The following is a 141,669-nucleotide window of genomic DNA, read 5'->3' as shown; positions in this document are numbered from 1 at the left end:
CTTCAGCTCAAGTTCTGGATCCCGAACATGGAGGCATGTGGCAGGAGCTCATTAAGTGTAAAGCCCTGGCCCCAAGACCCGAGTTAAAGTTTCCAGAGCCCACGGAAAAGTTGTATGTGGTGACAAGCACCTGTACTCCTGGCGATCCTCCTGTGAGATGGGATCGGAGGGAGGAGAGGAGACAGTTGAGTCCCCAGAAACTCTGGGCCAGCTAGCCTGGCAGAGATCCTGCTTGAACGAGGTGGAAGGTGAAGATCGACACCCGACGTCACCCTCTGTCCCTTACACACCTGCTCTGACACACCCATACCTGTGAACAGACACACGCAGATTTCTTTTTAAGTTGGTATGTGGCTCTTTGTGCTTTTTGGGTGATCCATGATCCCTTGAGAATTTGCTAGGGTCTATGTGTAACCTCTCTCCAGAAAAGCAGACCCAGCACGATGCATGAGACCCGGGGCCTCGCACATGCTAGGCCAGGGCTACACTGCTGTACACAGCGGTCGTTGCCCTCAATTCCAGGTCCTGCCTTGTGAATTCACTGACTCTCCTCTCCTGGCTTCTGATAGCATCTGACGTTCCCATGGCTAAATCCAAGCATGACATTTTATAAACAGAATATCCGGGAAGGAAGATCAGAATGAAACTGGGCAAGACGGCACGTGTCTGTCATCCCAGGGCCCGGAAACAGAGGCTGGAGGGTGGCTTTGAGTTTGAGGCTAGCCTGGGCTATGACTGGGAGATCTTGTTTCTAAAATGAAAAAAGAAAAAAAAAAAAAAGAATAGCCATCTGGAGAGAGAGCTTAGCGGGTAGGAACACTTGCTGCTCTTACAGAAGACCTAGTGGCAGAGGATCCACACCCTCTTCTGTCCTCCGTGGGCACCTGCTCTCATGTGGTACACACACACACACACACACACACACACACACACACACACACACTTAAAATAAAATAAGTATTTTTTAAATGCAAAACCAAAACAAAACTTACCAAACAATCAGAAAACTTTGGACAGAATGGAAATGGTTTGTCTAAACTCATCAGGTTAAAGAGAAAAGCCTTTTAGTTCCCTGGGTGTGGCTGCTCTTAGCCACAAGCCACGTACCTTCCAAGCTGAGACACTTGCCTGGGTCTTCCCACACTGGGAAGTTCCTTCCCACACTCACCAAAGTGCCAGAGCCTCTTCCCTTCAAAACTCTGCGCTCAGCGCCATGGGCCGCCACACTGGCTCCAGCCTATCCCGCAGATGTGCGAAGTTTAATGGAACGCACTCGAGTGTGGGGGATCAATCTAGGAGAGAAGGTCCCCGTTCTCAGGAAAGGTCTAGGGAGACCCAGAGAGAGGTGACCGATGGCTGAGCCATTGGACACTGCAGTGGACGAAAAGCAGAACGGAAGCTATGCTTAGGAAATACTTGTGGCCACAGGAAGCTGCTGTCCACCTCGACTCAGTCTTGAATACTTGAAAGATGCATGATCTGTCTGAGGCTCACGGGGGCCATTAAAACTGCCACCAGGGCCTGGGGAGAAGATTCTGGGGGTTAGGTGCTTCCTGTTGGGCAAGTGTGAGGGTCCTGAGTTCAGGTCCCCAGCACCCACCTACAAGCTGGGTGTCCTGTGCCCTGGCAATCCCAGCACTGAGGAGACTGAGACTCACTGGCCAGGCAGCCTAGCCTACTCAGTGAGTGCCTGGTTTCAGTGAGAGACCCTGTGTTAAAAACCAAAATGGATGTCATCCGGTACACACACACACACACACACACACACACACACACACACACACACACACACCGGCCACTGCTCCAGGGCTGACCTTGCTCATGGTGCTCTTGGGGCTTTTCCTTGCGTCTGTGACGGTGACTGCCACCCTTGGATGTGCCAGGCAGCTGTCGGACTTGGCCGAGATTGTCTAAAAGTCAGGCGTTGGGGTGGAAAGCCACTCACAGTGGGAGATTCGGGTGCCCGGGCACAAAGTCACGTGTCTCCCCTAAAGAGCTGAGGCCCCTTTGACAACAGCACCCAGGACAGACGCTGCAGTCTGCTCCACTCAGCTGGGCAGGCCCTTGCACTGGCTCCAGGCACCAGCTTTCCCAGCAGGGATTCCCACACCTTGATCTTCTGCATCTGATGCCTCCCAGGCTGCAAGTCGCCAGAGGCGTTGGAAAGCCTGGCTGAGGGTCTTGGAATGGCAGCCTCCCAGGAGAGTAGGGTGGACTCTGAGTGGATCCCTCCCACTCCCTGGTGCTGGGACCACGAGACAGTGCCCCCACATGCCTGGCTTCTCGTGTGGGATCAAACTCAGGACCCCGTGCGGGTATGGGATGCGCCTTTTCTTGAGCTGTCTGCCAGGCCACTGTCACGTTTGCAGACCACACTTAGCAAAGTAGGACGGAGGCTGGGAAGGTAGGCTTGGCAGTGAATGGTGCTTGCTGCTCTCCCAGAGGACCTGAATTCGGTTTCCAGGGCCCACATCAGACAGCTCACAACTGCCTGTAACTCCAGCTCCAGGAGTTCTGGCCTCCGAGTTCACTTCACTTATGTGCACAAATGCACACACACACACACACACACACACACACACACACACACACACACCACATCACTGAAAATAGAAATAAAATCTTTGAATGAACAATCGTGAATGAGAGGGTGACAGGTGCATGATTCGAACACGGCACTGCGGACCTGAGTGTAGGTCAGACCCCTGTCCCAGCTGAGTGACCTTGGGCAAGTTTCTTGACGTCTCTGGGCCTGAGTCCCCATCTGTAAAGCACAAATTAAAAATAATAGCAGCTGGGCGGTGGTGGTGCATGCCTTTAATCCCAGCACTCGGGAGGCAGAGCCAGGTGGATCTCTGTGAGTTCGAGGCCAGCCTGGGCTACCAAGTGAGTCCCAGGAAAGGCACAAAGCTACACAGAGAAACCCTGTCTCGAAAAACAAAACAAAAAACAAAAAAAAAAATAGCATCTATATTATGGGAGAGTGAACGTGACATGGCACCGTAGGTAACACAGAGCCTGGCGGGTTTATTTTACATTCACACATATTTATTTACTGAGCAATACTGTATGCAGATGGTATTCTAAGTGCTGCAGGTGTGACCAGGGGTAAAACTGACACAAAGCCGTGTCTTCTTAGCCTGGACATCAACTGGATTTATCCAGGACCTGGGAGCTCAAGGCAAAGGCTTCTGAGTGGCTGCTTCCCCAGGGTACAGGGACAGGAAGCCCCAGTGCAGAGCAGGAACACTGAGGTGGGAGGGGGGGAAGGGCAGTCCATGCGGGGAGCCATGGTGCCCCTCTTAGGGACTGTCTTTGGCGAGGGCACGTGAGCCATAGAACAAACATCCCTAACCCAGAAACCTAAAATCCCAAATGTTCTGAACTTGGAAGCTTTCTGAGCACACACATGATGTCACACACCACGCATTGCCGCACGCGACCTCAGCTCCTGGGACCAGTCCGTCCATTTCGGCAGCCGGCTCACCGACTGGGTCACTTGATTTCTCGGTATTTAGTCTTCTGAGTTGTTTGTATGTTCTAGATCTCAATCTTCCTTTAGATCGCAGCTGGCCAAGACTTTCTCCCATCCCGTGTGCTGCCTCCTCACTCAGCTGTTTCCTTTGCTGCTTGGAAGCTTTTGAATTTCATGAAGCCCACTCATCGGCTCTTGTCTCTCTTTCCTATCCCAATCTTCTGCAGAAAGACCCTGCATGTGTCTGTATCTTGAAGTGGTGTCTGTGGTTTCCCCTTGACAGTTTGAGAATTTTAGGTCTGCGTTCGAGGCCTTTGATCTGTTTGAAATTGTCAGTAGACATGTGAAAATGTTCAACACTACTGGCCATCAGGGAAATGCAAATTGAGACCACATTGAGATTCCCTCTAGCTCCAGCCAGAACGGCTGTCATCAAGAAAACAAAGAGCAGCGAATGTTGGCGAGGACGTGGAGAGAACGGAGCCCTTAGATACGGCTGGCGGGAATGTGAGTCACTGCAGCCACCGTGGAAATCAGGATAGAGGTTCCTCAAAAGGCTGGGAACAGAACTTCCCCGAGACCCCAGCCACACCACTCCAATGTATTTGTTCAAAGGACTCCAAATTAACACCCCAGAGGCACCTACGAATGTGTGATAGTCAGCTTTAGCTGTCAACTGGATACAGAGGAGGAGGCTCAATGAGGGGTTGTCTGCGTCCTGTGAGCCTGTGGGAATGTCTGTGGGGATCGTCTTCATGCAGTTAACTGATACAGGAAGAGGCTGTCCACGGAGGGCAGCACCACTCCCTAGGCAGGGGGGGGGGACCTGAACTGTGCGAGAGGAGCGATGGAGCTGAGCACAAGCCAGGGAGCGTGCACTCACCTCTCCCTGCTCTTGGCTGTGGATGCGATGTGTCCACCTGTTGGGAGCACCTATCATTGTGATACACCCCCCCCCCCCCCCGCCCCCGCCGCTATAACAGACTACAACCTGGAACTACAACCTGAAACAAGCCCCTTTGCCCCTAAGTGGTATTTTTTCAAGGTGATTTTTCACAACAGCAGGAACGAAGCCAGGCCACCACCCATGTTTACTATAGAGCTGCTCATAAGAGGCGGGTTGTGGAACCAGCCCAGGCATTGCCCGCCGACCACGGGAAGCACAGGTAAAGAAAATAGGGTCCACAGACACAAAGAAAAATGGAGTTATGTCATTTGCAGGAAACTGGTGCAAATGGGGAATGGTCACATTTAGCAAATTAAGTCAAACTCAGAAAGACAAATATTGAATGTCTCTCTCGTTTGTGGGTCCTATATTTAATATAGAAACATAAATTCATGTGTGTTTGTGTAACATGAAAGGAGACTGAGAGGGAGGGAAGAAGGGAGGGGGAAGGAGGGGAGGGCCAAGGTGTGTGTGTGTGTGTGTGTGTGTGTGTGTGTGTGTGTGTGTGTGTGGTCAAATGCAGTACATACTCGCATGGAAACGTCTATGAAATGCTATTGGTGAAATTATTAAGGCCACTCCACGTAGTTAAAAGGGAGGTTGATTTTGTGGGGTAACTTACAAGTGAAGGGATAGACTACAGGGTCTGGGAAAGGTGTAGCGCAGTCCCGAGATGTTCTCTGGAGAACTCTGCTTGTTCTACTTTTAGCGTCCAGGGTCCAGGAACCAAGAGAGCCAGTGCATCTGGATCTCGGGTCTTCAGGGTCCTCTCTTGGCCCTGCCTTGTAGGCATGACATTTACCGAAGCCTCAATGGGGGTTGGATCTTCCAGACCAAAGCTGGAATGACTACCCACTATAAAATGCTGTGCTGTGCACACAGGATACTCACAAGCTCCAACTGCCCCGATATAGTGAGCCATGAGCAGGCCGTGTGAACACAGTGGATTTGGGGTTTGGATTTGCTCCCGACCCCATGGTATCTATCAAGTATTCCAAAATGAAAGGGAAATGAAGCCCCCCACATTTCTGGTCTCTAGCGTATCCTTGTCTTCTCTTCTGAGGTCTCAGTCCAGCTTTGGAATCAGAGCAATGCTGGCCTCAAAGGATGGTGAGGACCTGGTCCCTCCTCTGCCTCTAGAAGAGCTGGGGATCATTACTCACCCCCTTCACGTGGTTAGCAGAACTCACAGTGCCGTCTCTGGGTCCCTGGCTTTTCTTCCTGGGGTCTTGGGTGACTGATTCCATCCTTAGCCATATTCTGGTGCCACATAGACGGTCTAGGTCAGTGCTCCTCAACTTGTGGGTCAGGACTCCTTTGGGGGTTGAGCGACCCTTTCCCAGGGATCACATATCAGATTTGCTACCTATCAGATATTTACACTACGATCCAGAACCATAGCGAAATTACAGTTATGAAGCAGCAATGAAAATAATTTTATGCTTGGGGGGGGTTCACCACAACATGAGGAGCTGTACTAAAGGGTTGTAGCATCACCAAGGTTGAGAACCGCTAGGTCCTCTTGGGTTTGTTTTCGTGGCTTCTGTGCTCCTCATTTTCTGTTTCCTATAGGCCGTCACAGTTGGAGACTATCTCTGTTACAGAGCATCAGGTGAAACCGGACAACAGCGTGTCAGGAGCCTTGGGGGGGGGGAACATCTGATGAAGCAGCCTGGGAGGGAGGTTCGAAGCTTCAAGAGATCTCAGTGTATCTCAGCTGGAGTCCCGGTAGAGTTTTGGGGTGGGGGCAGGAGACTGCGAGTGGGTCGGGAAGCAGAGAGCAAGGCAGAGCCAGAGAGACTCCATCCAAAGGTTTCACACCCTTCCCCCAAACAGCGCCACCAGCGAGTGACTGAACACTCAACTCTTGAACCTTTGGGCACATTTCAGGTTCAAGCAATAGACGGGTTAGTTTAGGGTTAGAGGCAGAGAGACGAGAGGGGGTGGGTAGGAGGAGCTGGTCATGTGGAGGGGAGTTGAAAATTCCAGTTAGGGAAACTGAGTAAAGGCAAGGTAAATAAACAAAACAAAACAGAACAAAACAAAACAATGAGAGATGCTGTGGTCGGGAAGAGTAAACAGGTTTGCTGGACCACAAGAGGTGAGATTGGAGCCGGATTATGGAAACACTTTGCCAAGAGCTTTGGATTTCGTTCCTTGATTGACAGGTGGCCCCTTGCATGTTCTAAGCCCGACCTGAAGGCCATTGGCTCAGTGACTATCTAGGAAGACAGTTTGAGTGGTTGTTTGCATGGAGAGACTAGCCGCATATAAGCCAGGCTGCTGCTTGTGTCCACTGGGAAGGATGCTGAGATGGGTGGAGGCAGGCAGGAGGGAGCTGGAGGCTGACCCTCTGAGATCCCAAGCAGTAGAATCATTGAGCCAGAGGGTGAGTTATCAGTGAGGGAGGGAGGAATGACTGAGGCAGGTCATTTGCTGGGGCCTTGCTGTCAGGGGCCATGGCTGCATCGCCCTCGGAAGCTGAGCGCCAGATCTGTGTACCCCTGGAAGCAGGCTGCAGACACGGTCTGACTGATGCTGTCACATTAATTTCAAAAGCTTCAAGGAAAGAAATACGGACGGGAATGAAGAGCTTCCAGAAAGCGTGCTTGCCTCCTGGAACCAGTGTGCTGGCAGGAAAACCTTGACATTGAACTGATTTCACTAATCACCAGGACAGCATGCATGCTTTCAGGCTTCGCAGCAGGCTTTGGAACTGTGGAGGGCCAGTGTGCAGGCTCAGGCAGGTGAAATAAAATGCCTAGTTTCAGAGTAGAATTTTTTTCTTTTCATAGGAAAAAAAAAGACGTAGAGAGAAACAAACGCCACTCTTTGTTGGCCGCCTGAGTACACTGGCCTTGCTTCTCTTGGAAGACAGAAGCTTTTGCAGGTGAGGCCATCTGTGGAGGGATGGCGTGTGTAAACACTGATGTGGGCAGCAGCTTGCTTTCTGGCTGAGCCTCGAGGTTTTTCCTTAGAATCGTGAAAAGGCAAAACGCAGGAGAAGCAATTTTACAGAAGCAAAACGAAGTGAGTGGACGCTTGGTGACCTAGCTCCCCGAGTGACTCCAACTGCACGTCCTCAGCCAGAGCCGTTCCAAGGACAGAGCCAAGCGAAACTCAAAGCTTCAACAGCTCTGTGCTGGGGGGGATGGCTCCATGTGCCAAGGGCTTACCATGCACGTGTAAGGACCTGGGTTTGTGTCCTCAGCAGGCCTGTGAAAGCCAGGTATGGTGGCGCATGTCTGCACTCCAGAGCTGGGGAGCTGGAGACGAGGGTCGTGGGGGTTTCCCGCTGGCCAGTCTAGCTGAATTAGTGAGAGACCCTGTCTCAAGAAATAAGGGGGTGAGTGAGTGAGGGAGGATGAGGTCCACCTGGTGTGGACCTCTGTTGTACACACACACACACACACACACACACACACACACACACACACACACGGGCACACTTATAAACTTGTACACATACATGGGCATACATTCGTGCGAGTGCATCTGTGAGCATGCTCACACACACATGCATGCACACATGATGCACACTGGAAAATGCATGCTCACACAGACATGCACGCGAGCACACACACACACACACAATGCATCATATTGCAATGTGTATTTCTAGGTTCAGCCTTGCGAGTTTTTGCAAACAACTGTCAACTCAACAACAGCTCAGCTTCTGTCCTGTAAGAATTTCTTGGTAAAAGGAACCAGTGATCCTTGGAGACGAGGTTGATTTTAGGAGCTTGCCAGAAATTCGAGAGATGACCCGGGTACCCTGCTGTATCAAGATCCAGGAAGCCAACTGAGCCTGTCTTGGCTGTCTGGAAAGTTCTCAGGTCCAGCCTGCTGGCTTCCTCTGTGTGAAGTCAAGACTCTGGGGAGCAGCAGAAAGAATGACTGTAGGGCTGGGGAGAGCCTCGGCGGCTTGTAGCACAAGGCTTGAGGGCTTGAGTTCGAATCCCCACAAGGCACGTGAAGCCAGGCACAGTAGCGTGTCTATAACCTTGGTGCCTCTATGAGAATCCTCTGGGCCTCCTGCCTGGCTTACACCGTGGCAGAGGCCAGGGCGGAAGATAAGGAAGAGAAGTTTGTCTTGAATGACCTTTATCTTACCGTGACAAAATGCCTGCAGAAATGGTTCCTGGGAGGAAGAGTTGACTCTGACTTGTGGTTTCAGAGCCTCTCGGTCCACCACCGTGGGGGAGGCGTGTAAGTGCCGAGGTGTGAGCGTGTATTGCTGAGGGACACACACGGAGGACCAGGAAGCAGAGGCCAGTGATCACTCCCTCCATCCTAAAGGGTCCTCAGCCTCTCAGACAGCATCACCAGCTGGGGACACTTGTCAGGGGACACTCGTCAAAACAGGAGATTAAAGGGGGAATTTCAGATCCCAATCACCAATCATGGCATCGGCATCATTCCTGTGAAAACACTTGGGTGGGACCCTGAAGCAGAGAAAGCACATTAAACACCAGCCGAGATCTGAGTGAGGTGTGTGTGGGGTGGGCTGGGAGCAATGTGTCCAGCACGGATGTCACTCAGGTGACAAGTGATGGGCAGGGTGGGTGGGCAGTCCTGGCTGCTGTTGTCTGGCCGTGTGTGGCCAGTAGACCTGACATACTGTCTAAAGAACGAGGCAGCCCCGACTCCTGTGAGGTACCTCCTTGTGTCCCTCCTTGTCCTTTGGGAGCACACCGAGGTGGTCTTGGTGATCTTGTGTCATAGACAAAAACCTTGTACTGGTGGGCTGTGATGTGGTTCTAGTATTATCTCACTGTGTAGCCCTGGCTGGTCTAGAACTCTCTGTGAAGACCCTTTGAGGCTCTGGCCTCAGCCTCACAGAGATCCTCCTGCCTCTGCTTCCAGAGTCCTGGGATTAAATGTGTCCCCCTTTATGCCGGTGTTGACTTTAGTCTTTTTAATCAACTTTTATGCTGGGGAGGGAATGTGATTCCAGACAAGCTGCTGGGCTCGTTGCACTCAGAGCCTCCCAGAGTCCATGTGGCTAGGGCCTCGTCCTCGGTGTGGCACCTTTGGTAGTGGGAGCCTTGAAGGGGAAGGACCTTGTAGAAAGTCTTCAGGTTATTAGGGGTGAGATCTCCAAGGGACTGTGTGACCTCAGCCCTTCCCCCCTTTCCATTGCCAGCACGAGGCAAGTAGTTCACACTACCTTGCCCTCCTGCCTTGATGCACCGCCTTGACCAAGGCAACAGGACCAGTCGGCCACAGACCGAGATCTCCAAAAGTGAGAGCCAACACCCTTCCTCTGAGTAGGTCAACGATCTCAGACACTTGCAGTAGCTGGAAGCGGCCAGCGAGGGCCTGTCTCCCTCTTGTTGACTGTATCTTGCTAGTCTTCGGCCCTCTGGAAGTAATGAAATGACGCCAACACATTGCTCCCAGCCCACCCCACACACACCTCACTCAGATCTCGGCTGGTGTTTAATGTGCTTTCTCTGCTTCAGGGTCCCACCCAAGACACCGTGTCCAGCTAGTTCTTACGCCTCCTTAGACACCTACGGTTGGGACAGTTTCTCAGCCTTTCTTTGTTTTGGATGACCTTAGCATTTTTGTCATTTTTTTTTTGGACAGGGTCTCACTATAGTCCATACTGGCTTGGGCTCGTCATCCTCCTGCCTCAGCAAGTTGCTGGAGTTACAGGTGCCCGGCTCTCTTGACAGCAGCTTTGAGAATTACACTGTTGTAACAAGATTTGGGTTGTCCCCACTGCTGATATGTCATGTCTAAGAATCTCTCTCTCTGGTAGGCACTGGTGAACAGATTCCTGTGAGATATGTGTCTGAGTGTTCCTGTACACACACACACACACACACACACACACACACACACACACACACACACACACACACACACGGGTGTTTTTGTCTGTTTGTATCTGTGCAGCACCACACATGTGCCTGGTGCCTGTAGAGCCCAGAAAGGGCATCAGACCCCTTAGAGCTGGAGTTACAGATGGTGTGAGCCGCCATGTGGGTGCTGGGAACCAAACCCAGGTCCTCGGCGAGAGCAGCCGGCGCTCTTAGCCACTGAGCCATCTCTGCAGCCCCTGAAGGTTGACTTTGGACCCGTGGTCTGAGGGTCTGCCTCAGATACCCACCCTCCCTGCCTGGGCTTGGCAATTTCTGGGTCTCCTCAAGCTGAGCCCCAGCCGACCCTCCCCCAGCCAACCCTCCCCCAGCCCCTCATGCTGCTTTTCACAGCCAGCTTTGTCAAAAAGACTAGAGAAGCAGCCACCGTGTGAGCGAATAGAAAGGAGAACACTGGGTATTAAGTGACAATAAAACCGGTGATTTCCAGGGACTATTCTTAGTTCCAAGATCTATGAGGCTCAGTGAGACCCCCCCCCCCAACATTTAAGGCTTTCACAGGAGTCTAGGCATAGAGATGCCGCTGGGGGGGGGTGGCTACCCATCCAACAAATCCAGACATCGCTCCCACCAGGGAGCGCCACTCCAGGGCGCGCTGCTCTTCATGGGTGACCCGGCCTGTCCTCTCTGACCTGAGCAGATGGACAGTCACTAACGCCCAGTCCACCAGAGACTGAGTCCCCAGAGTTTGTCCCAGTCCCAGGGCCTTTTTGCCTAGCCCAGGGGTTCTCAGCCTTCCTAATGCGGTGGCGACCCTTTAATACAGTTCCTCGTGTTGTGGTGACCCCCCAAACGTAACATTAATTTTTTTTTTGCTGCTTCATAACTGTAATGTTGCTACAGTTATGAATCATATGCAGGATGGCCTTAGGTGACCCCTGTGAAAGGGTCATTAGATCCCTTCCCCGCCAACGGGGTTGTGACCCACAGGTTGAGAACCGCTGTCCTTGTCCCGACTTCTGTTATCCACCCAGACATCAGTCTCTGCTCAGAGACCCCCGACCACCTGAAATCCCTGCTGTGTTTCCTGGAAGCGTCCTTTATGAGCGTACAGTATTCTGTTTGTTTGTTACCCCATCCTCTGAGCGGATAACATGCTGTTCTGTGACCCCAGAGTCCCCAGCATCTGGCCTAGTACTTGACATAGAACTGGACGGGAATGCAAAGGGCAAGGCCTGACCCTTTGGGATCCAAGTACACCCACTGTGGGTGGGGACAGACGGACACACCCAGACTGCTAACTCCCCGAGTGTTGTCTGAAAGCCCTTCTCTTGTTTTTTTTTTCTTTTTTAAGAAATTCATGTGTATGTACACATTTGCACATGCATGTGTGGAGGTCAGAGGTCAGCCTTGGACATCATTCCTCAGGCGCTGTCCGCTACCTTTTTTTGAAAGCCAAGATCTCTCACCGGGAGATCCTGAGATCGTCCAATAGGCAAGACTGGCCAGCCTGCGACTCTCCAGGATCCACTTGTCTCTGCCCGCCCCCCCCCCCCTTGCGCTGGGATTACAGAGGCGCGAGCCACACCTGGCTTTCCACATTGGTTCTGGGTCTCGAACTTTGACCCTTGGGTTTGCCTGGCAGCCACGCCACCGACTGAGCCGACCCCCAGCCTCAGAGAAAGCCTGATGTTCTCACGCAGCGGTCGTTCCTGAACACAAAGCTCACAGGAGACGCCAAATGTCGCCCTCTGCCCTCCCTTCGGCCTCCAGCCCAGCCTGCAGCAGGCCCCTCCTTCCTCATGCTCCTCCTCCTCTTCCTGGTCATGAGGGAGACCTGAACTGCTTCTCTGAAGACTCCCTTTGCAGAAGGGTGAGCGCACACTGTGTGGCTGTCCCTGGAAACTGAGGCACCAGAGGGCTGGTGCTGTTGAGGAGCCAAACAAGGCCAGGATGTGGTGTGTGTGTGTGTGTGTGTGTGTGTGTGTGTGTGTGTGTGTGCACGCGCACACGTGTGTGTGCATGTGCGTGTGCGCGTGTGTGCGTGCGCGCACGTGTGTGCATGTGTGTGTGTGCGTGTGTGTGAGCGTGTGCACGTGTGCATGTGTGCGTGTGCGTGTGTGTGTGTGTGTGCGTGTGGCGGGGGGGGGGGGGGGGGCAGGATGTCAGTGGCCAGATGGCAAGGGGGTGGAGGAGGGGATGGGGGATGAGCACACAGGGTCTTGCCCCCTTCTTGACTCCATGGCACATGGGTGGTCACTGGCTCCTCCCCTTCCTTTTTGTGACTTTCCCTTCTTGCTGGTGTCTTTGGTCGTTTTGATTCATGGTGACACTCTGTAGCTAGAGTTTTCCTGCTTTGCCCACAGTCAGGACAAATCTTTGTCACCCGCCAGTCCCACAGCTGCTCAGACCCAACCAAGTAAACACAGAGACTTATATTGCATACAAACTGTATGGCCATGGCAGGCTTCTTGCTAACTGTTCTTATAGCTTAAATTAATCTATTTCCATAAATCTATACCTTGCCACGTGGCTGGTGGCTTACCGGCGTCTTCACATGCTGCTGGTCATGGCGGCGGCTGCAGTGTCTCTCCGCCTCAGCCTTCCACTTCCCACAATTCTCCTCTCTCCTTGTCCCACCTACTTCCTGCCTGGCCACTGGCCAATCAGTGTTTTATTTATTGACCAATCAGAGCAATTTGACATACAGACCATCCCACAGCAACACTCTTTTCTTTTTCTGTTTTTAAAAAAGAATTTATTTCAGTTGTCGTGGACTGTATTTGTGTGTGTGTCTGTGTATACACATGAGTGTGGGGCCCACAGAGGTCAGAAGGGGATGTGAGATCCTCTGGGGCAGGAGTTACAGGTGCTTGTGAGCCATCCATCATGGGTGCCGGGAACCGAATTCAGGTCCTCTAAAAGAATAGTACATGTTCATAACTTCAAAGACATCTCTTTTCTCTTTGTGACCTGTACGTGTGTATCTATAATCATGGGTGTGTGTATGTGTGTGTGTGTGTGTGTGTGTGTGTGTGTGTGTGTGCATGTGCGTGTGCCATAGGTCGGCCTTGGGGATTCCTTAGGATGCTGTCTGCCTTGATGTCTGAAACTGGCCTGGAATGGATTGATTTGGCCAAGTAGCCTGGCTGGCCAGCAAACGCCAGGAATCCTCCTGTCTCTACCTCCTCAGTCCTGGGATTGCAGGAGCCAGTCTCCACACCTGGCTTTTCTGTATAAGTACTGGGGGTGGGGTGGGGGATGAGGAGGTGGGGAGTTGGGGGGTGGGAGGGTGGGGTGGGGGTGAACTCAGGTCCTCATGCTTAAATGGGGAGCACTTTTCTGGCTGAGGCAGCTCCCCAGCCCCTCCGTTTTGGATTTCTTAAGTTCCAGTTTTGGTGCTTTGAGAAAGAGGAGACACCACAATCCCCAGAGGCCCTGTGGTTCAGGAATCTGAAATGTTCGCTCAGTGCAAATCTTGCCACCGTTTCCACCTCTGAAGTTTGACTTGTAATGGAGGGAGCTGGAAGTGCGACCCTCGGAATACGTGAGCACTGTCTCTGGGCCCACCTGGAATCCCTCTGGACACCCGTGAGCCTGTCCTGTCCAAAGCCGCTTGCTTTGTTTGTTTGTTTGTTTGTTTTTGATGTAAAAGCATAGTCCTGCCCAGTGCCTGCTCAGGGCACCCAGTGGCTCCCTATCACCCCCAGGGTTTAATCCACACTCCCTACTTGAGCTTTATGGTATCATAGCTGCTGTCTTTGAGCTTTATGGGGTGAGACTAGAGTCCGCCTTGGAAGCTGAGCCACAAGGCAGCGTACTATGGAACAAGCCCATGTTGTAGAGATGAGAACAGCGTACCTGCCGTGGGAGAAGCGGGGGTGGGGGGTGGGGGGGGTGGGGGGTGCGGGGGCACTAAGGTCTAGATGGGACACTGAGGATCAAGAGACTGGATGGCTTGAGTGAATGAGTCTGGGCTGGTTGGCATGTGGCAGCACACTGTTCCCTGCAGGACAGGGTTTTCCCTGAGAGACGTGTGTGTGCAGATGTGTGTGTGTGTGTGTGTGTGTGTGTGTGTGTGTGTGTGTGTGTGTGTGTATTAACACTCCCTGACCGCTGCTCCTGTGGACTCAAGTGCAAGGTCTGGATATAACATGGCTTGATGTTGATGGAGTCTGGGTAGAGCCAGGCACATTCAGGAGGATGCGGGGTACCGTGGGAATGGTGATCACCCTGCACAGCCGCCTGCCTCTCTGCTCTGACCAGTGCGTCTTTCAGTTGGGGGCAGCTGGTTCTGTTTGGGTGAGAATGCCTGTACACACACACACACACACACACACACACACACACACACACAACCTCAGAGGGAGAGCAGAGGGGTCTAAAGAACCATAGGGAAGATTTACTGTGTGCTCTGTGATAGGTGGTCTGACAAGCCCTTCTAGAAAAGTCTGGAGGCTTGGCCATGCCGTTAGTTTGCGTCCTCCTTTTCCTTCTCCTGCTCTCCCCCCTCCTTGTCCCCCCTCCTTGTCTCCCTCCCTCTCTTTCTCCCTCCCTCTCTTTCTCCCTCCCTCTCTTCCTCTTCCCCCTCTCTTTCTCCCTTCCCCACCCCACTCCATTCTGCATTAGTGTTCATCTCATTCCTGTAACACACCATCCCACAAGAAGCAACTTAAGGCAGGGCGGGTCTGTCTGGCTCCCAACTGGAGGGTACAGTCCATCCTGGTGGGAAGTGGGAGGCTGCTCGTCACATGTCAGGAAGAAGAGATAGAGATGGAGGCTGGTTCTCGGCTCACTTTCTCCATCCAGGACCCCAGCTCATGGGATTGTGATGCTGCACTCAGGGTGGGTACCCCCACCTTGACAAACGTAGAAACGCCCTCACAGACATACTCTGAAGTTTATTCCCTAGGTGGGCTCTAGACTCTTCCAAGTTGACAATCACAATTAAAATTAACGTGAGTCATCTCCCTTCCAGAAGTGTCCAGTCTGGCTGGAAGTGAGCATGGTCCAAGCGTACAGCTCCTACTTTTTCTTCAGGAGCCCTAAGACCCCCCTGCTGAGACCCCTAACTGGCTGGTAGGGACTAGTCTGAGCTTTGGGAACGCCATCCTGTGGACCGTGGTGTGAAGGTGACATAGACCTGTACTGGAGTAACTGCGGCTTCCTTATCAAGTGCAGGGGCCCTGGGCACCTTTGAGCACAGCAGAAGGCAGGACATACAGTCTACAAGTACACCTGCAGTTCCAGACACACAGGGAGCTGAGGCAGGGGGATGGCAAGGGTCACGGTCTGCCAAGGGTAACAGAGTGAGTATGTGAGTAGTGAGATAAGATAAATGTGAAATAAGATAAAAAAACAAAAAAACAAAGCAAAACAAAACAAAAAACCCAAAAAACTCAACAGTGGAGTGCTTGCCTTGCATGCTGGAGACCCTGGGTTCAATACCCAGCATCATTAAACAAAGAAAAGGTATGTATGTATAGTAGCCTAGCACATACATGTTCACATACACACATGCATGTTCACACACACATATACACACCCACATGCATGTGCACACACAGATGTGGAAAGCACACACACAAATACACACCACACTACACACACACACACACATACAAACCACACACACCACACACTTCACACCGCATACACCACAAAGCACACACACACACACACACACACACACACACAGCTTACACATCTCCTGAAATCGTAAACACCCCTGTGTTTGTGGTTCCCTCTAGAAACTGACTCCATTCTCTGTCACTTCGTTATTTCACAATGCAGCCTACAGTTTCTTTTCCAGGCTCTACCAAATGACCCCGGGGTCTCAGGGTGAAATGTACCGACTCCCGAAAGCCAGGAGTCCCTGGGGTGACTGAATTGAGCTAAGCAATCCGAGTGTTGCTTGTGATGCCCTAGTCCACAGGGAGGCAGCTGGTGGGGCCACTTCAAGGTTGAATTCCACATTCTTAGACAGACCTGCGTGGGTCCTGTTGGCTTCCCTGGGAAGGGCTGGCCTTCCCGGAGCCCGAGTGAGCGAGCGAGCGAGCCTGCTAAGCTGGGTAATTGCGGCAGTTTACCACACTCTGGCAGTGTGCTCAGCTGTGGAGAGGCTGAGAAAATGTCAAAGAGGTCTAATCATGTGGTGAAAATGAGAAGATGGAGGAGGGAGGGAGGGAGAGAGGGAGGGGGGTGGCTCTCCCCAGAGTGCCTCAAGGGAAACCAGGTCACCTTAACTCAGGCCGTTGTCAACGAAGCAGGTGGGGTGCCTCCAAAGTCCTTGGAAGAAAACCCAGTCTTCAGGGGTTTGGACTGATTATTTGGGATCTAAACATAGGGACGGAAGGGGATCTAACCTCTCCTGAGCCGACGTCGGAAGGCAGAGGAAGAACCAGATGTGCAGGTGGCCTGGAGTCCTATGAGGGATCCTGGCTGTGGGCAGAAGGAGTACAGGAAAAAGTGCTTTGGGGTAGCATTGAGAACTCCAAGAGCCACCTGAAATGTGGCACCAACCTGCCTCAGCCACGTTTGAGTGGATTTGATGGCATGGCTGCATTTGGTCCTTGCTGCTTCCATCCTGAGGTCCCTTGAGGACAAAGGGACCAGGTTGGGGAGGTCCTGGTGGGCAAGGAACAGAGTTGAGCCTCTAGGAACAGAGGATTCAGTCCCCAGAGGGATGTCAGTGAAAATGCAAAGCCCAGAACCCAATATTCCAAAGCCAACGCAAGGACCTGGAAGAGGATTCCTGCCCAGGTAAGCCTCCCTTGACATCACAGCACCGAATGACTCTAGATGCCACCCTTGTGAGATGACGCTGGGAAGTGGACCCTGCAGAGCCACACCTAAACTCCTAACGCAGAGACAGGGGGACAGCCTGTGTCAGCTCTGTGGAGCTGTCAAGAGGGTTGCCATTCTTCCACACAGCAGCAATTAACCCCCGGGGGGTGGGGGTGGCAAACGGTCGGATCAGGAGCCAAGTGGCCAAGCGAGGTCTCCTCCAGAACCTTCCCTCCACGAGGTCAGGACAGAAGCTCTGGGAACTGGCGAGCCGCAGATGAGCCTCTGAGCGTAGCCCCCGCTCACAAATCTGAGAGGCAGTTCCACGTCTCAGGAAACCGATTTCTCACTTGCCTGTTGGGTGCCGAGCGTGATCACAGGAGTCCTGGCTCCTACTCCCAAGTGGGTGGTTATAGCTGTAGCAATGCTTCTAGAACAAGGGTTCGGCTTGGGAAAGTCCTGGTCGTGTGCCACGTGCCAGTAACAGGGCTGGTGGAGCAGGCAAGCCAAGGCCAGAGGCCAGTGCTGTCTCTGCCCTCCCTGCTCCAGCAGCAGCAGCAGCAGCAGCAGCAGCAGCAGCAGCAGCAGCAGCAGCAGCAGCAGCAGCAGCAGCGACCCGGAGAACTTTGGTCCTGGGCCAATCGGCTCAAGGTCTGGTTTGCGTGTGGCTGTATTTGCATAGTACACATGGGTCCCACCACCGCCACTTCCCACTTCCGCTGAGAGGAGGCTGAGCCAACTCCTCTCTCTTTCCAAGGACTACTTCCTGGGTGGAATTGCTTTCCCAGGATGGGCTCAGCCTGCTGCTTGTTTAGAGAAATGAAGGCTGACGGACAGAGCTATCTTGTTTGCTTCCTGGGTTTCCCTTTAAAGCAGTTTATTGGAGAGGGCCCTGCAGAAAGGTCTGGCTCCCCCAACCCCCTCTCTGGCCTCATCTGGGGCCATGTTAAAGGTGTGGAAGGAAACCAGTTCTTTTCACAGGGTGATGGAATGGCATCGTGTCCCTCCCTATGCTCTCTGGGCCTTGAAGGCCTTCAGGCCCGTGTCCCATCCCTTCCCTGTACCTGTTCATGCCCCTGTTCCCTGCTCCACTGTCCCCTTGAAAGCATCTTGTTCTCTGAGAGATGATCTTGTATAGCCCAGGCCGGCTTCAAATTTACTATACAGCCAGAAAGACCTTTAACTTTGGGCCCTCCGGCCTCCACCACCCAAATGCTGGGATTTCAGACATGCGCCATCATGACTGTTTTAGATGATTCTGGGGATCGAACCCAGGGCTTTGTATATGGAGGTGGATCAGGGCAAACACTACCCATTGAGCTACATTCTACCCCTCTCTTCATCCTTTAATTCTCGGCTTAAGTGGCATCTACTCAGAGATGACACCCCCCCCACTCCTACCCACCCACACACTGTGAATAGTCTTATTATAGGATGTCTGTGCCCTTTGGCCATGTAACAACACCCTTTAGTCAAACAATCAATTGACTTTAAGGTCCTGGCTAGAAGGTTATTTCGTGACAATGAGGGTGGGGGTGAGGCTGTGCTCCCTATAAATTAGGACATTTCCCTAAATGAGTGGTGGCCAGCGCACAGGGATTTGTGGATGGGTGGGTGGGTGGGTGGATGGATGGGTGGGTGGGTGGATGGGTGGGTGGGTGGATGGATGGATGGATGGATGGATGGATGGATGGATGGATAGATGGATGGGTGAGTGTGTGGATGGGTGGATGGATGGGTGGATGGGTAGGTGGGCAGATGGGTGGATGGATGGATGGATGGGTGGGTGGGTGGATGGATGGATGGATGGATGGGTGAGTGTGTGGATGGGTGGGTGGATGGGTGGATGGGTGGATGGGTGGATGGGTGGATGGATGGATGGGTGGGTGGATGGATGGATGGGTGGATGGGTGGATGGGTGGATGGATAGGTGAATGTGTGGATGAGTGAGTGTGTGGATGGGTGGGTGGGTGGGTGGATGGGTGGATGGGTGAGTGTGTGGATGGGTGGATGGATGGGTGGATGGGTGGATGGATGGGTGGATGGGTGGGTGGGTGGGTGGGTGGGTGGATGGATGGATGGATGGATGGATGGATGATGGATGGATGGGTGAGTGTGTGGATGGGTGGGTGGATGGATGGATGGGTAGGTGGGCAGATGGGTGGATGGATGGATGGGTGGGTGGGTGGATGGATGGATGGATGGATGGATGGGTGAGTGTGTGGATGGGTGGGTGGATGGATGGCCGGCCGTTGGTGTTACTGTCATACCCAAGTCCTTACTTGCCCTCTGAGGGACTCAAGGGGAGATTTCTTGACTTAATCACCGCGTCAGCACCTGGCTTTCTGGTGAATGGAGTGTGACTCCCTGGCATGTGGTAGGTCTCCCAAAAGTTATGAGAATAGTGAGTTGAAAGTTGGCAGTGGCTGTCAGCAGGGGCAGGAGGGAAGGCTTTGGGGCTGGGGCTTCGGGGCTGGAGCAGGTAGGCCCAAATGCATCTGGTCAGCCCAGTGAGCACGAGGTCCTTGGGAACTGACAGGGCTATGCTTCAGAACCACCAGGTTCCAGGAGTCTGGACGGCTACTGCGAAATTCTGTGCTTTTGGTTCATTCCAGAAACGATTATGTGCAAGGGACCCTCGGGTAAGCCTGTGTGCCCAGGCCATGAGGCCTGACCTCACTGGTTCGCATCTCGGGCAGCTCTTCCCACCTCTCAGCCCAGCCCCTTACCCCATCCTCCCAGGAGGCCTTGTGTGTTTGTGTTTTGAGGCAGGGTCTAAGCTTTGTAGCTCAGGCTGGCCCAAGACTCAAAGCCCTCCCTCCCGCATTGGTCTCTGGAGAGCAGGCATCCCACACCCCAGCAAAACCAGTTTGGACTCAGGAGGATGCAGAGAAGGAGAGCGTGTTGAGGTTAGAAGGGCCAGGGGAGGTGGATGGCCCAGAGAGAGGAAGAGAGCAGAATGAGGGGGAAGGGGAAAGAGCTAGTACTCCCAGCAGGCCTGCAAGCTTGCTTCCCAGCGGCTTCTGTGAGAGGAACAGCAGCCAGCATGCACACAGGCAGATGCGCACACATGCACCCACGTGCGCCCCCCACAGCAGAGAGCTGTGCAGTGAGAAGCCAAGCAAAGACAGGCGTCCAGGATGGAAGATGGACACTCCCACGCCTGGCGTTGGCTGCTGAGACCCAGGCTCTGAGAAGGGGCTGGGGGAGCGGGCCGCAGGCTGACACCTTAATTACCGTCCTCATCACTGGCAATAACTGGCAATAATGGGAGGAGTGACTTATTTTCGCTTTTCCTTCTGCACCTAGAGGAGCTTCAGCCACCCACCAGGTGGTCCACCTTTCTCCTCACGGGTCGCTCAGGACCTCCGGCCTCTGGGGTCAGCTGATTTGACCTGTCTTCCATTCCCTTTCCATCCAGAGCTCTGCTCCGGGTTCCCAGAGGATCCCGGGCTGTCCACACTTCCTGGGAAGGGACCTCAAGTCTCTACTTAGAAGGCAGAGTGAGTCATTGTTAATTGCTGACCAGGGATAGAGCAGGTGGCCTCTCAGTGATGGGGCAGTCAGTCCAGCGGCCCCCAAATGCCTGATGCTTATTAGAGGGTGGCGTGGATGTGTCTCAAGACGGTGCTTAGCAGGCTGGGATCTGGGCGGGTGTTGTAGGGTTGATTTTGGTCTCATTTCTCAGGGGAATGTCACGTGGGCCTTCAGGGGGAATTGGGCACAGAAGGGCCGGCCAGAGGCCAGCCTGTCACTCAGGTCCCATGGAAAGGCTCAGACCACCCCTTACCCAGCACCGAGTATCTGATTCCCCTATGGGCTTTCCCCTATGTGCCCAGGTCCTGCTCTCTGGCACGTACCCTGATCCTTCATGCCCTCCTGACCTGGGTGGATCTCGGTGTGGACCCTGACTCTCCACCTTCCCTGGGGTCAGCACACTCCCAATTCCAATCTTGTCATGAGGGCACGGGAAAGGCCCAGGATTGCTGTATATACCAGCCAACAAAACCACACAGAAAGTAGGACAGACTTTCTTCTGGAATGTTCTCTAGGCTATCCCATCTCCGGGGGCTCTTGGCCTCGGACACTGAGTGCGTTCTGACTCTCTCTAGCGTCTCTTCTGAGTGCTTCTTGTGTAGGAAGGATTACTCGCACTCTGTTCACAGCGTGGAAGCTCCCAGATCCAGCTAAGCTGAGGATGAGCAGGGCAGGACTCTGCTGTGGCAGGGACCCAGTGCTCAGGGCTTAGCCCCATCCTTTTAGTGGTTCTTTAAGTTTGCTTTTGTTTGCTTATTTGCTTTTCCCCCCCCTCTGAGACAGGGTTCCTCTGTGTAGTCCAAGCTGGCCTTGAACTCACGGAGATCCGCCTGCCTCTGCCTCCCGAGAGCTGGGATTAAAGGCGTGCGCCACCACCGTCCTGCTCTGTCCATTTACGTTTTAAGTGAAATTTTTTCTTCTTTTATGTACGTTCTTTGGCAATGCTGGGCCTTAAACCCAGGGCCCCGGGGTTCACCTCTGAGCTGCATCCCCAGGCCTCTGTCACCTCCTAGGTAATCTTCATACAGAGAGCGCATCTCCGAGGCAAGAATCAGTCTTTATGTCGTCACTTAGCCATCGGCGTCTGTGTAGGTGGTGGTGTGGCGCAGGTACTGGAGTACAGGATTAGGTGTGTTTAGCTGAAAACCTGCTGATGGAGAGAGCACATTTCCCTCCTGGACTAGTGACAGTGAGAATCGTGAATGTCCCGGGTACCGAGGAGCCTGAGTTCCTGATGCCCAGAGCCGGTGTTACAGGGGCTGTGAGCCGCTCAGTGTGTGCACTGGGAACTGGGTCCGGAGCAGCAGGAGATGTTCTCAACCGCCGAGCCTCTCTCTCTCTCTCTCTCTCTCTCTCTCTCTCTCTCTCTCTCTCTCTCTCTGTAGGCCAGTGGTTGACATTAGTGTCCTCTTCAGTTACTCTCCACCTTGAATTCTGAGAAGAATAACTGAACCTCACATTCACCGAAGGGCTTAAACAGACCCGTCAGCCAACCCCGTATCCGCCTCCCAGGGCTGTGGTTAAGACAGTTGCCGCCATCCATGCGTGGCGTTTCTCCATGAATTTCAGGAATTCTGGTCTTTGAACTTGTCCTTCACCTACCATCTCCTTAGCCCTGTGTTCTGTGTTCTGAAATAGAGTATTACTATGTAGCCCAGGCTGGCCTCACACTCCCTGTGTAGCCCAGGCTGGCCTCAAACCTGCCCCATCATCCTCCTGCTCTGCCTCCCTAATGCTAGAATTACAGGTGGGGACCTGCTGTTGGAGAGATTTCTCCAGCCGGTGGCATCAGTGGAAGCAGTGTGATGTGTGTGTGTGTGTGTGACATCTACTGTGTCCAAACTCTTCCAACTGAAGTTGACTCCCATCCATTTGCGACTAATTTTTCATTCTGCATCATCCCCTTCATTTCATCGTTCAGGGATCACGTGTACAGTCTCAGCAAGCTCCGATTACGAGATGAGTGAGACCAGCTCGTCCCTCCTCAGCTCTTCCCTCTCAGAGGCTGCTAGAATCTGGTGGGTCCCAAAGTATGTTTTCACACTTACTAATCTCTCTTGTGTGTACGTGTGCGAGTCAAGGAACACGTGCCGCGGTTTCTCCACTCCCACCATGTCGGTCTCAGGAATGGAACTTAGGTTTGACAGAGTGTCTTTACCCACGGAGACTTCTCGCCACCGTCGGGGGGAGCCGCGACTCGAGTGTGCCATTCTCAGCCACGCCCCCCCCCCAATGATGCAGTGTGGTGGAAAAGAGAGAGAGAGCACACCGCGAACTGTGTGGGAACCCTGGAGTTCTGTCAATTCTCAGAAGCAGCTTGCCATCTGAGCGCTTCAGTCCTTTGGGGGTGGAGGGGGCTGGGCCATGATTGTTTGCCAGGGACTCCTGCCCACCGAGCACACACGTGGGTGGCGGTTTGTTTTCTGCATCCTTCTAGTGACTGCAGGCTGGCGGTGCTGGTGCTTAATGACAGGACTCAGAGACTCGGTTATGACAACCATGTCGCTGTCATCAGGGCCCTTTGTTTTCGGGGAACAGGAAAAGCTGCTTCACATCGAAAGGCTCCAGCTACGAGAAGGAGGAAGGTGGAGTCCGCAGAGGGAAGCCAGAGTGGGCCACCTAATACTGTCTCCGGAAGTGGTACCTGGGCATGAAGTCAGCTGACTTACATGATGAGGGGCCTCAGAAACAGGGCCACGTTTTTTTGGACATGCTGTTCCTTCTGTTGGAAAAGCAATTGCTTGTGTTTATAAATGGACATCACTTTTGCCATTTTTGGTTCCTTTGAGATGCCCCAGGGAGATGTTATTTTTGGTAAGGGGGGTCTTCCTGCTTCAGCCTGTAACTGTGAGTCGCTGGTTTGGAATCTTCTCTAGCAAGGGAGAGTGAGCAGAGCAGGAGGTGATCTTGATGGAGGGCCAGCTAGGTGTCAGGCAAGGCGCTTGCCCATGTGTGTGCTCACGTGTGTGTGTGTGTGTGTGTGTGTGTGTGTGTGTGTGTGTGTGTGTGCTCAAAAGGGCAGCCAGATGATAAACTTGGGTGTTGTTCCCAATTGGCACTTTTTAAAAAAATTACACTTACTTACTGTGTATGTACACACCCATGCAGAGGGCAGAGGTCACCTTTCAGGCATTAGGTCTCTTCTTCCACCAGGGGATCTGGGGACTGAACTCGGGTCATCACACTTAGCAGCAAGCACCCTCACTTGCTGAGCCACCTTGTTGGCCCCCCACTCATCTTGTTTCCTGAGGCTTGGCCCCTTGATGGTCTGGAATTCACGGATTCAGCTAGGCTGGCTGGCCAGTGAGCCCCCCCCCCCAGCTCTGCCTGCCCCGCCTCCCCAGTGCTGGGATTCCAAGCATGGACCCACGCATCCTATGTGGGGTCTGGGGATCGAACACAGGTCCTCATGTTTGTGTGGCAGGCTCTTTCCAGGCTGAGCCCTCTCCCCAGCCCAAAGGAACATTTCCAGGTGCTGTCTGTCCCCCTTCTGTGGACACAAAAGATCTGGTCGTAACTGGTCTCGTCGCCAGGTCATCAGTGAAAACATAGCCAGGAGAGAGCCGAGATGCTACCTCTGATGTCTCCCAGTCATTGAGTGGAGACCAAGGCTTCCTAGCTCACTACACACCACAACTGGGAAAAAGAACCCAGCAAAAACAAGCATCTCGGGTCACAAGAGGTCAAGAAAATGAGTGAGGCCGGGTGGTTTATTTGTAAAACCCCCCAGATGACTTTAAAAACACAACCTTTGGGGAAGAAACTATAGTGATTCAGACAAAAAAAAAAAAAAAAAAAAAGGCAACATGCTTTTTGGGAACTTACCCCTCCCTCCACCTCCGGTGGACAAGACATTCTGTGTTCCCATTTTTGGGTGAAAAAGAGGTGGACGTGGAAAGCCCAAGGTGAAGTTGGGTTCGGCCTGTCTCTGCCTGGTTTACGTACACAGTGGGCGCCATGGGGTGATGCTGGTGCTGTGCGGCAGGCAGACCCAGCTCCTCCTCAGGGCCTTCCCATCCCTCTCCACCTTTTCTGCTCCCCCTATGTGCTGTGCCTCGGAGCTGGAGAAACTTCTGGTCAAACTGGTCAGTTGGCAAACAGAGAGGTCAGAAAACAAAAGCTGGTCATGTGACGGCAGACCCAAGCCGCTTCTGCAAGGACAGCCCCAGAACTAGCCAAAACTTGACCCGTAATCACCCCTTCAACTAAGGACAGAACGTTGACTCCAGCTCTCTCCAAACCGGGGGTTCACTGTACCCTGTGAGTGACCGCTTGGGTAAAGACACTTCCAGCTGAGGATGTCATCAGATCCTCTGGGCCCTTAATGGGTGCCGCGTGGATTCTGAGTGTGGACCTGTGTGCCCGGCGGCAGAAAAATAAGTAGTGACCCAGGCAGGGTTGGGGCGGGGGGTAGTGAAAAGGTCACCACCATGGAAGGCGCAAGCCCCTGGAAATTCCCTACTGCCCAGGGTCTACTTCAGTTCTTCGGCCTCAGTTCTACTTCCCTGAAAACCCAGGAGGCTGAGCGGAGCTCTCAAGGAGGCGCTTCCTCTTGTGCCCCTTGAGTTGGTTGTCAGCCCGCAGGAGCCAGAATGCCCTAAGCCTCCCGCCCCCCATTGGACACGTACCCTGGGGCCTTTCACCTGAGTGCAAGCCGGCTGTGACCTTGAACCCAGAGTGCTTCATCAGCTGGGTCCCCAGGGCCAGCTCTGCTCCAGGGCGGGACTCTTCACCCCGCTTCACCCTTGCGCAGCAGTAGCCAAGCAACTTTCTCCACGATTTCGGTTTCTCTTGGCTTGGTTCACAGAGGGAGGTCGAGGGTGGGGCTAGTGGCTGGGGACACCCCCCGGGGAGTAGCTCTGACCTCCATCAGGTTTTGGCAATCACCTGAAAACACAGGTGAGGCCGCTCCAGGGTAACTCCTGGAAGTGCCTGGTTGACAGGGTGCTATTGGAGCCCTCCTGGCAAGGTCCCCCCGAGTCCTGGGCAATCTGGGCTGCGCCCCGGGGAGCTAAGGGTGAGGAGAAGGGGAGGGAGGAAAGGGAGGAGGGCGAGGGAGGGGAGGAGGGAGAGGAAGTCCCTGGTGCCTGAGAGGCTGGGTCAGGAGCGCGTGGCCGCGGACGGTTGGGGGCGCGCCGCCGGGCTTGGGGCGCGGAGCCGCGGAAGGGGCGGTGCGTTCGGGGTCCGCGTCGGGGTCGCGCGTCGGGCGCGCCGTGGCCCCGTCGGGGCGGCGGGAGCTGCGGAGCCGCCATGGCGGACCTGGAGGCCGTGCTGGCCGACGTCAGCTACCTGATGGCCATGGAGAAGAGCAAGGCGGCGCCCGCTGCGCGCGCCAGCAAGAAGGTCGTCCTGCCGGAGCCCAGGTACGGGTCTGGCCCTCCGCGCCCTCTCCCGTCCCCTCCCGTCCCCTCCCGTCCCCTCCGGTCCTCTCCCGCCTTCTCCGATCCCTCCAGTGCCCTCCCTTCCCCTCTGCCCCGCTGTCCCGGGCTGGTTGCAGGACCCCCTTTCCCCCCTGTCCCCCCCACCCCACCCCGCCGCTCCGCAGCAGTAAGTAAGACCTTCCGTTCCCAGCTCTGTCACCAGCTCCCTCACCTGGGCCACTTAACTCAACTTGGACCCCTGGCGGCCTGCCCTTTCTGGAAAGGATGACAGAACTGCTTGAGTCCAGCCGGGTCTTGCAAGACTGTAGGTTCCCGCTGAATTGGCCCTGGCTGGCGACTCCCTCCCTGCCAAGTTGCCCTTTTATCCCCGCGGATTGATTATCGATTTTTTACCCAGGTGTGATGGCTTCTTAGGGCTGGACTTGTCCCAGGGCGTTCCCACCGGTCCACCGGGGTTCCAGAGCAGGGCTGAGGGCTCTCTTCTTAACCGACCCCACGGCCAGTTAGTTGCCGGGAGGGGGACAGAGATGGTGTGGTCCCCCCCCCCCCACACACACACTGTGCACAACAGTCCCCGGAGATGGCAGTAAAATCGGCTCTGACTTTATGGCCATCCCCTGAACCATGCAATTCTGTAAGGATCTAAACCAAAGTTGCTCCCCGGTTGAAACGGCCAAGTGTGACACACCCATGTGGCACCAATGTTACCTTGATGTAAAGGGAAACAGACATGTTTCAGTATTTTGAGGTGCTGGGGATGGGACCCAGGGTTTCACATGTGCGAGGTAGGCAGTCCACATGCACAGCCCCCCAAAGAACCGTTCACTGCTGAGCGATGGTCAGATTGGTTTTTTTTTTTTTCCAAGTGTGTGTTTGTGAGCCCCGTGATCCAGGGAGCGTCAAATCCCTGTGCTGTGTTTGCTGGGAAGATTCATACTGTACACACAGCTGCGCTGGCTGGGTATTTTTGGCTTGCCTTCCCTTCCAAGCCTTGGCCCCTTGCTGTTTTTTTGGGGGTATGTTGCTCCCTGACAGAGTAAACCAGCCATGAGGGGGGGACCTCAGTGGACTGTGGTCAGTCCACGCCCTCCTGGAGTTTAACCTATCTGAAGCTCCCTGGAAATGGGACTTGGTTGGAATCTCTAGTAATTGGGAAGGGGGAAGACCCGGGACTCCCCAAGTCAGATTCAAGCTTCAGCTGAAAACCCTCCCTCTGGGGGACAAGAAAAAGCTCCTCTTCATTCTCTCCTCCCTTTCCTCTGCCCCCACCCCGTTGAGGGGCAGGGAATCTTAAATATGTATGGTTTCTATATATAAAACCAATAAATCACAACTCATGGGGAGTTCTGTGGGGGAGGGGGATAGACGATGACTAAATTTAGGAAGGTCCGTCTGCTCATCTCTCTTTTTTTTTTTCTTGGTATTTTGAACCCTAGCTGGGCTTTTCCTCCGCACTCTCACCCTGGGGCGCACACCAACCACAGTGCCCGGGGCCTTCGCTTCCCTGTACCGACACCTCTGTTTTCCCACGGTCTTCGTCGTCGTCGTTGGTCATGCTTTCTTTCGAAGGAGAAGTGGTGGTGTATACAGTTGAGCTCACAAAGCCCCGACATTCTAAGGCTGAGGGACGTCAGCAGGAGAGTCAAGTTAGGGAGAGACGCTCTCGAGGACCGCTCTTCTGCGGTCAGTTTTCAGGCCGTCTGTCCCCCTCTTCTCTGTCTGTCTTAGTGACTTCAGCCCTTAAGAGTAACAACCCCCCGGTGATGGTCCCTCCCGGTGCCTTGTGAGGGTTTGGCTGCTGGAAGGCATTGTTCAGAGTTGTGTTTGCCTAACGAGGAACATGTATTTGAACTTGCCTGTTGGTCTGTCACTATCGTTTTTTTTTTTTTTTTTATTTCCAACTAATTATCTGGTCACCGTCCATATTCTTCCTGCTTCCTGATCTCAAGCCACTCTGCCTCTTCCCAGTTTTCAACAGAACCAGACAGTACCGTGTTAATGATAACGAAACTGGTCTGCAGGGCCCAGCCTCCTTTGCCTGTTACGAGGAATCTGGGAAAACGGAACGCTGAGCCCAGGGGAGCGTTGGCCTCCCCCGAGAAGGCAAGAGGCAAACATTTTGTTATGTTGACATATTATTCAATTAACGGGCCGATGGGTGTAAATCCTCTGCAGGCTGACTATCTGTTCAAATCACATCTCTGCTGTAGTTCACCCAAACATTTGTTGGGCTAATGGAGCTGATAATGGGGCCTGTTGGAGGTGGTGGCTGTGACCCTCAACCAGCTCATTTATCTGCTGTGTCCATTGTATGCCTCAGTGACAAGAAATGTTCCGATTGAATTGGATCTAACTCACAGGCGCGGGCCCGAGAGTCAGGCTCTTAGTCATTCCCGTTAACTAAGACAGCTCTTCGCACTGGGTCCACTTCTCTGTTAACCTTTTCCAAACAGAATGTTATTGAGTTGACCTGGAGTCACACGTGGCTGAAGGAAGTTGAGTAATGAGGCTTGGTCTTCCCCTGAGAAGCCCTTTCGGTTTCTTGGACGTTGACGATGTTGGGCCCTCCATTAGGAAGCCCCTCTTGTCAATCACTCGTGCAGAATAACCGGGAGAGCAGAAAGAACCTGGCTGAGATCGTGGGCCAGAGAGCAAGCTCAACTATCAGTCCACACGCTCCGCCTTGCCGGCCAGGTCTTGCTCGCTGCTGCATGGGCCGGGGACAGCTGACCCACACACTTCCAGCTTCTGTCTCCCATCTTGCTGTAACAGCAACACTGAAATTACAGATGTGTGCCACCTTGTCCCTCTTTATGCGGGTTCCGGGGATCCTAACTCAGGTCCTCACGCTCTTGATTTTCTGAACTATCTCCCCGGCCCTGTTGGTTGTTTCTTATCCTGAGTCGGTAGCAGTGGTGGACCCGTTTCTCAGAAGCCGGGCGCGGGGATATTCTGACACGACACACGGCCCTTCCCACTGGGCCTCTAATAGTCAAGACACAGTGGGTCGACCTGGGCAAGAGCTTCGCTTTCAAGTGTGGGTGCCCCACTGCTCTATTCTACCCCGGACCGGACTGGCATCGTCAGGATTCTGTGGTTCTGCATTTGCGGAACGCATTGTGCTCTCGAAGTGCTTTCTCATGACCCGTGAAGAGCTGTCCACGCTTGGCAACACATAAGTGACATGGCTGTTCTGGTCTCCTGTCTGTCAAACAGCCCCCCCATCCCCCCCCCCCCCCCCCCCCCGGGACCAATGTGGAAAGGGTGTGGCTCTCTGTCATTACACATTGTGATCTCTTGAGATGGCCCTCCCTGCTCAGCTTTTAGGATGCTCCTGGTTTTGTTCTGTGCCCGAAGTCTAACCTGGAAAATGTGATGAGTACTGATAGGGGTGGGGAGTGTCCAGGTGGCGGCTCTCTGCAACGCTCCCACCCCCAGCACCACAGACAGACAGACAAACAAGCAAACAAACAAACAAACAAACAAACAAACAAACAAACAAGCAAACCCCTAGAGCCTTCGGGAATAAAGTATTTCGTCTTCAATAGGAGTCATTCCAAGAGAGAAAGCACTTCTTCCCAACAGGCACAAATTCAAAAGGCAATTTGTCCTGACCTTTCCACTATTATTTCATTCTTGGTCAAAGTTAATTTGTGCCAGGGACTTGGAGAGGCACGGGATGCTCACAGCTGCCGGTCCTTGGTAACAGATGTTCTGGAGCAATCAATTTGGGTCCTGCCCAGTGGAACACTGTAAAATGCTTGAAATCCAGGGCCCCCGTGTGTCTCTTTGAGGTACAGGCAGTCCTTGTTTTGATGATCTGTTCTTAGAGACAATCTTGGGAGACACTTGCCCAGAACTTGGCTCTCCCCAAAACCCCCAGGAAGACAAGGATGAGACTCAGGGAAGGGTGTCAGGGTTGGAGGAGACGCCGTGAGGGAGAAGTGAGTTTGGGAGCAATAGGGGCCTTTTCTCCTTGGGGCCCCCAACACCCTAACCAAGGAACCGTGTCTGCTGGGTAATGAATGGCACAGGAAATAACGTCACTGGCAACATCGCCTCTGCCAGCCTTGGTGCCTCAAGTGTTGCTGTGGTAGCCACAGCAGCTGCACACCATTCTCCTGCTTCACACATGCTCAAGGATACCAGGGGAGGGAAGGCAGGGGACCCAGGGTACGGGGTGCAGGATGTAGGATGTGAATCTGGGCTCCCCATTCTACCCACTGCACGGCTGAACCTCCCCCAGCTGAACAGAATAGCCAACACACTCTCACCTCCTTCTGTACAAGGCATGGATGAAACCTTTTGTTTAGTTTGGAGAAAGGTCGGGTTAGGAGATCTTAGTCACTGGTGTAGCTCTGAGATACCAGGACTGTCCTCAGAGGCTGTGAGAGCGCAGGGACTCCTCTGGCGCCTCTGAGGAGGGTGATTATGATCAAGTAAATCTGCAGGTGAAGCCTTGTTCCCCACGAGGAGGGCGGGGTTCGGTAACACAGGGGAAGAGCGTGGCGTTCGTCCTTGCTGGAGTGTGGTAAGGAGCTGTGGTCAGCATCGCCTCATCCCAGCTTCCAGACAGGGTTTCCACCTGGGCGTTTGCTCAGAAAAAAGGCGGCGCTGACCCCCACCCCCCAACTTCCATTTCTAGGAAAAGATAACGTATTTAGCTTTATTCTTAATAAAAATCACTATTTCAAAAAAACCTCTCATTAGAGACCGATGAGGTGCGAAGGCTCCCGTTGGGAAAGGAGACGAGCATGACCGTCTCCTTGTCGCTGTGTCCCTCTGCGGACACCGGCAGCGGGAACAGAAGTGACGGACTCTGTGACCTGGATAGTCTTATGTCACCTTGGCACAGCTGGAGTCACCGGAGAGGAGGGAGCCTCAACTGAGAAAAACGCCCCTGTAAGATCAGGTTGTGGGCAAGCCTGTGGGGCAGCTTCTTAATCAGGGATTGATGGGGGAGGGCTCCGCCCATAGTAGGTGGTCCCATCCCTGGGCTGGTGTTTCTAAGAAAGTAGGCTGAGCCAGCCATGGGGAACAAGCCAGTAAGCAGCTCTCCTCCGTGGCCTCTGCATCAGCCCCTGCCTCCAGGCTCCTGCCCTGACTTACTTTGGTGATGTGGAAGCATACGTCAAATAAACCCTTTCCTCCCCAAGTTGCTTTTGGTCATGGTGTTTTGTCACAGTAACAGTAGCCCCGACTAAGACACTGGGTATGTATGTGTGGCCTGGAACTCACTATGTAGACCAGGTTTGGCTTCAGACTTAGAGATCCACCTGCCTCTACCTCCCAAGTGCTGGGATTAAAGGCGTGTGCCTCCAGGCCTGGCTTTTCCACCTTAATTTTTTGAGGTAGGGTTTCTTGCTGAAGCTGAGACTCATTGGTTCAGATGGACTGGCTTGGCCAGCAATCTGCAGGGTTCCACCTGTCTCTAGTTCCATTTCAGATCTGGGGTTGGACATGCGCTATCACAGTTGCTTTTATGTGGTGTTGGGGGTCCAAACTCAGGGCCTTCTGTGTGCCAGGCTGAGGCGCCTCTTCCTGTGCCACTGGTGTCTGGTGGAGCTGGGTGTCCCCATCCGCCTCTCCGGTCTCTCACGTCTTCCTTCTTCAATTTCTAGGCTCATCATTCATACAGAATTGGAATTCCTAGGCCTTCTGATTGCTCCGTGGGTCAGTCCTCATATCCTGTAAATGTCTCTTCTAATTGTAGAAATCATCTTTCGGGTCCTCCGTGCTTTGGCCAAATCATACACATATTTAAATACTTTCTATGTGTGGCATTACAGAGAAGAATTCTGCCATCCGGGTGCCTGGTAGTCGGTGAAAGCCATCCGGGTACCTGGTAGTCGGTGAAGGCCATTCAGATACCTGGTAGTTGGTGAAGGCCATCTGGATACCTGGTAGTCGGTGAAGGCCATTCAGATACCTGGTAGCTGGTGAAGGCCATCTGGATACCTGGTAGTAGGTGAAGGCCATCTGGATACCTGGTAGTTGGTGAAGGCCATTCAGATACCTGGTAGTCGGTGAAGGCCATCTGGATACCTGGTAGTCGGTGAAGGTCAGCTTGGACTCCGCCTTGGGTCTATGCACTTGTCTGACACTGCTCCGTCCTACCATGGTGTTGGGAGCAGGAAGTGGGGATCATATGAGAGGAGGTGGCCAGGACCTCCAGGCAGAGTGACTGGAGAGCCCTCTGCCATCAAGGTCCATCAGCCTCCTGTATCCTCTCTCCTCTCGGCGATGAATATGGCAGAATGGAAGGTTCTAGGAGAGCCTTGGGAAGTCTCCGATCCCTGTCTTCACTTTCCCCACCTCCCACACACAATACCTACTCATTCCTGACCTTAAAATGCTCCCACAGAAACCCCTGTCCTAGGTATTTTTATTCATTCATTAGTAGAGCGTGGAACAAGCGGGAAGTCTCCTGGCGATCGTCAGACACAGGAAAAGGTGGTCTTCCATCATACTGTCTGGTTGTTGGGGTTGTGTGCAGTACAGGGCGTCGCTACACTTCAAAAAGTGTATGACAGTGGCCGGGAGTGCGGATCAGATGGCAGAAACAGCATGTGATGGCAGAAGCATGTGATGGCAGAAGCATGTGCCCAGCATGCATGGAAACCTCAGTGTGATTCCCCAGCACCTTGTACGCAAGGTGTGGTGGTCCACAGCTGTAATCCCAGTACTTGGGAGGTGGAGGCAGGGAGGGTCAGGAGTTCAAGGCCATCTTTTGCTACATAGTGAGTTAGAGGCTAGCCTGGGCTACATGAGAACCTGTCTCAAAACTCAAAAAAGGGAGGAGCAATGGAAGTGTGTGTGTGTGTGTGTGTGTGTGTGTGTGTGTGTGTGTGTGTGTGTGTGTAGCTCAAACTAGACTGCCTTAGATGTGAAGCAATGTATTGGGAGCTTGGTGCCAGGCTGCCTGGAGGAGATGGAGGCAGAACCCTGGAAAGTTGGGGGGATGGACTAGTTGGGCCAGGGAAGAACAGCTGCTGAGCCCTAGAACCAGAAGTGGGTGTGCATCCCAGATGCCTCCTTGGCTTTTTTCTTTGAGCTGCCTAGAGTGGCCTTGTGTGTCTAGAACCTTCTACATAGCATTTCCCCCCTTTCTCTCTCCCCCTGCACCCCTCCATCCTTTCCGGGTGAGATCTGGGGTCTCGACAGGCCTTCTGCTCTTGACTTGGTGCCTTCCTTCCCTGAAATGAGCCAGGAGTGATGGTATGACGCTCTAGGTGGCTCTGGGGAGTGAGCAGAGCAGAGGGCAGTTCTCCCGCTGCCCCCCCCCTCCTCCGCCCCCGCTCTTTCTTAGACCTGAGCAGACTGCAAAACCCACAGGGGCTGACTCTCTCGTGTCTGAAGGGCTCTTGGAGAGCAACCAGTCCAGTCCAGGCACACATCTCTGACACCTTTGGAATGTCTGTAGTGCCACAAGGCTGTCCTGTAGGACAGTCCAAATGCTGGGTTCTTCCTGCCCCTCTGGGGTTCTCCAGAACACAGCCTCCCAAGTATGGCAGCTCCCCAGCCTGCCTTGGCTTTCACGGGAAGTTCTCTGGTTCCTTGTCATCTTGTGTACAATGAGGTGTGCACATCACCTCGTAATCCATAAAGTACAGGAGTGGCTCCGTTTAAATGAGAATCCTAAAGTTCACAAAGATGTCAAGAAGACAGACGTAAAATCCCCGTGACTGCTTTAGGCACGGTATCTTGGGTGTTGAATGTGTGGCCGGCTTACTTCTAAGTTCTGTTTTTAGGAAGAGGTTTTAGGCCCTGTGACTGCTTTAAAAATCCGTGGTTGACAGTTTTCGGACCAGGGTGCGAATGAGAATGTGGACTGATGTGTGGGTTCCACACACACTTCTCATTAAGTGGGTGCCCCGTGAGCTAGAAGGCTTTCCATGTTGAAGGAGGAGGGTGGGCCCTGATCGTATTGATGGGCTACCTTGCCTCGTGAGGACGGTAAGAGGCGCATTTCAGGGATGCAGAAACACACATCCCATTAGCCGGGGAGGCTTCTACTCTCCGGAATCCTTGCAGCCAAGCTCTGCTGTCTCCAGAGCTGGGTGTGACCTGGACCTCAGGAGCTAGACAAGTGCCAACGCTCTCCCTTCCTTCCAGTGCGGCATCCTGAATCACATTCCCGAGCAACACACCCTGGTGTACGTACGCTGCGTGTGATCTGCCAGCTTGGGGGGGGGGGGTTCTAGTATTTCACGTGGAAGACATCCTCGAAAGAAGACTTCCTACGGTTTGCAGTTGTTTCATCCAGGCTTTCTACCTGTATCTCCATGGCTCTTGATAGGGATTTAAGTTAAATTAGACGAAGAGTTCCATGAATCAACCTTCATGTGTCTGCTAAATACCGAAGTCTGTGTTTTAGCTTCAAAGACATCGAAGGCTGTGATATTCTGCCTGAATCCTCTTTGTGAAGTATGGGTGTCTGGAGGGTCTGGGGGCGGTAGAGTGCTTGCCTAGCTCTGTGTGTGTGTGTGTGTGTGAGAGAGAGAGAGAGAGAGAGAGAGAGAGAGAGAGAGGGAGGGAGGGAGGGAGGGAGGGAGGGAGGGAGGGAGGGAGAGGGAGAGGGAGAGGGAGAGGGAGAGGGAGAGGGAGAGGGAGAGGGAGAGGGAGAGGGAGAGGGAGAGGGAGAGGGAGAGGGAGAGGGAGAGGGAGAAACCCTCCCATGCCTGCCTGAGGGACTCGGGTGGTGAGTCACAGGTCCACTCAACCCTGGACTCCAGTGACAGCAAGCTGAGCGAGGGACTGCACACCTGCAATGTGGCCTCACTATTTCTGACTAAATTTGTGGTCATGAGTTGCATGCCCGTGTGTGTGTGTGTGTGTGTGTGTGTGTGTGTGTGTGTGTGTGTGTGTGTGTGTGTGTAGGTGCACATGGAACTGCATGTGTGTGTGTATGTGGAGGCCGGAGGTCCACCGAAGATTTTGTCCCTCGGAAGCCGCCCACCTGGGTTTGTTGAGACAAAGTCACTCACTGACCCAGAGCTCACCCATGAGCTGGGCTGGCCAGGGTTCGCCTCTCCAGCGCTGGGACCGGAACTCAAGTCCTCTCGCTGGCGAGGCAGGTGAGCGCGTTCCCGAGTGATCTCCAGCCCTCTGAAATGGCTGTTTCTTCTGTTACAAAGACACCCGGACTGGAAAAAGAACAGGGCAGCGGGTCTTGTCAACAGGACCTGAAGTGTAGATCAGGGCACGCCCTGGCTGGTGTCCTGGGCACTGCAGTCTGAACCCTCGGGGTGGGAAGGGTTTGGTGTTGATGTAAAGAGTGGGTTCCTGCCTCCTCCCCCGCCCCCTGCAACAGACACATCCAGGGTCTGATCAGCGGCTGGCAGGCTTGGATCCATGTGAAAACAGATGCAGGCCTGTGTTTGTGTGCTGTAGACTGACCTGGGGCACAGACCTGGGCGGCTCCCTTTGGTGGCTTCTCCTCAGCCTGGCTTGTGGCTCTCTCCCATCTGTCTGGGGCAGTCAGTGCCCGTGACGTGACGGCAGAGCCCACTTAGGAGGAGGTGACGAGTCCTGTGGTTTCGTAGTCCCTCCACTTTCCCGCAGCAGTTTGGACCTGAGGTGTAGACTGGTCTGCAGGAAAGCAGCCACCACGACACCAACTTCTCGCTTCCCTTTGTACATGAGTGCACGTGAGACCCTCAGAGACTCCGCTTGTGGCTGTTGGTCACTCATTCCATGCTGTGTCGTAGACTTTTTCTGTGATGTGTTCTTTAACTGCCCTGGGTCCGGGCAGAGCCACAGCATTGGGTGACAATCAGGGACAGGTGGGTTTGACCAGATCCTGATTCAAGCCCCACCACCATGGGAAGACTGGCCCTGAAGAGGGACAGGGTTGTGCACCTTCAGGAATCACAGTTACTTCTGGGATGGAGGGGTCGGGGCGCGGCAGGGCAGAGTGCACCGGGTCCGTGTGAGGAAATGCCCACAGTTTTGAGAAACACGGATGGAGCGGTACAGGATCGGGGACCTGCTGCTGGAGATTTGATTTAAAATACCTTAAGAGGTGGAGGGAGTGTGGGAAGCAGAGGGGTCCCCAATCCTGGTAGCTGCTAAGGATGGGTTCTGGGTATCTTTATACTCCACTCTTGCTGGCTGAGAATAATAATAAAATAATATTAATAAATAACTATTATTATTACTATTATTATTATTATTATTATAGACAGGATGTCATGTAGCAGAGGCTGGCTTCAAACTCACTGTGTAGCCAAGGATGACCTTGAATAGCTGATGTTCTGACTTCTGCCTCTGGAGTCCTGAGGTTACGGAAGGCACCACTGTGCCCTGTTTGTGTGGTGCTGGGGTGGAACCCAGGGCTTGGTGCGTGCTGGGCAAGCAGCCTGGTTTGGGGACTTCTGTGGTGATGGCGAGGGGTGAAGGTGCTGTGTTCTTTCAAGGTGGAGGGCCTCGGTTGTCACACACAAGTGGACGGTGACAGTGTCATACAGATGCACAGTGCTCTGCATTGACGACTTCCTGGTGCAAAGACCTTTGCTGAAGTTCCTTGAGGTCTAGGGTTGCAGTGTCGATGAGGAAACCTGGTGGGGAGATAGGAAGAGCCTGGCTGTCACCCCCATCTTCTTATTAAGATGCCCCCAACTGCTTTCTGTTTTAAAATCATTCGAAGGCCTATGAGCTGGCTCAGCAGGTAAAGGGGCTTGTGGCTGAGCCTGGTGAACCGAGTTCAATCCCCAGGACCCCCATGATGGGAGGAGAGAACCAACTTCCGCAAGCTGCCTGTCTTCTGACTTCCACATGCTCACCGCGACATGCGCACAACCTCCTCCCCCCCCCCCCCCTCACTCCACAACGATGAACGCGTTTCCAGATGGGTTGCTAAGACCAGTAGGGGGAGAAGCAAAGTTTTACTAAAGAGACTCGGGATAATAGAGAGCGACAGTTTCCAGAGCAGGTGCAGCAGTGTACAGATGTCAGTACGCCTCCAGAGAGCTTGTTCATTCCAGAAAACACAGGGGCTGGGGACCTCATCGGTGGTAGCGCGTTCGCCCAACGGGGGGCCAGGCCCTCAGTTCCGTCCCCACCACTGAACAAAGTCAGTGAAGACCATGAAGTCAGTGGATCCTCACTGACTCAGGAGAGAAAGGGGACAGAGTAACCAGTCGGTGATTGCCAAAGTAAGAAAAAACCCAGAGGGCCGCATCCACAGTCCACGGATTAGATTTATGAACAAGTAACTGAGCTGTGGGGGAAGGAGGGGGTGGGGCGGAGCTCCGACAGTCGCTATCACACAAGATTCTCATCCCTCTCCGTGGTGTGCAAAAACAAGTTCCAGAGCATTTAATGTCTTACGTCTGGGAACTTACGTCTGTGAGCCTGGGGGACACACGGGGCTCCCCTAAGCAAACCCTGAGGCTGCAGACTGTGTCGGGGAGACCGAGGGATGTGAAGACCCCAACCGGAAGTTCTCATGTGGCCCAAGTTGGCGAACGCTAGCCTAAAAGACTGAGTGCCCTTAGGAGAGGTGCATGGACCAGAGGTGTCCCCGGATTGGGGATTTATCTTTTTAGATTTCGGGATATTTGCAGGTACATAATGAGATAGGACACGAGTCTAATCACGGAGCTCCCTGGGTCACGCACACCACCCGCCCGTGGCCCTAAGGGGCATCTTGTTAGTGAGGCCTCGTATCAAAACACACAGACGATGCTTTCAGATTCGGGAGTATCTTGAATTCTGGGTCTTCAGATTAGGGGTGCATTGGGTGACTGTCCTCGGATGTGGCGACTTAGCTTGTCACTTCTCTGCTGGGCAATACTCACTTAATGACGTGTCTGCCAGGCTCACAATACTTCAGGGAGGAGGCGGCCGGCGGGGCCAGTGCTGAGTGAGGGTGCAGGCCTTTTCTGTCAGTGAGTCAGTGTTTGCTGGCCAGTTCCTCCTCACAGACTCGGGAGGGAGGTGCTTCTTTGCAGCAGACGCATGGGCCCTGATGCCGTGGTGGTGGGCATTCAGGAGTCTTCACAGTGCCGTGGAGGCGAGCCAGTCCCACCGTGGATGCCGCCCGCTGGCTTCTGTCTCCCTGCATTTAAAGGGAAAATTACCGGCCCTTGGCGCATTTATTTGCTGTGTTCTCCTGGCCTGGAAAAGCCAGCGCCTCCCGCCCCTGCTTCTCTCCTCGTCCTCACCCGTGGAACCGGTCAGGAGCTGCAGCCCTGAACAGCATGGGAGTGTGCAGGCCCCACTGTCCTGGCCGGGTTCTCCAGGCCTCCTCTAGATGAGGCCCTGTAGGGCAGGGGACATCGAGCCCAGGGCTGACTTTGAGCACACGGATGGCTATCATCTGAATATTCCTCATCCTCCCAGGGAGAGCATAGGTTTTTTAAAAAAAAAGCAAGGCCTGGGGGTGCAGGCCTGGAATCCCAGCTACCTGGGAGGCTGAGGCTGGAGGCTCACAGGTCGAAGGCCCGTGACTTACCCTGACAAAGTTCAGAGTGGGCAGCCTAGTGGAGAGTGCTGGGGATATGAAAGCTCGGCGGGAGAGCCCTTGCCTGACACACACTAGGTTCTGTTCAATCCTCACTCAACCCCCCCAAAGAGAGGGAGTTTGCTACCCTGTATACGGTATGGTCGAGGTCCAAAGCGTTGAACTTTAAGACAAGGTTCTTTATGCTTGTGGCATCAGGAACTCCTGGATTCATTTGTTGGTGCAAAAACACAGTTCTAGGAGAGCGGTTCTCAACCTGTGGGTTGCGACCCCTTGGGGGTCAAATGGTCCTTTTACAGGGGTCGCCTAAGACCATTGGAAAACACAGATATTTACATTGTGACTCATAACAGTAGCAAGGTTACAGTTATGAAGTAACAAGGAAAATAATTTCGTGGATGGGGGTCACCACCACATGAGGAACTGTATTAAAAGGTTGTAGCATTAGGAAGGTTGAGAACCATTGTTCTAGGAGATGACATTATTTTAAACTGCAGGTTTGGATACATGGACTCGGTAGCTTTCCTTAAGCTGTGAGACTCTTGTTTTTTTTTTTTTTTTGGCTTTGGTGTTCGGGTTTTTGAGACAGGGTTTCTCTGTGTAGCCCTGGCTGTCCTGGATCTCGCTCTGTGGACCAGGCTGGCTGAGAACTCAGAGATCCGCCTGCCTCTGCCTCCTGAGTGCTGGGATTAAAGGTGTGCGCCACTATATCTGACGCAAGAATCATTTTCTCTAGACAATTCTGGGGAGCCTTACGTGAGAAAAATACTAGCTGAGGAACCTAACCCTTTCTTGGTGACTGGTAAGACAGGAGGAGGCTAGAACCCACTGGGCTCAGGGCAAGGCAGGAGGGGTCGGACTCCTGGAACCTTGGGAGGATGTTTCCCGGGGGGCTCATTTTGTTTTGAAAAGTAACTTGAAGGCTCCGCGTCAGTGTGGGTACCGGATGCCACCCTTGGCAGTTGGCCTCCCTGGTGTCGGTTGTCTGAGAAACTGAGATAAAGGGAAGCTGAGGGCCCTAAGGGTTTACTGAAGGTCAGTGCTGTTGGGCAGGGTGTGGTTTAAGATCTCGTTACATCAGGATCACTGTGGAAGGGCTCGGGGTGTGGTGTGTGTGTGTGTGTGTGTGTATGTGTGTATGTCTCTGTGTGTGTCTGTATGCTTGCGTGTGTGGTGGAGTATGCACATGTGTGTATGTGTGTGCATATGCATTCGTATGTAGGGGAGCATGCACATGTGTGTGTGTGTGTATGTGTATGTGTGTGCATATGCATTCATATGTAGGGGAGCATGCACATGTGTGTGTGTGTATACATCTGTGGAGGTCAGAGGTCACCATCGCTTGTCTCCTTCCGCTGCTCTCCACATTCGCTTTTTCACTTCTTGGCCCGAGTCTCTCCCCGAGCTCCCTGATTAGGCTGGGCTGGGCGGCTCCGGAGCACTGGAATGCCTGTCTCCTTCCCAGTACTGGGATCGCAGGTGTGCGCCCCGGTGCCTGGCTTCTCATGACCCCCGGTTTGGCAAGGACAAGAAGCCAGTGAGCGGCTAGCTCTGCTTCCATGGCTGCTCCCTGTCCCTGCCGTCCTCACCGCCCTTCCGGTGGGCTTCTACTCCAGGTCGGACCCCAGCCTGGGATGCATCCTCAGCAGGAGCAGGGGAGGAGCCAGGGCAGACCAACCTCATTTTAAGGAAGTGACGTGGAAGAGCTTGTCCCTTCTGGTAAAGCTTCCACTGTTGAGAACTTGGTCATGGGACCCCGCTAATTCTTGAGGTGCATTGTCTATTGGCTGTCTGGGTTCTTCTCTGTTCAGATGGAGATGGAGGATGGTGAGGAACAGCCCCCTCAGCGTGAAGGGTCCGGGATGCCAGAGGCTCATTTATTGGCTGCACTTGGCCAGTTGGGATTGGCGGGTTTCAGATCTCAGTCTCCAGCTACTCTTCTGGCACTGTCCTGTCAGAGTTGTTTATCTGGGCCCCCTAGGGTAAGCTGTGCAGAGATGCAGGGGGACAGGGTTGGATGAGGTGCAGTCTGGTGCTGCCCCTTGGGACCCTGGGCAACGAAATTCAAGTATGTTTGATGTAGTGCGAAGGAGAGGGGACTGGGAAGGTGGGTTTGTGGTGCAACTAGAAGGACCAGAGTTTGTGTTGTCAGAACTCACGCACCCAGTGGCTCCTGTCTGTAGCCCTGGTGCAGGGGGTGGAGACAGGAGGATACCTGTGGATGGATGGCCGGCTGACCTCGTGGAAACTGTGAGCTCCAGGCTCAGGGAGAGACTCAGTCTCAAAAAAGGTGTTGCATGCAGGGTGTGGGCATGTTATTGCACGTCTTCCATTGCTTGGGAAGCAGAGCCTGGCGGATCTCTGTGAGTTCTGGGCCAGCCAAGGTCACATAGTGAGACCCTGTTGCAATCAATCAATCAATCAATCAATCAGTCAGTAAGTAGATAAATGGGATAACGAATGAATGAAAAGAAAAATAGAAAAGCAATGGCACACGATAGAGGAAGAAACTCATTGACCTCTTACCTCCATCTGCTGGAACACACATGTGGGCATACATTTGCATCACACTACACACACGCACACACACACACACACACACACACACACACACACACACACACACACCATGACATGGCATTGACTGTCCAGCTCTTGCTGGAGTAGCACAAGGAGCCCGGAGGCCACACAGCTTCACTGGCCTGTGAGCTTTCCGGGACAAAGACTGTGGGTGCTGGATGGTTCACAGCTGTGGGGTTTATATGGGAGACTGAGTGCTGGGGAGATGGAGGAGGTGAGGGAGAAGCTGGGGGATGGAGGAGGCTGAGGAGGAGCTGGCCCCCCTCTGCATGGTGAGACATTCACACAGCCTACTGTAGCAGCCTGTGTGGTCTGGTGGCTTAAACAGCGAGGCAAAGTTTCCATGGTGACTTTGGATATTTGGTTCTGGGTTGTGTGCCTAATGAGTTGTTTGTGGAAAATCTCTAGCAACTGTACATTAGAAAACAAAACACCCAGATCTTGCGGTTTCGTTTCTGAGGGACTTACAGTTTGAAGTGACTGCTGAGCCCTTTTTCTTAAAGAAAAGTTGGCCTGTGGTTTGTGGCCCTGATGAATGGTGACAACTGCCGTCTGGGTGTGCGTGGTTTGCCGAGCACTCGCATACACCAGCTGGCCTGGTCTCCCCACCTGTTTCCTGTGCAACTAGACTTTTACGGGAACGTGATGCCTACCGGGCAAAATATTTATACGCTAGAATAAAACAGCCAGGCCTTAGGCGGAGCTTGTCAGGTTAGCCGCTGAGTCTATCAGGGACGCGCTGGGGCTCCACCTCTCTTCCCCTGGCTTGAGATCGGGTGCCTGGTCCTTCCATTAATTAACTGTGTGTGGGGGTGTGCATTGAAGTTGGAGGACAGCTTGTGGGGGTCCCTTCTCTCCTTTCACCGTGTGAGTCCTGGGTGTTGAACCCAGGTTGTCAGACTTGGCCACAGGCACCTTTCCCTGCTGAGCCAGAGTGACAGCCCTGTCAAGTGACAGTAGCAAAGACGCTTGAGCTGTGGAGCTGTCTGGTCCATGTACGCAGCAGGGTCTCCACGGCACTGCTGTCTCTCTGCCCAGCTGCCGTTCAATTTTAAATAACAAAATACCAGTCCTCCTCAAAGTCAGCAAAGTATCTGAAGAGCTGTTCTCCCATAGAAGACACACCGGTGACAGATAAGGGACTTAGCACGTTTCTCACTTGCTCTGGCTAATTTACCATCCAGGCCCAGGCAGAGGCCAGAAGGCAGACACTGTCCACAGAGGTTTTGTGGTATTAGCTCCATGTGGAGAATAGTGCATGTGTTCCTGGAATCAGGAATCGGTGGGTCACGTGGTCTGTGCAGGCCACAGGATTCCCCTCAGCAATGCCGAAGAAAGGGACCCACAGGCCGCCTCTGCAACAGCAGCCAGACACAAAGACCATACTCTACATGGAATTTCTAGGGGTCACAAGGTACAAAGACACATGGCCCGTGGATGGGTAGCCTCTGGTGGGAGCAGACTTAGATCACCAGTGGACACGGGGATCCTCTGGGCACACTGGAAGTGTTTTGGGATGGATCGAGGTAACAGACCATGTGATTATGAAACATCGTACTAGTCAGGCGGGTGAGATGGCTCTGCAGGTACAGGTGTTTGCTGCCAAGCTCGGTGACCTCAGCCCTAGGACCCACATGGTGGAAGGAGAGAACTGACTCCCACGAGTTGAGCTCTGACCTCCATATACACGCTGTGGCATGTGCATGTGTGTACACACACAAAATAAATAAAATATTAAAACAAAAAAAGCCAAACCTTTCAACCTGCATTTCCATGGCTAAGAAACTAGCTCAAAACAAAACAAAACAAAAATGTGAAGAAAAGGAGCTGATGAGAAACACAACACAAGAGCAGGATAATCTGCTTAAATTGACCCCCACACATAGTTACATTCCATGCAAATTGTCCACATGCTTCAAAAGACAGAGATGGTCTAAGAGAACAGGGAAGCAAGGCCCAACTGTGGGCTGCCAGCCAGAAACTCACCCAGGTGGGAAACACGAGATGCTTAGGCAGCGGACCCCACCCAGACACCAGCCAAGAGAAACTTGCAGCAACCTGGTCAGGCTTTAAGGAAAAAGGCAGGAGAACCAAGGCTGTGACATGCATCAAGAAGAGATGTTTCTTGATGATGGGATGATGGTCCCCTCATCACTGAGGCAAGGACCCCCCCCCCTGTTCGTGTGTCTAATTGAGCTACAAGACAGTCAGGGCAGGTATCATCAAAACCACACACGGACAGAGTTGGGATTAAAATTTCAGAGTTCTGTGAGTTCTGCGTCCCCACCCCAGCAACTTACAGAAAAAAAAAATAAGAGAGGAACTTGGTAATCCTGAATCTGGAATATCTAAGTGGCACCGTCCGTTACTCATCCCGACCCAATGAGCATTTGCCAGTCAGTTCTTCCAGTAGCAACACCCATGCCTTCTGCTCCCACGTGCACAAAAGACTCAAAAATAGATTATAGGCCGGGCAGTCAAGCACAGATCAACAAATCCAGAGAGAATGTAGCCATTTGGTGTGCGCTTTCTATCCACCGAAGAATTAAGCCAGGATCAATACCTGGCGGGTGCCTGACATCTCCAAGAACTCAGAAATAAGCAACGTGGACGTAAGTAAATTGCAGTGCACAGAACAGGTGCCAGGAGAAATTAAAAAGCCATCTGAATGGGGAGAAAATGAAGGCAGGTATGTCAGGAGCTGAGAGATGCAGTTAGTCAGTGCCCAGAGGGAGCTCAGGAACTGCCAAGCTGCCTCAGAAAGAATTAAGGTCACCCGTGAAACCCCCCAGGCCAGCAAAGGAACAAGGAAGAGCAGATCCCATGGTGCTTCTGTGAGGGGTTGGGTGGGGCAGACACAGGCCTGTGGGTGTGTGGTATTGGCTCCACAGAGGGTCCAGGATGACTCAGTGAGGATCGGATGGTCTTGTCACACAACAGTGAACCGTTAGGGACAATATGGGGAACAAGACCTTTGCCTTTTACCCTATCAGTGCAGAGATCAGCCCGAAATGAACACTGGGCCTGACGGGAGCTACAGCTAAGGCTTATTTTGTTATTTTGATATTTTGTTATTTTGTGTGTGTCTGTGCATGGGTCTAAAAGAGGACCTTGGATCCCCTGGAACTGGAGTCACAGGCGTTTGTGAGTCATCGGTGTGAGTGCTGGGAATCGAACCCTGGTCCTTTGTGAGAGCAGCCAGTGCTCTTAGCCACTGAGCCATCTCTCCAGCTTTAAAAACCCTGAAACTTCTAAAGGAAAAATATAGATGGCCTTGGAGGTATGAATACTGCAAAGCACAGACTGTCCGTCAAGGAAATGATCCGTAACATGGAAGTCATCAGCTAAACCAGTGTCAGAAAGGCCCCATGATAAACCAAGAGAAGACATGAGAGGATCCAATTCAAGGAGACAACTGGAGTCATGTAGACATCTGTTCTTTCCAGGCTACGTAAAAAAGCCGTACACTCGATAATCAGGCAAACAGCCCAGTGAAAAGCTGGACTGTTTGATGAGGCTCCTCACAAAAGCAGATGTATCGATCCCAGTCAGCAGGTATGGACGTGTTCAACATCACTGCTCACGAGGGAAGTGCAAGTTAAAATACAAGATCTTCCCCACACGGCAAAGGTGTCTAAAAGTTAGAGAGAATAGCTTGAGTGTGGACGGGGTGGAGGAGCAGCTTGAAGCATCACACACGGTCAGTGGGAATGTGAGATGACCGGAGCGCTTGGAACGGTGGCGTGCACGGTTTCCCTGGCTGGGTGATAGAGTTCTCCAGGCGACCAGCACTCTGAACTCCTCAGTACTTCCCTGTAAGAGATGACAACGCCTGTCCTTAAAGTGTCTTGGGCGTGGATATTTAAGGTCTCCATCATTCATAACAATCCCAAACTGGTGGCAACACAGATGTCCACAAACAAATGATCAGCAAACCCCGGGCTATTTCTGCAGCCACAGAAGCCTGGCTGGGGAAAAGCAGAGGACCACAATGTGGAGTGTGGGAGCAGCCGCTGGGCTAAAGAAAAAAGCAAGCTCCTGAGATAAGACAGCCTGGCATGGAGGTCATTGCAGGCCACCGTCTTGTCCCTGTGTCACGTGGCCTGTATGGAAGACGCCCCCTAGCTGCCTGGACTCCAGAAATCTGTGGAAGCATTTCTACCTTCTAAGGCTGATGGAAACTTTTGATATCTGTCATTAGGACAAGGAGTTACAGGCTGTGTGTACTTGTGTGAGGCTCACCTACCAGTGCTACCAAGATATGCGTTTAATTATGACTCGTGGTGGTTTAAATAGGTATGGCTCCCATAGACTCATATGTTTGTGTCTTAGTTAGGGTTTCTATCGCTGTGAAGAGACACCATGACCATGGCAACTCTTATAAAGGAAATACATTTCATTGGGGCTGGCTTACAGTTTCAGAGGTTTAGTTCATTATCATCATGGCGGGACACGGAAGCGTGTCTCTTCACAGCGATAGAAACCCTAACTAAGACATGACATACATCAAAAATTAAAAATGAATTATACCTTGGTTTGTCTTTAAATGGTTATACAAAAGGAATTCTGGGCCAGGGAGGAGCCCAATGGGTAAAGGTCCTTGCTGACCATCCTGACAATGGGAGTCCCGTGTCCCAAACCCACAGGTAGAAGAGAATTAAGCCCCACACGTCCTGTGACCTCTACACGGGCACTCTGCAGATTGACACACACACGCAGTAAATGTAAACCATGGAGGTAGCTTGTTCACTCGCTGCCGTCAGTGGCTGGTGGACTGGATTTCATTCCGTTTGAACCAGCGCCCTGGGGCTCACCTACTGTAAAGTTCCCCCTTCTCCATTTCCTGTCTTGGTCACACGTCACAGCTCAGTGTGTGTGTGGGGCTCGCTTTCTGAGCCCCCCGCTCCTTCTGCGGGGAGCGCGTCATTGTGTCCTGATTATGCTTCTTTCATAATGAGCCCCGGTCTCTTACTGCTCCTCCTTCAGAAATGGACTGGCTGCCCTAGATTCTGTGTTGTTTTGTATAATTTGTTTCTTGTTTCTACATCCTGTGAAAGTCCCCTCGGGGTCCTAATGGGCTCAGACCGACTTTATAATGAAATTTGGCAGATCTTTGAATGTTCTTAATGTTCATTCTTTCTCTTCATAACCACGGGACATATCCCTACTCTGTCGTTTCTCTCTCTCTCTGTGATTTATAATTTTTCCCATAAATGTCTTGTGCGTGTTTTGGAAGATTTTAATTTCAAAGTATTTCAGGTTTTTTATTTTAGTGTAACTAGACTCTTCCCTTTTAATCACTTTTAAAATTGGTGGTATGTGGAAATGATTTCAAAACACTAATCCTGTACCTGGGGGTGGGTGGGGGAATCTTTTGCTTTTGTTTTTAAGAAAGAGATTGATAGCAGGATTTCTGTGTGTGCATGTCTGGGGCTGTGTGGGAGTGTGCATATGGTGTGTGTGCATGTGGATAGGGCTGTGTGCTCAGGGTACACGAGGCATTTATGTGCATCTCTGGGGCTGTGTGCATGCCTCGGGCTGTGTAGGGGTATGTATGCATGCAGGAGCCTGTGGGGGGGTATATGTGCATACATGGGGGCTGTGTGAGGAATATGTGTATGCATGCATGGGACTGTGTGGGGTATGTATGCAATGAATGGGGCTCTGTGTGGGGTGTGTGTGCATGCATGGGACTATGTGAAGAGCATGTGTGTGCATGAATAGGGTGTGTAGGCGGTGTGTATGCGCATACTCATATACTCATGCATACTTTAGAGAGAGGTGAATACTGAGGGTAAGTTTCGGCATCTTCTGAAATGGATTCTCCACATACAGAGTTGGCCCCGGGTCCTGGGAGAGGGTGGTGGCTGGAGTCTTGGCTGCTATCAGTCCCTGGATGGTTCCTGCAGTCCTGGATAGCAGTGGGAGGAATCTCTCATACAGCTGATATCCTTGAGGGGCAGTGACCCCCTCTTCCTCTCTCTGTGGATCAGGGTCATTCACGCTGCACTTTTAATGTTGTCTTTAAAATACACCACTGTGTCGACGCCTCTTCCCGCTGCTGTAACCAAATAAATGTCTGTCAGAATCCGCTGAAGAGAGGCAGGGTTTGCTCCACCCCACTGTTTGAGGGTGCAGTCCACTATGGTGGGGGTGGCATGGTGGCAGGAAGCTTCTGGATGTAGCTGCAGGACCATGAAACTGCTTGCCTACCTCTGGATGGATCAGGAAGTAAGGATGGGGCAGGAAGTGGGTTCTGACTATGAACCTCAAGACCCATACCCCAATGGCCACTTCCTCCAGCTGCGCCCCACCTCCTAAAGGACCCACACGGCCCCCAAAGAGCACCACCAGCAGCAACCAAGAGCTCAAAGACATGATCCTGTGGGGGACATTTCACACCAAAGCATAACTTTCTCCCTGGGCCCCCGTAGGCTTCGCGGCTATCTCATGGTGCCGCTGTGTCCGGTCTCACTTCAAAAGTCTTCTTGTTCCCACCCTGTTTTCAGAAGGACAAAGTCTCAGCCTGACCTGGGTGGCGCACACCTTTAACCAAAGTACTTGGGAGGCAGAGGCAGGGGGATCTCTGTGAGTTCAGGGCCAGCCTGATGTACACAGAGAATTCTAGGACCCTGTCACAAAACAAAACAAAACCCAAAACTCCAAAGTCTCTTCCTGGACTAAAGACAAACCCCTAACTGTAAGTCCATGTAACAGTAAAAATATGTTTCTTACTTCCAACATACATGTGTGGAGTAAATACTCCCATTCCCAAAGTGGGTGGGGGTGATCAACTCCTGGAGAGGAAAGATCAAACATCCAACCAGCAGAGCAGAATCCCACAGCCCCAGGTCCAGGATCCGGGGGCTCTTGGTGGCATCATGTGGGCTCCAACCGATTTGGGCATCCACACCCTCAGCTCTGTTGCCTGTGGTCCCTGTGACTGACTGCGCTCTTGGGCCCCATCTACTAGGTGCCTGTAGCTTGGTCTGACACCCTCTGTCTCCGGGATCTCCCAGTGCATCTTAGGCTTTCACCTTCTCAGAAGTTCCCTGTAGGGACCGTGACCCTGCTCCGTCTGCATGGCCAGGGTTCAGCAGCTTTCTGGAACCGAAGTGCGAGCCTCCATGGGTCCTCACTCTCGGAAAACCAGCACCGTGAGGATGGTCGCACATTCTGTTCCATCTGAGAGGTGGCCCGCTACCCCCCACCCCTCCCCCACCCACTCCACCTCATCCCCATCCCACCTCCCACCCCCTACCCCGACCCTGTGGACCACAGCTTCCCTCTGTGGCTGAAAATGAGAAAGCACCCTCCTTGGGTGCCTGGGTGTAGGGGTCGGGGTGGGAGTCTTTGCTCAGCCACGCCCCTCATATTGCAACACCCTGGTAAACGAGGTCCTTCCTACTGTCCCAGCTCTGGGTCTGTTTTTTTGTTTTTTGTTTTTTGTTTTTAATTAATCACAATTACAAGGCCCTGACTTTTCAACATCCCCTGAGCAACTTTTTTTTTTTTATTTAAAACTTTTGTTTATTCATTTTTACATACCAACCACAGGTCCCCTTCTCATCCCTCCTCCTGCTCCCTCCCACCCTCCCCCCACCCCCATCCCCTCTTCCAAAAGGTAAAGCCTCCCATGGGGAGTCAGCAAAGCCTGGTACACTTAGTTGAGGCAGGACCAAGCCCCTCCCCTCACATCAGGGGTGAGCAAGGCGACCTACCATTAACCGCAGCTTCGCTCACATTCCTGCTGGTTCCTTGATGGACTGCTCATCTCTCACATGCTCATCTTTCTGCTCTCTGTCACTAAGCTGAAGAAGCTCGAGCAATAGCCATACCCTGGCCTGGATGCCACGCTACCCTGAGGTGGCCTCTATTCCTCACCCCATTTCATTCCAGCCTCCCTCAGGTTTTAGGGACACAGGAAGAAGGCAGCCACACTGTTTGCCAGAATGTAATGCCGATGGTTACTGGCCTGGCCCCCAGGGCAGCTCTTGTCCCCATGGACCTGCTGGGTGTGGCCACTGTCTTCGTGTTTGGGGGCATTCCGGCCTTGTGAACATCTCCTGGAATGGCCCATTAAGTTCTGCTAATAGCAATTTAGGGCTTCCCTCGTCCCTAGGTCCAAACTCTTCCAAATTCCTCTGCAAACAGCAGGCCTAAGAGCCGTCCTCCGCCTTAGTTATTGGGTCTCTGTGACCAAATGCACCCCAAGAGAGAGGAAGGGTTTATGCTGGTTTATAGTTTGAGGGTTGTGCTGGCCGGTTTTATGTCAGCTTGAAACAAGCTAGGAGGAAACTCCGTCTGGAAGATGCCTCCCTAAGATCCAGCTGCAGGGCATTTTCTTAATTAGTGATGGATGGGGGCAGGCCCAGCCCATTGTGGGTGGGACCATCCATGGGCTGGAGGTCCTGGGTTCTATAAGAAACCAGGCTGAGCAAGCCATGGGGAGCAAGCCAGTAAGCAGCACCCTCCATGGCCTCTGCATCAGCTCCTGCCTCCAGGTTCCTGCCCTGGCTGGCTTACAGGTTCAGAGGTTTAGCCCATCATTGTCATGGAGGGAAACATGGCGTACAGGCAGACATGGTGCCGGAGAAGGAGCCGAGAGTTCTACATCTGGATCCTCAGGCATGAGAGAGAGAGAGAGAGAGAGAGAGAGAGAGAGAGAGAGAGAGAGAGAGAGAGAGGAGGAAGGAGGGAGAGAGATGCAGAGAGACAGAGACAGAGACAGAGAGACAGAGACCAGGCCTGGCCTGAGCTCCTGAAACCTCAAAGCCCACTCCCAGTGACACGCTTCCTCCAGAAAGGCCACATCTCATAGTGCCACCCCCAATCACTCAACTACGAGTCTGCGGGGGTCCATTCTTACTCAAATCACCACAACTATGATGTGGACGCATTAGCCAGATCAATCCTTTACTTCCCAACTTGCTTTTGATGATCATGGTGTTCCATCATAGCCGTAGTAACCCTGACTCAGACAAGGGTTCAGTCTGCCGTGGCCAGGAAGGCATAGCATCAAGAGAGCCTTGTAGCTGCGGATGCTGGAGTCCGAGGCTGCTTGCTCACATCTGGGTAAAAACAAACAAACAAACAAACAAACAAACAAACAAACAAAAAACACCCCAAAACAAAACAAAAAAGACAAAGAAGCAAACAAAACAAAAATCAAACAAAAAACCCAAGATCAGGCAGTACGTGATGCTCCTAGCAACCCACTTCCTCCAGCCAGGTCCCATCTCCAGAATGTCCCTAAGCTTCCTCAAACAGTGCCACTCGTGCGGGAACATTGGAGCATCTTCAGGGCACTGTGCACCCACGCCCTAACAGCCACTCTTTTCTTGCAGTATCCGGAGCGTGATGCAGAAGTATCTTGCAGAAAGAAACGAAATAACCTTTGACAAGATTTTCAATCAGAAAATCGGTGAGTTCTGCTTCTCTTCGTCTGGTACTGTCATGGCAGCGGCGAGGTCTGGTGATGTCACGGGGGCCTCTGCATAGAGCCCTTGGTGCTGTGTACCCTGTAGAGCTGAAGAGGGGACGGAGGGAGCCCGGTGGTTAGCAGTTCGCTTCACCTCTGCATATCCCCTCCCCACCCCTGAAACGCGTCGTGGGAATGAGTTATTTGGAAACAGGCAGTTTAAGCTTTAAGGTCGTTGGTGGGCGTTTGTCCCGAGTCAGAGTGTAATACCACAACCAGGGGGGGAGCGTGAGGATGGCTCGCTCCTCCCCGGCAGGTAAAGAAGGGCGGTTCCCAGAGCCGCCGCTCTCCGAGGGAGCGAGGGAGACGGTGACGTCACTCAGGAGGTTTCTCCTGTTCACACTGGATGGACACTTCTGTGCCGCAGGGGGACCCCTCCACCCTCACTCGTAGCCACCCCCGTTCTCGGGAACGCATCCCGAAGCATAAGGCTTGCTTTCTGTGCCTGAGCTTTTGGACTGTCTCCTAGAGGGAGGCTCGCCCTGCATGGAGCCTGTGGTCTCTCTGGTCTGGCCACTTTCACTGACAGTGAGGCTCGCATTTATTGCATTTATTTCGTCTGCTGTTGCATATGTTAGCATTTCATTCTCTTTCGGTGGTATGCATGGACTTTACCACACTTTGTGTATCCGTTTATTTGGGAGTTGGTAGACCGCTGGATTGTCTCTACTTTTTGTCCTTTCTGAACAAAGTTGCTGTGACCTGTGAATATTTACAAATCTCTCTCTCTCTGTCTTTGTCTCTGTCTGTCTGTCTGTCTGTCTATATCTCTCTGTGTGTCCTTAGATGTACACCCAAGAGTAGGGTTGTTAGGTTGTGTGGTACATTCACCTTAAACTTTTAAAGAAAGGACCGGACTCCCTTCTAAAGCGGCTGCACTGATGCCCAGACCTGATGGGGGCTCCGGGTCCCCGAGTCTTCAGCGCCTGCCCCGGCTGCTCTCCGTCTGCCGCAGCCATCCCGTTGTGGGTTCTATTCCTCATTTCCCTCACAGTTAACAGTACTGAGGGCGTTTGTATAAGTCAGCCATTTCTAGATGGTCTTTGGAGAGATGTCTATTTAAATATCTTCCCCTTTAGAATGGGGTGACCTTTGTCATTGTCCAAGACATGTTTGGGAATGTGCTCTCGTAGTCAATGCCTTGTTTCCCATTTCACTGGTGGCGTTTGAAACCAAGGGGTTTTAATATTAACAAGGTCCAGTTTGTACATGTTCTCTTTGATCATAGCTCAGAGTCAGAGCTAAGATGTGTTTGCCCAATGGGTTCATAATAACTTTCTTCTAAAAGTTTCAGTTTTTTTTTCTCCTCCTACGTTTAGCGTTTGGCTTTGTAGGGTAAGTTTTTTAATCTGTGGTATGCAGAACTAAATTAGTGAGGTTAGTTTACTTGTATAAGTTATTTTACATTTATTTATTTGTGTGTGGCGTGCACCTGACTCACGTGAGAGGTCAAAGGACAACTTTTGTTCAGGAGTCAGTTCTCTCCTTCTGCTGTGTGGGTTCTGGGGATTGAACTTGGGCTGTCAGGCTTGGCTGCAGTCCGGTTTTATCAGCTGAGCCCTCTCACCTGCCCCTCCCCCTCTTTCATGCATGACATTTTATTTTCCCCACTGGATTGTCTCTGATAATTGCTGCTGAAAATTAACTGTGGAACTGGCTTAGTGTGGCTTCTGACTTTGTTTACCCCTGCGTCGGCTTAGGCCAGCGTTCATGCCCCTCCCTGGCTTTAGAGCGAGGTTTGGAACCGGGAAATAAAAGTCTCCACCATTTTCTGTCTGTTTGTTTTAGGGTTGCTTGGGGGCTATTCTAGACCCTTTGCATTTCTGTGGGAGGTTTTTTAATAATCGCTTTCCAGTTGCCTCTGGGTCTGGGATAGAGAGCCTTGAATCTGCGCTGCAGGGAGCCACCGTTCTGACCCTGTGAGTGAACAGCCTCTGCTGCGGCTGCTGCGGCTGCTGCTCGGGGCAGCGCCGTCTTTTCCAGTCTGGTGCTTTTCAGTGAGTTGATTCCTCAGCCAGGAAACCTCTTCCACCGTGGGGAGCTGGAGCTGGTTTCCTTCTGATGGCTCACTGTGGGATTCGGAAAAACAATGTGTTCTACAGCTAACTCCTGGGGTCCAAACTAGGTTAGTAGTTCCTGTAAGGTGGGCTCGTGTCTGTGTGCGTGCAACTGTGTGTGTGTGTGTGTGTGTGTGTGTGTGCCTGTGTGTATGTCTCTCTGTGTATGCGTGTACCTGTGTGTGCCTCTGTGATTCATGTGTGTGTGTGTTTGTCTGTCTGTATGTGTGCACTGGTGTGTGTATATGTGTGTCTCTGTGTGTGTTCATGCTCCCGTGTGTGTGTGTGTGTGTGTGTGTGTGTGTGCGCGTGCGCCAGTGGTTTATGTATGGTTTGAATGTGTGTGTGTGTGTGTGTACACTTGTGGTATATGTATACATGTAAGTGTGTTTGCATGTAAGGGTGTGTGTGTGTGAATTCCTTAGGTTAGTCTATAACCTGTCTGAATAATGGGTTTTACTTCTTTCTTTATTGTTTTTATTTTTTCATTTTACTTATTAATTATTTTTTAGTGTTTCTCTCAATTGTTTTTAGCATGGTTTAAAGTAACATTTGTGTAGAAAGAATTCACAAATTGTATTTGATTCTTGGTGCCCAGGTATAAGAATCAGGCTTCCCATAAGCTTTGATAACAAGAGGGTCTATTTCCTGATTGGGGGTGGGGGAGAACATGTGGGCAAAATGGAGACCACCATCTCATCCCAGGCTTTGGAAGAGAGAACATTTCACAGAGCTTGTCCTAGAGATGGAGAGGAACTTGGTTCACCCTGGGTCTTACTCTACAAAGTGTGATGACCACACAGAAACACTGGAGCACTAAAAGCTGTAGATAACACCAGGACTGGCCATGTGGTTCGGTGGTAGGATGCTTGCCTCTAATGCACAAAGCCCTGGGTTCAATCCTCAGCACTGCACAAACTGGGTGAGGTGGTGTACTCCTGTAATCCCAGCACTTGGTGCAGAAGTTCAAGGATATCCTTGACTACATAATGAGTTTGAGGCTAGCTTGGGCTACACAAGACCCTGTCTACCAACAGACAAAACAGTGTAGGATTCGCTGTCGTCAGTCTCCATTGCCAAAGCTACCAGTCTGTTTTACGGCCCACCAAAAGGTTGTTTTTGAAGTTTTATGCCTTAAAGCCAAATAGATATGTAGAATCTCCAGACATTGACAGCTGGGTGGCCTCTGCCTGGTGGCAACCCGGCATTCTGCATGCGGCCCTAGAGTGGGATCTCTACCTGTGACCACCCTGCACCCCCATTCTCCCTGGACTGACCCTGTCCTGACGGACATCCCAGGTCCCCTCCCCATTCCATCGGCACAGCATACTCTAGCTCAGAGTCGCCTTCCACCGCAGGAGAGGGAAGACTTAGGGTCCCACTTTGATTCGGCATCAGTGGTACTGGCCTTGTGCGGCTTCCACTGAGGGGAGCATTAAGGGTCCCTTTGATCTTCCTGATAGTGGAGATGAGCACCCAGCTAAGCTCTGCTAATTGAATTTTCAGTAGAAAGGGCTGGAGGGCAGCAGGCGGGCAAGCCCTGGGGAGCCTGGGTCAGTTTCTGCCTCCAGTAAGGAAGCTGTGCAGAGGGAGACACTGAGGAGAGAGGAAAGCCATTCTTTAGATACGTCAAGGTGGTCTTGGCAGCTACTCTGTCAGCTTGGGTCACATAGGGGATCTGCTCCATCCCACAGCCTCTGCACCCTGGGAACCAGAGGTCTGAGGTGAAAGCCGACGGACGGACGGAAGGCCGTATTTGTCTCCCAAGGACACTTGCTCGTCTTCCTGCTAAGCTATTACTCAAATTCTAGAAGCAGCCATCGTCATCACCGCTCAGAGGGAGATTCGGGGAAGGTCCATTTTAGTGTGTCACACATCTGCTACCCTGTGCCTCCTTATCACTGGACCCAATGCAACACTTGGACACCCCTGGGCTCTTGACTCATGATTCACAGGCTGGAAAAGCTACCTGCATTTTTTTTTTTTTTTTTTTTAAGAGATAGGGTTTCTCTGTGTAGCTTTTGGAGCCTGTCCTGGATCTTGCTCTGTAGCCCAGGCTGGCCTCGAACTCACAGAGATCCGCCTGCCTCTGCTTCCTGAGTGCTGGGATTAAAGGCGTGCGCCACCATCACCTGGCATTTTTTTTTTAAAGGTAGACTTCTCCCTCCCATGAGCAACACTGCCCAAGCTGGGGATGTAGCCTCGTCCTCCGGCTCTACTTGTGGTTCACTCCCTAGGGAGCCATGCTGTTTATGTTGCCTCTGCTGCCACTGAGCTAACCTCAGCTATCACCTCCTCTCTCCATATACAGCCAAACTAGGAAACAGCACATCCATCTGTAGGGGCCGAGGCGGAGGCTCGTTTGGAAGAGCGCTGGCCTCCAAGGCACGAAGTCCTGCATGAACCTCCACATGCACACCCAGCCACCAGAACACACAGCGCACCCACACACGCACTCAGTACTGCTAAAACATGCACACGTACAGGAAAGTGTGCACACATGTATGCAGCACAACAACACGCTTCCACACAGAGACTGCACAGCACTCACCAGTGACTGTACATATAATATACATGTACGCAGTGTAGTGCACACACACACACACACACACAGGTGTATGTGCACACATGCACTCACACCTCTGGTTCCTTGCTCTGCTTCCTATGGGTATTGACGGGTCTACTGTTCTCCACTCAGGACCCCACGTTCTGGCAGGTGATTGACACATCTGTCCTCGCCACCTGCCTGTCACTGTCCTTCTCCTTGCTGTTGCTGTAGCCTACACCATTATCCCCTCCCCAAGACATCTCAGCACCTTCCTCACTGGTGGGCCTGTTTTAACTTTCATTCCTAACTGTCCAGACACGCCACGCCACACCAGGCTCACTCCCTGGCTCACCGGGCCACTCACCAGTGACGACTCAGGCCAGCCAAACAGCCTCCGTGGGTTTGCTCTCGCTGTTCACCTCTGCTCCCTCCTCGTTCCCCCCCCTCCTTTCTCCCACCTCCCAGAGAAACGTCCCCACCTCCATCCTCAGGAGCGCTCACCTCCCACCCTCACTTCTGTGTTTAAAAAAACAGCCCTTGTCCCCAACAGCGGTGTCTCCCCCTGTGGACTGGGGAAGCTACGGATTGAGGACATGCCTAAGTGAGTCACACCTGTGCCGCACGCTGCAGCACTTTCCCTGGTCCACAGTCTCCGGACGCGACTGTGGAACTGCTGTTTTTTCACAGTGTTTCATGTCCGGAATGATGAGGGGTGGGAAGATGGGGTAGCAATGGGGACGGGAGGGTGGGGGGATGGGATGGTGGGGTGATGGGATGGTGGGGGTTAGGAGGATGGGAGGATAAGAGAAGTGTGGACAGAAAGAGCCTCACTGTATAAAAATAAATCCAAGAAGATAGTGGCCGCAAAGCAGTCTTCGCCAGGCCATCCTGCAGAAAGTGCCGTCAGCACAGAGAAGGCACAAAGGGCTGGCATGCTGATTTGGCCCAAGAGGGTGGTTTTTAAAGAATTCCCCACCCCCAACTGGCCTCAAGAAAATCTTGTTCTCTCTCCCCGGGACTTGACTGCCACCCAAATTCCCATCCTATTGGCCTAGGATGCAAAGCCTGATCTAATGAATAATTCTGGGCTTGAGATTGCCCTTTTTTCCCCTCTGGGCTCAGTCACGCAGCCAACTGCCTGTGATGCTCCAGCTTTCGGGGTTCTGAGATAAGGGTCAGGAGGGACTCGGCACTCTTGCTTACCAGTCACCCTAAAGAACTCCAAGCGCATCTCACGCTGCAAAGGGACACCACAACCCATTTCTTCTTTTTCTCTTTGAGACAGGGTTTCTCTGTGTGTCACAGCCCTGGCTGTCCTGGAACTCGCTCTGTAGACCAGGCTGGCCTCAGACCTCCAGAGATCTGTCTGCCTCTGCCACCTGAGTGCAGGGGGAGGGGGGGATTAAAGGCGTGCGCCACCACAGACCTCGGGGCTCACAATCTATTTCTTATAGCGGGAAGATGGGAACCGTATGGGTACATGGGTCCAGGTTCCATACAGGAGGGACATCTTATGTGAGGGCCTTGGACACCTCAGGATTTGGGTCCCTGGGGTTTTTTCAAATCTAAGGGACAGTGCCAGTCACTTTGTTGAATTGCCTACAACCCTTGTTTTCTGAAGCATTCACTGGTACTTATGTGGAGAATGTGGATTTTTGTTGGTGTGTGTGTGTGTGTGTGTGTGTGTGTGTGTGTGTGTGTGTGTGTGTGTGTTGTTCCTTGAGACAACTGGTGAAGGGTTTGAATTCCCAATGTGGAATCTCTGCTCCGCTCAGGGCTGAGTGTTCAGGAGGTGACTTGGCTCAAATATCCTCATCTCTGGACTTGCAAGCTGAAATTTTCATGCCTTCTAAAACAATTGCCCACTTTATTAAAATGATTCCCCACAGGCCTTTTGGCAGTTGGAAGCTTCCAGCAAACACGATGCTGTCCAGCTGATAAATATCGAATGTGGGTTTCTTGCAAATGGGTCCCCGGGCCGCTGGATGAAGCAGCCTCAACAGCACATTCGGGACCCTGCGGCGTAGTGGATCATCCCTGCCTGCCCCCCTCCACGCCTCCACAGGGACTTGCCCTTCCTGAGCTGAAGTCACAGGGTCATCTCAGTGGAAAGTCCCTGCGTCAGGGCCTTCCAGATTCTTTCTGTGGCCTGTGTCCACCTCCATACTTCCCTCCCTCTAGAACTCACCACGGCTTCCCAGTCGGCCCTAGCCAGGGGGCCCAGAGCAAAGAAGGGTGAACCCCTGTCCTCACGTGAGTCTGACCTGGTGGGTGAGAGGGAGACAGAAGCAGAAAAGCTGCTCACCCAAGGGGGTGGGGCGACTCCCTGAACGTGGTCCTAGCTGTCAGTTCCAAAGGCTGTGCCGTGTGGACAAGGAGACATGAGGAGGTCTGCCCACCACTCCAGGAAGTGGAGAAGGAGCCGAGAGAGACCACATGCATTGCTCATACTGGGCCGGGGCTCACACAACTGTCACCTCAGTCATGGTGCCCCGTGGGACAGTCTGCCAGGCTGCCGTGAGGGGCACTCATGTAGGTCTTCAATGGCTGGCATGAAGACTTCCAACCCTGAGTGGTGATGTATGCCCACAGTCCCTGCACTCAGGAGGTGGACTCAGACATGAGTTTGAAGGCAGCCTGAGCCTTTGTTCCTTTCCTGGTGACCGTGATAAAATACTCTAACAAAAGCGCTCAGGGGAGTGTGGTAGTTTGAATGTGACTGGCCTCCATAAGCTCATTGGGAGTGGCACTATTAGGAGGTGTGGCTTTGTTGGAGTAGGTGTGGCTTTGTTGGAGGAAGTATGTCATGGGGGTGGGGGAGGGACTTTGAGGTTTCCTGTGCTCAAGCTACACCTAGTTCAGTTCACATCCTGCTGCCTGCAGATCAGTATGTAGAACTCTCAACTCCTTCTCCAGCACCATGTCTAACCTGCACACCACCATGCTTCCCGCCATGATGATGACGAACTAAACCTCTGAAACTGTAATCCAGCCCCAATGAAGTGTTCTCCTTTATAAGAGTTGCCGTGGTCATGGTGTCTCTCCACAGCAATAAAAACCCTAAGACAGGGAGAGAGGGTTTTACTCTGGTTCACAGTTCAAGGCGTAGTCCATCATGGTGGGGAAGTCAATGCAGGGGGCGCCTGAAGCTGATCACATGACAGCCGATCACATGACATCCTCCAGCAGGAAGCAGAGAGTGATAAATGCAGGCTGTCTCTCACTCCTACAGCCCAGGACCCTAGTGTAGGGAATGGTGTCACCCACAGTGGGCAGGTCTTTAACTCAAGATAACCTCTCACAGGTGTGCCTGGAGACTTGCCTCCTTGGTGATTCCAGGTCCTGAAATGAGGCCTTGGGAAAGTTAAGAACCTATTGTAGGGAGATAAGAGGACATGGAGGGTTCCCTGGGCCTCTGAGGGGGTCACTGATGGGAGTTACTGCTCCATTTAAGACTTGCTTTAAGTCCTGAAGGCACAGCAAGGTCCAGCCAGCTGAAGCTGGAGGGCAAGTGGCCGAGGAATGTCCTGTGGAGAATCGGCAAGTGGGAGAAGAGTGTGCTGAGGTCTTAGTGTGTGGAGGCCAGATGTGTGGTGAATGCGGTGTGTAAATACAGTGTGCAGATATGGTGTGTGGAGCTTACCTGCTGGCCCCTGGGCTGGCCTGGGTAGGTAGGATGTGCCCTTTGTGGGGCAAAACAGGTGTGGGGAAATGTGTGCTTTCTAATGTCTGCAGCAGCATCTGTGGACGTTGGGAAGCACTGGGATGGTGCTGGGGAAGGGCTGGTGGGAAAAGACACTGGATGTTGGAGGAGCTGCAGCCTCCTAGGGTGCGGGATGCTTCTGTGGTGTAAGGAAGCTGTGGTGGGCCCTTAGCGCCTGTCCCTCCACGGGCCAATCTGCTCCTGTCTTCAAGGCGGCTGTTGGCTTTCTGGGTTTCTCTAGTCAGTGCATGACAGCTCCGAGGCCTCCTCCTGTCTTATGTATAATGTGTAACACACATGTGAAGTGCAAGAGTTTCTTTCGTTTTCAGGAAACTTGTAGCTAGAGTTTTCCTGCCTGGCCCACAGTCAGGACAAATCTTGTCACCCGCCAGTCCCACAGCCGCTCAGACCCAACCAAGTAAGCACACAGAGACTTATATTGCTTACAAACTGTATGGCCATGGCAGGCTTCTTGCTAACTGTTCTTATAGCTTAAATTAACCCATTTCTATAAATCTATACCTTGCCACGTGGCTCGTGGCTTACCGGCATCTTCACAGGTGGCTTGTCATGGTGGTGGCTGACAGTGTCTCTGACTCAACCTTCCACTTCCCAGTATTCTTCTCCTCCTTGTCCCGCCTATACTTCCTCCTGCCTGACTACTGGCCATCAGTGCTTTATTTACTAACCAATCAGAACAACACATTTGCCATACAGAACATCCCACAGCAGAAACTTGTTTGAAACCTGGTACCCCTGGGAAGACGGTCCCCTGGGACTCGGTCAGGCCGGAACACAGGGCAGATGTACCTTGCCCAGTGGCTGCTCTTGGCTGCCACATTTCCTCATTTTGGGTCTGGACATGCTGGGCCCGTGTGGTCTGTGACACCCTCCAGCCTGACATCCACAGAGCCAGTGTGGGTGGATGTTTCTACACAGCTCTTTGGGTAATATTTGTCTGGTGGTTTATTAGACTATCTCGATTTTCTCGTAAATCATTTGAAATCTGCCTAATTGTCAGGGTTCGTGCTGGAGAAGAATGTCACGGTTAGTTTTCTGTCACCTTGACACACGCCAGAGTCATTTGGAATGAGGGAACATCACTTGAGAAAACTCTTCCATCAGATTCTCTATAGGCAAGCCTGTGGGGCATTTTCTTGATTAGTGATGCTTGGGGGAGGACCCAGCCCATGGTGGGTGGGGCCATCCCTGGGCTGGAGGTCCTGGGTTCTATAAGAAAGCAGGCTGAGCAAGCCATGGGGAGCAAGCCAGTGAGCAGCACCCCTCCATGGCCTCTGCATCAGCTCCTGCCTCCAGGCTCCTGCCCTGCTTGAGTTCCTGCCCTGACTTCCTCCGGTGATGGAGTGTGATGTGGGACTGTAAGCTGAACTCAACCTTTCCCCCCTGCGTTGCTTATTTTCAGTCATTGTGCTTCTTACAGCAGCAGGAATCCTAAGACAAGGAGCCGTGAAGAAAGGGTTGTAACCTGGGGGAGCCGTCCCAACTTCCCCCCTTTCTCTATGGCTGGAGACTTTCATTGTACATTCTATCGGTCCATGACAAAATCACTTTAAGGAAGGAATCCAGCTCTTGGAAGGGTTGGGTACAGTGTTCCTGCCCCAGTGTTCTAGAATTTTCCTTCTGTTCCGCTTCCGTTGTTTCGTTTTCCCGTCAAGGACGTCCCGTGGATTTTCCTCTGGCCTCAGACACAGCCCTTTGCCCTCTTGTTCACAGGACTCAAGACAGTTTGTCAATAAAGGATCCCACAACTCCTCTGAGAGTGTGTTGGGATTCCTGGGAACAGCCAGGGCCTGGATTTCAACCCGGGCAGCGTGGCCGCTCTCGGGTTCAATGGCGGTGTACCCAATGTGGCTTCTTTCTGTGAAGGTGTAAAGTCCATGTGCAAAAGCTCCCATCACCATGCACAATTATGGCGGCGCACGCCTTTAATCCCAGCACTCGGGAGGCAGAGGCAGACAGATCTCTGAGTTGGAGGCCAGCCTGGTCTGCAGAGTGAGATCCAGGACAGTCAAAGCTACACAGAGAAACCCTGTCTCAAAAAAATCAAGCAAAATAAAATAATAACAAGAACAAAAAGTTTAACAAGGGGGCCAGCGAGATGGTTCAGTAGATAAAGGTGCTTTGCCACCAAACCTGACAACCCAGGTTCTTTCCTCCTGTGTGAGGGAGGGAACTGACCTCTGCAAAGGGGCTGACTCCTCTGTCCTCCACATGCTTGCTGGTACACACACACACACACACACACACACACACACACACACACACACACACACACACACTATAACTCATGGAAATAAATGGGTAAATAAAACAAACGTGACTAAAGCTTTTAAACTTAAAAGGACGTGCAAGTGCATCAGGGAGGCAGTGAGCTGTGTGTTCATTTTATTATATTTATTGGCTCCTCCTGGAACGGAGATGAGTCTAGAGGGAGCACTGAGGACTGGTAACGTGGGCTAGCCAGGTCCGCCCGGAGCAGCAGGGCATGCTGTGCGGTATCTGTTTTGCTGTGTGCCTCTGTGTTTCCCCTTTGAATTTGCTTCTCCACTTACTGTTCAAGGCTCCCTTTATCATCCTGTGTGTGGGACGCATGAGAGTCTGACCCCTCACTCTGATGGCTGAGGATGCTGGACACGGCTCTATGCACCGGTATGCTGTGCCTAGAGTGGAGTTTTCAGAGTTCTTCCCAGGGTCTCTGGATTCAGGCTTCTTCTGCAGCTTCTAAACACAGAAGCTGTAATGCATACCAATGCGCGCTTTGCTGAGTTTTCCTTCTACTAGACGGGTAGGGCTATTAGTGACCTTTGCTAACCTTGAAGTTGCAAAGCCTTTCTCCTTGGTTCTCTCTATGGTGTTTAGCATCTGGAGTCACATTCTTCTTAGGGTCCATTCGGCTGTGACGACCCCAGCGGTTCCTGTTGCTCAGGCCGAGCAGTCACGGTCACACAGAGGTTCAGGAGTCCCTCGCAGGTCTTCTCTGTGCACTGAGCTGTAGTATCTTGTTTTAAAAGCTCCCAGCTATGTCCCTGCACGCCTGTCTTCCGTTCGGTCCACTGCTCTGCGTGCGCACCCAGCGTGTAGAAGGCGGGAGTTGAATACGTCCCCAGAGAGTCCCAGCCTGGACCTTTGCTGTCTGCCTTCTTTCACATGAATGTTAGAGTTTGTTGACTGGCTTTTTACAAAGTTTCCTGCTGAGCCTTGCCCTGGGATCATGTTAAGACAAAGAAGGACCTAATTCTTCCCGTCCACCAACATGGTGTTTCTCTCTGCTTATTTGTGTTTCCTCGGCTGTATTCATTATCTTAGGAGTCATACACGTACCTGGCTAGACTTGCTCCCGGATGTCGCACCGTTTGGTGTCACGATGAACTGCCCTGCTGTGCACGGTGTCTTGCGTTGCCCTACGCCAAAACTCAAAGTAAATCTATTGAGTTAGTTGATCTCATCGCGTGACCTTGAAGTCCTTGATGGCATTGCAGCTCCGTTTCTAGGCAGACGCTGCTCGTCTCAAGACAGTATTTTAGGTTGTGCATTTTTCATGTCGAATCTGGAGCTGCTTGGCTTAGCCTTGGTAACTTTGTAAGAAGATGCAATGCAGATGATTGCATTACCAGGGCCTTTCGTTATCCTACACAACACGATTATGGCGGGTGTTCACTGTCTGCCCTTTGGGTAATTCTATTTTTATTCTTGGGCCATTGAGTTTCTGGCGTCTCCAGTCTGGGTGCTCCAAGCTTGCTCGCCGTGGCCCCCACAGCCGACCTCTGTTTCACTGTCCCCTGGTCTTTACAGCATGATTCCTGCCTCACCTGATGTCTGACCACTTGTCCCAGGAGGTGATTGTTCGATCTGCTTTGTTGTATTTAGAAAAACTAGAATCTTAGAGCTGAAGACCCTCTGGAGACTGATGCAAGACCCTTTTCTTTTTAAAACTCTACTATTTGTGTGTGTGTGTGTGTGTGTGTGTGTGTGTGTGCATGCGCATGTGTCTGAGGAGCTGCACCTGTAGAGGTCAGAAGACAAGTCACTTCTCTCCTATCACACGAGTCCTGGGGATCAAACTCGGGTTGTCAGTTTGGTGGCAAGCTGCTTTCCTCGCTGAGCCATCTCACTGGGGGTGGGGGGTGGGGGGTGGGGGGTGCCCGCTCGCTCAGTGGTTTCTGAAAGGTGCTGGGGGGAAATGTGGGAGGTGGGAAGAGCCCCCTGAAGGCATTGCGGAGAACTCTCTGGAGCGTGTGGTCGCGGTTGACTAGGCGACTCCGCTCCCGCCTCTGAGCATCAGGCTCCTTGCGGTGGATCTTAGAAAATGCACTCCAGGTAAATTATATTAGCATCTCCATCCTTTCGTGTTTGCTCAAGGATAGAATGTACTCGAGGTTTGTTTTTTTTTTTCTTTAGTGCCAAACTCAACGATCTCAAGTGGTTAGGAAATTGCTAATTATAAAGGGGATGCATATTTGAAAGCCACACTGATAGCATTTGTTTCCATTATTGGCCACATAAAAATTTTAATTTTTGAAGGCAAGAGTGTGGCCATCTCTCCAGCGTAATAAAATGCCTCCTCCAGGAAATTATATAACCATAAATTATTATTTTTATTTTACCCCTGCCACTGTTTGGCTATTGTTTGTTTTATTTTTAAGACACGGTCTCACCCTCTAGGCCACTACACAGCCCGGGCTGGTCTAGGATTTTAGCGGTCCTCCTGCCTCAGCCTCCTGGGTGCTGGATTGTATGTGGGTACCACTTGGCTCTAATTGGTCTTCTTTTAAAAATATAATTTTGTGTTTTTCTGTCATTTTAAGTGTCCTCAGTCCCCAAAGCAGGTTAAGGAGCCTGATGCTAGAAGCCCTGTGCTTTTTCTTTCCCTCCTTTTCTTCTTGTATTCTCTCTCTCTCTCTCTCTCTCTCTCTCTCTCTCTCTCTCTCTCTCTGTGTCCATCCATCCTTTGGTGAACTGAATATGCCATGCCCTTCAAACACGAATGAGCTTGTGTGTCTTAGGGACAGGGCTCCTCCCTGAGCTGGCACAGTGCCAGGGAACTCGCCAATGAGCTGCTCCCCGGCCTACACCTACCAGGGACCTGACCACTGAAGTGCTCACAGTCCACCCCCACGCCAGCAGCAGCGGCGGCACCCTGGGCGCCCTCCTTTTCCTGTCTCCGTGACCATCCTCTCTCTGGATGGACCCTTCAGCCTTCCCTGGGTTTCCTGGCACTCCCATCTCGGAGGGGCACAGGATGACCACTCTCCGAACGAGCCATGACTTTGGTTCTCAGTTACAGCTCCGTGTACACACACGTGTGTGCACACACACACAGTGTTCTCTGCCACCCAGTGTGGCTTACAGTCGACCGTCTGCTTCCGTGTGTGTGTGTGTGTGTGTGTGTGTGTGTGTGTGTGTGTGTGTGTGTGTGGCGCGCCTGCCTTCAGTGGCTCTTCTGTCTTGGCCAAGCAGCTTGTACAACCAAAAACACAGCAACTGTTTTTCCATGAGGGTACAAAGGCCTGGGATAATGGCTACTATCCCCCCCCCCAAGGTCCTTCAAGGTACATCCCATGAGGTGCATAGAGTTAACAGTGCTCACACGCTAAGGGGAAGCGGGTCCATCCCGTGAGAGGATAGAAGGGGAAGAAATAAGAGATATTGGCTTAGCGTCCGCACAGACTCATACCTAAAATACGGAGGAAGTCTTCATACGGCTTATCATTTCTGAGCCTGGCCGCTTGGCCCTGGCTGATGGTCACAGCTGCCTTCCATGCCCGGGGACCTCTGTTGCCCTGAGGTCTTTACCTGTGGGCCGACCCACACCTTCACTCCTGAAGGGTCTGGATTCTGAGTTGGGCCGCAGTTCCCACTGGCTTTAATTCCGTGGCCATGCTCATTGGCGCTGAGTGGAGGCCCTCCTGCCTTCATGGCACATGCGCCCTTTCCCATCCTCCTGGTGAGTCCCCATCCCCGTACACTTGGTCTCCAGCCACTGGGCAGCAGGGTCCCTCCTGTGTCTGTGGATTCAGAGGTGGGAGGAGCCATGGTACTCACAGCCCTCCCCAGCAGTGGGGGAGGCCCACACCGAGCACAGTCTTTGTGACCTGGCTTTCCTAGGGGTTGGAAAGGGGAGTCTCAAGAGTGCATAATTTACGTTGAGAGAATGGTAGGCACATGGAGACCCTTCTGCGTGTCTTTACCCAACGTGTTCAGCCATCATGCCCAGACATGTGCCCACTCTTTTATTGAGGCGTTTCTATTTTAAAAATTGCCGGGCTGGAGAGATGGCTCAGAGGTTAAGAGCACCGACTGTTCTTCCAGAGGTCCTGAGTTCAATTCCCAGCACCCACATGGTGGCTTACAACCATCTGTGATAAGATCTGGTGCCCTCTTCTATGTACATAATAAATAAATAAATTAATTTAAAAAAAATTGCCTTACAAGAGTTTCATCTGGGAGCAGGAGATGTGGCTCAGTGGTTAGGAGTGCTCCCTGCTCTTCCAGAGGCCGGGGTGTTCAAACACCAGAACTCACCCCTGGCAGCTCACATCTACCTCGTATCCAGCTCCAGGGGATCTAACACCCTCTTCTGGCTTGGCAGGCAGACACCTTCAGTGGCCGAGCCATCTTCTTGGCCCCCAACCTTCTGGAGTTTTTTAATTCTTCCATCTCTACCCTCAGTGTGCTTGGCTTGTTCAGGCTTGACTGTGAGGCTTCTGCTAGGTGTCATGGTTGTGAAGGCCGGGGGGCTTCAGACTCAGAAAACTAGCTAGAGTGGTGGGTGTCTGTAGTAGGAATCTTAAATGTTCTTATTAATAAAATCAAACCCGAGGCGAGTTATTGGGGTCCATGCTGGTAGATCAGAGAGACAGAACAAGCCACAGCTATCTCACCTTGCCAGTTCCTCAGCTGGTCCTGTTTCCTCAGACTGGAGGCCTCTGAGTCCTCATCCGGAATGGGTCTCAGCTGAATTACTGCTCAAAAGCCTGAATGCTTAACCAGCCCAAATCTTCTAGTTTCTGGTCCTCACGCCTTATATATCTTTCTGCTTTCTACCACAACTCCCTGGGATTAAAGGCTGGCTTTCTGGGATTAAAGGCCTGTGTCACCATGCCTGGCTTTTTCCAATGTGGCCTTGAACTCACAGAGATCCAGAGGGATTTCTATCTCTGGAATGCTAGGATTAAAGGTGTGAGTGCCACCATTTTCTAGCCTTTGTATCTAGTGGCTGTTCTGTTCTCTGACCCCAGATAAATTTATCAGAGTACACAATATTTTGGGGAACACAATACCACCACAGGTGTCTCCCTGGAAGCCTGTGGGGGAAGCTTTGGGAAGAGGTACGCTCTCCTGGGCCAGGGGGTGCTCGGTGCAGTTTCGTGAGATAAGCTTGCCATGTAAAGCTTGAGGAATCTTGAGTGAGGATGTCCGGCCCCCATCTGAAAAACCAGGTGTATCTGCGCTCACCTCGAACTCCAGCACTGGGGGTGCAGAGACGGGGCAGATTCCAGAGCTCACCAGGAGGCACCTGATGGTGACATCTAGCCTACACCTGTGCACACGCTTACCTGCACACTCACCTTTGAGCAATTGTGCACGGACAGGGACACGCCTCCCCACGTGGAATGTAGTGTTGTGTCTCACCCAGGGCAGACCTCGGAGCGAAGGTGGCTCTTGGGGCAACTTCGAAGGGAGTAAAGAGTCTTGGAAATGTTGGTGTGGGGGGCGGGGAGTTGGGGTGTTCCCGGCATGAGGCACGGCTTGCTCTCAAGGTGGTCCTGGTGTCCTGAGCAAGGAATTCCTTGGGAATGGGTGGCTGGCTGTGGCCCATGTGTGTGCTAGGATGTGAGGTAGTGAGTGCGGGCTGAGGGAAGGGCCTTGAAGGGTCGTAGAAGCTCCACTCGCCCCGGGCATCTGGCCCTGTTTCCACAAGGTGGTCACATACACCCTCTGTGCTCTGTCCTCTTGGACTGTGAACTCACCATAGTGACCTGTGTGTGACCTCAGGTGGTGGTGACAATGTGCATTTAAACAACGGGAGGGCCATAAGCAGAGAAAAAATGCCAAGCCAGACATGGGTATGGTACAGTCATGGGGGGGGGGGTCCATCCCTCCAAGGTGTCCTTGGCCTCTTGAATTCCCCCCCCCCTTTTTTCCCAAAGTGTGTGGGGGGGGCGGGGCAGGGGGAGATGCTGAGTTATGAACACATTATTTGGAAGAAGCCCCCGGGATAGAATTTCCTCGTTTCCCCGCTGACGTTTTCCCTCTCTCCCTTCAGGCTTCCTGCTATTTAAAGACTTCTGTTTGAATGAGATCGACGAAGCCGTTCCTCAGGTGAAGTTCTATGAAGAGGTAAGACTCCGCCCGCTCGTGCAATTCTCTTCCAAAGTGTGTTCAGCTAGGCACTGGGGGAAACCCCAAAGATCGTAGTAAGCACCTCACGTGATTCAGACGTTCACCGAAATAACTTCGTAGCGGCAGATGTGTTAGCAGCGCTGACCCTGCCCGCCAGCCAGGGCTGATGTACGTAAGGCTCAGGCTCAGGGCAGCGGTTCTCAACCTGTGACGCTTTGGGAGGGAGGGGGCGGTCCAGCGACCCTTCCACAGGGGTCGAATACCAGATGTCCTGCCTATCAGGTATTTACATTACAGCTCCTAACAGGAGCACATTTACAGCGACGAAGTAGCAACAACGATTTTGTGGTGGTGGGCGGTGGGGGCGGGGGGGTCACCACAACATGAGGAACTGCATTAAGGGTCACAGCGTCGGGAAGGCTGAGAACCGCTGCTCCAGAGGTTTTGGAGTATGAGTGAGAAAGAGTGCGGCTGACTACAGGCTCTGGAGTCCTTTGAAGGTCACAGGCGGCACCCGGCTTTTTGGGCCATCGATAGATGTTGGTTGTGTCCATGAGAGCTGAGGCTGGGTGCTGCTGGGTGGGTTTGAAAGGGAGCCTGCCCCCTGAGGTCTCCCCGGCCATCTTGGGGGACTAGAGCGGGGACTTTGTGGGCCTGGGGCTCCCAGGCAGATATCTGCGTTCCCCAAGACAATGGGCGACGCTCGAGATTGCAGGGGCCTAAAGAGTTAGTGCAGAAGTTTCTGCAAGGTCCATTGAACCCTAACTTAGCCTTACGGGGGTTAAAGAATGTAGACCTCCTGGGAGCCAAGCGAGTAGTCCAGGGACACCCTGGTGGGAGTGACCTGTCCGGCCGCTAAGGTACAGCCGCTCCTTTTGGGGGGAGCTGGGGAGCTGGGAATTCAGGCTCCCCACTGGCCAGAGAGATGCTTCAGGGGACAGAAAGAAAGGAGAGGTTTCAGGGTTCCAACTAGAATCACGATGTGAGCTGGGAAGGACCCCGTCCCTCAAGGCATATGCCAAACACCGAAGCCAAGGAGGGTAGAATGTCGCCAGGCTAGGCTGAGCGCTCCTTGTTCTCTAGAATAAAGACCCGTCCCTGAGCTCCACGGAAGGCCACACTCAGGAAGGGATCGAACCCGAGACAGACCGGGTGCCATAGATGTGGCTTCTTGTGCCGTGAGGTACCCAGCCCCCTCCCTCTGCCCAGCAGGGCACAGGGGGGGCCTGTCCTTGATGGAAGCAGGAAAACAAATGAGAAGACTTTCATTGTTGGGTAAACAGCTCGGAGGAGCCTGGCAGCAAGGTCACCACGGGACACAAAGACAGGGTGGATGGACGCACGGATCGTCAGATCCACAAGTCAAATAGTGGAGTAATGGACACGTACTTTAAATAACTGCGGTAGAAGCCAGGGTGGGGTGGAAGTGGGCCGGGGGGTTGTTGGCTGTGATCCCACCCTCAGAAGGCAGAGGAGGTAGGGTCCCAACTCCATCCTGCCCCTTCCTGGACTCGCACACGGAAGTCTGCCTGCAGCCATGCCCTCCAGGGGCTGTGAGATGTGAGACAAGCCACATGGCCGTCTCCGGTGTGTAAGACGCTAAGCTCCCTGCACTCAGGGGGCTGACATCATGGGGACTTAAGACTGAGGTCCAGCAAGCTGGGTGGTCGTTCCTACCCACTTCTCAGGACACCTGTCATGACACAGACCATCTTAGAAGAGAGAGCATAACAGCAGAGGATCAGTTCCTAAGACTGTTTCGCCCCCCACTTATTCAACCACGTTCATGAACACCAGCCTCACGTCTCTGGCATTGTGCCGTGACCGACGGGCAGAGTCCTGGCTGTCTCTGAGCTTACGCTCCGGGAGAGACAGCCAGCAGCCAACTGACCGAGTGTCCCCAGGCAGACGAACATGCTTGGTGGCTCACACAGACTCAGTGTGGTGCATTGTGGTTGGCGGCCACTGGACATGGATGGGCTCAAGGTCATCTCAGCAAGGTGGCATTTAAACAAGACCGTGGGTGAGAAGAAGACTGGCCTCGTGGAGGCGGGGTCAGGAGAGCACAGGAGGCCACGCGGTGGCTACCCACCGTGGTGGGAGGAGCTTGGCATGTGAGGAACTGACATGGAGAAGGGCAGTGTGGGAGTGGGGGGATGGGCAGGGCAGGGCAGGCGAGGGAAACCACAGACGCCGCAGTGACAGGTTCTAGTGTGGAAAAGCGTACAGCAGGCGTGTTGGGTGTGCTGATCTGGGGCCTCTGACGTGTTTTGGATGATCTTCGTCCTGACTCAGTTTATCTCAGGTCTTTGTCACCTGGCGTGAGACAGATGTTAAAATCTCCCACTTTTTGATTTCTGTTATCACCTTCCCTGTATGTTGTAGCTCTGTGGTCAGGCTCACACATAATGTCATCTTATGAGGTACCCCGTCTCTCATCCAGGCCCTCTTTTGTCCTGAACTGGCTTCTTTCACCCTGTGTTGTGGCCACAGCCACACCGTCTCCTTGTGGTTCTGGGGAGGTCCCTTTCAGGCTCGCCTTTACAGCATTTCTCCGTATGTACGGGACTTCTATTCATCCTCGTCTACTCTCCAGGGAGTGATTTTTAGATATCATATTCATTTTGCCGAGTTTGCTGAAATTCTTCAGCCTGTACATTTATATCTCTAACCCAATCTGAAGCGATTGGGATGATTATTTCTTAGAGTACACCCTCTCCTCTCTTCCTGGACTCTGGTCATAGTTTCATGATTGATGGATACTGTTGACCTCAACACGCTGCTCAGCTTTTCTTTCTCTTCTAGAAACTGGATAATCTCTTTGGTCTGTCTTCAGACCCACACACGCTCCTTCTCTCAGCTTCCACAGCCTGCTCTCCCATCCATCCGCTGAACGTTTTTTTTTTTTTTTCCCCCAGCTTCCAGAATTGCACTTCTGGAAATTCCAGTTGATTATTTTTTAATAGTTGCCGTTCTGTCTTCATTGCTGTTGCTGTGATAAAATGCCCGGATGAGAAAGTTAGGGAAGGAAGGGATTATTCTGCTTAAAATCCTGGGTCACCATTTGTCACTGAAGTCAAGGCAGGAGCTTGAAGCAGGTCACAGTACAGTTTTTTTTTTTAATTTGTTTATTATGTATACAGTGTTCTGTCTGCATGACAGAAGAAGGCACCAGATCTCATTATAGATGGTTGTGAGCCACCATGTGGTTGCTGGGAATTGAACTCAGGACCTCTGGAGGAACAGCCAGTGCTCTTAACCTCTGAGCCATCTCTCCAGCCCCCACGGTACAGTTAACAGTAGAAAGTCCCTCGGACTGTTCCTTGCTGACTTGCTCTAGGCTAACTTTCTCCTCTCAGACAGTTCAGGACCCTCCTTCCCTGCCCAGGGAACAGTGCCACCCACGATGGACTGGGCCTTCTCAAGTCAATTAACAATCGCGACAGCGGTCCATAGATTCACTCAAAGGCCGCCTGCGGTAGAAAATCCCAGCATTCCCGTCTTCCTAGGTGATTCTAGGCCATAGCAAGTGGATGATAAGTCAAAGAAGCACAGCTGTTCCCTTCTGCTGCCTCCCATCTCCCCCTTCATCACACAGATGTTCTGTCACATCTAACTGTGATCATGGATGTGTGGTCCTCGCCCCGAGAATTCCAGCCCCGATCTTGTGGGATCTCGCGGCGGACCTGCTGCTTCCTGTGTGGGTCCGTCTCCTCCACAGGTGAACAACAGGAGCACATACAGAGCGGTGTGGTTGACAATCAAAGATGCCCCAAACTCCCGAAAGGGTGCGGGTTGTTCAGCGCCAGCGGACGCCGAACCTGGCTCTCCCACACCCCTGTGCCGTGTGCCACCACTGAGTCGTGGTCAGCTCCTCAGCCTTTGTGGGCCACGGAGGTTGGCTGTGCCCTGATAGCCGCATGTCATCACATACCCGGCGAGTTTGAGAGAATATCTGTATGGAGTTTGAGGATACCTTTGCGGCTCTTCATCTCCAGGGTGCCCTTCTCTCTTAGCTTCTGTTTGTGGTCTCTTCTCCATTATCCATGTCTGTCAGGCTGCTCTCTGGTGCTTCCTCAAATTGACAGTCGTGGTCTCAGGGGGACCATTCTGCTCTCAGCTACTTTTGTCCGGGTTTGTGATGGATTTTGAATGAGGTACCAGTGTGAGGGGCCGATGGTCCAGAAGACACGCGGGTGCGGCATGGAGGCAAAGGGTGGAGTCAGTGATGACCCTCGCGGTCACCAGGGTGAGACATGGCGGTGGTGATCTGTCGCAAGTGGAGACAGGGCTCCTTCAGATGAACCCAAATGGAGATGCGGCGTAGACACTCAGCAGGAAAGGTCGCAAGTGCGGTTGTGGTTGCTGACGTCTGTGGGTCTGATAGCTTTCCCTAAGGTGTGTGTAGCTCGTGACAAAAGCCTTCCAGGGTGCCCAGTGTTCTGAAGCCGGTGGGAGAGGGAGAGGGATGGAGGCAAAGCCCTGGAGATGCAGAACTCCGATCCCAGAGAGGTGGAGATGGGACCACGGCTGTGGCCTGGGCAGTGATGTACTCAGCCATGTGTGTGTGCCCAAGCAGAGAGCGACTTCATGCATGATAGGGGCATGCTGTCACCCCTGGCGGCGCTTCTCCTCAGCATGGAGACACCTCTACATGGTCCCACTCTCTTAAGTGCCTGGTGAGCGCTCCCGCCAGAACCGGAGGTCGTGTTCCTAAATCAAGAGTCCCTGCGGCCAGCGGAGCCACGGCTGATGGCCTGCTCTTCAGTTAGTGAGCCTTCTGGAAGGAAGCGGGATGTGAGTTTCGGTGCCGGCCCTGTACTCGCTTTACTGTCTGGTGTTCACATAGGGCTGATCAGACTCAGAGCACAGACACAGTGCCGTGCCCCATGTGTTCACAAATCCTAGAAACTTCCAGGCAATGAGCATGTGACTCACCAGATGCCACTCTGCCTCCCGGGTCCCCCGGACTCGCTTCCCATCACGCTTGCGGTTCGGGATGTTAGTTCCGGGATAGTGCGCTCTTGCTTGAGGTTGTTTGCACGTCCGGGGAGAAACCTTGCCGTCCTCTGTGTGGGTTGCATCCGTTCTGGCATCTAGGCCTTCTGGCGTTAACCCTTGAGTCTTCCAAGACCAAGAATGCAACCAGAGGAATCAACCAACGGAGGGGCCGACCGAGCCCCGGTCCTTTCCTTCCTGATGGCTTGGGTGCACGGTGCCTGATGTGGGCCACCCGGCAACGGCGTCTCTGCAGCTGCCGTGTGGTTAGTTTTCAGAAACTGAGGTAGGATGGTTGAATCTGGTCCCTGGTTATACCAGCTTCACTTCACTGCCGCTGGACTGAAACCTGGTCCTCTTGGGCTGTCTTCCGCCCCAAGGAGACTCCATTCCAAGTCCCGGAAGTACCAAAGGCATGACTGTTAGCCACCATGTGACCCTGCTGATGGGACCCCAGTAACTTCTCAGCGTGGGAGACTGCTAGGTGTTACAGGGCCTCACTGGCGACCTCCCCTTTCCTCTCTCCCCCAAAACCATGACCTCATCTATATGAGAAACCTTCGCAGGGATTGACTGGTTTTGATTCCCCTATGTGAACACCAGTCTGTAAGGTCACAGCTACTCCCACAGGGGAGTAGCTGTGCCAGTGGGTGGCTCTCAGGTGTGACACCAGGAGTGTAACTGGGTCACACACAGCAGCGTGGCGTGCGGAAGGCGTCTCTACCTTTGTGTTTCCATTGTCTTCAGTCTCGTCTTGTGTTGTCAAAATATGTTGTGTGTAAAGAGATGGGAACAGTCTTCTGACCGGGGACCCCTTATCAGATTGTAGCGATTGGGAACATTCCCAAGGTATGGCAGGTGTCCCTTAAAACCCACTTCATTGGTCAGCCGGACGGCCTTTCCTAGCATAGCATTTGAAATATAGTGTGTCCTTCCTCCCTTCCTCCCTTCCTCCCTTCCACCTGTTTCTCTGTCTAGCCCAGGCTAGCCTTGGCCACACTCCTTCTGTCTCTGCCTCTGGAGAGCCGAGATGACAGCCGCACATGCCACACCAGGCCTGCAGTTACACTAGTGACGGACAACCCATACTTCACCCGGGAGGCCATGCTGCCTCCAAATACACACTTTCTTCATAGGACTTTTAGAACTCTCATGATGAAGCCAGGTGTGGCGGCGGCACACGCCTTTAACCCCAGCACTCGGGAGGCAGAGGCAGGCAGATCTCTGTGAGTTCGAGGCCAGCCTGGGCTACAGAGCGAGAGATCCAGGACAGTCATCAAAGCTCCACAGAGAAACCCTGTCTCAAAAAAAAAAAAAAAAAAGAAAAGAAAAGAAATCTCATGATGTATCCCGACTAATTTCCCCTGCTGAAACTTTGGTAGAGTATGAATAAGCTCCGTCTCAGAGCTGGAGCACAGCCAGGCTGGAAGATCTGTGCTTTGGAGAGAAGTGGCCGGGCAGTTGGCCCCTGGCTTCTGTGCTGTGGCCATGGTAGTCTTTATTTCTTTATTAAAATGCTCAGGGTCCCTCTGCGTTTCTAGCTGGGCCTGATTTGGTGGCCCCATTATCCCCTCACGCAAAGTCGTCCTTTCAGGGGAACCACCGCCTCAGTCATCTGTCTTATCTCTCGTGGGAAGGGTTGCTGGCCGGGTCAGTCGTGGTTCTAAATAAAGCTGGTTTCTAGGAAGCTGAAAGCTAATGTTGACAACCTCCGGAAATCTAGATAAAAGAATACGAGAAACTGGACAACGAAGAGGACCGGCTGCGCCGGAGCCGGCAGATGTACGACGCCTACATCATGCGGGAGCTCCTGTCCTGCACACACGTGAGTGCCCCACCCCGACGCCCAGACAGCACCGTGTGTGTGTGTGTGTGGGGGGGGGGGGGGGGGTCACACTGCCCGCGTTTCCAGAAGGGAGCGCAGCTGTGTGGCTGCGCTCCTGGGAAGGGGTCCAGGTCGTCTCTTCTCCCACAACTGTTGGTGTTCTGACTCGGTGTCCCCTGCTACACATACGCTTGCTCTATTTCCTGAAGCCGGTGCTGGCACCTCCAGAAGCTGGGGCTGTTTTGGATCACTGAAGAAAACTCTCTGTTCTAGACTGGATGAAGGAAATGAGGATTTAGTCTCATGCTTGGCCTCATTATTATTTGACAGGGTCTCTCTACGTAGCCCAGGCTGAACTTCAGCTCCTGATCCTTTTACCTCAGTGTCCTAAGTGCTAAGACTGCAAGCACACACTGCTACACCTAGACAAGGATGATGTTGGATGATGGTGTGATGTGATTATGATTATGATGGTGATGATGGTGATGATGTGATGATGACGATGGTAATGTGATGATGATGATGGTGATGATGTGATGATGATGATGGTGATGATGATGGTGGTGTGATGATGATGGTGGTGATGATGATGGTGATGATGAAAATGATGATGGTGATGGTGATGATGATGACAATGGTGATGATGATATGATAATGGTGATGGTGTGATGTGATGATGATGTGGTGACTAGTGTTGCTGTATTGTATGGGAATCTAGAATTGAACCCAGGGCCTTATGCTTGATAGGCAAATACCACTGAGCCATTTGCCTAGCCTTGCTTCATGAGTTTTAATTTAGCTGTACTTTAACAATTAGGTGAACCAGAATTTGATTAATAAAAATCATCAATGATGTCTTGGGATTAATAAGGACTATAATTATTATGCTAATTTTATTCATGAATAGTTATGTCAATTTTATTCATGAATAGTTAAGTAATGGCTGAAATTATTATCTTCCTTAGAAGTCAAATAAACAATCTAATTGGGATAAACTAGATTCTTAGGAACTCACTTCATTAGAAGTGGACCAGGCATCAATGTAGAAATTACCATGTGGATGCCTCTGTCCCAATGCGGGACATTTTATAAAGGACACACGGTCTTCACCTACTCCATCCAGGGCCATGGTCACTAGCCACATAGGCTATTTGAGTTTATTTAAAGCAACTAAAGTTACATGAGGTCACTTCCGGGCTCCCTGTCAGTCCTATCTCAAGTGTCCTGGAGCTTCGTGTGGCCAGGGGCAACACAAAGGCACAACAACATTGTACTGTGGCAGGAAGGCTGAGTGGATGGCCCCGCCATGCCTTGGCACATAGGGTATGGTCACAGTTCTCGGTGACGTGAGTGGCCGTGCACAAGCTGGCCCCTCCCAGCGCTTCTGTGGCTTCACTGAGCTGTGTAGGGGGAGCTGGAGCTGGGCGGATGCTCACCGCTTCGTGCCCCAGTGCCTTGGCTGAGCCCTGGAGGATACGTGTGCTCCATGGAAGCTGTGTGATCTGGGTTTTCCTCAGCTGAGCTATTGGTTGGGGGGGAGGGCTTTGGAAGAGTGGGTCTTATTCAAATGGCTTGTGGTGATTATCCTCCAGATTAAGTGAGATTTATGTTCAAGAGTTAGAAAGATGCTCTGAGAACCATCCACACGCCGAGAGTGCCATGCCGCTTGGCTGCCTCTATCCTGAACGCTACAGAGATGTAAAGGACCAGACTCAGAAAGCTGGCCTCTCCGATGACAGGCGTGTGTGTGTGTGTGTGTGTGTGTGTGTGTGTGTGTGTGTGTGTGTGTGTTGCAGCTGCTTGGGGTGAAAGGTTTCTCCCCAAAAGCCTTGTCCAGTGTAGGTTTTCTGTCAAGGTAGCCATGGTAGTGAGGGCAGTCCCAGATGGGTAGCATACTTTCATGATTCTATGAATTGTAAGAAATGTAGGCATCCCATTAATCAGTGATAAGCAACCTGAATAGAGCAGACTACTGGTGAAAGGTTTCTGGAAGATGGACTTTGTAACCCGCATGGAAGGTCCACTCTGTTGGCCCCAGCTGCCCTCTGCTGGGGCAGCAGTGAGACCTCCCGGACCCAGAGCCAGCTGCCACTGTGGTCTGGCTTTGTAATGCTTGTGCTGAATTCCTACGTGCCTGCTCCTGCATCCGTTTCCTCCGACACAGCCGACAGCTTACCTCTGTAGAACTGTCGTTGAGTTAGGAAGGAAGAGGTTATGTAGTCAGGCAGTGGTGGGATTCCTTACACTCTGTTGCCATGGGAACCTTGACCTACTGAGGGTTCTATTCTGGGCACCTAGAGGAGGATTCTGGATACCCAGAAGACACTATGTGCTTGGGACTGTCTGCAGAGAGCCCACAGGTTACTCTTACAGGATTGCTATGTCAAACCATCTGTTGCAATGTGTGATCTTTAGATATGCCATCTCCTTATTAAAAACATGCTGTCTTTCTTTCTCCCTTCCCTCCTTCCTTTTTTTTTTTTTTTTTAAGACATTCTCCAAGCAAGCTGTGGAACACGTCCAGAGCCATCTCTCCAAGAAACAGGTGACAGCTACCCTTTTTCAGGTAAGATGGCTTCAAAACAAACGTCTCTGGCCTGCCTCCCACTCAGACCTGATAAGGTTTCCTAGGCTAGCGGAATTGATGCCGTGGCGGTCCTCTCAGAACGCCGGGGTTCTCTTGCTGCATCCCGCTGCCTTGCTGACAGGCTTCGCAGATGTTCCCGGGAAGGGGCTGATGCAGCCTTCCTGTAACTGTATGTTCTGGAAATCCATCGAGCCAAGACAGGACCGAGTCTTCCTCCTGTTTGGCGTTTGGTGTCTATGAAGAACAGGGTGATACGGTTTCTGGTGATTATCCACCGGATTTATGTTTCCCTGAGAGTTAGAAGTGATGCTCCGAGAACCCTCAGGGTCCCATGTTGCTCCATGAGTCTACCCTGAACACTACAAAGATTTAACATGAGACTTGGAAAGCTGGCTCCTCCGCCGACAGGCCTGTGTGTGTTTGCTGCCATCCAGGCTGAACAACATCTCTCCCAAGAGCCTCTTCCAGCATAGGTTTTCTGTACAGGTGGCGGTGGTTGTGAGGGCAGTGGGAGTCTCCGGCAGCGTGTGTTCATGTTTCTCTTAGTGATGGAGAAATGAAGGAACCTCATTAATCATTAGTTTTCAAAAGTGAAGTGAATGAATCCCTCCTTTATTGCATTACCAGGCTCTTTACAGTGAGATACACTGGTGAAGCCCAGGCTAGCCCCTGGACCCTCCACCTCCCCAGGGCCATTACAGGTGCATGTGACTGTACCCACTGGTTTGGAACTCGGTGTCTCAGAACATTACAGACTTCTGCAAAACAAAGTCAATAATTCTCAGAGTCAGAGCACCTGTCTAATGGCACATCGGGCATGGCTTTCCCCTCGAAGTGAGGTGGACCTGTCTGCACAGCCCGGAATGTTCCCAGAGTGAAGGGTCAGAGCCCGTGCCCCTGGCAACACTGAGGAGCTAGGCTTGGCTACTGGTTGTTAATAAGAAATATAGCTGAGCCCAATTAATAGTGAGACACAGAGGAAGGGAAGTTCTGAAGCAAGGCAAATGGGGAGAAGGACCAAGAGATCCACCCTCCCCCCAAGTCCATCGTCTGGGTCCCGACATGAGGATAAGGTTTAGGTAGAGGGCTGTATGCATAGCTGAGCGTCCCGTCCATCCCCTTTATCCAGGCTGTAGTGTCTCCTGCACGGTGTTCCGATGCATTCTCAGAACCACGTAACGTACCCTCCCCTGGCTGGCACCACGTTTCAGCCTCTCCGTCCCTTGAGCATAGATTCCTGGGGGAATTCTAGTTCTCAGGCACCTTGTTTCATCGTCTGGTGGCTGACGGGAGGGGACACAAGTGTCTTTTTAGATGGTCGTCATCCCTGCCGGGCCAATGACAGGAGGTGCCCATGCTTCAGCTCCAGACGGCTGCAGCTTCTGAACCTGTTTTGCTCATCAGTGAAAGGGACCCTTGGAGGTTTGGTGGAGTAGGCACACACAGGATGCTTTCCAAGGGGCCTGCCCTTCTCACCATCCCTCAAATGAAAGCTGTGCTTAGATATCTTACAGTCAGTGTGGTGCTAATGTCTGCATTGCCATCTCCATGGTATTTGTAGTGTGAGAACTTTGGCTTTCAGCTGATTTGCACAGATAGCCTTTAGCCAGTCAGGTCTGACATTGCTGAATGTACCATAGACTACATGGCATGTAGATAGTCCATAGCCACTCAGGTCTGACATTGCTGAACTGTATGGTATATTGCTTGTCATGTCTCTTGAGGTTCCCACGAGGGAGATGATGAAATACAGCATTAAGTAAGATTTATCTTCAAGAACCAAGTGACTGCCTACAGTAAAGAGCTTTAATTAACTTTTAACCAGTTGGGATACTGTGTCCAAGATCAGAACTAGAGCCCCCCCCCCCAGTCCAGCTACCCTCTAGACTACCTCTTCTCATGGCAGGTGGCTTGAGGCCAGAGAGATGGGGGATGTGGCACAAGGCTTGTTCTTTCATAACTATCCTCTCATGAGAACTGACCAGGGTCCCAGGAGAACTGTATTAATCCCTTCCGAGAACCTCAGTGCCCTGTCCTCCTCCTGTCTGGAGATGGAGAGGGGCCTGGCTAGAGATGATGGAGAGGGGCCTGGCTGGAGATGATGGAGAGGGGCCTGGCTGGAGATGATGTAGAGGGGCCTGGCTGGAGATGAGGAGGGGCCTGGCTGGAGATGGGGAGGGGTCTGGCTGGAGATGGAGAGGGGCCTGGCTGGAGATGATGGAGAGGGGCCTGGCTGGAGATGATGGAGAGGGGCCTGGCTGGAGGTGATGGAGAGGGGCCTGGCTGGAGATGATGGAGAGGGGTCTGGCTGGAGATGGAGAGGGGCCTGGCTGGAGATGATGGAGAGGGGCCTGGCTGGAGATGATGGAGAGGGGCCTGGCTGGAGATGATGGAGAGGGGCCTGGTTGGAGATGATGTAGAGGGACCTGGCTGGAGATGATGGAGAGGGACCTGGCTGGAGATGATGGAGAGGGGTCTGGCTGGAGGTGATGGAGAGGGGCCTGGCTGGAGATGATGGAGAGGGGTCTGGCTGGAGATGATGGAGAGGGGCCTGGTTGGAGATGATGTAGAGGGACCTGGCTGGAGATGATGGAGAGGGACCTGGCTGGAGATGATGGACAGGGGCCTGGCTGGAGATGATGGAGAGGGGCCTGGCTGGAGATGATGGAGAGGGGTCTGGCTGGCCAGTGACTGAAAGGTGCCAGGCCCTGTGCTCTGCCGGCAACATTCTTAAATTTTATTTATTTGGTTGTCATTTATTAGATGCAACGGTCACTCTTATAGATTGAGGTTAACTGAGGACCCTAGAGGGGACGTGTGCCCTTACCCCTCCTGCTGACCACTGGGCTTTGTCTCCCTTCACCCGTGTGCCTGGGTGCGGGGGGGGTGGGGGTGTTCTGTAAAATGCCTGAAGAAAGCCGCCTCGGGACAGATGGGTTTGTTGGAGCTCACAGTCCTCAGGGACGCAGCTCTCCTGGTGGGGAAGGTGTGGTGGCGGGAGTCCGCCGTCAGGAAGATGCCCGCTCATGGGATGCAAGGTGGCTCTCCCTTCACAGACGTGCCGAGAGAGCTGTCACCATGGTGATTCTGGATCCTGGCGGGCTGGCAATCAGCAGCTATCCGCACAGGTTTGGTTTGTTAAAATGCGGCCAGATGGTGGTAAAGTCGTCCTGGAGAGGGGTTTGGCTGCTGCCCGATCAGTAGGAAGAACGGGGCGTTCAATAAAAACGGAAAAGTAAACCGTGGATGCGCCCACCTGTTCCCCGTGGAGAACGTCTATTTGATGGACATGGGGACCCTGCTCTGGAGTCCCTGCCTGAGCTCCCTGCTGCCAGGACACCGTCTGCCTCTGCAGACCCCCTTCCCCACTTTCTCTACACATTTTGGCAAACTTTTAGTGAAGACACAGAAAAGGTTAAAATTTCCCGTCATCCGACTCGTCAAGCGTTATCAAGGTATTTTCCCAAAAGATCTCATGGACTCTGGTGAGCGCTGAAGCATGGCCGCCCGCCAGCTTTTTGTTCTCAGCTCCAGTGTGTGGAGCAGAAAATGGGGCTGTTTGTTCAGAACGAGGAAGCACAGCTGAGGTGGGAAGCAGTTGATGCCCCGGGTGAGGAACCTGCAGCCCTGGGCGCCTCCCCAGGGAACTCCCTAGAGGCCCCGGCTGTGCCTGCTCCACCCCGCAGCCTCCTTTCTCTTCTCCTGAGTACCTTTAGCTCTGAGTCTAAAAAAAAAGGTATAACATTAATTAATAACACAGCCGATTAGGACAGTTAGCTGTGGGTCTGTCAGCTTCCAGTCTTTAAAACTCAACCCACAAGGCAAAGGCTCATAGCAGGTCACAAAGCATGCTGGGAAACTCACTCACAGGGCCCCGTGTCAAGTGAAAACAGGTGATCCCCCTTTGCAGAAATTAGAATTTCAAGACGACGACAGAGGCCCACATAGCTAAGGGCTGGGACCCTCTACACGGCTCACAACGCCAACTCCGATCACCGAAGAAGTGTCCCTAGCTCATGAAGAGCTGTCCCTGTCCCTGACTATGTGGAATGCAGGGGGAGCTGGCTGTCACGAGAAACCCACGAGTCTGTTTAACGGGTAAAGGAGTTTGTTAGGGGGAAGACTCACCGTACATAACAGAATCGTCGCAGGTTCTGGAACGCTGTTCCGGCCACCTGACTCAGTCCTGCCTCTAAAAACCATGAGTGAGTGAAGAGAGCTGCCTATGTGCATCTCAGGGCTTTAGGGTGCCAGAGAGGCCATGCCCCAGGGACATGTACTTCAAGGTCATAGGCAGGTGGAGCCGTTACCTGCTGCCTCTCTAGGGCCGGTGCTTCAAGGTTATAGAACAGCCACCCACTACCGCCGGCTGAGATACTAACACTGTGATGAGCCTGTTCCTCACGAGGAGGACAGCCACATCGGCAAACAGGGCCAGCCAGGGTCCCCGTGGGAAGCCCAATCGCCGACCTCGGGCCAGAGTCCCCTGGCACGTGGGCTTCCTTTGGTTCATTCTTACTGACCTAATGTTATTTCTTCCCCATCCTTTCCAGCCATACATCGAAGAAATCTGTGAGAGCCTCCGAGGGGATATTTTCCAAAAGTTTATGGAAAGGTACGCAGCCGGCTGTGTGCCCAGAAGCCCCGCGTGTGTGGATGCCCGGCGTTTCCCCGGGGTGTGTGCTGTCCTTCCAGCGTGCATCGGTTTATCCTCCCACAGGCCCTCAGTGGCCGTGACCCACGGCCAGCCTTCCGGCATACTGCTTCTTTGGCACTTTACATGACAGCTCTGAGGTGTGCGGCGGCTTGCCGCGCCCTGGACCCCCTGCTTTCTACTGCAATGCAGTCTAAAATTGAGACCGTCTGGGGAGCTTCCGTTTTATGGGGATCATAGGAAGGCCTCTGTTGACGCGGCGTGGTGGCTGCGTTTCGGCTGATGTCACATCTTGGGACCTTGAGGCGTGTCTCCCAAAGCGGCAGCCCAAGCCTGGGAAGGGATTAGACTGTGTGCTCACAGGCATCCTTTGCACGCTTAATGAATTCGTCCCCGTGGGTTTCCATGCTGCAGAGTGGTGTGCGATCTGATACCCTGAAGCTGGTCAGTGCCCCTTGAGCTGTTTGTACTTCCCGGTCACTTCTCTGGGCTCCGAGTCCCCGAGAGGCAGTCCCCCCTGTGTGTGTTTAACCGTGATTCTGCTAGAATCAAGAGTTCATTTAGCCTGGCGTGCGCTCAGTATCTTGGGGGAACTGACATTCATTTGTATGCTCGCAGGCCTCTGGTCCTGGGACTAGCAGAAACCTCTAGAAAGGGCCTCAGTGAAGCCAGAGAGGAGCACAGACTCAGAGCTGAGCTTCAGCCTTGATTTCTCAATCTGGCTCCCACCTCTGAGTCCGTCTTGCTCTTGTGTGGTGGGGGTTCCCCTTGCTCCAGGCCTCGGGCCCATTCTCTTCCTTACCCCAAGAGTTGGTGATCCCTCATCGTCTCGTTGTGAGTGTGGAGTTTAGGTTTGGAAAGCACGGGCGTTGATCATCCCCAGCGACGGGCAGGCAGGTGGGTGGGCTGGATGGGATTTCCTGTGAGCTCTGCCATCTGTCTGGAAGAGGGAGAAACCTCAGCAGTGTGGCCGTGGCTCTCCGCTGCTGCTTCCAGGAGCGATGAAGCCGGGGGAGGGGGGTGGGGAGGAGGCTGGGAGCCCAGCTGACTCAATGAACCTCTTGTATCGAGCAGAAGAGCAGGCAATGGAGTCGCCCGAGCCCCTGCCACATCCAGGTTTCACCCTCTTTACCCTCCGGCCTCCTGAGGTCCTTCGGCTCTGGCTGCCCAAGGCTCCCCTGTCCCTAGAGATTTGCACCCTGCCCCAGGTGTTAATGAGGAACTGTGCCCGTGTCACCCTGAGGCAGACACCCTGCTACCCACCCAGGGGACATCTGTGCCTCCTGAAGAGGAACTTGTCACAGCAAGTAAATGCTTCGCAGACAAAGGGTACTGGTTATTATTCCTCCTCCTGAGCTGGCCAGCACTCTAAGGCTGATCGCAAATGTGTCAGATCCTGTCAAACCCAGACTCTGAGACGGAAGGGTTGGTTCGGAGAGGCTGAGGCTTCTGCATGAACCAATGCACGTCCGAAACGTGATTTTAAACTTAGCCTGGGAGAGAGGTTAGGAGGGCCAGCAAGAGAGACTCTGGAGGCCATTTTAGGTTCATGAGGAAAGATGCTATGTGTTTGCGAAGACCACAAGGATTTGGGTGGTTGGCATCGGAAGCCTTTTATTCAGGGCCAGTGTAGTGATGATCCCGGTGGGGGGCGGCTGTGGCAGTTGGCATCTTAAGCTTTCCCTGAGGATGCTGGTACCTGTGACGCCACAAGAACCCCTTCTTCCCTTCCTCTTCCCTGCTTTATTCGGAGAGCCTTGAGCTCTGTGTCTTTGGGGGGAACCACTCAGGGGCTGGGTGAGATGCAGCCCTCAGGTCCTCATCACCCCTCCGTTCCCTTCTCTCTCTGATCCTTTTCTTTCTCCCTCCTCTCTCCTTTCTCTGGCTCTAGGGATTGAGTCCAGGGCCCCATCCCTGTTCAGTAGACATTCTCCCTCCACGCTACACTGCCCAAGCCCCACACCTGCATTTCTTCTGAACCTTTTATAACAGCACCACATGAAATCCTGCTCACCGGTGAACAAGCAGACATGATAACGCCTGCATTAAGAAGAGGGAGGGCGGACATTTCTCTCCTGCCTGGCAGGCAGTGGGGGGGAAGGCATCTGGAGTGTCAGGGTGAGGGGCTCTCTGCTGCACCCCTGGGCCTTTGAGAAGCCAGGAGCCTGTAGGTCCCCAACATGTGACCTTTGCCCAGCACCATTTGCTGGCCTTGGTATTGGCCGCCATAAAGTGGGGTCAGGATGTCCCGGTTCACAGGGCCGCGGAAAGGGATCAGTGAGCCGTGTGGATTGGGCATGGGGCAAACACAGGCTCTGTGTGGTACTCTTAGAACTGTTTGTGAGCATTGCTTGTCCTTGTCTTTTCTTTCTTTTTTTTTTTTAAGATTTATCTATTTATTATGTATACAGTGTTCTGTCTGCATGTATGCCTGCACGCTAGAAGAGGGCACCAGATCTCATTGCAGATGGTTGTGAGCCACCATGTGGTTGCTGGGAATTGAACTCAGGACCTCTGGAAGAGAAGCCAGTGCTCTTAACCGCTCAGCCATCTCTCCAGCCCACTCGTCCTTGTCTTTTTGGTCGTTTAGAGCAGAGGGTCTAACATAGTAGCTATTTGAGAATCTATAATCTGTCTATAATCTATAATCTATAGCTACCAAACCCACGAAGTGAGACTCCTCCACATTGAGATGCCCCTCGTGTACAAAAGAAGCTGGGTCTCGGAGGCCTCATGTGGAAAGAGAGACAGAAAATCATAGTCGTGACTCACACTGATCTCGAAGTGGTAACTTGGGTGCATTAGTTTGCATCAATAACTTATCAAATTATACACGTGGCATGTGACAGCTGAGGAGAGACACCGAGTCTTTCATTTAAACAGCAAAATGAATCCATGAATGCTGGGTGAAAAAAAAATTGTTTTAATACATTTTCTTGAGGTCGTATGTCGTGACTCTTCCCCCCTCCCCCACTCCAACTCCTCCTGTGTTTCTAAGTCCGTGGTCTCGTCTATAGCTGCTCTTTGCTGCAGACATATATGTGCATGTGTACATGTAGTCACACAAGTAAGTCACCTGAGTCCACTTAGCTTTGCTCACATGTGCATGTGTGCAGGGCTGACCACTTGGGGGCTGGACAAGTGATGTGGGTGCTCGCCCTGGGAGGAGACTGATTTTCCTGTAGGGGTGGGACTGTGTGGGGTGTCTCCTGTCCCTGTTAGCAGGTCAACTGGTATTGTCCCTGTGCTGGTCTCGTTGGGGCAGCTCCTCTGTTGTAGGTCCCGGCCCTCCGGCTCTTACAATCTTTCTGCCCCTCTTCCAAGATCTTCCTGCGGTGTGCATGTCAGGTGTGGTGCTAGAGAATGTTTTCCTTGTGTGAGAGGCAACACAGGAGTTAGATTCCAGCCCGTCCCATGAGGCTCTTCTAGAACTCCATTAAGTGTTCCATAACTCTTAACTAATTACTTATATTCTCTTTTAGTGATAAATTCACCAGGTTCTGTCAGTGGAAGAATGTGGAATTAAATATTCATGTGAGTACCTTTTTTTTTTTTTAATAAAAACTTCCTCTGCCCTAATGTCATGAGAAAGTGCTTTGTTCTGGAACGTTCTCCCCAAGGGTTTTCAGCACAGATGTCCGCGTACAACTCCGTGCACTGAAAGGCGGGATCCCGTGCTCACAGATAAGCCGTCGGGACCTTAACTTTCTTTTCTCATGTTTGTGGGAGAATGAGTTTATACGCGTAAGAAGGGCTATTTTAAGCTGGAATTGTTTGACCCCCAAAATAACAGTGTCAATGCGAGCCTTCCACTTAATATAACGTCTGTGCAGCCCGGGCTCTTGCCACGTTGTGACGTTCCCTTCCCTGGTCTTACTGTAGGATGTAATAAAAGGAGCAGAATCTTTTGTTAGAATAAAGTTTCAGGGTTGTTTATAACCTTTTCCTTATTTTGAAATGGGCAGAAGTAGGGGTTGAGGTATTTAGCTCACTGGTAGGACACTGGCCCAGTAAGGGTTCAGGCCTCAGCATGAGGGACAAATTTCTCTGTCTGTCTGTCTGTCTCTTTGTGTCTCTCTTACACACACACACACACACACACACACACACACACACACACACACTCACACATCAAAAAGCAGGAAAACTGAACACAGTGACCCTTGGACGTAGACCGCCCCTGTGTGTGTTATTACGTATCTCGCCATTCCCTAGAAGGAAGTGTCAATCACTCCAGGAAAGGAGTTTGGCTGTACAGTTCTGTCTGCTCCCTCTCCTCCTCACATGGATCTTCTGGAAATGCAGGGTTTTGATTGGACAAAAGAATCAATTGTGGTTTTGTTTTTAAAGAAAGATTTGAACCTAAAGTTGTTTTGTTGGAAGAGGGGTTCATAAAACCTGCTGTTTGCACCATGTGTCCGGGATGATGTAAAAGAAAGGGGTTGTAACACACACAGAGAGAGACAAACACACACACACACACACACACACACACACACACAGATATACACATGCACACGTGCATGCACACACACACACAGAGAACACACACACCGATATACACAGGCATGCACACACAGACACAGACATAGACACACACATGCATATATACATAGACACACACATAAACACATATCTACACAGATTCACACAGACACACATATATACACAGATACACACACACAGATATACACAGGCATACACACACAGACACAGACGCACATCTACACACATGTATATACAGATATACACACAGACACACATATATACACAGATACACACACACACACATACACACACACACACACACACACACACACACACACACACACATGCAGACACACATACTTCTTTCTTTCCTGGCCCCTGAGCTCTGTTGGTGGAGGGAGCACATGTGTAAACGAAGTCTCTTTCCATGGCTCTCTGTTATGTTCATCTGAGGAGTCCTGCTTCCCACAGCCGGCCTCTCAGCATTTCCAGTCAGGAGGACGTTTGTCCTGAAACAGCTGCTCTTGACACGGACTCTTGTCTTAACAGTGCCTGGAACTGTCTGATTGTCCCCAAACTCTAGGCTGCCTGGTGCCTGAGATCACTTTTCATTTTGTCTAGGAATGCTACACTCGCTTGGCCTGAACAAGTTAGGGTCACGGCTTGCAGAACCCCCAAGGTTTTCAAGAGTGGAGGGGCCGTCCCCTCCCACACTGCAGCCCCACACCTGTCTCCATGTTGAGCCTGTGTGTCATGGTGGCTGGGTGTGGGGGTGGAGGGGAGAAGGCGGGTCCTCGTTACACCATCCTGTGGGGCTCATCTTTCAGCTTAAGCAATCTGTCCTGGAAGGGGAAGGTGACACCAGGCTGTCTGCACCTTGCTCCGACACGACGTCATGTGATTTTGTGTCTTCATTTTGTCTTATGCTTCCACAGCTGACCATGAACGACTTCAGCGTGCACAGGATTATCGGCCGAGGAGGGTTTGGAGAAGTTTACGGATGCAGGAAAGCAGACACCGGGAAAATGTGAGCCTCTGTCTTGTCTCACCACGACCGTTAAGAGTGCTTTATGGAGGCCTCGGTCCCCCAGAAAGAAATCGATGCTTGAATTTGGACAGTAAGCCCGGTCCTCCACTTCTTAGGGCTGCTGTGAAGCCAACAGGAGCTGCATATGGAGCTCCCACGCCAGGGAGCCATCCTGGAATTGCTACCTGCACAGTTATAAGAACGTCTGTGCAAGCAGAGGGAACACTAAACTTGAGCACAGGTCTGCTTTCCCTTAGGTCATGTGACAGGGTCTCACTGTGTAGCCCTGGCTGGCCCGGAACTCACCACGTAGACCAGGCTGGCCTCAAGCTCTTAGAGACCTGCCTGCCTCTGCCTCAAGGCATTCCCCAACAAGCCTGGGGGAAGGGGGTGAAGCACATGTGCCAGTCACACAGACTTTAGAATTCTCTTTCAGTTTCCTGCTGTTTTACTGAAAGCATCTTCCCGCTTTCTCTATCTGTGATGGTTCTTGCAAATTTTAAGTTGTCAGCGCCCCCCTCGGCTCATCAGCCACAGACGTGAAAGACCACAGGACTTGGGCGAGGGTGGGAGGATCCAGTCAGGGTCTTACAGTGAAGAGCTCATAGAGCTAAATCTGATCCACACATTCCCCTGCCCCACCACCCCCCTCAGAAGCTCCGGGGCAGAAGCACACGTTACATATTTATTTATTTGTTTATTTCTGCTCCATACGTTATTTAAGCAGCATCTCTCCTCAAGCGAGGAGAGAAATCCCTCTAGTATTGCTGATTGCTTTCTTCCCATAGTGCAGGCAAAGTGGAGATTCCCTGCCGGGCGCCCAGGGGTTGTCTTGCTTTCTTTCAATGCAGTAGAAATACCCCAGCAGTTTGTGTAGCCTGGAGTGGGTTCCCGGCCTAGACTGCGCCCTCACCCTTCACGGTGTTCTCAGGTACGCCATGAAATGCTTAGACAAGAAGAGGGTGAAGATGAAGCAGGGAGAGACGCTGGCCCTGAACGAAAGGATCATGCTGTCCCTCGTCAGCACTGGGGTGAGTGGCTGGGCCCCCCTCCCAGTGCCCCCCCCCCCCCCCCCCCCCCGGCTTCTGAACTCTTGGTGGTTGACTTTGTTTGTCCCAGCTGATGGCAAAGCAGGCTGGACTAGGGTGGATGAGGGCGTGACACAGAGAGGACCGTGCTGGGCGGTGGGTGGTGGTGCGGGAGGCCAGCGCAGCCCCTTGTTCTGCACACCCAGCCCCTCCCTCCGAGCTTCCTTCCCTTCCCCTGGCTTCCTTCTTTGCAGAGTGTAGTGCCAGGCAGTGGACCTCATGATGAGAAGAACATTTGAATGTAACTTTAAAAATTGCCTACGAGATGGAAAGCTCACCAGAGGCAGAAAGGCTGCCCCCTGCCCGTCATGAGCCAGGCAGAGGGCGGGACTTCCACTCTGACTTATCTGTCTGGCCGTGGGGCGTGGGGAATGAGCACTCGGTGGGCAGGCAAGAGCCCTGGGTTCAATCACTGTACCACCGCCGCCGCCGCCGCCACCACCATCACCACCACCACCCAAAACCCCAGAGATCCAACCAAGACAGCTTCCCTTGTTAAAAATCTCTGCAGGCATGCGGACACCGGAAGGCTATGGGCCAGCACTCTGAGCAGGGCAGGGGCTTGGGACCAAGGGCTTAGGATGGCGCTGTTCCCTGGTGCAGTATCCCTGTCATAATCGGAGGGCGTCTGACTGTCGCTGTCCAGGCCATAGGTGGGCGATTTCTAATTGTCACCTCCAGCCATATGTGGGGCCCGTCTGACAATCTTCCCTGCCTACAGGATTTGAAAGCACCAGACCTTAATGGCTAGTCCAAGAACCCCCTTCAGCTGGTGAGAGGGCTGCGGAGACGCAGGACGGATCCGCCCCTTCCAGGTCTTGGCCGCAAGGACCCAAGCTCACTTGAGGATCATCCCTTTGGAAGCAGAGTGGTTTTTTTTTTTTTTTACAACCAGCTTTTATTGAGTTGCGGCTGATAATGATTCTAAGCACTTCTTTTTAGAGCTTCTAGAAGGAATGTTTGCAATCGAAGCAAAATAACTGCGTCATTTAGGTGAACTGTAAAATGGGGCTCTAAATAATCCCTCATTATGCACCCCTGCCTTCCAACTCTGGACATTGAGCCTCATTTTTTAAATGAATTATTTCAGAGCCCCGTTGGTTTTCAAGAAGTCACATGGAGAATGTATTTTTTTTTTTTTATTTTTGATGTTGGAAATATACAAAGCCATTTTGCTTGTTTTGTTTTGTTTTTTTTTTTTTAAGTATTTCCTTTTTTCAGACAAGGGTATATGAGTGATCTTTGGGCCACTAACTTGAGCTAACTAAAGAGAACCCAAGTCGTGTTCAGATATCGATCCTGAGGCCGTTTTGTTAATGCGGACGCAAGGGCATCAGCCTGGAGAGCTGTAGTAAAGTGGCTCGGGATGGTCAGCATCTGGTACCTCATATCCTGGATGCATGTGACACTGCTCCTGGTGTCCGCTTGGCCCTTGGATCGAGGACACTTGCAGGCAGCGGGTTCTGAGGCAGTACCCAGCATCCCCCCATTTCCGTTACGCTACCACCTTTGGTCTGCTTCATAACTGATCAGTGATAAGCACTATGGGAAAAAAACTTGAACTAAAGCCATGAACACTGTCACCACTTACCCTGGGAGAGCAACTGAGCTAATGTAATGTCTGGGGGGTTTCTCAGGTGTGGCGGGGGAGGGGCTGGCCACAGGTGTCTGTACAGTCTCACATAAGTTTGGTCAGATGCCCAATGAGGGCATGTCTGAGTTCGCCATAGTCACCTGTTGCTGTTAGGCGCTTGACACCCCCCCACCCCCACCCCCCACCCCCGGCAGAGACCGGAGAAAGCTCTGGTGGCAGGTGTGGCCAGGCCAGGTGAAGTAGCTTTGGGTTTTCCCAGGCATGAGCATGAAGGCAGGCAGAGATCATCACGGGGCTGTGGTCCTAGGCCATGAGAAACCAGGCTTGCCTAAAGGATTTGAAAGACCCAAACCTGAATGGCTTGCATGTTCAGAACTTGATGGTCATGGCTGGGACTGGTTAAAAAAAGACGGTGTAGATCCATCCGGCTGGAACTGGGTTGAGGGGAGCCTGTAGCTGGCGCTGGGTGAAACCACCTTATAGGGAGCTATGGGGATGCTCAGGGGACCAGGGGATGTGGGGCTTCCATTGTGGCTGGCTACCCATTTCTTTGTGGCCTTTGGCAAGCAGTTCCCTATTCAATGGACTTGACTTTCTGGTCTTTGAATGAAGGAAGTGAGACCTGCTGGTTTTTGTTTTGTTTTGTTTTTTAATTTTTTTTAGAATCTCTGATTCTAAGTCTAAAACTCATTCATTATCTTACTAAAGATGCTCTCTCTCTCTCTCAGGGAGACACAGCCAGCCTTTTTGCAGCTTTCTCAGGGCTGTTGTTAGAAGGACTACAAGCTGTGGTGTCCCAGACTCTCCCCTATAAGGTCCTCTGGTGTCCTGGGTACAGTTCCCTACCACAGCTGGGAAAGACCCTGGCCTTACTGAGTTTTGGGTCTACCCACTTCTCTATTCCACTGAGCTGCCCATTAGATCACAGGGAAATTGTTCGGGGAGTCCCCGGACGATGAAGAGGGAACTAGGAAGCAGGATAAGATGATGTCCCCAGAAGGTCATGAGGAGATCTGGAGAAGCATGCAGGGCCTGTGCTGGCTGGTTTTGTGTCAACTTGACATAAGCTGGAGTCACTGGAGAGGAGGGAACTTCAATCGAGAAAATGCCTCCATAAGATCTGGCTGTAGACAAGCCTGTAAGACATTTTCTCAATTAGTGACTGATGGGGGAGGGCCCAGCCCACAGTGAGTGGTACCATCCCTGGGCTGGTGGTCCTGGGTTCTATAAGAAAGCAGGCTGAGCAAGCCATGAGGAGCAAGCCAGTAAGCAGCTCCCCTCCATGGCCTCTGCATCAGCTCCTGCCTCCAGGTTCCTGCCCTGTTCCTGTCTTGGATTCCCTCAGTAGATATGTAAATCAAATAAACCCTTTCCTCCCCAACTAAGTTTTGGTCATGGTGTTTCATCACAGCAAGAGGAACCCTAAGACAGGGCCCCAGAAGGCCGCTGGCTCACAGGAGGATAGCTCTGTGCTTCTTGCACTTGAGGGGACATAACCTTTGGCATCAATAAATTCACCATCTCAACAGAGAACCAAAGAGGAAACTTGTTCATCTTGACCTGGTTTTCTCTAGAACTTATGGAAATGAGTCCAAGTTTGTACCTCTCTCCTCCTCCATGGTATTGGGATTGCAAGCTCTTTAATGTGGGTTCTGGGGATCAAACTCAGGCCCTCTTTCTTGCGTGGCAAGAGCCTTCCAGACTAGTGTCTCCCTAACACCAAGGTCTTAAAGAAGTTGTACTGTGGAAACCTCAGCATCTTTTTTGGATTTTAATAATTCACGGTGTCGAGAAAGTCTATATTGTATGGATAGGCCAAGTTGTTGTTGAGACCTTTTAGTGGCGAGGTGTAGTTGGAATTTTCTTTGGGCCATCAACCAGCTCCCAAATAAGGACACAGAGACTTATTATTAATTACGAAAGTTTGGCTTTAGTTTAGGCTTGTCCCACTAGCTATTTTAACCTAATTTAATCTGTTTCTATTCATCTACGTTTTGCCTCAGGGCTTCTTACCATTCTTTCATTCTGTATGTTCTACTTTCCTGCTTCCTCTCTGTCTGTCTGGCTATCCCTTGGCATATCCCTGGCGTCTCTTTTTCTTTCTCCTTTCCAGCCTAAATTCCTCCCCATACTTACTCTCCCTGCCCAGAAGTCCCAGCTATACCTCCTCCCTTGCTATTGGCTGTTCAACTTTTTATCAGACTATTTAGGTGCCCTGGGCAGGCAAGGTAAAACAGCATCACATCTTTACATAGTTAAACAAATGCAACACATCTTTGCACAGTTAAATATTCCACAACATAAACAAATGCAACACACCTTTGCATAGTTAAACAAATTCAACACACCTTTGCATAGTTAAATGCAACACACTTTTGCATAGTTAAACAAACGCAACACATTTTTACATGGTTAAACAAATGCAACACATCTTTGCATAGTTAAACAAATATTCCACAACATAAACAACAGTGAGGATGTGTGAAGAACCTGGACTGGTGAGCCCTGTGGTTGAGTCCAGCGGAGATCTCAAGAGTGATCATCAGGAGATATAGGTTCCTCAGAAGTCTTAAAGTCACCCAAGGCTTGGGACACCAGCTCCCTGCCCGGGCCATTCCTCTCCTGAGCTTCCACAAGGTGGCTAGCTCTGCCGTTAGCCTGACCTGTGTGTGGCCGGCTCTGCTTCTCTCTCCCTGGGAGCCTGAGGTGGCCCGTGTTGCTGCACATGGCAGTGGCTTGATGTGTAGCTGGACGGCAGGGTTGGCAAGAGCTGTGTGGCTCCGGGACCAAATCCAGCTTGAGGTTGTCTTCTAGACCGCCCGTGAGCCTTCCACCTTCTAGGTGGAAGGACAAGACACAGAGATTAGATGGAGACACTGGGCATGGTCTGGGGGCCTGAGCAACTGTTTAGCTCCAGGAACTCGTGTGGTAGCAGGGTGCCTTCTCCCCGACTCTTCTCTGAGGCCTTTCCTGGGCTAGGCCATTCCAAGCAGAGCTGTGAGGAAGTTCCAGGAGGTTCTCCTGCACCCACGGCACAGATGGGCCCCGACTGTCTACCTGGTGTGGAGTTGCCAGGTCATGGGGTCGGCAGGTGATATGCAACCCGGGTAATGGCTCCAGACAGCTGGTCACAGCTGGGCACCAAGACATGTCTAAATGGTGGTGTTCGTGCAGAGTGTGAGCTTAGGCCACGCTTGGGCTTTGTTGTGCAGATGCTCAGCTGTTCAGCACGGATAGAAAACACTGAACCTGTCTGTGGCCCTTTATGTCACATTTATTGCACACAAGAGACCATCTTTATGTGTGCCCATTGGAGGGTTCCTCCTTGGCTGTACTGTTTGGGCCTGAGCTTAGGCCATGCTGTCTGAACCACATTTACCTTATAGGCAGTACTTTGTGTGTGTGTTTGTGTGTGTGTGTGTGTGTGTGTGTGTGTGTGTGTATAACTGTGTATATGCATGTATATGTATGCACCTGTGTGTATGTGTGTATGAATGATATGCACTTGTGTATTTGTGTATACATGTGTGTGTGTGTTTGTATTTGTATGTGTTTTTCCATGCATATATGCGTATGTGCATCTGTGTGTGTGTATATGTGTGTGTGTGTGTGTGTGTGTGTGTGTGTGTGTGTATGAGTGTGGGGATACTTGTCCACGTGTGTGCCTGTGGAGGCCAGAGTAGATGCAGTCTCCCTCTGTCACTCTGCACCCTGTGTTTTGAGACAGGGTCTCACCCTGAACCTGGAGCTCACTGACTTGGCTAAATGGACAGCCGGCAAGCTCCAGGGATCCCTATCTCTGCCTCCCCAGTGCCAGCATTCCAGCGTGTGCTCAGCGTGTGTGGGGCGTCTGGACGCAGGTCCTCACGCTCTGCAGCACCAGTGTTCCCACCGAGCCCCATAAGACGTCATCACATCTGCCTGTGACTTCCTCGCTTGTTTCTCCGTAAAGCGTGTCTATGCTTTTTTGACTGTCTGTGGTCCCGCCCATTAACCCACCTGTCAGCATTCAGTTCTGTGAGGCTTCTGTGGAGTCCATAGCGGATCCAAGGGACACGGACACCCGTTTACTGTTGAGTGTTTCTGTCAGTCCCTCGACAGCCTATTTTCCACCTTCATTCTGATAACACAGACGCTAACCACCCTCTCTCATTCGGTTCTTCTGAGTCCAAAGCAGAGATTCAAATACATAGTTGACTGGCCAGGACCCAAACCTTGGCCAGCAGAGGGGCATCGGCATCCGTGGAGGCTTTGGTCTTTTGAAGGGGCTGTGATCAGAGCAATGCCAGGTTGAATCAGGGTGAGGGAATGCTTCAGGTCCAGCTGCTCCGACGGTGGCCCGTGTCTCTGTGTCTTTGTTATCCACGGGATCTGCTGCTCCATGGCTTCTGAAGTGACCCGTGCGTGTCACACTCAGTGCCGAGGAGAAGGCTCAGCAGGAGTCCGCAGTGGGGTGTTGGCTGGGGGACGTGCTTTCTGGGGCAGCTTCTCACAGGCTTGTGTTCATCCACTCCAGGACTGTCCCTTCATTGTCTGCATGACCTACGCCTTCCACACGCCGGACAAACTCTGCTTCATCCTGGACCTGATGAACGGTAAGCAAGCCCCAGGTGTCTGGCTGCCGTGGAGAGACCCGCGTGGTGTTCATTCTGAGCTGGTGGCACCCAGGCATGCTGGGGCTCTGTGAATCTCTCCCATAATTGGAGTCTCTTTGTAGTTGGAGGGCATCTTTGCCCTTGGGTGTTTGATAGATTTTTGTCTTGCGACACTGGCCGTGATTTTTCTCTCAGTCTGCCACTCTCTCCCTGGGAAGCTGGTTCTAGAAACGTCTCACAAAACAAAGACTGGCCTTGAAGTTTTACCTTCTGGACTGCAGCTGGCCTCAGCCTTTAATTAGCTTGTTTGCTGGTCTCAACTCTTAGGAATGAAATATCCCCCAAGAACATAGGCCAAAGATAGACATGCGTTGAGAAGCCGGCTTTCAAGGGCCGGTTTGTGTGGGTTCCGCCTTGGTCTTCTGCGCCTCCCAAGTCCTCAGGACTCTGTGTTCATCTTTGAAACCATGAACAGCCACCCCAGAAATGCACAGACACAAAATGTTCAGCTGGAAAAAGTGCTTTCAGCGTGAGAATGTGATATTGGAGCACTTGGAGTATTTTTAGGAAACGCTGAAATAAAAGATGAACCATTCAGCCATTCAGATGCACTTTTTTTTTTTTTTGGTTCACTTGAAGTTTTATTATGTTTCAAGTGTTTGATTTGAGCTCAGATCTACCCCCAAAATAGGAAGGACAAAAGATCAGCCGTGAGTCAAAGACGCCAAAGCCAACAGCGCATGCCCTGTAGATCCTGTGTGTGGATGGGCAGAGGGCTGAGGGCAGAGCGGCCCCTTCCCTGCCAGGGCCAGGCTGGCTTGCGGAGGCTGAGCTGGGCCCCTGGAGAGAGCTTGGAGCCTTTTCTTTAATGTCTCAGTGTGTGCCCAAGGAGGGGAGAGGTGTGTGGAGTCCAGGGCAGCAAAGTCAGACACATGCCAGACTTTATCATACACCTCCTCCCTGCCCTGGGCCCTGTGGACTGTCCTCAAAGCCAACAGCCATTTCCTTCTCCCAACATTGTATTTTGAACAATTCTGAGCTCACAGCCAGGGTGACTATTTTATGAAGGCGCTTGGATACCCTTCACCTGGGTTTCGTCCATTATACTTCACTGTTTCCACAGCATCAAATCTCCCTCCATGGGACCAATGTTTAAAGTTTCTCTGGTTTAGTTGTTTTTTGTTTTTTGTTTGTTTCGTTTTATTTTTAACTGTGGACTATCGAGGTGGTCACTGCTCCGGAACACTATATAGATGAGTTCAGTTACTGGGCAGGTTTAAATCACCAGTGGTTCAGCTGGACCCATGTAACTGGCAGCAGAGCCACCAAGCCCCAGATGGTGGCTCTGTCTCATCCATGAGACACGGTCTCACCCACCATCCCCTTGAAGTTGTCTCTGTAATGACCGACACCTTTGGCCAAGTTACAGGACTCAAAGACACATGCCAAGTCCAAAAAGGAAGGGTCATTCCCCTTTCCTCCGGCACCCTTATTTAGGGTGACCCCTGTCTACTCCCAGTGGACACTCTGTGACCTGCCCCCTGGGTCTCCGGTTGCAGGGGGCGACATGCACTACCACCTCTCCCAGCACGGGGTGTTTTCTGAGAAGGAGATGCGCTTTTACGCCAGCGAGATCATCCTGGGGCTGGAGCACATGCATAATCGTTTCGTCGTCTACAGAGACCTGAAGGTGAGGAGGGTCGGGTGGTGCCCAAGGCACCCCGGGGTCCCCCTTCCCTGCCCTAAGGCCCTGTCCCTTTCCTCCTGGTCCTCTCTCGGCCCACTGTGTGACCACAGCAGGGGTGGTACCTGCGGCCGGTCCCTGTTGTCATGACCACCTCAGTGCCTGCTAAGGCGCTGGGAGAAGAAGCTTTCCTGCGCGGTCCAGGAGTTACACAACAAAGAAGATGCTGGTCAGCACATTCGGGGCCTTTCTCTTTTGTGTATTATCGTGGTTCAGTTGATGCTCACCAAGGAACCGCTCTTGCCCTGCTGGTTGGTCAGGGTTTGAGAGGGATAAAGACGAACCGTGTGCCAAGATAAAGGATGATGGAGTCCTCACTCCCGTGGGACAAGGCCGGTTGGATGGGAGAGGGGTGGGTTGTGGATTGCAGTTCGGCCCGTAGAACTTCCCGGAAACTCCTCGCTGGGCTGACTGGCAATGAAACTGAGCTGTGGCTTCTTGCCCTGGAGCTGTGCTTGGTGCTGGGGTCTCCATGCAGGAGGGATGGTGGGTGTGTCCATGGTGACACCATCTGTGTGTGATGCAGACAGAGAAGAAGACGAAAGGGATGGCCGTAGCTAGGGATTCTATTTCTGTGGTAAACCACCATGACCAACACCAGCGCAGGGAGGAAAGGGTTTTATTTCATTTTATAGTTTGTCGTCCATCATGCAAGGAAGTCAGGACAGGAACTCAAGCAGGGCAGGAACCTGGAGGCAGGAGCTGATGCAGAGGCTGTGGAGGGTGCTGCTTACTGGCTTGTTCCCCATGGCTTGCTCAGCCTGCTTTCTTATAGAACCCAGGACCACCAGCCTATGGATGGCCCCACCCACCATGGGCTGGGCCCTTCCCCATCGATCACTGATTAAGGCCCTACAGACTTGCCCACAGCCTGATCTTACGAAGGCATTTTTCTCGATGGTTGTTTTCCCTTCTCAGATGACTCTGGCTTGTGTAAAGCTGACAAAACCAAACAAACAAACAAAATCATTAAGGACGGAGACCCTAACAGACTATAGACACGTGTGCGATGTGTAGGTAGTGAGGAGAGGTAAATCGGTAGGGCTGACAGTTCACTGACAGGATAAGGAAACGCCGAGAGAAAGTGTTTGCCTCGCACTTCTGTCTGGAGTGACCTGAGCACGCGGTGGTCAGGGATGAAGTCCTGTACCTCTCCTCTAGGCTCTGTGAGTGGGACATCCTGTTGCTTGTTTGAGGCAGGTGCCTCCCTGTGTAACCCAGGGCAGCATGGAACTTGAGGTCCTCCTGTCTCGGCCTCCCGAGTGGCCGGGATACGGATGTGCCAACCCGTCCTGCTAATGATTGATCTAGGAAGCAAAAATGCTGTATTTTGGTTTTGAGCGTGTGCGCACGCACACACATATTTTTTTCTCCAGAATACTGTGAAATCAAAAGTGTTCTTTGGGTTAAAGAATTACTCTCTTAGCTTTTATGTGTGTGTATAGAAGAAAAGATAATTTTTTTTTTATTGAGCTAAAAATAACCAGATGCTGGTGGGCTCATGGCGTGGTAGTTGTTCATGAATTTTATGAGGAACCAGATACATGCTGACAGCTCGTGGGGCTGAGGCCCTTGTGTCTTAAACCCACGAAGGGCTTTCACCCATCTTCCTGCTGCTTTTGTTTCCTAAGCTGTTTAGTAGGCAATGATGTTCTTGTTTAATCCTAGTCACTCATGACTATTCATGTTTCAGTGCGGTGAGAGCTTGCCATTATTCTTATTTTAGGCAAAACAATAGGTACTTCAGGGCAGAACGATATTCCTGAGGTGACTGTAGTTGAGTGCGTTGAGAGGGAGGTCTTTGCTTCTGTGACTGCTCTGTCCAAATCTAATCTGGATGGAAACGTCCCAGTCACATGAGAATCAGGGCCGGACTCCAGTTTGGCCATTTGGTAGGGCCTTCGTCAGTGATGGCCGTTCATCAGAACTGTCATGGTGCTTTGGGATGCTTCCTGCCCTCCGGTCAGCAGTTACACATCTCTGCAAGATGCCTTCCTGTCTGTAACCTTGTGGTCCATGGATGGTAGCCCTGCTCCCCATGGCTAGGATGCTCATACTGGCTACATTGAAGCTCTTGAAGTAATGGGGAGGACATGCTTTCAATTCCGTGGTGGGGACCTTCCTGCCCGCCCCAACCTTGGGTGTCACTCTCTGGTTGGAGGGGCCCTTTGCCTCTCCCACAGCCCCTTCCCACTGAAGTCAGCAGAGCGGTGGTGCGTTCATTGTCCTGCAGCCTTGATTTGAGAACACAGAGTTCCCAGTGATGACATAGGGTGAACCCTGTGAGGTCATGTCGGCCATGATGAGATGATGACAGAGGATGCACCCTGTGAGGTCATGTCGGCCATGATGAGATGATAACAGAGGGATGCAATGAGGTCATGTCAGCCATGATGAGATGATGACAGAGGATGCACCCTGTGAGGTCATGTCGGCCATGATGAGATGATAACAGAGGGATGCAATGAGGTCATGTCGGCCATGATGAGATGATGACAGAGAAGTGCACTGTAAAGAGATCATGTCAGCCATGATGAAGTGATGATAGAGGGGTTGCCCCGTGGCGGTCACGTGGAGCTCCGGTGATCTCTTGGGGGCTCTTGAACTTCTTTTTCTTTCAGCCTGCGAACATCCTCCTGGATGAATACGGGCACGTGAGGATATCTGATCTTGGCCTCGCCTGTGACTTCTCCAAAAAGAAGCCTCACGCCAGCGTGTGAGTACCTTGTCCACTGCGTTTGCTGCCTTTCTGCACCGTGGCACTTGGGTTCAGGCACCAGCACTGGGGTGCTGGTGCCCCTCATCTCCCTCATCAGCTGGGATTTTCTCTGTGGTACTCGGTGTCACGGTGGTGGGAGTGCTCCCCGTGTGACGGGAGTGCTCCCCGTGTGACGGGAGTGCTCCCCGTGTGACGGGAGTGCTCCCTGTCACTGTTTGCAGGGACAGGCGTGGCTGCTGGGGGCCTGACCCTGCTTGGGAATCAGCTGGTGCATAGGAAGCTGAGGTCACGCTGCCCGTGAAACTCTGGGCCAGTCGGCTCACCTCCTTAGCCTCCTCTGTAAAGCAGAGCTAATAAATTCTTTTAACCCCCCCCCCCATTGCCAGAGTATGTTACAGAGCCCATGCCCTAGAGAGGCCCGGGACGGCTGCCCAGAATGCCCCCGGGGAGGGTTCAGGGCAGACTTCTCATCTCCATCTCCTGGCCTTCCGAGAAATCGGGAACTGCTGGGAACCATCCATCTACCTCCTTACAGTTCCCGCGTCTAATAGGGGTCACGCCCTTAGACTCGGGAGGTGAGCTGGTTGCCACAGAGAAGTGACTCTTGAGCCTGTGGCCCTTAGCTGCCTCTGAGGACTCAGGGCTGCATTTAGTGGTGCCAGCGCTAAGTGCAGGTGACCTGGCCCGAGGCCACCTCTAGGTAAAAGCCTTGCCCCAGCTCCGGAGAAGCGGTGAGAAGAGTGTCCCAGTGAGCCACACCCCCAAACCCCACTTTGCCTTCTAGACTGTCTCCTTCTGGGCCCGTAAATGGCTCAGCAGATAAAGCTGTTGCCGCATAGCGTGACCCCTGACTTCAATCCCCAGGAACCCCATGGTGGGAGGAGAGAACTGACTCCCATAAGTTGTCCTGTGACCTCCACACTCGAGCCGTGGCCTGAGTATGGCCCCTATACACACGCACACACAGACACTAAATACTAAAATTTCTCACTCTTAGCACCGAATCTTTTACAGTTGCATTTTACTGTCCCTCTGAGCAAGTGTCCTCTCTGCTGAGTGGTCCTGGAGATAAGTACCCCGAGTCTCGTCCCATGTGCCTGTGTGGAAAATGAACGACAGGCTCCTCTTTTGTGTAACCAGAACCACAGGGGTGGATTTGCAGTGCTCTATGAGGGCCTACATTCAATCAAAACTGCCTTTGAAAGCGCCGGTCCTGCGCTGAAATGTGGGTCGCACACTGCACAGTTTCTATAAGTAGATTGCTCTTTGCTGGGAAGGTGGAACGGGACCCTGAAGCATCCAGGTTCTACTGGCGTGTGGGCTACCCACCCTTCTCCCAGGCCGCTCCTCGGCCATTTTCAAGAGATGCTTTTGAATTTTTAATGCCACCCCACTCTGGTGTGCTCACGTCTTCAGTTTACGGTAGTCGTAACTAAACAAGAGTAGGAGCGTTCGTAAGAATTCATCCTCCCAGAACCTTAGCTCTGTGGCGTGGCATGGTTTATCCCACCAGCCTGGCCACCTTGGTCCTGAGAGTCGCATCAGCTCCACATGGAGGACTGTTTTGCCTGTCTTGGGAAGAACTGTATTTTGAATGGTGTCTTAGCTTCCTTTTCTATTGCTGTGATAAAAAAAATACCCTGACAATAGCAAGGTAAGGGAGGAAGGGCTTATTTTGTAACCCCAGGTTATAAAGCATCATGGCAGGGACGTCCTAGCTGTGGGACCTGAGGCAGCTGAGCACATCACGTCCAGTCAGAGGAACAGCCCATCCTCAGCTCACTTTATCGTTTTTTTTTGTGCAGCCCGGGACTCAAGCGTAGGGAATGGTGCTGCCCACTTGTAGCGTGGGTTTTCCCACCCCCAGTGAACCTAATCAGTTCAGTCATAGGTGTGCCCAGGAGTGAGCCATCCCTCCCAGGTGTCCCAGATCCACGTGGACAGTTGACACCGGCCGCCTCAAACAGCACTGGCTAAGAGATTGGGCTGAGAAGTCGGGCAGGCTCCTGGTTTAAATGCTGGCACCACCTTACGCAGATACACGCGCAGAGTGTATGCAGTGGTGGTCCTGGGCGGCTCCCGTGCACGCCAGAGAACATCAGCTTGTTTCCTTTCTCCCGGAGGATGTCCCTCCACTCCCAGACTGTGGTTCAGTCGTGGAGAGCACCCAGTGGTCACCTCAAAGGGCTTCCAGACAAGGCCCTCTCCCCCAGCCAGTCAGAAGCTGCTGTCCACGCAATGCCCAGCATTTGTTGTCCGAATCTTAGAAGGTCTTTTAATAAAAAAGACTCAGAGCCAGATGTCGGGGTGAAAGCTGAAAGATTGGAGAAGCAAAACAGCCGGCCACTAGTTCTTACCTCTACAAAATCCTCAGCCTCAAGAGAGGGAGTTCCTGTTTCCTCAGACCTTATATACCTTTCTCTGCCCTGCCATATTACTTCCTGGGATTAAAGGTGTGTGTGCTTCCCAAGCAAAGGCATGAGATCTCAAGTGCTGGGATTAAAGGTGTGTGCCACCACTGCCTGGCTCTGTTTCTCATGTAGCCCAGTGTGGCCTTGAACTCTCAGAGATCGGGACGGATCTCTGCCTCCGAGTGATAGGATTAAGGGTGTGTGCTACCACTGCCTGACCTCTGTGTCTAATTTAGTGGCTGGCTCTGTCCTCTGATCCTCTGGTAAGCTTTATTAGGGTACACAATCTATCACCACAAGAATTCTTAGGAGTAAGTTAGGATAGGAACCCGCCATTCTTGTGATGGTTACATTTGAGCATCACCACAACTGTATTGATATTGGGAAAGCCCAACAGGTGTGTCTACGAGGGTGTTTCCAGAGGGTTAATTAGGGGAGCCGAGTCACTCTGAATATGGTAACCGCAATCCATATGCTAGGGACCTGGGCGGGATAGAGAGAGAACACAGGAATGTGGTGCTTCCTGCTTCCTGCTTCCTGCTTCCTGCTTCCTGCTTCCTCTCAGCTGCGAGCTGAGTGGTCTCTGCCGCCTCTTCCTGCCTCCATGCTCTACCTCACCATAGGCTCCCAACCCATGGGGCCAAGGACTACGGACTGAAACTTTCCAAACTATGACACAAATGGAATAAGTCTTCCGGGTAGGCTGTTACGTCAGGCATTTTCTCACCCGGACAAGAGAAAGATAATGTAAGGCTGGAGTCCTCAGCCAGTGCCATCCCAGCCATTGGGCCAGCAGTGCCATTTAAATAAAGTGGAACATTCTCTCCAGGCCTTGAGTGACCGGTAAGCACCGCTCCGGCTCTGGTCCACACAGTGCATCTGGTGGGTGCTTAGTTCCTGCCTTAACGGACCCTGGTGTTGCATTAGCCTGCAGTGTAGATCCTCTCTCCCTGGAGTTCAGTCTTCCTAGAGGAAGTATTTTGGCAGCCCTGGCAGAGGTCTCCTCTGTTCCTGGCACGGCTCTCTTGATCTTACGCTGGCACCTTGCAGAAAGCCAGGCCTGCCACTATCCACCGGCACCCATATCACGTATCATGTGGCTCCTTCAAGCCTCCTCCGTGGGCACCAGTGATCGCCCATGATCCTTAGTGACCAGGGGTTTCTGAGTGGATCCTCAGTGTATGTCAGCAGGTCAGCAGCCCTTACCCTAAGGAAGGCATGATTTGAATCCCGCCTCCTGCCCTGTGTTGGTTCAGTTCAACTCTTGGGCCTCATGGGGCTGAGCCGTGGCCACGCCTGCTTTCTCTTCAGCCCCTCTTCATCCTCTTGTTGACAGAAGCCAGTGAGGGACAGGCTGCAGATAAAGGCTTTCCCAAGCCTCTTTTTGACGGTGTCGTAAAAATCCCGCCCCCCCCCCCCCCCCCCCCGTTCCTCAGGCTCATCTTGGGGCACAGTGTATGTACCCTTGTGCCTTCACAGACACCCACCTAGCCAGCCAGACCAGTTGAATCAAACCTGGAGGCCAGTGGGGTGACAGACCCTTCCGCCACGCTCTCACCCTTCTTCCCTTCCTGTGTGAACTCAATGATGTGAATTCATGATTTGTCTTCTGTGGGGCGCTCAGCACAAGGCGCGTGCTCAGGCCCTGGTGCATGCCCTCTCCTCTGTGCTCAGCCACTGCCCGCTCTCTGTGGGGCCTCCCCCTCACTCCAGAGCGTGCACACTCCCGTGACCATCTCCCTTCCCTCCCCAGGGGCACCCATGGGTACATGGCTCCCGAGGTGTTGCAGAAGGGGACATCTTACGACAGCAGCGCTGACTGGTTCTCCCTGGGCTGTATGCTCTTCAAGCTCCTGCGGGGGTGAGTGGAACTCAGATGTCCTGTCCTGGGAGTCCCTGGGTCACATGGGGCTCCTGGGATGAGGTTCGTCCAGCGGCGGGGGACTCGCCTCCTGTACAGGAGGCCCTGGGTTCCATCCTCAGCACGGGGGTGGGAAGAATACTAATGCGTTACCACCTTGATGTCATGTTAAATCACACAGTGGCCTTTAAGCCACACTGCTGCAGGTGACCGCCACTGTGGCTCCACCTGCAGGCCAGTGTCTGTCCCGAGGGCTCAGAGATGAAAGCCTTGTGGTTCTGTATTTCCTGTGGTTCTGTCCCACATCACAGGTCCCGTGAACCTTAACCCAAGACTAAGGTAAAATAAGACTAAATTAGCAAGCCAAGAGGACTTTGGAGTATTTCCACAGTAGGCCGTGTTCTGGGACTAGGAAAAAGTATTAAAATGTGGATGATTGGAGAAGGTGGTGCCCGCCCCCTTTCCAAATGCCTTCTCATGATTCCTGAGCATCCAGTATCTGGAGAATTCTGGGGTGTGTGTGGGTGGGGGGCAAAGTAACCCCACCTGACAAGTTGGCCTTTCTCTGTGAGCCTGCTAAAGCTGGGTCTCTGAGGGTGACCTTTCTGCTTGACTGTATGCTAAGCTACAGGGATGCTGAGTTGGGCACCAAGGGAGTGTGCCCCAAGATGTGTTCTCGTACTGGGTTGTTGACGGATGACACCTTCCGCAACTTTCTAGATGTTTCCGCTGGTTTTAGCCAGGAGCTTGACTCTAGGGGAATCCAGCTGTGTCCTTCATTCTCTCTGCAAAGCTCTAAGACAGACCCCTGTCCCCACTTCCTGTCCCTAGATTTCCCTCTTACCAGTTGCCCAGCCGCCCGTGCCCACAGCCTGCGGAGGGTTCACTGCACCCCTGGGAAAACTCATACATTCTGTTTAGTGCATTTGAAGAGCCGCTGAACTCCACAGTGCCCCCACACGTGGCTCCAAGTGCAACGCACTACATCCTTGATGCTTCTGTAATCCAATTCTGCTGGGCCCATTGTATTCCCCGGGGATCTAAAATGATATTACCGCTAAGAAAGTCGGGTCTGTTATTCCGTAACCGCATTACCAGTACCATGTTGGGGGAGCCCAGGCGCCCTTCATTCCCGTTGGCAGACTAGTTGACCTGATTATAGAGTTCATGCAGGGCGAGCCAGAAGAAGCCATTTCCCAGGGAGACTCCCTTCTGTCCCCCACAGCAGTCATCGCAGGTCCAGGGGGACACCCAGGAGTCCCTCTGGTCCCTGGAGGCAACAGCCAAACTGTCCTATAGAAGAGCGGTCAATAAAGCACCCCAGAGAAACGGCGCAAGCCGGGGAAGGCACGATTTGCCTCTTCCTTGCCATCCCTAGCTGCTGATAAAAAAACAAAAACAAAAACAAAAACGGTCCCTGCTCGATGTCTGGAGAGGGTCTGCAGTCACATGACTGCGTGTTTGAAGAATCAGGAAGAGCTTGTCTAATTATCACTTCGGTCCTCTGCAGCTGTGCCTTGGCCCCTCTCGGAATGAGTTTAGCCTCACGCAGCTGCAGCTCACCCTGAGTCCTTCCCAGTGGGAAAAATAGAAAGTCCTTGGCGAAGTCCTTCATCTGTGGCAAGAGGGTTTTTGTCACAGACCTGAAGGCCCCTGAGGAGGGTCCCAGGGATCACTGTGGAGAGAGAGGGGAGAGAGAGATGGAAGCTAGAGAGTGGGCACAGCCCAGGTGGCCAAAATGCCTGACCGCAGCCCTTAAAAGGGGGGGGGGCGTCTCGTGGAAGGGCTGCTTCAGGGAGGGAAGAGATTGGCCTGGTGAGGGGGCTCAGCCGGTAAAGACACCTGTGACCAAGCCTGAGGACCTGAGTTCAATCCCTGGGCCCAACACGGAGGAAGGAAAGAACCAGCTCCTGCAAGCCGCCCTCTGATCTGCAGGCCTCCCCACATGCATGCATCTGCGTGTGTGTGCTAGAGAAGGCGTCTTGGCCTGTGCGGCAGATGGACCTGGATGCGTCCTCCCCACTGAGGTCCAGGTCTCTCTCCCGTGCTTACTCAAAAGTCCTTCCGGGGAGCAGCACAGCACCAGCGAAGTGTACGGTGTCAGAGGGGCGGAGACGTGCCTGAGCTACAGCTGGAGAGGATGTGGGGACACAGCGGAGACAGTGCAGGGACATCCCGTGTGTGCACCTGGACATGAAAGGGCAGGGTTTCCCTCTTGGGAGGGTGTAGTCAGCAGTGCTTCAGGTGGAACCAAGGGTCACAGGGACCTTTCATGAGTGAGGCCCCAAGGCGGGTCTTCAGAAGGAGGAACTGAGACAGGAGAGATGCCTCAGGGGTGAAGGGCACTCTCTGCTCTTCAGAAGACCCGGGTTTGATTCCCAGCACCCACACAGCAGCTCACAGGCATCTGTAACTCCAGTTCCAGGGACTCCGGCTCCTCCTCTGCCCTCTGCTGGCACCACAGGCACATGGTGAACAGAAACATGCAGGCAAACACCCATACGCATAAAATAAAAATAGGGTTTTTGGTTTTTTTGTAAACGAAGAGAAACTAGGCAGGGGACCTTCCTTCCCAAGCTGTAGACAGTAGTAAGTGCCACTCAGGAAGCTGCACCCGGGGAGACTCAGGATTGCTTTGTGTCTTGTGAACATGTCACATGTGGTCCAGAGGCCCCGGAAGCTGCTCTTCTTTGGCCCCAAGATGTGAAGGGGGGGTGAAGCAGGACACTGTGTCGGCAGAGCTTGGGCCTGGAGGCATGCTGCGTTCCTGGGGGGCAGCCCATTCGTGCCCCCATCCCATTCTAGGGCAGCTGCAGCTGCAGCCGCAGCCGCACAGCCAGCAACTTCAATTTCCAGAGGCACTCAGCGCTCCCCAGGGACAGTTTTGGTTGTCATAGCTTGGGATGCATGGGCACGGCTCAGGTATCTCAGTGCATAGGAGAGTCCCTGGCCCCCCAAGGGAACAATTATGGGAATCAAGAACTCTCCCTCTGGGGATGGCCCCTCCCCCACATGCGTCTTCCATCTGGATAGCGCCTGGCCAGGGACCTGGGGGCAGGGTTAAGCGCCCCTGGGGTTTGTTCCACAGAGGGAAAAGGGGCCTTTTATAGATATTTCGCCGTTACTGGCTCAAACTCCAAAGGCATATCTGACGTGACACACAATCTTTCCTGCCTTCTAAAATTAAGCTGTGAGAGTGTTTAATCACGTGTGGCCATGGTTTGGGCACCGTGTCAGCCCTGTGGCTTTGAAGCGTCTAACGTAGGAGAGTGTGGGCTTCCTCAGTTTCCTCGCAGGTGTAGGGGGCTGTGCTCGGCCTGGCACTCTCTAATGAAGAGTGCCGTGTGTTCTCACCCAGGATGTGGACTCGCTGTAGTCAAAAGCCACCCAGTGCTGGCGATCGTATCTCTGCACTCTGTGCTGATGACAAGCCGGGACCTGGGCACCTATTTACGGAGCCTGCATCGGGGACAGCTGCCGTCACATGGGCTTGTCCTGCTCAAAATGGAGATGTTACTATCTGAGGGTTTTTTTTTTGTTTTGTTTTTGTTTTTTAACATTTCCCAAAATAGAAAGCCAGATCCCAGACTTGGTTCACAAAGAGTAATCAAGGCTCCATTTGGCAGCACGTGTGTGGAGCTGAACGCTCAAGCGTTCCCGACAAGGAGACGGCCCGGGGTGCAAGAGCTGGCAAGTTATTTCCCATGATGCCTTGCTGAGTCAGCTGTGGACTCACTGAGCTTGTGAGGGGGGCCTAAGGCCCTAGGAACCGATGCAGGGGTGGTGTGGGGAGGACTTGGGGCTCTCTCCCATTCTCTCTATTTTTGTTTGTTTGTTTGTTTTTGTTTTTGGAGACAGGGTTTCTCTGTGTAGTTTTGGAACCTGTCCTGGATCTCGCTCTGTCGTCCAGGCTGGCCTCGAACTCACAGAGATCCGCCTGCCTCTGCCTCTTGAGTGCTGGGATTAAAGGCGTGTGCCACCACTGCCCGGCTATCTCTCTGACTATTTTGTACAGCTCAAACAGAATCGCGCCAACCGGGTGGTCGATAACGGGCAGAATTTATTTGAGCTCATGGTCCTGGAAGCCAGGCATTCAGTCAGCAGCTTGAGGGACTTCCTACAGTGTCGTTAGAGGACATGGCCAGGGGACTAGCAGAGCAGGAGAGGGAACAGGTAGGACTCGGGAAGCAGGACTCACCTTTCTGACCCTCCCCTCCCAAATAACAGCCTTAATCCCTTCCTGGGTTAGAGCCCTCCTGACCTCACCCTTAGAAGCCCCGCCTCCTCCACACACCACCATTAGGTTTCAGCAGGACTTTGGGGGATGACCTTCACACTGTGTCAGAGGTCAAGGGCGGAATGGAGTCTGCTGGTTTTGCACTCACACGCGTGAGCACACACTCAAGTCCAAGGTCCTCTCCAAACCCGTAAACCGTGAGGAGCACAGGAGGGTGGAGCCAGCAGCAGGGTGGAAAACAGAGAGACTGACAGAGACTTGGCATCCATCCGCCTGGACCTCAGCGTGCTGATGCTTCTGTGGATGTGGACAAAGAGGGCTGTCCAAGCGGAAGCGCTGTGGCTCAGAGCACAGTGCTTTGGGTTTCTATTACTTTATGTATTTATTTGACGGTGTCTCGTGTAGTCTGTGCTTGCCTGCGTAGCTGAGGATGGCTGTGAACCCTGGATCCTCTGCTCTTCCGTCTCCCTTGCTGGCACACCACCCCTGCCTGGCTTCGGTTCCCTCTTGGAGCGCAGTAATTGCACGCTCCTTCTCCTTGGAAACAAGGTGAAAAGAATATTTCCAATCAAACCTATTTAAAGACTATTGCCCATCCTTGGTAGGTGCCAGTTTGCCTTGTGTGAATTTTTTGTTCAGATTGGTTGCTTTTTAGGAGATGGCGATTGCGTTGGTGGTTCACCACGACGCTGGGGCGCCCTCTCTTGTGTGGACGGAGAAGGAAGGAGTCTTAAAAAATAGCTCCCTGCAGCAGGAAGGGGCAGCCCAGGACAGGTGGGATCCTTTAGCATTGCCTTGATCATGTCTCTGTCATCGGCAGAGTTGGCCTCGGAAAGTTTCCCAGAGTGTCTTGTTTCAGCTTCTGTCTTACATGCCTTGTGAACAGGCTTGGTCATCTTAAAGACATGCCTCTCTGAAAGGAAACCCCAGTCCTAGCCAGCCCTTCATCAAACAATTACATCGATATGCCACCAGTTCTAATTTGCATGTGCAAATGCCACTTAATGATAAAGTTTCCTTTGAAAGCTAGCTTCTGCAGACTTTTCAAAGATGCAAAAAAAAAAATGTGGCTCACTCGTGAAATCCCAGCACACTGGAAACTAAGACGGAGGAAGGAAGTGAGTTTGAGGACAGCCTGGGCTAGAGTGTGAGTTCAGGGCTAGCCTGGGCTACATAGACCCCCTCCACCCACGTGTGTGTGTGTGTGTGTGTGTGTGTGTGTGTGTGTGTGTATGTGTGTGTCTGATACTGTATAGCACTCCTGGGTGTTTATGTAAAACTTTACATGAACACATCACAGACAGTTGCCGCCCCATGCTCACCCCGCAGAGCTCACAGCAGCTAGGTTACGGAAGCAGCCTGGGAGGCATGGATGAAGACCGCGCAGAATTATTTGCAGCCATAAAGGAAATGAAGTTAAGCTGTTTGTAGTAAAATGGCTGCTCCGGAGCTAATCATATAAAGCAAACTGATTGGTCCCGGGAAGACAAACATCACGTGTGTCCTGTCCCTTGTGGTCCCAGACTTTAGAGAGACATAAAATTCATATGTGTGTGGATTATAGGAGAGTATGGAAACTGTGGAGCAGAGGGAAGAAGAGCGGGAAGCAGGGGGAGAGAAGGGGGAGCAGGGAGAGAGATGAGCAGGGAGAGAGAAGGGGAGCAGGAGGAGAGAAGGGGGAGCTGGGGGAGAGAGGAGGGGGAGCAGGGAGAGGGAGGAGAGGGAGCTGGGGGAGAGAAGGGGGAGCAGGGGGAGAGAGGAGGGGGAGCAGGGAGAGAGGGGAGCGGAGAACACGGTAACATTATACACGTGGCTGGAAGTGGCCTGGTGTAACTCTATTTGAGAACCATAGCTTGGAAAGTAAGAAGGAGAAAGAGATGAACTAAATGAGTGTCACAGCAAGAGGAGTCTTTCTCAGGGCTCACCAAGCATGGCCGGGCTCTGGTTCTTTACAACTGGCCGCCTGTTCGTACCTACCGTCCGCCGCCACCTGTTGTCTGGATGTGGACATGGAAGGTTTGCATGAAGGGCCAGGTCACACGGACCCCAGCTTTCCCGACTCCTTCTGGGGCCCCCTGGTGCAGTCCTCGCCACCAAGATGGCGTTGGGCTGGGCACCCTGGCTTCTAGGCTGATTCCCGGTCACCACCACGGGGATGTGTTGCTGCCGCACAGGCCATCGGGCCGTTTTAGGAGCTGGATCCAGAAGTTGCAGCAGCACTCACCCCTTCGGGAGCGTGGCTGCCTGACACCCGCCCGTGCCCTGCAGGTGACTTTTGACTGGAGACGCTTGTCACTGCATCACGGATCAAGGGAGATGTGTCTGGTTCATTCAGGATCCGTCCGATCTGTGGCTAGGCTTTGTTGCCAGAAATGGGGAATGTTGATGATCTTTGAACGTCTGTGTATTAAATCTTACCCAGATGTTAGCGCCTGTACTGAGTTAGCCAACGCCACGCTTTAACAGAACGTTGTTTTCTGTTCACAGCCACAGCCCTTTCCGACAGCACAAAACCAAAGACAAGCATGAGATAGACCGCATGACCCTGACAGTGGTAAGATGATGAAGGGTGGGTTTTCCTGTCACAGTCTGTTGTTACTTGGGAAGTGTGCTGTGGAAGGGCAGGAGGTGCCACAGGGCTGGGGAGATGGACCTGTGGGTAGAGAGCTTGGCCCACAGACCTGAGGGCCGGAGTCCTGAGCCCCGGAAGCCACAGGGAAGCCGGATGCAGTTACTGCATTTGTCGTAGCAGTGTTGCTGTGAGATGACTGGCGAGGACAGGCAAGTCCCCAGAAGGTCATGCTCCCCTGCCCTGGTGTGCACAGCAAAAAGAAAGACAAAGACATCAGGCGGTCGGCAAGGACCGTCACACAAGGCTGGCGTCCGACCTCCACATGGTCCCTGTGGCTCACATGCATTTGAACAATCACGTGTTCTTGATATATAGATAGGGATAGAAAAAAAACATAAAGACAGGTCAAAACCACAAAACATTATATAGCATATATAAAATATTACATATATGCATATATGTATATATATATAAACATGAAATGTGCATAGTTGAAATAAATACATGAAGATAAAACCATTCCTAGGGGAGATTTTGAAAGGAAAAAAAGATGAGTGGAAGCAGACTCCAGGGCAAGTGACGAGGTCTGCACAAACGAACAGAATAAGAGGGATGTGGTGCGCGGGGAGCAGACACGGCCATCCGAGACGTGGACCGATGATCCCCTGTAGAAGAGGTGAGGGCCGCCAGCTCTGCGGACCTGCCAGCCGGCTGCAGGATTCCCAAACCAGTCAGTCACCGGTTTAGGGTTAATGTCAACCTGTTAGGAATTCAGTTTTCGATCTTCTCTGCCCCAGGGAGCAGGCTTGGCCTCTGCTTGCGGGTGAGGCCACCATCTTGGGATGGGCCTTTGAAATCCGCCTCTTCTCTTCCCCAGAATGTGCAGCTTCCGGACGCCTTCTCCCCGGAGCTGAGGTCCCTCTTGGAGGGTTTGCTGCAGCGGGACGTGAGCCGGCGGCTGGGCTGCGGCGGAGGCCGGTAGGCCATCCTGTGCGTCTCCACCCCAGAGAAGAGGCTGGTCTCCAGTCCCTGGGGGCCCTCAGGGGCCACAGGGGGCGGGGCCACAGGGGCGGGGCCACGGGGGCAGAGTCAGTCACACAGAGAGGGGCCAGTCCCACGGGGTGGAGTCAGTCCCACAGGGCGGAGTCACAGGGGCGGGGCCACAGGGGCGGGGCCACAGGGGCGGAGTCAGTCACACAGGGAGGGGCCAGTCCCACGGGGCGGGGGTCCCATGGGGCGGAGTCACGGGGGCGGAGTCAGTCATACAGGGTGGGATCAGTCCCAGGGGGCAGGGTCACGGGGACAGGGTCACAGGGGCGGAGTCAGTCACACAGGGAGGGGCCAGTCCCACGGGGCGGGGGTCACATGGGGCGGAGTCAGTCACAGGGGCGGAGTCAGTCCCATGGGGCGGGCTTACATGGGGCGGAGTCGGTCACATGGGGCGGAGTCAGTCACACAGGGTGGGATCAGTCCCACGGGGCAGGGTCACGGGGGCGGGGTCACAGGGGCGGAGTCAGTCACACAGGGAGGGGCCAGTCCCACGGGGCGGGGGTCCCGTGGAGCGGAGTCAGTCCCATGGGGGCGGAGTCAGTCCCACGGGGGCGGGGTCAGTCCCACGGGGGCGGGGTCAGTCCCACTGGGCATTGGTTGCCCACACTGCTGCCCTTACGGTAACCGGACAGAAATGCCCGGGCGGGGGGTGGGGGGGGAGCTGTCTGCTTCTGCTCCTGGCATCGGAGGGGTCAGCCTGTCACCGCTGGAAGCCAAAGCTAGCGTGCCAGCCCTCAGTGAGGACGTGGGCCGGGCTCGTATCTCCGCTGAGCAGGAGGCAGAGATGGGGGCGGGGGCGGAGGGTTTTCTTCAGAGTGAATCCCTTCTTAGAGCCAGGCCGTGCTGGCTAAAGACTCCGGGCTCCGGACATGGCGTTGCCATCTGGGAAAACAGTGTTCAAACCGGAGCTCGTGAGAGGAGGGGAGAAGGTGGGGGAGGGAGAGGGGGGAGGGGAGAGATCACGGGTTTTCGTTTTTTCTTACCAAGTCCGGAGAGTACCGGGTGTGGCCTCTGTTTCTCCCTTTCTCCATCCCCCGTGGCACCTGAATTTCCTGGGTCTCTGTTGACCCGACCCGAGCCCTCCGCTTTCCTGGGTCCCGTCCGTTAGCTGCATTATTATGCTCCCAAGGAGGGCCTTAGAGAGGGGCTGAGGGGTGCACACTGCCCCTCAAACCGGCCCGATGCCGCAGCTGGGCGGAGGTGGCTTTGCGGTGTCAGAGCTTCGCACTGTGTTGTCCTGTGCAGCCACACAACGTGGCTGCACATGGGTGTGTCTGTGGGAACTGCCAGGCTGTCTTAAGCCGCAGCATCCGTCTGGGCAAAGGGGACATCTTCCCAGGTCCAGTGTTGATGCCTCTAGTCCCTGTTACAGCATTTTCTGTGCTCTACAAAAGTAACGTCTTGCTTTTTTTCTATACGTGTGTGCATGCAGTGTGTGTGTGTGTGTGTGTGTGTGTGCATGCATGCTTGTGCACATGTGTCTGTGTATGCACGTGTGTGTGTGCAGTAGAGTGTTTGTGGACCCAAGAGTGATGGGTGTCTTCCTTGATTGCTCTCGACCTTGGATACTGAGGCAGGTCCCTCCCCAGAGCTTCCTGATTGGGCAAGTCTAGCTAACTGCATGCCCAGGGCGTCCCCTGTCTCTGCCTCTTGCTACCATACCAATCCGGCATTTACATGGGAACCAGGGATCCAAACTTGGGTTCTCATATTCACATGGCAAGCACTTTCCTGCCTGAGCCACCCTCCAGCCTGCGATTGGCTTTCTTGAGGAGCTGGACCGTGTCCGTGGGTTCTCACTGGGAGACAGTTTAGCACAGCACCTGTCACGCTTCCCATCTGACCTCTGCAGGACTCTCTCTCCTCTTCCTCAGGGCACAAGAGGTGAAGGAGCACATCTTCTTCAAGGGCATTGACTGGCAGCACGTGTACTTACGGAAGGTAACCCGCTGGGCCCCCTGAGCTCTCTGTCTGTTTCTCTGCTGCTGGCTTCCCGATGCTGCCCCTCCAGGGTCCCCACCCCAGCCCGCCATGTCTGCATGTTCTGGCTGGACTTGTCGCCATGCAGGGGATTCCCGTTGGGGAGGATCCTCTTCCTCATTTTCCTCACACGGGCCAGATGTGCCTGAGTTTTGCCTCTGTGGTTCAGCCAACCACAGATGGAAAATATTCAGGAAAAACAAAAAAACAAAACCCCACCACTGGTGTCCCGAGCACACGTGGACTCATAGTGCCCGCGGTCTGCAGAGCATCTACGCTGTCACCTAGAGATGAAAGTCTGCAGAGGATGTCTGTTGGTAGGTTCTGTACAAACCCTTGCTGCCTGTTCTGTATGAGGGACCTGCTCCTCGGTGGATCCTGTAGCCAAGCGGTGGCCTGGAAAGGTGGTCCTCTGCAGGTGCTGAGGGGCGACTGTATAAAGATTTTGGAGATGGCATCTCAGCAAATGAACAGAAGGCACAGTACAGCAGTTACCCAACTAATTGAGATGTGTGTAGAGTCGGACTTCAATACGCAAGGAGCATCTGACTTGAACGGAGATGTTTCCTAGCCCCATACCGGCCCTTTCCTGATTTTTAATTTTTTTTTTAAACTTTTTTTATTTTGTTTTGTTTTGTGCTAGAGCTGAATCAGGCTTCTTTCCCACTAAGTCCATCCTTTCCCATGGAGCCGCACCCTACCCCCTCCCCTCATTTTAAGCTTGGTTGTGTTCTCTTTGGAACAGGAAACACCCTGGTTGAATTTTTAAAATGCATTTCTGTGTGAAGCCCAGCTGCAGGGTGGTAGCAGTTTCCATAGGGAGGGGGGACTTGCCTGCCCACCCTGCCATGCTCAGGTCACCCGGGCAGCCAGCACCGATCAGGGTTTGCAGTGTGAGGCTCGGGGTAGGCGGCGCTCTCTGGACACGCACTTTCTGAAGGCCGGGCTGTGTTCTTTTTATAGACTGTTATCTTGGGCTGGGGGCATACAGGGCAGCTGATAACTGGGCCCTACCTACTTGTTGGATCTTCTAGTACCCGCCACCGCTAATCCCTCCTCGGGGAGAGGTCAACGCTGCCGACGCCTTTGATATTGGCTCATTTGATGAAGAGGACACCAAAGGCATTAAGGTATGCACCCTTTCAGGGGTGGGGTCTCCGCTAAGATTCACTGTGTGTGGAGGGGGGTAGGGATCTACTGGAGCCCTTGCACAAGCTAGAGAAACACTCTACCCCTGAGCTACACCCCTGGCCCCTATACTCACTCTGCAGCCCAGCAGGCCTGGAACCCACGGTTCTCCTCAGCCTCCCTGATGCTGGGGTGACAGGCCACCCCACCCTTCCTGACTCGAGGAGGGAGAATCCATTATACTTGGTGATAGTTTTAGTATTAAGCACCTACATGCAGCAGCAGCAGCAGCTCCCCACCCCCACCCCACCCGCCCTGATCATTTCACTTTGATGAGTGGCACATTGTTATGATGTGCGGCATTTGGGGTTGAACTCCAACTTGGATCTGAGGCAGGAGTCACAACCGATTGAAACACGTTCCACTGAGAGCGGAAGAATCCATGGTTTTTGTGCTTCTAAGTCTAGGGCTGTGGTTCTGAACCTGTGATCACAACCCCTTTGGGAGTCAAATGACCCTTTCGCAGGGGTCCCTTAAGACCATCTGCTTATCAGAGATTTGCATTACGATTTACAACAGTAGCAAAATGACGGCTATGAAGTAGTAATGAAAATAATGTTATGGTTTGGGGGGGGGGGTCACCACAGCGTGAGGAACGGTATGAAAGGGTCCCAGCATTAGGAAGGTTGAGAACCCCTAGGTCTAGGGTCTGCCTGTGCCAGAAGGGAACATGCAGACCGCATGGATCTCTTTGCACTTATCCATCAAGGGTGCATTGATCGCGGTCTTAGCATCCTCTGCATTTCTCAGACTTTGGTGCGTGACTCTGTTTTTTCCAAGTGGAGATGAGACATGCTCTCAGGGAGGGAGTGAGTCATGGGGAAAATTACTGTCTTTAAAACGCTAAGTCAGCAGGCCACCGACTGCCTGCCAGCCCCAGTCATCTGGCCCTGACTCTGGTGGCTCGTCCCAGCCCTGGCTCTTCTCTGCTGCTTGAGTTTATCTCTGCGAATGCAGTGGCTCACCTTCTCACCTACACGCTTCCCCCACAGCAGCAGCAGGCCGTGGTTCTGCATGTCAGACCCACCCCACCCCCACCCCTCACCCCGCCCCCGCCTGGAGAGAGCAGGGCAGGTTCTGTGGCAGAGTCCAGCAGGAACTGTCACAGGGACACTCAATGGGAGTGAGGGCAGAGGCTGGGGAAGATGAGGCAGGGAGGGGAGGCAGCTGTGAGGTAGAGACAGCGGTGGGCAGGGGCAACTGGGCAGAGCCAGCGGCTCCTGGAGAAGAGGGATGCACCTCCCACTACCTGGGTCTGAACTGTGGCAAAATCACCACCTCTCCTGGGTTCCCGGGGGCAGCCTGCCCTAGAGGGTGGGGCAAAGACTTCAAGTGAAAGAAAAATGCTGTTGTGAAGTGTGCACCCTGCTACTGCAGCTCGCGCGGGGGGGGGGGGGGGTGTCCGCACCCCATGCCACTCACATTTAAACATTAGTCCGTTCACGGGGGTGGATGAGTCGGGAGTTTGTGAGATGCCGGCTGAGCCAGTGAGCAAGCCTGCAGCGAGCTTCTCCCTCTTTTTGTTTGTTTCTCAAGACAGGGTTTCTCTGTGTAGTTTTGGTGCCTGTCCTGGATCTCGCTCTGTAGACCAGGCTGGCCTCGAACTCACAGAGATCCGCCTGCCTCTGCCTCCCGAGTGCTGGGATTAAAGGTGTGCGGCACCCCACCCCCACCCCCACCCCCCGGCCTAGCTTTCCCATTCTTGCAGATTGTTTTTGGGAGGTTGGTCAGCTAGCCTGGCTTTTCTCCCTTATCAGGTTTTGGACACTATGCAGACCCTTGTCCCCATTTCTATAAATATGGTACCCACAGCTGAAACTCACTTGACTGTCAGAGTCTCTTACTGTTCCTAAATAAAACCCAGTATGTGGGGCTGGGGAGACACACAGTCCAGTGTTTGCTGTACACGAGCGCCCGAGTTCAGAGCCCTATCTCGTGAGTAAAACTTAGGCACTGGTGGTGCATGCTTGTAACCCAGCACCGGGAAGTGAAGGGGAGCCAGAGACAAGAGGAAGCCTGGTCTCGTCCATCAGTAAGCGCCAGGTTCAGAGAGAGACTGTCTTCCACATATAAATATATAAATATGATATAATAGAGAAAGACACTAATACCAGCCTCTGGTCTACACACACACACACATACACACACACACACACACACACCTACACACATGCAGCGCCACACACATGTGCACACACAGGAACACATACACCACATACTCATGCACACAAACAAAATTTTAAAAAGTCAACACATGCTCATTGTCATTTGGTAAAAATACCCTAGTGTTACTGAAGACCAGGCCCAGGCTGCCTGGCCTGGGGCTGAGGTGATCCCTGGTGTGGCTGTGGGTTTTAGGACAATAAAGACCCTATGAGCGTGAGACGCTGCTGCATGGCTCTCCTCCTGAATGTGGCCGTAGTGCATCTGGGAAGGCACTAGAGCGTGTGCCCCTTCTGTCCTTACACACCCAGCTGCTGGACTGCGACCAGGACCTCTATAAGAACTTCCCACTGGTGATCTCTGAACGCTGGCAGCAGGAAGTGGTGGAGACCATCTACGACGCTGTCAATGCTGATACGGATAAAATCGAGGCCAGGAAGAGGGCTAAAAATAAGCAGCTTGGTCAGGAGGAAGGTAAAAGGCCGTGTGGCTCGGTGCTCAGTGTCATCGAATGCTTCCCAGCATAGGAAAGAGCGTGCCAGATTTGGGTTTCATGTGGATTGGAAGGGCTGGGTGGAATCTCTGGGAGCCTCTGGTCACCAGGTAGATGGACGTGCACACAGAGGTGGGCAGTGCCATCCGAGTTCTGAGGTTTCCCTGTTCCTGGAACTTTGGGGGTGGGGGCAGCCTTGAAAATTCAGTCCTCGGAGATGGGGCATTACAGAGTCAGGAACAGGCCCAGGGAGCTTCCAGATGTCTCTGTGACAGAAATGTACCGTGCACACACCTGTGTCTGGACCAAAGGCAGTAACAAATGTGTTTTAACTCTGCCCAGGAATACAAGCCCACATCAGAAGGGCAGCTCTGTGGGCCCCACCCCTACGCCCCTCCCCTGTCCTTTGCTTTTTCTCCATCATAGGGGACATGTGGGTCTCACCCTTTCCAGGCTGGTCTGACCTTCTCCAGATTGTACATTCCCTAGGGCAGGCAGATTTTTCTTTTTTTAATTGTTGTTCCTCACTGGACCCACCAAACACAGATACCCCCTCCTCCCTCTGCCTCCCTGTGCCTAGCCCCCGTGGCATCATGGGTAGATTGATGGAGAGTGGGTGTGATTTTTATCACAGCCTCCAAAGCTTTTCATGAGTGTTGTGGAACATCACCACCTTAGAGACTCTGTCAGTGTGAGTCTGAGTCTTTTCACTCACTGTCTTTGTGGGCGGTGAGCTGAGGAAGAGCCCGCCGTGACGTGACTGCCTGCCTCCTTGGAGGGGAAGAGGCCTGGCTTCAGAGTGATTCGTTCACAGGGTGGAAGTGGATTAGTGGACAGTTCCCTCCAGTGGCAGGGGGACTTGGGAGGGAATTCATGATTAACCAGTCTCTTATTTAGTGGTTTGTGAACAAAATTTTGCCCAGTCAGAGTTGCCAGTAGGTGCTGCAGGTTCAAATACCAAGAAGCAAGAATTGAGCGCAGCCTGGAACACTCTGAGCTCCCAAGTCCCAGTCCCCTGGGTTCAGAAACCGGGATAACGCTGTTTAGTTGTGTTGGCTCAGGACCTGAGTGACACTGTGTCTCCACCCTCAGATTATGCCCTGGGGAAGGACTGCATCTTGCACGGGTTCATGCTGAAGCTGGGGAACCCCTTTCTCACGCAATGGCAGAGGCGCTACTTTTACCTGTTCCCCAACAGACTAGAGTGGAGAGGAGAGGGCGAGTCTCGGGTGAGTCCCTGGGGGTGGGGTCGGGGCTGTGCAGCTCTGGGGTGCAGCAGCTCCCTCACGCTGCCTCGTACCCTGTGCCTCTTGTGTCACAGAAACAAGGGTTGCTGTGGTCTGACTTGTTAAGTGTCTGTGTCAAGTCCCTTCCTGGAATAAGACGCAGGTGTCATTTGAAAGATGGAGGCCCAAGTCCCGGCAGCCTCAGGGGGTCCATGGAGGCTGGAGAGGAGAAAGAGTGGGATGGGAGGAGAGCGGAGCAGGAGATGGGGGATCCCAACTCATCGCTCTCAGGACTCAGGACAGCCCAAGGTGCCTCTCTGGGCCTCAGTTTGCTCATCTGTGAAGTGGGAGGTACAGAAAGCCTCAGCTCCCGTGACGACGGCACACGACGGCACACTAACCCGAGGCCGGACATTGTAAACAAACTCAAAGGTTTAGCAGCTTCCAAGGTCCAACCCTGGAGTTACAGAGAGGAATCCAGGGCAGCTCGAGGATAACCAGCCCGTTGTGGATGGGGAGGGCTCTTGACCGAGGCATGTCTGTGCTCTCTTGGTCTCTCCCCAAGTCAGGTCAGGTGAAATGTCACCCGTGGGATTCGCTTAGGGTGGCTAGCACACCGACCCCGGCCGCCTGCACTCTGCTGGGAATCTGCAGGTGTGTCTCACAGTCACAATCGCTCAGATCCTTTCTCCAGCTAAGGTTAGCGAAGGGACAAGGCAGGCAGGCCGGCTGCTTTCCTTAAACACCCTCGGTGGGAGAAGCCCAGGGAAGAGCCCATCTGGGTGGACGGTGTGTGGCCTGCAGTGAGGCAGGACAGGGGTCATCACTGTGAGTGTGGCCACGGGCCTGGGGTCAGGACATAGTTCGTGTATCGGGAGGCGGGAATGAGGATCAGCAGCCTCCCCGAGTCAGAGGGCCCGGGCGGGAGGCTCCTCCGCTCTTCTAACTTGACTTTGAGTCACGGTTTTTGGTAACCGCCGGTGAACTCTGCAGCAATGATGAGTGGTGGCCGCCGGCTGTGGTCACTTCAGTGCTGTGCCACCAAGGCTCTTTGAAATTAAAACCTCTGAGACTGGACGCCCTAAACAGCCGTTCTGGGCTGGCAGGTATTGAAGCGTCTTCCTCATGAGCCTCGGTGGGTTAGGCCGGAGCAAACTGCTGCAGTTGCAACAATGTATCTTTTATTATTGTTTTTCTTTTGACATTCAACATTTTGTGTGAAGCTAGGCAGTCCCAGAGACAGATCCATAAGAGTCAACAGAGGCACAGGGAGCGTGGGAGTTTCTCATGTTTTTCACTCCAGATTCCTGTGGAATTTATCCGAAATATAAACAAACAAATACCCTCCCCCACCCCGTATAACCATGCTGTGGCCTCCTGCCGAGCCTTCACACTAGATCTGCCAACCCTGTAAGAATGCCACCTGTCTTTAGGTCTTTTGGGTATGGATCTGGTGTCTTAGCCCATCTGCCCCTTAGCTGTCTGTCACTCACTGTTCTCCTGCTGATTAGGGGGCAGCAGATGCTCCTGCGGTGTGGTCCTGCACGTCCATAGCTGCCCAGACTAACATTTTGACTCTGAGCTTCTTTTTGTGTCCTTCTGTAGCCATTCTCCTTATTTCTAGGACGTCAGCCAAGAAAGAAACAAAAAAAGTCACTTGCTTTTGAAAATTCACTCTTTACCCTAAGAGATCACAAAGTAACAACGTCCTTGTTTACCTCTCCGTTTGTTTTTAGCAAAATTTACTGACCATGGATCAGATCCTGTCTGTGGAGGAGACCCAGATTAAAGACAGGAAATGCATTTTATTCAGAATAAAAGGAGGGAAGCAGTTTATCCTGCAGTGCGAGGTGAGTATTATTGACTTTCTCTGGAATAAAAGCAGACAGGGATGGGCACATTCTACCAGGGTTCTCACCCGGTCCCCAGGCTTCTCCTTGCCTCATGCGCACTTAGCAAGTGTGAGGTTTAGGTCCAGCCAGGTGTTAGCAGAGGATAGAGTGCAGCCATGTGATAGTTTAGTCTGGAGACTGCCTGGGGGCCGATGGGGGCTGGAATCTGAGCTTCCAGACAACTGTTTTCTCTTACCTCTGAGAATCCAAAAGGACTTTTCCGGAGGTTGGGGTGGGAGACCGTCCTTGGTTTTCTCTGAGTTGTAACGTAGCTCAAGTTTCATCATGGAATACTCTCCCTTGGTGTACCAAGGTGTGTGCACACGTGTGTTTTCACAGGACGCAGGGAGAGAAACCGGGAGAACCAGGACACCCTTTAGCTTATCATTGAGACAGGGTCTTGATATGTAGTCCAGGCTGGCCGGGAACTCGGGACTCTCCTGACTCAGCTCCCCCAGTGCTGAAATTACAGGTGGACACGAGAACTTCAAAACTACCTTAGACATGTGAGAGGATGTTTTACAGCACCAGAACGCCCCTCCCCCCGCCCCCCGTTTATTATTCCATAGGCTGTGGGTTTAGGACCACAGAAAACCCCTAAGTAGATTAAGGTGGTTGGTAGGGTTCAGGAGATCCACTGGAGGAGCCCAGAACTGCCTTTCCCTCTGTCTGGAGTTTCTCACCAGGTTCCAGGGGACCTGAAGGTCAAAACAGGGTTTCAGGGCAGGCAGGCAGGATGTGTCCTCTGTCAGGCTCCACCGACCCTCGTCATGTGCAGATACTGTGGGCAGATGTGTTGACAGGTCCCAATTCCTGCCTGTGTCTCTGTGCAGAGTGAGCCCGAGTTTGCACAGTGGTTGAAGGAGCTGACCTGCACCTTCACGGAGGCCCAGAGGCTGCTACGCCGCGCCCCCAAGTTCCTCAACAAACCTCGCACCACCATCCTGGAGTTCTCCAAGCCACCGCTGTGCCACAGAAATAGCAGCGGCCTCTGAACCACAGAGCAGCAGGGGCCTGCAGCAGGGGCCTCGGCTCTTCAGCCCGGGAGTGGAAATGGAGCCACGAGGAGCCACCGTGTGGGGCTAAGACACAGCGCTTCTGAGCACAGGGCTGCTCCAGGCTGGGGATGCCCACGACACCGAGATGGCCCTGCAGGAGTTGGGACATCCTCTGGGCTGGCCTGTCCGCACTCGAAATTACTGAAGAGGCAGAAGGCGTTTTTTCCGTGCACCCACTTACCTTGGTATCCATGGCCTCAGAACGTGAAATGACCCTTACCGCTCCAGTTGGCTTTGAGCATACCCAGGGTGGGACCACAGTGTCTGGGGCTGAGGGTAGCCTGTCCTAGGCACTGATGTATCTGAGTGCCTACCCAAAGTTTGGGGCTTCAGTAGCCTAGGGTCTCTGTAGATCAGGGATAACCTCCTGGCTGTCCCTGGGTGATGAGGTAACACTGAACACCATGTGCACTGCCTTCCTCCGATGGCTCTGCTCCAGGGATGCCAGTCCGAGAGCAGAGGTAGGAATGTCCCCTTGTGGAATTGCCACGGCATCCATCATGGCTACTTCTGGTCAACATGACCGGAGGAGATGCCCCAGGACTTCAAGTCAAGCCAGGATGTCGGTAACCCACCAGGCAGTCCGTGCACGAGCTTGGGGTCTCCAGGACGGGCAGGTCTATGACAGAGTCCTGCTCCCTCTGCCTGGCCTGGGAAGCATAGCCAAGGATGTGCCCCAGGCAGAACAGGGTTGCTGCCTCTCCCTTCAGTATAATTTATAATGAACTCACGCTGATGGGTGACGGTGTCCAGCGGTCTCCTGTGCACCCTGGCATGCCCCACATCCTTCTGCCATGAATGTGCTGTGCACTGGGTTATTCTGACGGGGGCGGCAGAACCCTTACCCTAAAGGTTACTTCTCCCACTGCTGCCCTGAGTCAGCGCTGGGTCCCCATGTCACCACACTGGAACAGAAGTCCTCGAAGGTCTCTGCGGACTTGTCCCGTTCCTGGGGACTGTGTTACAGAGTTTCTAGATAAACTGCTGAGCACATAAAGAAACCTGGCATTGAAATTCTTTGCATTCTGTCCTGGATCTTTCTAACAGTTCCCGGTGTGCATCCTTGTGTGTATGTGCTGGGGAAAATAAGGTGTTTATTTATTTTATTTATTTATTTTTTAAATCGCAGTTACCTTTTGAGGGTTTGGAAGGTAATTTACCTGTTACTGTGCAGATGCATGGGGGAGCTGTGGGGCTCGGTGCCCCTCTCACTGCCCATCCGGGGATTTGAGTTCACGTACGTGTGCCACGGTTCACTGCCTCCAGTGTGGGGACATGGCTGCAACCTGGCACGGGCACCCTGTTTGCTTGAAGAGAATGGTATTCCCATTCATTGGGCACGTAGTTAAGTATTGATGTTACCGTGTGGGCGTGGCTGGAATGGGCAGCTCACACTAGCTCAGTCAGACCTGCAGGGGTGAGGGCTGCATCTCCGGCCTTTTCAGGGAATATACAGGACCCTCCGCCAATCGGGAGGGAGGCTTGGCCCCAGCAGGCGTTGGGCTCGCCCGACTAAATCTTGTATTGGGTTATAGCTATACCAAAAGGTTTTTAAAGATGACACAGGATCACGGGTCCTGCCTGTACCTGCAAAACATTGAGCCAGACTCTCACAGACGTCATGTGTTACCATTTTAACTGAGGCCGTTTTTAAGGTTCCTTCCCTTTTAGAAAGGAGTTGTGTGTGTGTGTTGGGGGGCGTTTCCTAAGAATCCCCCTGCCTCAGACTTACTCCAAGTAAACCATTTTATCCCCTCAATCCCGTTTCCCTCATGAGGACACAGTTGAGAGGGAGGGCAGATGGCCCTTGCCGCGGTCCTCAAGATTCACATGGGCGGGTGATGGGTCATCGGAGGCCATCTTTTTACCCAAGCACGCGGTGAGGTGTGTCCTGGGCCCCCCAGGGTGGAAGGAGAACCCAGCCGAGTTTGCAATGCATGGCCGTTGAGAGATCCCATCCTGTTGGTGGGTCCCCAGATGCCAGATGCTTCTGGTACCATTCACACAACGAGCCCGTGTGTTCCTCCTTATTCCAGTTTTGGGGAAGAGTACTTAACGTGACGGAGGATGTTCCAGGTGTTGCTGTTTTTATGCAGTTATGTACTAAGAAGCCTTGGCTTCATAAAGCAAGAATAGTAGATCGTTTTAAAGCAGCTGTGTGACAGACGCAAAATTAAAACCTTTGGCAAACCTCAGCTTATTTATTTTTTAACCTGAAATACCCACTTGTGCTTGGGGCTCCCCGCTCCTGCCTCCAGGCTGTGGTTAAGTGTGATTGTTCAGCAAAGCCTGTAGAAATTGTCTCTCTGGAGTGGTTGGCAGGGGGCCCCGTCTCTCTGCTGACACAGAGGCCTGCACACGGACGGAGCCCCTGGCTGACGTCACAGACTGTGAAACCAGCAGTGAAGGGTGGATGGCGGCCTCCTGGGGAAGAGATGACAGACAGCCTTTCAAGAAAGACATTATCGGACAGACTTAATGCAGCAGGCTCACGAGCCCAGCCTCAACCGGCAGAGGCAGGAGGCTTATGAGTTTGAGGCTAGCCTGGGCTACATAGCAAGGCCTTGCCTTCAGAACACCAAGGGCTGTGGCAGTAGCTCTGGGGCCAAGCTCTTGCCTCACACGTCCACAGTTCCGGGTCTAAACCCCCGCGTGGGCGGAGGGTGGGCAGCCGACTGTTAGCCAACTATTAACGACTGAGCTTGAGCGGCCCCTTGGTCTTGGCCATGTGCCTGTTAGAAGCAGCTGTTCTGAGGCCCCTCAAGCCATGTTTATTCACCAGTGGACAGTGTGGCGGAGGGTCAGAGCCCCCCAGGACAGGAACTGGACCATTTCGGATCCCTGACTGTCCAGTGGATGTCATGGGGAATTATGTGGTAGGGCCAGGGCAGGTGGAGAAGGTTTGCCCGGTTGGCCCCGATGGAAGCCACCACATCTTCCTGACAGAGCACCAGGGAAGGAATGATGGAGGCTGGTGGGAGCCCCCCCCCCCCCCCCCGGAGTTCCAGAGTTACTACTGCAAGGCCTGTTTGCTTTGCTTCTGAGGCTGAGTGGCCCCCCTCATGACGGCACCCTGTGTTCCTCACTGGACGTTCCCAGGAAGGTACATCCCTGGCCACTGAATCTGTCACCTGACACCGTGCGCTTTATAGACCAGGTGGAGAGAGACAGTGTCCTGGTCACTGTTATTGACTGTGCTGCAGGGATGGGGGAAGGTATCCAGCTGACTGCTAGGGAACCCCAGAATGACACCCTGGGCCTTTCTGCACATTTAACTCCATTTCCACTTTGAACTTTTATAACTTAAATTTTCAAAAATAAAAAAGTAAACAACTTTTCTTTTCCTGAGTGAGGTTTACTTGGAAGTTTTAATTGCTCCCATTTGTGTTAATGGGATTGCCTACCTAGTTCAAGCCTCCTTTTTGTTTGTTCGTTGCTAGGGAGTGAAGGAAGCCGAGCTGTAAGCCTTGTCTCCTCGGTCGTGATGGAGTTTTCTCTGTTGATTTGCTTTTGTTTGCTTAAAGAATACAGGAGAACGGGGCACAGCATCTCATATCCAGCAGTCTCAGTAATCAGGATGCTGAGACAGGGGGATGGCAAGTCCCAGGTCAGCCTGGGCCATGCCGTCGTGAAACCCTGCCTTAGAAATAAGTAACTAACAGACTAAGAGTGTTGCTCTAGGACACACAACTCCTACCAGCCACGGGGAGGCGCTGTGCTCCCGAGATGTGCGGAACCCACACATTTCAAACGGCCTTTATCAAAAACAGAGAGCTCCAGAGAGTGGGTTCCAAGTGCTCATCGTTCACAAAGAATAAAGACTTTCTCACAGTTAATTCAAACCCCAGAGCTCCCCAGCACCAGAGTCCCTTCTGGAAACCAACACCTATGTATGCCTCCTTCTCTTTTTATTTTGTCCTAGAGGTAAAACGTCTTTGATAATAGGGTGGGGTGGAGCAGTCTTTCCAATCATCAACTGTGTTTTTTTTTTTTGTTTGTTTGTTTGGTTATTTACCTGCCCATTGGTTGTATGTATTGCATGTGGATTATAAACTCAACACTGGCCTTTTTTTTTTTTTTTAGTTCTTTTATTAAATTATATTTTTCTATGTTCTAAGTAATAGCAGACCTGGCTTTTTTCTGGGTAACAGAGATGGATGGACCTGTAACTATTGAGACAAGAGTTCTATTTTAGCACAAAAGCCTTTTATATTATTTATTGAATCCGTATGTGTGTTCCCATGGAAACCATCTGTATTACTGCTCTTTGTGATCTGTATAGTTTGTTATTTAAAGAGACGGCAGCCTTCGTGTTGTTGAAACAATAAAACTGAGCTCCTACAAGCAGCAGCGTGGGGCTGATGTCTCATTTCTCTGGCTTGGGTTGTCCTCAAGCGAGACATGCACATGGGTTTTTATAATGCATCATGGTGACTTGCCGGAGATTGATCTCCTATACCTCCTCCAAAGGCATTGGGAGTGCTGGGTCCCAGGCTGAAACCAGCATTTCAGAGAATGACCTCCCATCGCTCTCTCAGGATGCTGATCTGGTTTTGTAGCCAGCCTTGTTCACCCTTTCAGCTGGGCAAATAGATTTCTTATCTCGCCAGCCTGGCCTCCCTGGAGCCAGGGTACCCAGCACATTTCAGCCTTCTCGCTCTGTGCCCTCCCTCTTCAGTCTTAATGGCCTCCAGGTACAGCAGTCACACCAGCACAACCCTCTTCCTCTCTTTTGCACACGGCAAGTTGTGTTTTAAAACTACTTTGGGGCGAAGCTGATTTGCCTGGGCTTTCTCCTCCCTTTCTATTCAAAGCATTTTGGGAAAATGGGGTCCTACAGGCAAACGCTCGCACCTAGGAATGACCTGCAAGGGAGCTGTGTCTTCTTTAGGTGGTATGGGATGAAGAGCTGACCCTGGGAGAAGTCCCTTCCTCTTCATAGCTGCATATTGACTGCATTCTTGGCTAAGTATGACAGACCTTCAAAGAAGTTCATCGGCTTCCTGCTGTGCACAGCTACACAAAATGAAGCCAGTGAACTACCTGGACACTTCGTAGAACAGCAGCGTTTGCTTTGTCTCTTTTCATATTCACTGTGGTAGTGAGAGTTTGCAGTGCTGTATAGAGCCCTCGGGGTAACATCTCCTCAGGAGCAGGTGAAGCAGTTTCCCACGGGAGATGTTATGTTGCTCGAAGTCTCTGTTCATTGGCTCTGGGTGTGGGATCACGGTGAGTCCACATCACCAGTCACCAGCCTGAGTGTGGTATGTCACAGTGAGTCCTGTGGTGATATGTTGTGTATCAAATAAAGCTTGCCTGAGGATCAGAGGACAGAGCCAGCCACTAGATTAAACATAGAGACAAGGCAATGGTGGCACACACACCTTTAATCCTAGAACTCTGGAGGCAGAGATCTGTCTGGATCTCTGTGAGTTCAAAGCCACCTTGGACTGCATGAGATTGATTCAGTCTAGGATGAAAACAGAGCCAGGAAGTGGTGGCACACACCTTTAATCTTAGTACTTGGGAGTCACATGCCTTTAATCCCAGCACTTGAGATCTCATGCCTTTGCTACCAGTATTTGGGAAGCACACACACCATTAATCCCAGCTCTAGGAAGGAAGTGATGGATGGCTGGGCGAAGAAAGGTATATAAGGTGTGGGGAAACAGGAACTAGGGCCTTTTTGACTGAGGAAGCTTCTCAGCTGAGAGTTAAGAGGCTTTCAGTCAGAGGATTCTTGGAGATAAGATCTCGTCTTCCATTCAGCCTAAGGATTCGATAGAGGTGAGAAGTTTCTCTAGTGGCTTGTTCCTTTGCCTCTCTGATCTTTCAGCATTTACCCCAATATCTGGCTCTGGGTTTTTATTGGAAGACCATTTAGAATTCATGCAACAGAGTCCGTATCACCAGTCACCAGCCCTGGGTGAGGTGTTACAGTTACTCCATATGACGAACCACTGGCTATGGGTGTGGTACACCACAGTCACTCCGTATCACCAGTCACTGGCCCGGGTGTGGTGTGCTGAAGTTGGTCCATATCATCCTGCTGTATAGTTCTGGAGCAGCCCAACTGGTTTTCTATGCTGGAAAATTGCTCATGTCGACCCCACTTAGAAGGATCCGTATAAAAGACCTAATCTGATGTGCCGATCCCTGACTGCCATTCAAGACTGAATTTCTTCCCCAAGTTGCTACAGTACTGATGACTCACTCTAAAGAGTCTTGACTGTGGATAAAATGGGTGTAGAATTTTATGACGAGGAAGGGCGGGCAGCAAGGGTTGGGGCTGATTTTAGGGGTCTCCCAGCACAGCTTCCTTCCCAAGCTCAGGGGTTTGGAGCCTCCCAAACCTTTCAAGATGGGGTCTAGAAATCCCACATGAAGAAGTCCATCCAGCCCACAGTATGTGGAAAACCATGACATGCCACCAATCTGCCTTCAGGATAACTTGGGTTCCCTTTCTGGAAAGGTGACTCCTTCCTTGCCCCTGTTCCATGGAGATGTGCTGGATGGGCCTTGTGGTACATAGCACTTTAAACCAGAACCCCAAGCCATGGCTGCCTGGGTAGGACTGTCTGCTGGCGGGTCCATGTCGGGGGGTCAGCTAGGTACCTTCTGTCTTTGAGCTGGATAAGAAATGCTCTGTCTAATTGCTATTTTGTCTAATGCTCTTGCTAATTTGGGCGGAAAGGAAGTCACTATTGGCCTGGCCAGGTCACCATGGAGACTCCCTGAAGTGTCTTAGTGCCGACTTTAAAACTCATCCGCTAAACAACTGTCAGGAGACCCTAGTCCGATCCGTGTAACCAGCCTGTGGGCAGAAGGCACTGCCTTGTGTGAACTGTAGATGTGGCTGACACATCTGTGACCAAGACTGGAGAGCTCCTGGCCCTCTGGAGTGCCCCGAAAGTGACATTACCCCCTAGGTACTCCAAGGACACTCGACCCTCAGCCAGTTTCTCTCTCTCTCTCTCTCTCTCTCTCTCTCTCTCTCTCTGTGTGTGTGTACATGTGTGTGATCTCCTGGACTTTGTTTTTACTGTGGGAGAAGTGTAGCTTCCGGGGAATATATTCACCAGGCTGTTTTAAGGCAGCCTCAATGTGGTGAGACATTCACAAGATGTGTCATCGCACGGGGTGGAGTACCAGATCCTGGGGCTTCCAGCCTAGAAAACACGCCCATGTATCAAGCACTACTGTGGAGGGGCTGGTCACCCACAGCAGTGGTCACGTAACCTGAGCAATTGTGCGTGTTTGCTTCTCTCCAGCTGCCTACTGTGCATTTGTGTGACTTGTGTGCGACCCAAGAGCCTCCTCCGTGGCTGGACCTGCAGGCTCGCTAATGTCTGACTCGGGGCCAGCTCAGAAAGGGGGTCCACTCAGGTGGCCTTTGGGTAAGAGAAGAAGGAAGTTGGCTGGCGTATTTTCTCCTCCCCACAGTTAGCTTTGGGCCAGCTGTCCCCTCAGCTGCCAACCTCAATCCCCCACCCCACCCACCCCTACCCCACCACACGGCGTCCCTGCCTTCCCCACTCCAGCCTGGGAGGCTTGCCCTACCTCTGGCTCCTCAGGTCTCCACTCTCCTCAGTGCTGCTGTGACTGTCCAGGGACCCTTTTATCCTCTGCGCAGGGCGGGCAGTTTGAGAATCCCTTCAACTTCTGGTTCCATGCATCGAGCGTCTGTCCTCATCTGCTTCCGGTCGCTCTGATCAACGTCGTGACCTACAGCCACTTGGGGAGGAAAGGGCTTAATTCATCAGACAGCTCTCAGGTCACAATGCCTTACTGAGGGAACTCAGGGCGGAACTCCGAGGCAGGCACCGAAGCAGAGGCAATAGGGGAACATGGTTTACTGGCGTGATCCCCATGGCCTCCTGCGCCTGCTTCCCTATACACCCAGGACCACCTGCCTAGGTGGTGACACCACCGTGGTAGGACCCACGGTGGGGCGGGGGCCTCCCATATCAATGGCTAATCAAGAAAATGCCACATGCATATCGTTGCCTACAGGCCAGTGTGATGGGGGCGTTTTCCCAATTGTGGTTCCTGCTTCCCAGATGACGCTAGCTGGTGTCAAGTTGACAAAAACCCAACCAGCATGGGCCCCTTGCTGTGAAGGTAGTGCACAGCGTTGAACTTGTGACAATATGACATAACGTCCCGGGCGGTGGTGGCGCACGACTTTAATCCCAGCACTCGGGAGGCAGAGCCAGGCAAATCTCTGTGAGTTTGAGGCCAGCCTGGTCTACAGAGCAAGATCCAGGACAGGCTCCAAAACTACACAGGGACACCCTGTCTCAAAAAAAAAACAAAAACAAAAACAAACAGACATAACGTGCTATGACAAGGTGGGGCTCCCCCAAAGCCCTCCCCTTCCCCAGGCTTGAGATGGGAACTTCGAAGAGGCGGGTTCTGAGCCTTGACACTATGGATCCAAGGGACCAAGTGACTCACTGAGGGGACCCTCAAGTTATTGCGGGAAGTTTAATTATGCTCCTGTTTTCTCCACGGATGCCGGGACCCAAACCTCCACGATCCAGGGTCCCCAGACACTGCCGCAGGTCCCTTAGGGACAAAAGGGGACAAAATCACCCCCAGCTGAAAGCCACAAGTTTACAAGGGGGTGGTTTTTGCCACGTTGGGGTTAAGACTAGGCGGGACTCCTTGGGTGAGTGTTGAGGTCAGGTTTAGTGTCTGGAGTCCTGGCTTCCCTGAGACGGCATGAGCCCACGTGGTTGCAGCGGCCAAATCATCAGGCCAGGCAAGCAGCATGGCACCTGAGTACCGGAGGCCACCCCTCCCTGAGCCAAAACTAAAGGAGGTGTGGCCGTTAGAGGGTGGGAGGGGACCTGCAGAGTGTTTCTGACACAGGTCTAATCCGCAGGACACAGTGAGGCAGGGGCAGGCAACTCCACGCCTTTCCTTCAGTACGGGGTGAACTCACAGCTTTTACAGTCCCCATAGGTGCTGGGGAAAGTGAGCAGAGTCACGCTTGCCAGGCCGCAGTTTACCAGGGTCATCCATGGCCAGCTGGGCACTGGGCAGAAGCAGCAGTGTAGATAGTAGACGTGCATACACCACCCACCTTGGCAAAACCATCACGGGTGACCTTGACCGCTGCCGTGGGCCAATCAGATCTCCCTTCTCAAGAAAGACTGACTGGCCCAGTGGCTTGGGGTGCTGTCATCAAATGTTCTCAGCTGTCATCTCCTTTGGGGATGCCTGGGCCACACAGGGCCACTTGCTCAGTGTTGTGCCCTTCCTCCAGGCTCTGTCGGGCACTGGCATGAAAGGGCTGTTTTTTTCCTAAGGACTGTAAGCAAAAGCAGATCTCGAAAATGCACTGGGGTTGGCCGAGGTGGTCCTGGTACTTTCTCCGTGCCCGGTCCCGATGCCATTCCCAGGATCCAGACACCTGCTCACTGTATCCTTCTCTCAGGGCTACGTCTCCAGGAGGTCAGTTTGGAGCTGTAGTGCTGGACTGGATGGACCCTCTCAGAGACCTATGGGATAGGTGTGACGGGTCCCCTCCCTGAAAGGATGGCAAGGGACAGGTGGGAATGGGACTCAGACAACTGAATGGTGAGGACACCCCACCAAAGAGCACTATGACCTTCTCTCCTGGTGACAGTGGCTTGTGGAACCCACTGAGCCCAGCATGGCAGCTTCTGAGTATTCATTTTCGCCCCCCTCTCCTCCCACCTGGGAATGGAAGCCTGGAGTCTGGAGTGGGGGTAGCAGGGATGCTTGGTGGATGCCACATCCTACTTACCAGCTCCAGGCTGAGTCACAGTGTGACTTGTAATCCCAGGAGCCACACACCCACCCTCCCCAGACACCAGGGAATAAAATAAATACGTGTTGGAACTTGCTTGGGGTGGATCGTGGCCTTCACGTGAACACAACTACCCAGGAAGCTACCAGCCTGGAGCCCGGAGAATCGCTTCTGCATCCCAGCCTCCTGCTTTTGACCCACCCACCTCCAGGCTAAGGTGGGAGGTTAGAAAAGGCCTGGGTAGTTCATGCTTGAATATCGTGGGGTCCTCACTGGCTTGGAGACACAGCTTGAAGAGCTGCCCACAGCAGCCCATGTCATCCACACCGGGACCCCTGGGTGCCCACAACCCCATGTTCGTTACCAAGGTAGTCATTCCCAAAGAAGGCCTACTTGTGCCCTAGGGAACCTGTGAGTGATTGCCAGGTCTGCGTGCTCAGGGGTACACCGGCTTGTTTTATGTCAACTTGACACAAGCTAGAGTCGTCTGAAAGGAGGGAACCTCAACTGAGAAAATGTCTCCATAAGATCCAGCTGTAGGGCATTTTCTTAAACAGTGATTGATCAGGGAGGGCCTAACCTATTATGAGTGAGGCCACCCCTGGGCTGGAGGTCCTGGGTTCTATAAGAAAGCAGGCTAAGCCAGGTGGTTGTGGCATTCACCTTTAATCCCAACACTCGAGAGGCAAGGCCAGGTGGATCTCTGTGAGTTCGAGGCCAGCCTGGTCTACAGAGCGAGATCCAGGACAGGTACCTAAACTACACAGAGAAACCCTGTCTCGAAAAAAACCAAAAAGAAAGAAAGAAAGAAAAGAAAGAGAGAGAGAAAAAAAGAAAGGAAGGAAGGAAGGAAGGAAGGAAGGAAGGAAGGAAGGAAGAAAGAAAGAAAGAAAGAAAGAAAGAAAGAAAGAAAGAAAGAAAGAAAGAAAGAAAGAAAGAAAGAGAGGTTGAGCAAGCCGTAGGATCAAGTCAGTAAGCAGCACCCCTCCATGGCCTCTGCATCAGCTCCTGACTCCAGGATCCTGCCCTGACTTCCTGTCCTCACTTCCTTCAGTGATGGACTACAAAGTGGAAACATAAACATATAAACCCTTTTTCTCCCCAAGTTGCTTTGGTCATGGTGTTTCATCACAGCAACAGAAACCCTGACTAAGACAAGTTGGTACCAGGATATTACCTGGTATTGCTGTGACAGACTTGACCACGCCGCTTTGGGGAGGATTGTGGAAGGACTTTGGAACTTTGGGCTAGAAAAGCCACTGAGTGTTGATATCTTAGTGAGCTGTTCTGAGGAGCTTGGAAGACAAGAATGTCGAGAGCAGTGCAGATGATGGAGGCCTGGCTTGTGAAGTGTCAGAGGGAAGCAAAGACCCTACTGGGCCATTTGTATGAAGAATCTGTGATTCTGGTCAGCTGGGGCTGAAGAATCAGCTGTGATTAACAGGAGACCAGAACCACTGAAGTGAAACCTTTGCTTTGCTTGGACAATGGATGCTGGCCAGCTGGGGCTGAAGAATCAGCAGTGATTAAGAAGAGAGCAGCATCCCTGAGGGGAAGTCTTCTGGGAAGGGTTTCCTCAGGGTCAGCACACAGAAGCTGTGTTCAGAGGCAGCCAAGGTTGCACCTCAGGCTGGCAGCTGGACTTGGTCATGTAAGAGTCACCCAGGTGGTGCTGGTTTTGAAGGCCTGAAGGAGTCATGGAGAGCAGCTGAGGCTTGGCACCGTGTGGTGGGGCTGGAGTCCCTGAAGAGAGCCCAGGGGAGGCCATTGGTGAAAGTGCAGCTCAGTTGCGGCGGAGACACCAGTACCGTGGATGACCACCAAGAACAGCAGCAGTGGAGTGGAGCCAGGGCCTAGAAGACAAGCTGTGTGTGCTGCAGAGGGTGGAGCCGGAGAAGTGACCCAGGCCCCTTGGAGGAGCCCAGAAGATGGTGAGTGAACCCCAGACATTGGACACTGAGTTATTTACACAGTTCAAGTTTGGTTTTGCTTTGTTCGGGTTGTGACTGTGCCCCCTTGGAGTAAGAAAGTGCTTGTTTTTGACTTGACAGGAGCCCAAAGTTGAGAAACTTTGAACTTTTAAAAGAGACTTTGTTTTTATTTTTTAAAGAGATTGGATGTTTTTTTAAAGACTGAACTTTTAATGTGTTTGAATTTGTAAAGACTGTGGGACTCTGAAAGTCACTTATGTTTTGTATTGGGATATTAATATTAACATGCCATCTCGGGGCTAAATGAGAAAGGAAAGGTTCTAACTGAAAGGTGATGTGTTTGTGTGACAAGCTGACAAGTTGTCCTGGCTTGTTTTATGTCAACTTGACATAAACTAGAGTCATCAGAGAGGAGGGAACCTTAAATGAGAAAATGACCCCATGAGGTCCAGCTGTAGGACATTGTCTTAATTAGTGATTGATATGGGAAGGCCTAGCCTATTGTTGGGGGGCATCCCTGAGCTGGTGGTCCTGGGTTCTATTAGAAAGCAGGCTGAGCAAGCCATGGGGAGCAAGCCAGTAAGCAGCACCCCTCCATGGCCTCTGCATCAGCTCCTGCCTCCAGGTTCCTGCCCTGTTTGAGTTCCTGTCCTGACTTCCTCAATGGTGGATGCTGATGTGAAAGTGTGCACAATAAACCCTTTCTTCCCATCTGGCTTTTGGTCATGGTGTTTCATCACAGCAATAGTAACCCTGACCGAGAAGGGGAAATGGGCCCTTTGTGAGGTTAATGCCGCATTGAGACTGGAATGGAGGGAAGGTGATATACTACCATGCAGGCACCCGGACCCAGGGAATATGTGAGTTCCAGGCCAGTCAGAGACCTTGTCTCAAAAATAATGTGGGCGGCATCCTGAAGCATGGCACCCCAAAGGTAACCTTTGCCCTCCATACACAACAGCATGTACCCACACATGTACATGCACCTGCAGGCATGTGAACACCCCCCTACACACACACACACACACACACACACACACATACACACACACACTCACACACACACACTCACACACACACACACACACACACACACTCACACACACACACACACTCTCACACACATACGGAGTGTGGAAATATGCTTGGGAGAGTCTGCTGTGTTTGCATGATTAGAGTTCTGGACGTGAGTTCTGACGGGATCCCTCATCGTGTGGACCTGTGCCCCTGCAGACATGCTAAGGACGGAAGGCTCAACCTCCTGTCACGCTCTGGAGCTGACACCCAGGACCACATGCGGGCTAAGCGCTGGCTCTATACTGTGCCCCACCCAGCTCAGGACAAAGCCCTTCCCGCAGAGGCTGGGTTAGCACGAGTTGTGTTAGGACTGCTTCTGGAGTACGTACTACCTGGGTGAAGTATTGGCTTTCCAGGGCCTTGGACCAGCTGGGTAACCTAAAACGCTCTAAATTACACATCTTTATTTCCGCGCTAGGGACATGGTGGAGGTCAGAGGACAGTCCGCAGAAGCCCTGGGGATTGAACGCAGATCTTCGGCGGCTCGGCAGCAAGCACTTAGACTCACTCAGCCTTATCGCCAGCCCCAAGTGTTCAGGCTGGTGCCTCAGTTTCCACCTGTAGAACAGGGCTGAGAGAACCCCTTCCGCAGCAGGGCTGTTGGGAATACTGCGTGAATTCGAGCAGGAAGCTCGCTGGCTGTGGGAGATACCGCCCGCTCAGCCTGTTTTCTCCTTCCTGTTCACAGGGAGCCACCAGAGGGGTTCCGGCACCTTCTGCCCAGCCCGGTGGGGTAGAGGGGTCACTGTCCTCCTCTCTCCCGGGGCCCAAGCTGCAGCTCGGGTGTGTGATAAGACGAAGGCTGGGAACATGCTTGTCCAGCGCGTCCCCTCCCCGCTCCCGTCACCATATATGTCCATGCTGCCCACAGCTGGTTCAGCGGCCACCACCCCGGCTGTGTCTCCTGGCCAGACCTGGGGCTCACGGGCTAATTTTGGAAATGACTGTGGCCCAGCTGCTGCTATCTCGCTGGCCGGGGGAGGAGGCGCAGGGAGGGATGTGAGTCTGTGCAGCCAGTGCCCGAAGACACTGTTCCCGGCTGGCCCGGCTCTCCACGCTCGCTGGGGTCCCTGCGTGACCACTCCGGAGACTCCGTGGACAGGAGTGGGTTCCAGAAGCCCGAGGCCACCAGGTACGGTCGGGCTGGGCTCTGTGCTGGCACGCTGCGGCGGGGGTGAGGCCTTGGGACACGCGGTCTATTTTAGGCCTTCCCGATGGCGAGTGCTTCTCGGGCCTGTGGTGTTTGCTCCAACAACGGGTTCTGTGGTGTAAGGACACCGGTTAAGGGTTCGAGTTTTGTGTCTGTGTTGCCAAGCATTAAAAAACATGTATTTTGACATTGATTGATTTATCTGGAGGGAGGCATGCCACACAGCACACGTGTGGAAGTCAGAGAACGAACGACTTTGGGGAGTGGACTCTGTCTACCATGTGGGTCCCTGGGGTAGAACTCTGGGCTGTCAGGTTTGGCTGCAATCTCCTGCTGAGCCCTCTCACCAGACCATGGCTCGCCGCCGATCTTCATTTTAAAAAATGTGTTGAGTTTGGAGTTAACATCCACCGTGTGTGTGTGTGTGTGTGTGTGTGTGTGTGTGTGTGTGTGTGTGTGTATGTGTGAGATGTATGTGTATGTGTTGTATCTATGTCTATGTGAGTGTGCACATAGTGTGTGTGTGATATGTATGTGCATATATGTATGTTTGTGGTATATATGTATATGGATTATGTACATATATATGTATCTGTTTATGTGTGGTATGTATATCTATGTATTGTGTATATATATGTTGTGTGTATGTGTATAGATGTATTGTGTATATATATGTATGTGGTGTGTGTATATGCATGTGTGTTTGTGTGGTATGTATGTTTATGTATGTGTGTGTGGTATGTGTGTATATGTACATATGTGTCTGTGTGTGTTTAGTTTCATTGATTTAAGCTGGTTTTCTGTGTTTGTCCAGAGGCCTCAGTTTTCCCCTCCTGCTGAACATGAGCCTGAGCTTCCGTGGGATTTTGTTTCAAATGAAGCCTGTGTGTGTGGTGGGGGAGGGGCTGGTGGCCCCAGGCTGGAGGATTCGGTATTCCGTGTTATTGAGGGAGGTGTCCGCTGTGGCACACTGACACCCACTTGCTGTGGAGGAGACCCACAGGTCCCAGTGGCCCTGGGGACAGGGAAACTTGACCACAATCTGCCGGCAGCTCAGAGGCGTCCTAGCTGCAGACCTCTGGGGAGCAGCAGTAGCCCTGGCTTCCCCAGGACGTCCCGGTGCCAGCCTGGCCTCCCCCACGTTCAGGGCTGGGAGCTCCAGGCTGCTGACTGGCTCCTTGACCCTCGTGGACGGTTCCTGTCAGGGCACCTGCTCCCGCAGCTGAGTCCGAGCTGCGGCCATCCGTCCGCCCTGAACAGCGGCAGGTGGAGGGATGTTCTGGGGAGCAGGAGGCTGGAGAGGAGAAAGAAAGGGGCAGGGGGAGAGGAGGGAAAGAGGGGCGGGAGGAGGGGAGGGGGGAGCAGAGGCAGCTGCAGGAGCGAGGGAGAAGGAAAAAGGGGGGGGAGCCAGAGAAGGAAGACAGGAGTGGGTGGCTGGCCCTCTCGTGAGGGGCCTTTGGGTGACAGTTCCGTCCTTCCTGCATATGGTCCTGGTCACCTTGAGTCACAGGGCCTCATGCTACTGACCCTGTGACCTTGGCTATGACCTTCCCGGTGGAGATTTTGGATTTTCTTCTAATAAACATCTGAGGGCCGAGGCCTGGACCACCCCCAGGCCTCTCCTCCAGGACTAGCAGGGTCTGTCCCACCTTGGACATTGGTGCCTCCCTCACACTGGCCTGGGAAGGGCCCTGGAATGCATGGTCCAGGCTTATCTCAGACTCTGTGAGCAGTCTTTGGGACCAACCGGGGACCGAAGCTCTGGCTGGTGCCCACTCAGATCCGGTTTCATAGCCTTCTCTTTGATGTGTGTGTGTGTGTGTGTGTGTGTGTGTGTGTGTGCTGTGCATGTGTGTGGTGTGCATGTGTGTGGTGTGCCTTGTGGTGTGTGCCTGTGTGGGGTGCACACGTGTGGGATGTGCATGTATGTGGTATGCATGTGTGGGGTGTACCTGTGTGGGGTGCACACGTGTGGGATGTGCCTGTGTGGGGTGCACATGTGTGGGATGTGTCTGTGTGTGGTGTGCATGTGTGGGGTGTGCATGTGTATGGTGTGCACATGTGGGGTGTGCCTGTGTGTCCTGTGCATGTGTGGGGTGTGCCTGTGTGGGGGTGCATGCGTGTGGGATGTGCCTGTGTGGGGTGTGCATGTATGTGGTGTGCATGTGTGGGGTGTGCCTGTGTGGGGTGTACATGTGGGTTGCACAAGCTGTGTGCATGTGTGGTGTGGTGGGGGCCTGCTCACCACAAGTGTCATCTGTCATAAGTACAGAAGGCACACAGCACTTTGTTCGGCTCCGGTTGTCCCAAAGGTCTGGGTAGACTGTGTGTGTAGAATGGCGTCCCCTTCTGTGCCACTTAGCGGTGAGATCTGAGTCCCGACGCTGGAAAGACTTCCTCCCCCCAGATGCTACCTAAAAGCAAGACCTCAGACTGCATCTCCACCAGGCCACTAGGAGGGAGCGGGCCACCCTCCTGATACATGCGGTCCTTGGAAGACGAGGACACGTTCAGAGGGTCTGTGCTAAGTCAGTGGCCCATTCCTCAGACACACTGGGCACAATCAAGGTGTCTGAAAGCTGGAGAGGATGGTTTGGGGTTAATGGAGTCTATGGGGGTGCTGTCCGATACCCCTCTATGCTAAGGCACAGAGAAGAGAGGCAACTTGCCCAAGGACACACAGCTCTGCGGTGACAGGATTGGGCTTGTATCTGTCTGTCCTTCATGGCGGCATTTCGACAGCCCTGTTAGAAGCTCCCTCAAACCTTTCACATCGTTGTCATCCAAGACTGGAAAGAAAACGTGCAATCTCAGATTTAAAAAAAAAAAAATCATGTGTCTGTGAGTCTGTGGGCATCTCTGTCAGCAGAGACCAGAGCCTGGTGATCGGCCAGGACCGTACATGTTTACCGCACAGCTGGCCCGTAGCTGGGGTAGGGATGTCGGGGCTCAGGGTCCTGGGAGTTCCTCTTCGCCCACCGACCTGAGCTCATTTTCAGCTGTCTTTGGGAACCAGCTGGTGTTGGGGCTCTGGTTTCAGAGAGGGCAGCTGGGAGAGCCACAGCGTTGAGACGCTGCTCCTCGGGATCAAGCATTTCACTCGCCCTTGACAGTCCTGTGGCCCTGGCAGGAAGGATGAGCCCATTTCACAGCTCAGGAAGGTGGGGCTTCGGAAACCCAAGGTCACACAGGCGAACAGGACTCGGTGTTTTCCTGGTGGACATCTGTGAAATGACTTGGGGTAAGGTATCAGATCCCATGATGCTCTGCTGGGGCGGATACATGACAAAGGCCGTTCCAGGTCATCTTGCTGGGGTTGGATGTCTGTCGAGGGCAACTCGGTCCATTTTAAAGAGGAGAAACCGGCACCACAGATGCAGAGGGTGGCCAGCTCTTCCTCCTCTGCGCCCGTCATCAATGTTCAGCACACTTTCTCATTTCTTTACCATGTCGCATCTATTTCCTGTTCGAAGCAAAGACACATCTACCTCCATTTCTGCTCATGCTCTGTTCTTGCCATTATCCTGGCCCTGGTCGGGTGCTAGTCTGGACTGCATTGCGTTTGGGGCTTGATAACTCCATCTCTGGCTGTTGGATTCTAAAGGGTAGCTAGTGGCATCTTTAGCTAAGAGACTCACATAGTACCATCTTCCCGTGTGGCATCCACTGCTGTCCCCAGGCATCACTAGTGTCCATGGGCAGGCACATTCACCACTTGATGAGACTCACTGGTACAGCCTAAGACCCATTTCTACACCCATGGCAGACATGACTAGTCAATCCCAGCACACTACCCTCTCAAATCAGACATAGCCCAGGCAACTGCCTAGCTAAGAGCCACACTTCATTGTAGGCCACCTCTTAGCAGGGCATCAGGCCATCACGTGCAAGGTCCATCCCGTCATTAGGGGCATGGCGGCTGTTAAGGACATGTGACCCACTGTGTAACTTAGAGATGGAGGAGAGGAGGGGCCATTGGCTTAGCTGCTGATTGTGCTATGTGGTTGGGACTTTTAATCACCTGAGAATTTACAAGACATAGCTGATACGAACATACTTAGAGCACAAGAGGCCAGTGCCTGGGTCTGACAGAAGTGGAAATACAGTCCCTCCCCCCAGCATGGGCTCAGGTGGGGCCTGAGGCTTCCAGGGTGGTTGATATCAGTGTCCCCAGGGAAAGGAAGGACAGGCTTGGCCCTGGCCCACCTCGCGTACAGGGAGATGCTCACATGGGCACAGCCACTTTCTTCTGAAGAGTGGTGAGAGGTGTCAGATGAAGACCTGGTGTGCGTGCATGTGTGCGTGTGTGTGTGTGTGTGTGTGTGTGTGTGTGTGTGCACGCATGTGCATGTGTGTATGTGTGTGCCTGCGTGTGTATGTGTGTATGTGTGCATGTGCATGTGTGTGTGTATGTATGTGTGTGTGCGCACATGTGTGTGTGTGTGCGCGTGCGCACGCGCGTGTTTGTGTGTGTGTATGTGTGTGCCACATGGGGAAGGGGCTTGCTCAAGAGAGCAGTGCTGGTGGTATCGGTGTGTGGCTGCTTTGTAACACATGAAGAAGAAGCATACGTGTGGAACCCAGGCCTGGAAAACCAGAACATGGGTTCTGCGGGTATCGGGACCCCTGCTCTTTCCCAGACTATAGAGGCGAGAGCAGGATAAGGGGCCGTGACTCTTTAGGGCCTCTTAGCATTCTTTCCAAAGAAAGACACCGGCTTCTTGCTTCAGAGTAAGCTCCCAGGCAATGGATGAGACCAAGAGGGATGCTGGCTAAGAGGGAGGAAACCAGGTGTGACGTCCAAGACGTTACAGTGACAGGCGGGCACCCGGGCAGCAGCTCTGAGCTGTGGTCAGGCCTTCTGGCTGCCTTTCCTTTGGGACCCTCCCTCCCCCCGTGACCCTCCCTCTCCTATGACCCTTCTTCCCCATGATCCTCCCTTCCCTGTTACCCTCCCTCCCCTGACCCTCCCTCCCTCCCTTCCCCACGATACTTTCCGATACTTTCCGTATGACACCCCTTCTTCCACGACCTTCCCTTCCCTATGTGACATTCCCTTCCTGTGACCCTCCCTCACCTGGGACATTCTCACCCATGAGTCCCCTCCTGTGGGACATTTCTTTCCTGTCACTCTCCCTCCCCATGGTCCTCTTCCCTATGACAACAGTCTCTTCCTCTGCCAGCCTCATCCCTGTGACCCCCCCCACTCCCCCCCGCTTCTTACCTCAGCAACTTTTGTCCTCTCCCTTCCCCTCTCCCCCTCCCTTCCCCTCTCCCCCTCCCTTCCCCTCTCCCCCTCCCTTCCCCTCTCCCCCTCCCTTCCCCTCTCCCCCTCCCTTCTCTCCCCCTCCCTTCCCCTCTCCCCCTCCCTTCCCCTCTCCCCCTCCCTTCTCCTCTCTCCCCCTCCCTTCTCCTCTCCCCCTCCCTTCTCTCCCCCTCCCTTCCCCTCTCCCCCTCCCTTCTCTCCCCCTCCCTTCCCCTCTCCCCCTCCCTTCCCCTCTCCCCCTCCCTTCTCTCCCCCTCCCTTCCCCTCTCCCCCTCCCTTCTCTCCCCCTTCCTTCTCTGCCCACATCCCCCCTCACCATCTGCCTTAAGGATTCTTATACTGTGATAAACACCACAACCAAAAGCAACTTGGAGATGACATGGTTTATTTCATTTTATACTTCCAGGTAACAGTTCATCACTGAGGGAAGTCGGGGCAGGAACCTGGAGGCAGGAGCTGATGAAGAAGCCATGAAAGGGTGCTGTTTACTGGCTTGTTCCCCATGGCTTGTTCAGCTTGCTTTCTTATAGAACCCAGGGCCGCCAGCACAGGGATGGCACCACGCTCAATGGGCTGGGTCCTCCCCTGTGAATCATTAGTTAAGAAAATGCCCCCACAGGCTTCCCTACAGACCAATTTGATGGAGGCATTTTTCTCTGTCAAGATTTCCTCTTCCTGGATACACAACACCCAGCACAGCATGGTATCAACTCTCCATCACCACCCAACACAACACGCCATCATCCCTCCATCACCACCCAGCACAACATGCCATCACCCCTCCATCACCCAGCACAGCATGCCATCACCCCTCCATCACCCAGCACAACATGCCATCATCCCTCCATCACCACCCAGCACAGCATGCCATCACCCCTCCATCACCCAGCACAGCATGCCATCACCCCTCCATCACCCAGCACAACATGCCATCACCCCTCCATCACCCAGCACAACATGCCATCACCTCTCCATCACCAAGCACAGCATGCCATCACCCCTCCATCACCCAGCACAACATGCCATCACCCCTCCATCACCACCCAGCACAGCATTCCATCATCTCTCCATCAACTTTCTAACCCTTATCTTCACTCACCTTCTCTGTGCTTTTTAAGGGTTTGTGAAATGGGGTCTCACTATGTAGCCCAGGCTAGCCTTGAACTCCAGAGCCTTCTGCCTCAGCTCCCCACATCTGGGATTCCAGGTGTGCATCACCACACCTGGCTCATCCCCTGCACCCTTTGCAGTTCTGAGTAAGAATGCACTGCTGTGGGTACAGGGAAATCCCTGGCTGTGAGGTTTCCTACCTCTAATGAAAAGAGGGTTTTATTCCTTTCCGTCATGGTTTGGCTCACGGCCAGAGTGAGCTAGCCTGCACCATGAAAGAACCACAACCGAGGGCAGAGTGAATGAGCTACAACTGTCTCCTTTGGTCACTTAGCCAACAGACACAGGTGCTCCACCCACTCCTCCCCTGTCCAGGGCAGACATTAATCATCTCTTTTGCCCCCAAGTAGGGCTCAGCTCAGAGTTCTTCCTGTGTAATTCTCTAAGTGGCCACGTCCCACTTTTCAGAGCCAGTCTGGGTATTGGAACCAATTTGCCCCTGGCTATCACAGTCAAATCTTTCTGGGAAGTGGTGCATTCGGTGGGATTTTGGAGAGACTAGTAAATAAAGGGGCCTCCCTAAGACATGAGCGCTGGGGTGAAGGGCGTAAAGACCAGTGAAGCCCTGGGGGTGCAGGGCTTCCTTCCTTGCTGGGGCCTCATGGGGCTGGGTACAGAGGGAAGAGAACAGAACGGGGAAGGGACTGAGGGGCAGGGAGATGGAAGGATGGAGGGATGGGGAGATGGAGGGATGG

At 52.7% G+C, this 141,669-nt stretch overlaps 2 protein-coding genes and 1 long non-coding RNA gene across 6 annotated transcripts in view; 2 read left to right on the top strand and 1 right to left on the bottom strand.

The window, feature by feature from the left end:
* Positions 1-21,343: 21,343 nt before the first annotated feature.
* Positions 21,344-25,639, bottom strand: LOC121825515 (uncharacterized). Of its 3 annotated transcripts, XR_013047785.1 has the most exons (4): positions 25,201-25,639; positions 24,398-24,654; positions 23,658-24,062; positions 21,344-23,294 (listed from the first exon to the last, which is right to left on the bottom strand). It is a non-coding gene; the product is annotated as an uncharacterized LOC121825515 (long non-coding RNA). The 3 variants fall into 3 exon arrangements; XR_013047784.1 differs by having other exon boundaries at positions 21,344-24,062; XR_006067835.2 differs by lacking the exons at positions 21,344-23,294; positions 23,658-24,062 and having other exon boundaries at positions 24,353-24,654.
* An 84-nt stretch (positions 25,640-25,723) lies between these two features.
* On the top strand, positions 25,724-122,797 carry Grk3 (G protein-coupled receptor kinase 3). The gene is made up of 21 exons (XM_076560973.1): positions 25,724-25,935; positions 50,347-50,423; positions 67,076-67,149; positions 73,874-73,975; positions 76,467-76,541; positions 81,116-81,177; positions 84,699-84,750; positions 86,640-86,731; positions 87,663-87,762; positions 93,930-94,008; positions 95,568-95,698; positions 98,374-98,468; positions 102,636-102,743; positions 109,468-109,534; positions 110,430-110,530; positions 112,477-112,543; positions 113,617-113,712; positions 116,245-116,407; positions 117,519-117,655; positions 119,389-119,502; positions 120,378-122,797. The coding sequence occupies exons 1-21, from the start codon at positions 25,823-25,825 to the stop codon at positions 120,537-120,539; spliced, it is 2,067 nt and encodes a 688-aa protein (XP_076417088.1). The 5' UTR covers positions 25,724-25,822; the 3' UTR covers positions 120,540-122,797.
* An 11,485-nt stretch (positions 122,798-134,282) lies between these two features.
* The window catches only part of Myo18b (myosin XVIIIB), a 214,287-nt gene continuing 206,900 nt past the window's right edge, over positions 134,283-141,669 (top strand). For both annotated transcript variants that reach the window (XM_076560972.1, XM_076560971.1), the window contains exon 1: positions 134,283-134,520. The gene's annotated coding sequence lies outside the window, so the exon portion shown is untranslated. The remainder of the gene's footprint in view (positions 134,521-141,669) is intronic.

This window comes from Peromyscus maniculatus, chromosome 23 (assembly GCF_049852395.1).
Source record: "Peromyscus maniculatus bairdii isolate BWxNUB_F1_BW_parent chromosome 23, HU_Pman_BW_mat_3.1, whole genome shotgun sequence".
Taxonomy (NCBI): Eukaryota; Metazoa; Chordata; class Mammalia; order Rodentia; family Cricetidae; genus Peromyscus; species Peromyscus maniculatus.
Note: the sequence above shows the minus strand (reverse complement) of the source record. Positions and strands in the feature narration are given on the sequence as shown.

Coding starts and splice junctions, on each gene's coding strand:
- Grk3 (XM_076560973.1), top strand. CDS start 25,823: ATGGCGGACCTGGAGGCCGTGCTGGCCGACGTCAGCTACCTGATGGCC. Junction 73,976..76,466: donor AGCTCCTGTCCTGCACACAC/GTGAGTGCCCCA, acceptor TTTTTTTTTAAG/ACATTCTCCAAGCAAGCTGT. Junction 113,713..116,244: donor AGGACACCAAAGGCATTAAG/GTATGCACCCTT, acceptor TTACACACCCAG/CTGCTGGACTGCGACCAGGA.